Here is a 115175-nt window from a genome sequence, read left to right as displayed (position 1 = left end):
CAGTAAGACTTCCTGATTGCTGAGTGAAGATGCACTGTTGGGTTTTCCCATTGGGGGAAAGGCTAAGAAGCAGCAGAAGACGGCTTGGTTTCCATACACCCTCAAAGAAACCTTCTATACACAGCCCTTCCTGTAGTGTCTTTTAACTCTGGTTTGTATCACAGCGTCATGGAAACAAGACGGCTCATTTGCTTATTTCGAAAACGGGCGCTCTCTCACCTCCAGCGTCCTTGCTCCAAGGTTGGCAAACAGAGCATCAACAAGATTTTGTTTTCAATTACGAATTAACCTGCTTTTTTCATTTTAAAAAGAGGCTTTCAATTATTTGAATTGTGGAGTTGGAAGGGACTGTGAGGATCAAACTGGGGCACAAACCCACAACCCTGAGATTAACCCTGAGACATCTGAAGGCAGCCCTGTTTAGGGAAGTTTTTAATGTTTAATAGACTACTGTATTTTAATATTCTGTTGGATGCCTCTCAGAGTGGCTGGGAAGACCACTTCCCAGTGTAAATAAATTATTATTATTATTATTATTATTATTATTAAGAGTCTAATGCTCTCCCAAATGAACTATGACAGGCCTTTTTAAAAGCACCCTAAAGTCACTGTGTAGGGATGCGGGTGGCGCTGTGGGTTAAACCACAGGGCCTAGGACTTGCCGATCAGAAGGTCGGCGGTTCAAATCCCCGCGACGGGGTGAGCTCCCGTTGCTCGGTCCCTGCTCCTGTCCACCTAGCAGTTCGAAAGCACGTCAAGTACAAGTAGATAAATAGGTACCGCTCCGGCGGGAAGGTAAACGGCATTTCCGTGCGCTGCTCTGGTTCGCCAGAAGCGGCTCAGTCCTGCTGGCCGCATGACTCGGAAGCTGTACGCCGGCTCCCTCGGCCAATAAAACGAGATGAGCGCCGCAACCCCAGAGTCGGTCACAACTGGACCTAATGGTCAGGGGTCCCTTTACCTTTTTGCAACTCAATGATTCTGTGAGAATATCAATATACTGGGCATTGACAGAAGGGTGGCAAAGTTGGAGAGGGGTGCTGAAGACCAAATCCTAAGGCTGCCTAGCCTGCTGAAGAGGTGATCGGATGGGAACGCAATCTTCAGATATACGCCAACAGCACTGAGCTAGCTGTACGGGTGTCCTGACTTGAGACGGCCTCCTAGCCTAAATTTGATTCCCCGCTGCTCCAGAGGGTCAGATCCAAAGAAAGGCGTTCAAAGGAGAATTCGTGCTAGGAAGAAACACAGTCTGAGCGAGCTGCTCCAGCTGCAGAATAGGCTTCCTCATGAGGAGGTGGTGAAGGACTCTCTCTCTTCCCATACAGCAGTTATAGGCAAACTCTACCCTCCAGTTGTTTTGGCACTGCAACTCCCATCATCCCTAGCTAACAGGACCAGTGGTCAGGGATGATGGGAGTTGTAGTCCCAAAAACATCTGGAGGGCTGTTTGCCTATGCCTGACGTACAGGCTTTCAAGCGGAGGGCTGGGCGGCCTCCGAACATGTGTGTTTGCAGCAGGGTGGACTAGTTTGGCCTTGGCTCCCCCCTGATGGGAGTTGCAGTCTAGCAACTAGGTCCCATCACCTCCTGGCAAAGAGAAGGGGAAGAAATGGAGGCAGTGAGGGATTTTACTTTCTTGGGCTCCATGATCACTGCAGATGGTGACAGCAGTCACCAAATTAAAAGACGCCTGCTCCTTGGGAGAAAAGCAATGACAAACCTAGACAGCATCTTAAAAAGCAGAGACATCACCTTGCCAACAATGGTCCGTATAGTAAAAGCTATGGTTTTCCCAGTAGTGATGTATGGAAGTGAGAGCTGGACCATAAAGAAGGCTGATCGCCAAAGAATGGATGCTTTTGAATTCTGGTGCTGGAGGAGACTCTGGAGAGTCCCATGGACTACAAGAAGATCAAACCTCTCCATTCTGAGGGAAATCAGCCCTGAGTGCTCACTGGAAGGACAGATCCTGAAGCTGAGACTCCAATACTTTGGCGACCTCATGAGAAGAGAAGACTCCCTGGAAGACCCTGATGTTGGGAAAGATGGAGGGCACAAGGAGAAGGGGACGACGGAGGACGAGATGGTGGGACAGTGTTGTGGAAGCTACCAGCATGAGTTTGACCAAACTGCGGGAGGCAGTGGAAGACAGGAGTGCCTGGCGTACTCTGGTCCAGGGGGTCACGAAGAGGCGGACACGACTCAACAACAACAACAACTAGGTGATATTTGAGGGAGTTCCCTTTCACCTCTACGATTCTGTGTAACAGGTGATGTGAAAGAGACCTTTCTCTGCCTGAGGCCCTGGACTTCTGCTGCTGCTGCCAGTCAGTGCTTGACAATACCGAGCCAGCGCAATCAACAGAGTCGGAAGGGACCCCCAAAGGCCATCTAGTCCAACCCCCTTCGGTGCAGGAATCGCAGCGAAAGGAGGCGGCTTCCTACTCGGGAGGAGGCGCGCGTCCTCCGCCAAGATTGCCAAGGCCCGTCGACAACACTCCCGTGAAGTCACTAAGGCAAAAGGCTCAGGAGCGCGTGCAGCACCGTTCCCACGTTCGCGGCTCTCCACGGAAGATAAAAGGAGCTCGTGGAGGAGACATATGCCCCTGCGCATGCGCGAAAGCCTCAGCCTCCGAGCCCAAACTACAGGTCCCAGGGGGCTTTGCGCGCGTCGGGGGCCTGGGGAAGCGAGGCCACGTGACCCTTGACAACTGTCCATATTGGGAGCCTTAAAAAAACCCAAAACAACGTTCTTTGCTTGTGTTTGTGTGGAGTTTCATTATACACAAAGGCGAAAGGCGCTGACACTCCACAGCGCCTTTCCCCTCAGACTGAAGAGGAGTCTGTCCATAGCGCTTGGCAAGAGCCAATGTTTCTGAGGGGAAAAGATCCGGGAGCTTGGTTAGGTGGCTAAATCAATGCCTGGGAAAAACACTGACTAGATTTTGGGGGCATATTTTTCGCAGCTGTCAGCTCTCGCCCTGCGCTGAGAACTTTTTATTAATAATATCTGTCAGGAAATAGATGTGCCTAGGTCGGCCGTTTCTTTTTCTGGCTTTGGAACCTGACGTAACGCTGCCACAGGCGCTTGACCAGGACCGCCCTGTGCAAACGAGGACCCTCACCCACACTCGGGAGAAAAATTAGCTTGGAGTGTTGCGCCTTGATTGGCCGCAGGCGCTCCGGCCTTGCTTCCTCATTGGCTCACAGGGAAACGAAAAGGCGGGAGGAAGGCGGGGAGCCGCGGCTCCTCGAGAGCCCTGTGGCCCAGCCGCCGATTGGCCAAGAATCCACGCGGGCGGTGACAGCTCCGAACGCCGATTGGCCCCGTCTGCGAGGAGAGGGCGTGCCCTCGGGCGGACCCGCCCTCCGCGCATATAAACCCCGAGCGCAGGGGGAGCTGGCCATCGCAGGAAAGCAGCGGGCGCGGAGCGCTCTCCCTCTGGCTAGCTGCGGAGCTGCGCATGCGCTAGGGACTTTGGGGCGGAGCGGACACGGAGAGAGAGATGAGTCTGTTGGTGCGCGCCGGGACCTGAAATTCCGGGGGACTGCGCACGCGCGCCGGGCCTGCGCACGGGCGGCGAGCTCGACGGCGCAGGCGTAGGAGGGGCTCGCGCGGGGCGGGAGGAGGAGCCTCGGCAGCCTCGAGCTCAGTGTGCGGCGGGAGGCGGACGAGGAAGGAGCTCCCGGCCCGTTAACCCTTTCCCCGCCGCCGCCGCCTCCTCCTCCGCCGCCGCCGCCTCCGCCAACCCATGCAAGGCATGATCGAGATGGCGGCGGACAAGGAGACCTTCTTAGTGCCGGCCCCGCCGCCGCCCCTCCTCAAACCCCCGCCCAGAGGAGGGGGCGGGGCCGGAGGGGGGAACGTCCCCCTGGTGCAGCTGCGTCAGGGGGCCGCCCCGGCGGAGCTGCACCAGGAGGACGCCCAGGCCCAGCCAGCAGCAGCAGGAGGAGGAGTTGCTCATAGGGGCCCCTCCTCCGCTAGGGTGAACCAGGGGCCCCAGGACCCTCACCCCCCCGCCCAGCGCAGACCCCCAGCCAAAGGAGGGGGTCCCTCCGCAGCAGCAGCAGCGTCCGAGGAAGGGGAAGAGAGCGTCTCCGAGCTGCAGCGGCCCCGCAACGGCTTCCAGCCCCCGCCCCACCACCAGTCCCGGGCCCCCGGCGGGGGCAAGAGACGCAGCAGCTGCAACACCGGCGGAGGCTTCAAGCACCCGGCCTTCAAGCGGCGCCGGCGCGTCAACTCCGAGTGCGACCCGGTGCTGCCCTCCGAGTTCCTGCTGGGGGGCAACATCTTCGACCCGCTCAACCTCAACAGCCTGCTGGACGAGGACGTCAACCAGGCCGTCAACGCCGAGACCCCCAAGTCCTCGCCGCTGCCCGCCAAGGGACGGGACCCGGTCGAGATCCTCATCCCCAAGGACATCACCGACCCGCTGAGCCTCAACAACGCCCAGGAGGATCCCCCGGTGTTGGCGTCGCCCGTCAAGCCCGGGCGGAAGCGGCACCGACACCGGGGGGCGCAGAGGGGGGCGGCCGGGCTGGAAGGAAGCAGCGGCGGCAAACCCCCGCTGCCCGCCTCGTGCAAAGCGTGCCAGAAGACGTGTAACGGGGCCACGCCGCAGCCCTACGAACTCAACACGGCCATCAACTGCCGGGACGAGGTGGTGTCGCCCCTGCTGCCGGCCGCAGGGGAGGCTCAGCCCGGGCAGCAGGCCTCTGGGGGTGCCACGCCGTCGGGCACTTCTGTGGCCTCCTGGACGGCCGGGGGCAGCAGCAGCAGCAGCAGCCGCCACCGCAAGCGGCGCAGGACTAGTAGCAAGTCAGAGGGAGGAGGAGGAGGAGGTCGGCATCCGGGGGCCTCCACGTCCGGCGAGCAGCCCTGCCGAAGCAGCCCGGACCGGGGGCACAGCTTGCCGAGGGGCCGCCACCCTCTGGCTGCTCCTGGCCAGTCGGTCCGGCGCCAGCCGCCGCGCCACAAGTTCCAGTACGGCAACTACTGCAAGTACTACGGCTACCGCAACCCCAGCTGCGAGGACCCCCGCCTGCGGGTGATGAAGCCTGAGTGGTTCCAGGGAAAGGAGGTTCTGGACGTGGGCTGCAACGTGGGGCACCTCACCTTGAGCGTGGCCAAAAAGTGGGGCCCCGCCAGAATAGTGGGGGTGGACATTGACGGCGCCCTCATCCACTCGGCCCGCCAGAACATCCGGCACTACCTTTCGGAGGAGATGCAGGAGCAGCAGCGGGACCATGACGGTGGTGGCACCAGCAGCAGCCAAGGGGCCAGGCGTGCCAAGAAAACCTTCCCGGCCTCCCTCATGGCCAGCCGAGGGCCCATCGCTGCACCAAGGGTACCCCAGGACGGGGTGGACGCCACGGTCTTCCCCAACAACGTGTTTTTCGTCAAGGTAAGGCGAGAGAGGAGACCTCCAAAATTATGGTTTCTCATCTTGTAGAAGCTCTAGGGAAGAGGTCTGAAAACCTGGCTTTTTCAGCTCTGCCTTTTAAGGTGCACCGTTAAAGTACGCCAGTTTAAAGTTGATTTGGCACCAGTTGCCTTGTCACAAGTTCCTTTCATTTCCCAACATTCCTTAGAACTGCCATTTCCCAGCATTCCTCAGTGCAAGGGGTGGTAGGCTTAGAATCCTAGAATTGTGGGCTTTGAAGATTTCACCAGGGGTCATCTAGCCCAACCCCCTGCAAGACAGCGGGGGGCAGGTTGGGGGGGCACGGGGAGGGTCCACATGGCAGTTACTTTCCTACATGTGCAGACATGCCGTGAAGGAATAAGGATGGGGAGGAGGCGGCAACATCCTGTCACGTTCTACCAAGGCCACCTCTCGGAAGGGAGGAGCCAGTGAGGCTTTTCCTTCTGACTGGGCGACCTCGGCAGAGTGACACGATTGGCCCAATTGGGGTGGAAGGGTGGGAGGATTAGGAGGCAACTTCCTGTCCAGGAGGAGGGGGAGTGGGCAGGATTGAACCACGGTCTCCAGGCATCTGCCTTAGCTGTTTGGGAACAGCAGAAAGGCTGGGGAAAGCCCAAAGGCCCCACATAAAGAACTGGGCCTTTGGGAGGTATTTCGGGGAAAAGCAGGTGAGACCCGATACCCATGTGCAACTTCCTTCCAAGGAGTGGTTGTGGGGGTGTAGAACGTCTCTCCCCCCCCCCCCCGGTTAATTGGGTTCATTAAGAACAATCACTCTTTGAGCCTGCAATAAATCCAGTTGCCAGATCAGCTTCCATAGCACAGAACAAACTCTGAATGCTGGTTGCTCAAGGCTGCAGGAGGGGAAAGAGAGCTCTTGCGCTCGAATTCCACTTTTGGGCTTCCCGTAATCATCTAATTGGCCCCTGTGAAAACAGGTGGGTGGGCTACTGGCCTGATCCAACAGGCTGTTCTTGCGTTCATGCCCAGTGCAGTTTGGCGATTTAGTTCCCTTTCCCCTCTGATGGTGGCTTGCGATTTCCAACGGCTGATATTCAGACGCATTGCTGCCTCTGACTTCGGACAGTTGTGACAAGTAGCCATCGATGATAATTATTATTATTATTATTTATATCCCGCCCTCCCCAGCCGAAGCCGGGCTCAGAGCGGCTAACAACAGTAAAACGATAAAACATTCTAAAATCATTTCGTTATAAAATTAATTCCAATCAAATTAATGGCAACCATTGGGCTAGAGTTCTGTGAGGAGGGGGTCAGACTGTGCCTTGGCCAAAGGCCTGGTGGAACAGCTCCGTCTTGCAGGCCCTGCGGAAAGATGTCAAGTCCCGCAGGGCCCTAGTCTCTTGTGACAGAGCATTCCACCAGATCGGGGCCACAGCTGAAAAAGCCCTGGCTCTGGTCAAGGCCAGCCTAACCTCCCTGTGGCCTGGGACCTCCAAGATGTTTTTGTTTGAAGACCGTAAGGTCCTCCGTGGGACATACCAGGAGAGGCGGTCCAGTACGTAGAGTCATAGAATCCTAGAGTTGGAAGAGACCACAAGGGCCATGGAGTCCAACCCCCTGCCAAGCAGGAAACACCATCAGAGCACTCCTGACATACGGTTGTCAAGCCTCTGCTTAAAGACCTCCAAAGAAGGAGACTCCACCACACTCCTTGGCAGCAAATTCCACTGTCAAACAGCTCTTACTGTCAGGAAGTTCTTCCTAATGTTTAGGTGGAATCTTCTTTCCTGCAGTTTGGATCCATTGCTCCGTGTCCGCTTCTCTGGAGCAGCAGAAAACAACCTTTCTCCCTCCTCTATGTGACATCCTTTTATATATTTGAACATGGCTATCATATCACCCCTTAACCTCCTCTTCTCCAGGCTAAACATGCCCAGCTCCCTTAGCCGTTCCTCATAAGGCATCGTTTCCAGGCCTTTGACCATTTTGGTTGCCCTCCTCTGGACACGTTCCAGTTTGTCAGTGTCCTTCTTGAACTGTGGGCCTAGCCCTCTCCTCCATGAATTTGCCTAGTTCTCTTCTAATGCCATCCAGGCTGGTGGCCATGTGGGAGGGAGTTCCGCAGTTTAACTTCAGTTCCTTGACTGGACCTGTTTGCTTAATGTTTCTCCAGGGATGGCGATGGTAGGGAAAAGGATGTCCTGACAATTGCTTGGGGTTTTTTTTGCGGGGGGGGGGGGGGGCGTGTTAGGATATTTCCGTTCCACCTTAAAAGGGAGCAGGCTTTGTGAGTCACAGAGTCTGCATATTTCCTGTTCACAGGATGTTTCTGTTGTGTCTATGCTTTCGTTCTCTCTCTGTGCCTGAGACACCGAAGCAGGCAGTCATGTTTTCTTTGTTCTGACCAACGCTGAATAAACTTGCAAATAATGCTCTCCTGCGTGCATCTTTCGCTGTGCATTATCTGCTGATAGAGCGTGCATCAGCTCTCGAATGTGGCAAGCTATTTCTGGAGCTCGTGTCGCTAATTGCTGATACTGCGTGTCTACGGGAGATCGCTGGACGTCCGGAGGCGACGTGGAGTCATGATGGACTTTGTCTCCCTGGCAGTATCCCAACAGGGTGCCTCCTTGTTACTCTTTTAAGTTTGTCCCATTGAGCGGGCAATGGGACTTCCTGGGGAGGAAGGGAGTCCACGGTCACCCTTTGGCACCTCCGGTTGAAGGATCCTGAGCAGCAGGATGCCACAGCTGAGACACCTTTTACCCGGAGCCCGGCGGCGCTGGGTGGAACAGGCCACAAATCATGTGCATCTTAATGGCTTCTCCTTCTGTGTAAAGCGTTGGCATGACAGCGCCCCCTGGTGCCCGACGGCAGCCGTGTGGGAGGAAATGTACAGAGACGAGGATCCTTGGTTGTGTTGGCAGCGGGGTTGCAGTCAAGGTGAGGCCAGGATGGCCTTCCTGCAGAAATTGGGAGGGGAAGGACGCAGAAGGAGGTGGAAGAAAGGGAGAGCTCAGCTGAAGTCTCTCCCAGGCACCTTGCTCATAGGGCCAGCTTGATAAAGAAACCCCCCCTGTGCTGTTGTGACTGCGTCCTGCCCTCAGCCTTTGATGCGCTGGGCTCAAAAGGGAGATCAGGTGTCGTCGTCCCCGCCTCATCTGGCCTAACAACAAGCCCAATTCCCCTTGAGCAAGGAGCTCTGTTGGAGCTGGGAGCTGAGCGGCCCTCTGGCACATAGGTGGGCAGGCAGGATCCCTTGGCTGTCTCCTTCTGCAGGCAAGCTGCTGATTAGCTCTGCCCACTGGAAAGCCATGCAGAGGTTGCTTGGGGCTGGCTGGCTGGCTGGCTTCCCACCCACCCGACAGGTCCAGCGAGGGTGATGTGTGGAAGAGACACTTTCAACCCTGGAAAGCTCGCTCGCGCGCTCTCTCTCTCTCTCTCTCTCTGTGTGTGTGTGTGTGTGTGTGTGTGTGAAGTGGTCGGAGTTTGGGGCCCTTGCAACTCTGCAAAAAATATTTCATACAGAAAAAATACAAAACTTCAGGTTACAGACGCTTCAGGTTACACACTCCGCTAACTCAGAAATAGTACCTCGGGTTAAGAACTTTGCTTCAGGATGAGAACAGAAATCGCGTGGCAGCGGGAGGCCCCATTAGCTAAAGTGGTGCTTCAGGTTAAGAACAGACCTCCAGAACGAATTAAGTTCATAATCCTAGGTACCACTGTATGATTATTTTTTTTTTATTATTATTATTATTATTATTATTATTATTATTATTATTATTAATACCCTGCCCATCTGGCTGAGTTTCCCCAGCCACTCTGGGCAGCTCCCAATCAAGTGTTAAAAACAACACAGCATTAAACATTAAAAACTTCCCTGAACAGGGCTGCCTTCAGATGTCTTCTAAGCGTCAGATAGTTGTTTATTTCCTTGACATCTGGTGGGAGGGCGTTCCACAGGGCGGGCGCCGCCACCGAGAAGGCCCTCTGCCTGGTTCCCTGTAACCTCACTTCTCGCAGGGAGGGAACCGCCAGAAGGCCCTCGGAGCTGGACCTCAGTGTCCGGGCTGGACGATGGGGGTGGAGACGCTCCTTCAGGTCTACAGGACCGAGTTATTATTACTACTATTGTTTATTAAATTTGTATACTGCCAAAGATCAGAGGGGCGGTTCACAACATAAAAAGACGAAATGAGAGCACAAAACACACAATACAATAAAAACAAGCCAATAAACACCCCCCAAACGTTTGTGATTAAAACCTCGCTGTGTTCCTGGCCCTCTTCCCTGTCCCAGCAGGAGCAGAAGAGTGGACTTGCCTAGACAATATTCACCCCTCCCTCTCTGGGTGAGGTTGCCCCTCTCTGCCAGGGCTAGTTCCAGAGCTATCTAGCCGAGGTGTTGGAAGTGGCTTAATTGGCAAACTCTGGGGCATCTGGTTGGCCACAGTGAGAATAGGATGCTGGACTACAGGGGCCCCCTTTGGCCTGAACCACCACGTTCTTGTGTTCTTACGGTACTATTGTTTTAGGTTTGTTTGCTTGTTTTGCAGGGGATGGGGCACAGAATAGCACTTTCTCTCCTGCTACCCATGTTCTGATGCGGGTGGCGCTGTGGGTTAAACCACTGAGACTAGGGCTTGCCGATCGGAAGCTCAGTGGTTCGAATCCCTGCGATGACGGGGTGAGCTCCCGTTGCTTGGTCCCTGCTCCTGCCAACCTAGCAGTTTGAAAGCGCATCAAAGTGCAAGTAGATAAATAGGTACCACTCCGGCGGGAAGGTAAACGGCGTTTCCATGCGCTGCTCTGGTTCGCCAGGAGCGGCTTAGTCCTGCCGGCCACATGACCCGGAAGATGTACGCCGGGGCTCCCTCGGCCAGTAAAGCGAGATGAGCGCCCCAACCCCAGAGTCGGCCACGACTGGACGTAATGGTCAGGGTTCCCTTTACCTTTACCCATGTTCTGGAGTCTGGTTTTTTGCTCGGCTGAGGAGCGGCTGTGGCCTTGCTGCACTTCTCCTGTTTGGAGAGCCTGCCTTAGTGACTTTCAACATGTGCAGTGGAGATTGTGCAAGGAGACCGGCTCTCTTATTTATTTTGGTGAGGGGTGGGGCAGGTGGCATTTGGACTGCGCTGGGGAGAGGGCCGCCCTCTGGGTAGCAGAATGTGCATCTAGTGGGTTAGTCTTCAGCTTCTCTAATGCATCTCCCTCCCTACTTTTTCTCCTCCCCGCCCCCCCTTGCAGGGCAACTACGTGCTGGAGCAGGACGAGCTGCTGGAGGCCCAGAAGCCCGAGTACGACGTGATCCTGTGCCTCAGCCTCACCAAGTGGGTACACCTCAACTGGGGCGACGAGGGCCTCAAGCGCCTCTTCAAGCGGTTCTACCGCCACCTGCACCCGGGCGGAATCCTGATCCTCGAACCCCAGGCCTGGTCCTCCTACGGCAAGAGGAAGAACCTGACGGTGAGCCCAGAGGTTTGCAGCTGGGCTGGGGGGGGGGGGCGGCAGAGAGCTTGGCTTCCTCTGCCTCCTTATCTCTTGGACAGCCATGTTGTTGGTGGTGTTGTTTAGTCGTTTAATCGTGTCCGCCTCTTCGTGACCCCCTGGACCAGAGCACGCCAGGCCCTCCTGTCTTCCACTGCCTCCCGCAGTTTGGTCAGACTCATATTTGTAGCTTCGAGAACACTGTCCCACCATCTCGTCCTCCGTCGTCCCCTTCTCCTTGTGCCCTCCATCTTTCCCAACATCAGGGTCTTTTCCAGGGAGTCTTCTCTTCTCATGAGGTGGCCAAAGTATTCAGGATCTGTCCTTCCAGTGAGCACTCAGGGCTGATTTCCTTCAGAATAGAGAGGTTGGATCTTCTTGCAGTCCACGGGACTCTCCAGAGTCTCCTCCAGCACCAGAATTCAAAAGCATCCATTCTTCGGCGATCAGCCTTCTTTATGGTCCAGCTCTCACTTCCGTACATCACTACTGGGAAAACCATAGCTTTAACTATACAGCCATACCTCGTGTTAAATGTGCTTCAGGTTGAGCGCTTTCGGGTTGCGCTCCGCGGCAACCCGGAAGTAACGGAGCTCGTTACTTCTGGGTTTTGCTGCTCGCGCATGCGCAGACGGTCAAAATGACGTCACACGCGAAAGCTGAGAATCACCAGACGCGCAGTCACGGGTTGCATTCGCTTCTGGGTGCAAACGGGGCTCTGGAACGGATCCTGTTTGTATCCAGAGGTACCACTGTATGTGGCACAACAAAACTTAATTATTATTGTAGGCAGGTGGCTTAGTGTGGCCAGTTCCTAGTGGGGCAGTCGAGCATTGCTGCCCTCCTTGAGATACAGGCCTGTCTGCCATGTGGCCCAGGGAAATCGCAGCAGCATTGGGTACAGGCGGCACAGTGTGTCTGTGCATCTGGCTGTTAACCAGAAGGTTGGTGGTTCGAGCCCACCCAGGGATGGCTGCGGGCAGGATTCTGCAGTGCAAAGGGGCCGGCCTAGGTGACCTTCAGGATCCTTTCCAATTCTACAATTTTAGGACTCTCGAGTCCTGAAATTGCAAGCGACTTCCGAGGGCCATCCACTCCTACCTCCTGCAATGCAGGAATGGCAGCTAAAGCATCCTTGGCAGGCAGCCCCCCTGCCCCAACCCCTGCTTAAAAACCTACGAAGGAGAGCGTGCCGTCTTCCGAGGGCATCATAATCATTTTTAATTTGTATACCGCCTTTCTATCTTACAATACTCAAGGCGGTTTACAAGCCGAAGAAAGAAAAAATGTACATCTTGTAACAATCTAATGCAATACAGAAATGTGGTAATAAAACATAACTTTAAAATAGGCAACCTCCATCGAAAAAGTAACATTCAACGATCGTTAGAATAGTCTAAAATAATAATATCAACATATAAAAGTTAAACAGAAACCCACCCAACAGTTACAATAATAGCTAAACTATGATCAGTAAAACAACGGCAAACCACAGTATGTAAAACAATACAATACACATTGAGAAGCAGAGATTGGGGCAAGGCAGCTGGAAGGAGGCCTTGCCTGATGTAGTATCTCCCCTCACAGTTCTTCCTCCAGGAACAGCTCCCGGAAAGTTCTTCCTGCTGTTTAGGCGGAACCTCCTTTTCTGTCCTTCGGATCTGTTGCTTTGGGGTCCCCCCCCCCAGGGCAGCAGAAAGCAAGCTTGCTGCACCGTCCACGTGACGGCCCTTCAGATACCTGAAGATGGCTCTCACATCACCATATCGCTCCTACCCGGAAGGCCTTGCTGCAGTTCAGCAGCCCAGGCTGAAACCGCCAGCCTTGCTTGTTCAAGGATGCCAGAGAGAAATAAAGATGGTAGCAGGGAGGAGAAGGCAGAGGTGGGCTCAAGGGACCAGCCAACTTGCGGGGGCGGGTAGTGATCATGGTGCCCAACAGGCACAGGTCGCCAAGCTTAACTACCGTATTTTTCGCTCTGTAAGACTCACCAGACCACAATACGCACCTAGTTTTTGGAGGAGGAAAACAAGAGGAAAAAAAATTCTGAATCTCAGAAGCCAGAACAGCAAGAGGGATCACTGCGCAGTGAAAGCAGCAATCCCTCTTGCTGTTCTGGCTTCTGGGATAGCCGCGCAGCCTGCATTCGCCCCATAAGACGCACACACATTTCCCCTTACTTTTTAGGAGGGAAAAAGTGAGTCTTATACAGAAAAAAATAAGGTACGTGCCCGTTGCCCCAGGGCCAAGTGACCAGGCGAGATTGACGTGGCACAATCCTTTCCCGCTGCTAAGTTCCTCTTCCCTGCTCCATTTTTGGCCTCCCTGTGGGAGGATGCGGTCAGGATCCCAACACTGGAGCAAGGAAGCAGCTTTGGACTTTCTGCATTCACGGCAGGCCCTTCCTCATGCCATACGAAACGAGGGCTGCCAGGGTCCAGTTCTGCTGTATCATCCCAGACGTGTTCAGAGCCAGTTGTGTTTTGTGTTTGGGTCAAGGGCCAGAGCACTCTGCGCATGCCCGGGGCTCCCCACTGTTAACAGAGAAATGTGAGGGCTCCCTTGGACAAAAAACAAGGACCCCAGCCAGGAATCCCAGAGCAAAACAGCAGCCAGTCGGCTTGGTCTTGATTGAAGACTGTCGCGACGGGACTCCCACCTGCCACCAGGTGGAACAAGATGGAAGCCCCAAACAAAAGAGCCCCCAAACTTTTATTAAGTGCTCATCCCAATGTTACACCCCCCAAACTACATCACTCATACATCATGAAAGGGGAGGTCTGGGGGCAGTAATTTGAGCATATTGGACCCTGCCCCATGGTTCCCCTTGCCCTCCACCAAACACCCATCAAGTGTAAGAAAAGAGATATTTACATTTTCCTGTTTCCCAGCCAAGTGAATCACACCCTTTTGTCTTCACCTGGGTTTGTTCTTTCTGGAATGGCTACCTGTCTGGCACTCAGGTATCAGGAGGCCAGGAATTATCACTCAGGCAGAGGGGCTGCTGAGGAGCTGAGCTCACAGGTCTATAGGAATGTCTATATGGATTTTCCAGTTAGCCAGTACAGAGGTACATTTATCAGTGAATTCTTGCATTTGGTATCGTGCAGCAAAGGCCCTTTGAAAAGATAGGAGGAAACTGTGATGAAGTGTTTTGTGGGGACAAGTCGCAAAAGCGATTGTGCTGATTTTGGTAGTGGGCTGCATGTGCATGATATCTGCTGGAGGGGCAACCCCCCCCAAACCTATACATAAATTCCTGCAACACCACCTACTGCATCATACAGTCGTTCGCTGCGGCCGCTGCTGGCACTGATTTCTTCTCCGCCCTCCTTTCCCAGGAAACAATATGCAGGCATTACTACCGGATCAAGCTGAAACCAGACCAGTTCCCCTCTTACCTGACTTCGCCGGAAGTGGGCTTCTGCAGCTACGAATTGGTGGCCACACCCAGGAACACATCGAAAGGTATCAAGCCTCTGAAGTGAACCTCTGGGTGGGAGCGGGAAGAAGGGGAGCCCCACCTCGCGTGTTTATAAGGCGAGGGTCTAGAGGGGTGAGGTTTGCAACTTTCAGTTGTGCTGCCCCAAGAGCCTCTTAAATCCTGGGCCAGGCTTGGCTCTAAGCTGCAATTGCAACAGGCCATGAGAGTTTAAAGAAAGAGAGAGAAATGGAGGGTGGAACTGGATTGTGAGACTGGACAGAATGGAAGCAGACAACCTGCATTTTGGGGGTGGGGAGGGGAACCACAGGTTACATACACTTCAGAGTACATACGCTTCAGGTTACAGACTTCACTAACCCAGAAATAGTGCTTCAGGTTAAGAACTTTGCTTCAGGATGAGAACAGAAATCGTGCTCCGGCAGTGCGGCGGCAGCAGGAGGCCCCATTAGCTAAAGTGGTGCTTCAGGTTAAGAACAGTTTCAGGTTAAGATAAGTACTTAATCCGAGGTACCACTATATTGGGATGCGGGTGGCGCTGTGGGTTGAACCACAGAGCCTAGGACTTGCCAATCAAAGTGCAAGTAGATAAATAGGTACCGCTCCGGCGGGAAGGCAAACGGCGTTTCCGTGCGCTGCTCTGGTTTGCCAAAAGCGGCTTAGTCCTGCTGGCCACATGACCAGCTGAACGCCGGCTCCCTTGGCCAATAAAGCGAGATGAGCACCGCAACCCCAGAGTCGGCCACGACTGGACCTAATGGTCGGCGTCCCTTTACCTTTACCACTGTATTACCCTGCAAAAAAAACCAGCCTATTATGCCTAGTGGCAGTTTGCACAGCCCACTAAGGAAGAGAATGGCGCAGCCGAGTTCAGAACGGTAGCAATTAATTGCACGTCCGTTCAAAGCCCAATTAAAACTTAATGGGTTCGATTCGACAAAATGGACGAGCGAGCTTCATTCCGTGATAGCAGCTTTCCAAAGTCTTGATAAGCCACTGGCATCTCCAGAGCCCCTGGGATTAATTCCACCGCCCTCCACGTGGGGGCAGCACCTCCCCCTTTGGGAACCACTGCTCTAGAGGCCCCTTTTCCAGGCTTCCTGAGGTTTTTCAAGGGGCGGGGGGCTTCTCGATGCACCCTCCGGCTCCTCCTTAACTCTTCTCCTCTTACCCGCAGGATTCCAGCGACCCATCTATCTCTTCCACAAAGCCGGCCCTGGCGCCCACTGAGAGCGTCTCTGACGCCGACGCCTCGCCCCCTCCTTTTCAAATCAGCCACTTGCTGGGGCTGGGGGGCTAACGCGACCCCCCCCCCACGGATGAATGTTGGACACTTTGCTGGCAGGAGGGGAGAGCCTTTCCTCCCGGCCAGGACGGAGCAAGCCAGACTTCAAAGACAGCCAGAGACTGCAGTGGGGCCCTGGAGCACGACCTTGACTACTGTTATGGGGTGGGGTGGGGGTTGAGAGGTTATGGGGTGCACTCCAGGGGGGTGGCGTTTGCACCGAGGTGTCGTTTTCTTAGTCCCCGGAGCGGGGGGGGTGCGTGGGCTGCAGCTCCCCCCCATATGTCGGGTGCTCAGCTCCCCGTCGCTCAAGCCAACAGTTTAGCAACATCTGGGGGGGGGGGGGAGAGGCAGGGTGGGCAGCTGGGAGATCGGATGGCTGGGAGTTTTAGCACAGCAGAAGAAGTTATTTCTCTGTCCCTTTTTGCCAGCGGGCGCCTTCTGGGCGCTGCTGTGCTACAACTCCCACCGTTACCGCGGCCAGGGAGAGAGAAGAATTCAAAAGGTGGTGGAGAAAGGGGTTAGCTGCGTCTGCAACACCGATCGTCCCTTGATAGCTTCAGGTTGGGTTGGAAGAACAACAGAGAGAAACCTCGGCTCTCGCTGCTGCTTCCCCCCTCTTCCTGCAAAGGGTGTCTTAACATCGGTATTGGGGAGCGGAGGGGGGCTCCCCTGCCTTGGCCAGCAGCAGATGTTCAAGGCCCCCCCCTCCCTACTCCAGAGTCCCGGGGCAACAAGGATTCTGCCCCCACACAGCCGGCAGGAAGACGCATGCCTGGATTGCGGCCGTACCCTGCCCATCTTCGTCAAGTCTGATGCCTTGCTCAGCAGAGTGTTGCCTTCAGCGTGTGACGGGGAGACGACTTTTAACAACAGCACCACCATCTTGTTTCCCACGAAAAAAACACCACCTTTCTGGGGAACCTTTCTGCCTTTTTGGGGGTGTATCTGAAGGGGACCCCTTCTCTGGAGTTCTTTCTTTAAAAAAAAAAAGTTGATTCTATATATAAATAAAAGCCTACAGATTATTACCAATCTATGTGTTTTGTGTGCAGGCTGGGCCAAACTCCACATTCGGGGGAAGAGGGTCTGAGCGGTTTTTCAAAAGGGATTTCGGCATGGGGGCGGCTGTTGACGTTCAGGCAAAACCACGCCACCCTGCTGATCAATAACTGGGAGACTGGAGAGAAGTTGTGCTTCCAATTAAGCTTTATGTATGAAAAGCGAACTCTGGTGCAAAAGGGAGTCCTGTTTGAATAAATAGTCCTGCGCCACACAGCAGTCTTGAGTCCAGTTTTGGGGGACAGACAGACCAGCATCCCCTAAGGCCCTTTAACTGTCCCACTGGCGCAGCTTCCGGTACATGAAGAATGTGGTGGCTGGGTCCCGAGTTCGAGGTTGCAGCTTCAGGGGGGGCAGACCCTCCACCTCCAGGAAGGGGCTCTCTGTGAACAGCTGCTCCGGGTCGTAGAAGGCCAGGAGGTCGGGGCCTGTGCAGTCCAGCTCCTAGCAGAGAAGAGACGGGACGGTTGCTTAGGAGGGAAAGTCTTTAATGAAACACAATGTCATGCAGTCCTTTACCAACTGCACTGGCTCCCAGTGGAGTACAGGGTCAGGTTTTAAGATGCTGGTTTTGACCTGTGTACCTACGGGACTGCCTGTCCTGATATGCCCCATGGAGGACCTTAAGGTCCACAAATGACAACACCTTGGAGGTCCCAAGTCGCAAGGTGGTTAGATTGGTCTCAACTAGGGCCAGGGCCTTTTCAGTACTGGCCCCGATGTGGTGGAATGCTCTGTCACAAAAGACTAGGGCCCTGCGGGACTTGACATCTTTCCGCAGGGCCTGCAAGACAGAGCTGTTCCGCCTGGCCTTTGTTTGGGCTCAGTCTGACCCTTATGTTTCCCTCCCCTTATGCTCTTGATCTATCGGCTACTTTTAAAATGAGGCTGCATTTTAAATTGCATTTTAACCTGTATTTTAAATTGGGGTTTTTCCTCCCTCTCTTTTTCCCCTATTATGTTTTTACTGTGATTTTATTTTATTGAGCCCGGCTCTGGCTGGGGAGGGCGGGGTATAAATAAAAATTATTATTATTATTATTAAACTGTTGAACCCCCTCCTGCAGGAGGCTGTGAGGGACTCCAACAGACATCCGGTCCAACCCCTGCAATTCAGGAACGCCAACCATTTGCAACCTTAGCTTTGCAAATGTGCTGGCAATCTTATTGCAGCACCGCTAGGAGGACTTCGAAGGAGGATTAGACAAATTATTGGAAGGAGAGAGCTGTCGTCAGTAGTGTCAAGAGGCAGTCATCCTTGTGAACACCGGTTGCAGGAAACCACAAGAAGGGGAAGAGTACTCTCACGCTTGAATCCTGCCTAGGGGTTTCTGGTTGGCCACTCTCAAGAACAGGGTACTTGCTGTTAGAAGCCACCTGAAGGCAGCCCTGTTTAGGGAAGCTTTTAATGTTTGGTGTATTACTGTATTTTAATATTTGGTTGGAAGCCGCCCAGAGTGGCTGGGGAAGTCCAGCCAGATGAGCGGGGTATAAATAAAAAATTATTATTATGATGATCTTAAGGGCGCTCCTTCCCGTCTTCCACAGGACATCACTCAGCACATTCACCCCCGTTGCTGGACCTTTAGCTTGGAGAGACGTTCGTAACACTGGTGTAAACCCATCGGACCATTGCTTGACACCCCACCTGCTATTTCTAAATTTGGGGGGTGGGGTTAAAGTCACGTGTCTCGATGAAAAAGTATATGATGTCTGACATGATTGAGAATCGTGGACTCAGGGACGGAGAATTATAAAGCGTCAAAATAGTGTCTGGAGGCGGTTGGAGGATGGATGGCGGCTAACAGATTGAGGCTGAATCCTGACAAGACAGAAGTACTGTTTTGGGGGGTCAGGAGGCGGGCAGGTGTGGGGGACTCCCTGGTCCTGAATGGGGTAACTGTGCCCCTGAAGGACCAGGTGCGCAGCCTGGGAGTCATTGTGGACTCACCGCTGTCCATGGAGGCGCAGGTTAACTCTGTGTCCAGGGCAGCTCCATCTGGGACGCAGGATGAGACCCTCCCTGTCCACAGACTGTCTCACCAGAGTGGCGCATGCTCTGGTTATCTCCCGCTTGGACTACTGCAATGCGCTCTACGTGGGGCTACCTTTGAAGGTGACCCGGAAACTGCAATTAATCCAGAATGTGGCAGCCAGACTGGGGACTGGGAGCGGCCGCTGGGACCACATAACACCGGTTCTGAGAGATCTGCATTGGCTCCCAGTATGTTTCCGAGCACAATTCAAAGTGTTGGTGCTGAGCTTGAAAGCCCTAAACGGCCTCGGTCCAGTATCCCTGAAGGAACGTCTCCACCCCCATCGTTCAGCCCGGACACTGAGGTCCAGCTCCGAGGGCCTTCTGGCAGTTCCCTCCCTGCGAAAAGTGAGGTTACAGGGAACTTGGCACAGGGCCTTCTTGGTAGTGGCGCCCGCCCTGTGGAACGCCGTCCCGTCAGATGTGAAGGAAATAAGCAGCTATCTTCTCTTTAAAAGACATCTGAAGGCAGCCCTGTTTAGGGAAGTTTTTTCATATTTAACGCTGTACTGTTTTTAACACTTGATTGGGAGCTGCCCAGAGTGGCTGGGGAGACTCAGTCAGATGGGCAGGGTATAAATAAATTATTATAATTATAATTATTATATGTGGAAAATATGGAAGCAACGAGGAGAGGCAGGACTGAGATGTGGAGATATGCTTCAGAGATCCAGACCATGGGGAGCTCCAAAAAATTAATAATTATAATTTGGACTAGAATTTGGTCTCTTTTATTTTAGTTTTTTATTTTAATCGGAGTACAGTGGTACCTCGCAAGACGAATGCCTCGCAGGACGGAAAACTCGCAAGAAGAAAGAGTTTTCCGTTTTTCGAGGTGCTTCGCCAGACGAATTTCCCTATGGGCTTCCTTTGCAAGACGAAAGCCCATAGGGAAATCTCCGGGGACAGCGGGGAAGCGCAGCGCGTCTTCCCCACTGTCCTCGGACCTCCTCCGAAGGCTGGTGGTGGGGCGGAGAGACCTTCTCCTCCCGCCAGCCTTCGGAAGGCTGTTCCGAAGGCTGGCGGTGGGGCAGAGAGCCCTTCTCCCCGCGCCAGCCTTCAGAACAGGTCCGGGGACAGAGGAGAAGCGCAACGCGCCTTCCCCTCTGTTCCCGGACCTGTCCTGAAGGCTTGCGGTGGGGAGAAAAGCCCTTCTCCGCACCGCCAGCCCGGCAAGCGGTTTCCATAGGAACGCATTAATTGATTTTCAATGCATTCCTATGGGAAACCGTGCTTCGCAAGACGAAAAACTCGCAAGAAGAAAAAACTCGCAGAACGAATTAATTTCGTCTTGCGAGGTACCACTGTATTATGATTGGATATATTAACTGGATGTTTTTTATTGGAAAATCAATAAAAATGGTTTTAAAAAATATAAAGTCACCTGTCTCCTCCAGCTCTAGGGAATCCTCAAAGCCACACCCCCCCTTCCCTGTTCACCTTCCTGGGTTCAGGTCGGGTCCGGACGAGGGCGAGTTTCTCCTGCACGGCTGAGCTGAGCAATTCAACTTCTGGCACTTCCAGGCTGACGAGGCCTTGATAGAGTTGTTGCTCCCGACGGATGTTCATACCTGTGAAAGGCGTGTTGGGAGAAAAAGCGAGGCGTTTATAAAACAGGGAATTGCGTGGAGAAAATGGATGGAGAGAGAAATTCTCATGCCTCTCATCGCACTCGAACTGGAGCTGAATATTTGAAGACGGACTAAAATTCATTATTTGTACCCCAGCCACTCTGGGCAGCTTCCAAGAAAGATTAAAAGTACCGTATTTTTCGCTCTATATGACGCACTTTTCCCCTCCTAAAAAGTAAGGAGAAATGTGTGTGCGTCTTAGGAAGCGAATGCAGACTGTGCAGCTATCCCAGAAGCCGGAACAGCGAGAGGGATCGCTGCGCAGCGCTCCCTCTTGCTGTTCTACCTTCTGGCTTAGCTCCTCTGTCCCTTCCCCAACGTCCCGGAAAAGCCCCCAAGAGCCGCGCTCCCTTTAAAGACGGACTGCCCTTCTCCCCCCTTGGGGGAAAGCCTTCAAGCGCTGCACACACGCTCCACACGGCTCATGAAAGGGAGCGCTGAGCAGAGCCTGGGACGCATACAGGCTCTGCTCAGAGCTCCCTTTAAAGAATATTTTTTTTCTTGCATTCCCCCTCTAAAAACTAGGTGTGTCTTATGGAGCGAAAAATACGGTACATCAAAAAGTTTATAAACTTCCCTAAATAGGGCTGCCTTCAGATGTCTTCTAAAAGTCAAATGGTTGTTTATTTCCTTGACATCTGGTGGGGGGGCATTCCATAGGGCAGGTGCCACCACCGAGAAGGCCCTCTGCCTGGTTCCCTGTAATTTGGCTTCTTGCAATGAGGAAACCGCCAGGAGGCCCTCGGAGCTGGACCTCAGTGTCCGGGCAGAACGATGGGGGTGGAGACGCTCCTTCAGGTATACTGGACCGAGGCTGTTTATGCAGCTGGGATTAAGCCACCTTGCTTCCTCCAGGTGTGGAGGCAATCCTGGCTGGCGACCATTGATAACCCTCCTGAGGCAGGGAGTTCCAGAGGTTAACCACGCACTGCACAAAGAAGGGCTTTCGTTTTACCTCCCAACGCTCAGCTCCCGATACTCACCCTCGCCAGCCCGGGCTTCCACAGCGCAGCGAGCGACGAAAGAGCGCTGCACCAGTTGTTCAGCCGCCTGCCGGGCATTAAAGCCCTGCTCCCGCACAGCGTGCACTTCTGCCACCAGGGCAAGAGTGCTGTGGAGAACGGGGCCGGCCAGCAGGTTTTGGGGTGGACACGATCCCTCTTCTCCTTCCTCCTCCTTCTCTCCCCCTGCCGGACTCAGGGAGGGCTCTCTTGCCAGCGTGATGGTGATGGGAGATTCTCCTGCACTGCTGTGGACCACCTCCACTCTGGGCTTGGGGGGGTTGAGGCTGACCGTCCGGACATCGTCCGACCGGGATCCCCGCCTCGCAGGAACGGCAACCTCCGTTCCAGGCTGCGGGGGATCTGAGGGGATCGGGCCAATGTCATCGGATTTGGATCCCAGCCTAAAACGAACCTGGCAAGGTGCAAAAAAAAAAAAATGGACAGTCGAGATAGGGAAGAAGAGGTGAATTGTGAACAATTTGCTAAAACGAGAAACATCCTCCGCAGAAGAAAAGGCTCAGGAGTAAATCCAGGAGCAAATCCATAAGACCAGGCATGTCCAAAGTCCGTTTCGGGGGGGCCTAATCCGGCCCGCCGGTCAGTTTATTCCGGCCTCTGTGGCAGTTTATTTCCTGGGGCAAAATCCTAAAAGGTGGTTGACAACTCCAATCCTAAAAAAAGCAACTTTGGGGGGGGAAATCGTAAAAAAGGTTCAACAACTTCTTTTTATTATTGACACATAAACTGCGGGACAAGGATAACTGTGACTTTAAAGATGAATGGGAACCTTTTGCAAAGTATTTAAAGAAGCAACAAAGCGAACTGGACTCCTTGGCAGGCTTTGAATAAACACTCACAAACTTTTTTATAGATAATAATCCGTCAGATAAATGAAGGATTTATACAATTCTGTAACATGCAGAGAATAGCATCTATGGAGAAACCAGAGATTCGAACTGAGGGAAATGAGGGGGGAGGGGGGGTTGTTTTACGGAGGGGAGAGGGGGAAATGGGGGGGGGATTAAGGATGATATGTTTTAAGATAATATGCTTTGTTTAAATTCCTAATAAAAATATTTTTAAAAAAGAAATATATTTTTATTAAACCATTTTAACAAAACAAATTATCAATCAAAATAACCAATTACATTTTTCCCCTTTCCCCCCTTCTCCCACCCCCTAAGAAATTCCCTCAGCTCCCCCCTCTGATTTGTTTGCACATATTATTCTCTGCATGTTAAAAATTGTACATGTCATTGCATTATCTGCCATATGTTCTACTAATAGATTTGAGGATGTTTATTCCAAACCTGCCAAGGGCCAAGGAGTCCAGATCCTTTGGTTGTTGAAAGCTCAACAACTTCAATCCTAATATAAAATCAATAACTTCCGCCGGCCCTCATGCATGCTCACTTCATCAAATCTGGCCCTCTTTGGAAAAAAAAAAGTCCCCACAAGCACCAGAACAACCTCAGTACTGCACAGCAAAAATCTCAGGAAGCCAGGAAAGCCAAGCCAAACCATGGAGGTCCCTATACCTCAATACTGCTGAAACTGACTGGCAGCACCTATCCTGGGCCTCCTTCTCTGGGGTGCAACAAGGGACCTTCTGGTGCAGGGCAGATGCTGTCCCACTGAGCTACATCCCTTGCCCTCTGGAGAGGGTGTGGGCGAGTCCTAACTCTGTGCCTTCCTGCATAAAGGTAAAGGGACCCCTGACCATTAGGTCCAGTTGTGGCCGACTCTGGGGTTGCGGCGCTCATCTCGCTTTACTGGCCGAGGGAGCCAGCGTACAGCTTCCGGGTCATGTGGCCAGCAGGACTAAGCCGCTTCTGGCGAACCAGAGCAGCGCACGGAAACGCTGTTTACCTTCCCGCCGGAGCGGTACCTATTTATCTACTTGCACTTTGAGGTGCTTTCGGACTGCTAGGTTGGCAGGAGCAGGGACTGAGCAACGGGAGCTCACCCCGTCGCGGGGATTTGAACCGCCGACCTTCTGATTGGCAAGTCTTCTCTGGGCGCCACAGTTCAAGAAGGACACTGACAAACTGGAACGTGTCCAGAGGAGGGCAACCAAAATGGTCAAAGGCCTGAAAACGATGCCTTATGAGGAACGGCTAAGGGAGCTGGGCATGTTTAGCCTGGAGAAGAGGAGGTTAAGGGGTGATATGATAGCCATGTTCAAATATATAAAAGGATGTCACATAGAGGAGGGAGAAAGGTTGTTTTCTGCTGCTCCAGAGAAGTGGACATGGGGCAATGGATCCAAAGTACAAGAAAGAAGATTCCACCTAAACATTAGGAAGAACTTCCTGACAGTAAGAGCTGTTTGACAGTGGAATTTGCTGCCAAGGAGTGTGGTGGAGTCTCCTTCTTTGGAGGTCTTTAAGCAGAGGCTTGACAACCATATGTCAGGAGTGCTCTGATGGTGTTTCCGGCTTGGCAGGGGGTTGGACTCCATGGCCCTTGTGGTCTCTTCCAACTCTATGATTCTATGAAGTCCTAGGCTCTGTGGTTTAACCCACAGCGCCACCTGCGTCCTGCCTTCCTGCATAGATTTCCCAATTAATGAGAAATCTGGCGGCAGATTTGATGGTTTCAAACCACCTCCCCCCCCTTTCCACCTCATTCTCCCAGCTGCCACTCACCTGTCTACGACGTGCTTTCCCCTGCTGGGGTCGCCGAAGGATCCCGCCCCCCGGCCTCGTCACACAGGCTCTCTCGGGGGTGAGCACCATCTCAGACTCGGGGACCAAGCCCTGGGGAGTCGGGGGTGGAAGGGGCAGGGGTGCAGCGCAAGGGAGGCTGTCTGTGTCATCGCTGCAGGTAAGAGTGGGTGCAGCAGCCATCATGGGACGAATGCAAGCTGTAGATTAGAGAAAAGAGTATGCAAATCAGCGGTTTCCAATTTTTGAGGCGGGGTGGAAGGGGAATGACTCACCCCAGTGCTCCCCACCCTATAAAAAGCATTATGCAGAACAGCTAAGGGAGAGAAGTAACGCAATGACATTCAAAACAAAATTAAATGCACAATTAACCCCACCGGCCCCCAGGGGGCGCTGCTGCACACTCTGGGAGCCAATGATGCAATATGTAAGCGGCAGCAGTGCAAACTTCCAGTAACCCGCCAGCAGAGGGCGCTGTTTCCAAATGTCTGCTCTGAGCAGACAGTCCCCAGCCTGGTGCTCTCTGCTTGTTTTGCACTAGGTTCTGGGGCTGATGGGAGTTGTAGTCCAAAACATCTGGATTTCACCAGGCTGTCCTAACTAAGTCCAAGAAGTGGGCTCTGCTTTTGGGGGGGGGGTCATAGCAGAGGAGCATCAGGGGGAAGAGATAAGCGCCCCCGGTTTTATTGGAGGGCGCCCATCCTCATGGATAGTTGTGGAATTCACTGCCATAATAAATAATAATAATTATTATGTCTAGGACAGTGATGTTTAGGACAGTGATTGCCGCTTGCGTGGGCCACATGTTTAGGGCACCAGAAAAGCAGGGACACCAGGAACATGAGATCTTTTTCTCTTTTTTAATGAATTTGATATTGGTACTGCATCCAAGTATTCATCAAGGGGAAAATCAGGACTTCGTTAGACGATACAATGATCTTTATTGTTATTGTCCCATACAGAACAACGAAATTGAAAAAATCCACATCAGACATTCAAAAACCAACAAGCCTGCTATCCCAGCCTGGTTAACCCCCTAAAAACTCTGATACCCCCTAATTAAATACAATATACTCCCATAGAGACTACCTTACACTGCCTTTAAAACCAAAATTTGGATAGAAACTTCCTAACCATCCACTCTGAATTCTGGTGCTGGGGGAGACTCTTGAGAGTCCCATGGACTGCAAGAAGATCCAACCTCTCCATTCTGAAGGAAATCAGCCCTGAGTGCTCACTGGAAGGACAGATCCTGAAGCTGAGGCTCCAAGACTTTGGCCACCTCATGAGAAGAGAAGACTCCCTGGAAAAGACCCTGATGTTGGGAAAGATGGAGGGCACAAGGAGAAGGGGACGACAGAGGACGAGATGGTGGGACAGTGTTCTCGAAGCTACCAGCATGAGTTTGACCAAACTGCGGGAGGCAGTGGAAGACAGGAGTGTCTGGCGTGCTCTGGTCCAGGGGGTCACGAAGAGGCGGACACGACTAAACAACAAAAGCAAAGTTGAAGAGGGAAGTGAAGAGGGTCAAAGCTCTCTAGAAGGCGTGGAGGTTGATCTGAGCTCCTGTCGCTCAGTCCCTGCTCCTGCCAACCTAGCAGTTTGAAAGCACCTCAAGCTGAAGGGGATGACGGAGGACGAGATGGTGGGACAGTGTTATTGAAGCTGCTAACATGAGTTTGACCAAACCGCGGGAGGCAGTGGAAGACAGGAGTGCCTGGCGTGCTCTGGTCCAGGGGGTCACGAAGAGGTGGACACGACTAAACAACTAAACAACAACAACTGCATCCAAGTATTCATCAAGGGAAAAATCAGGACTTTGTTAGACTTCCTAACCCTCGACTCTACACCCATTTTTCTGCTCTCTTTTTATTCCTTATCCCACCTAAACCAGAGGCAAGTGGGGTAGACGGTGTCCTAACATTAAATCGAAATAACCCGAGGAAATCAGATCCAGCCAGGTGCTGTTTCAGCATACATGTAAGCCTTGGGCCATTTTGGAAAACAACATTGAGTATAGTGTTTTGTTTTGTTTTTATTTTGAATTACATATTGGGAGGGGGGCAGGGAGCCTTGCAGCATAATTTTCCCCGGTGCTTGCAAAAGTCTTAGTCCAGCCCTGGGTCGAATCCAGCTGCCGCAGGGATCTTTTGATGTTTTAAGGGGGGAGTATTTTGAAGGGGACGTGGGTGGCGCTGTGGTCTAAACCACAGAGCCTAGGGCTTGTCGATCAGAAGGTCGGCGGTTCGAATCCCCGCAATGACGGGGTGAGCTCCCGTTGCTCGGTCCCTGCTCCTGCCAACCTAGCAGTTCAAAAGCACCTCAAAGTGCAAGTAGATAAATAGGTACCACTCCGGCGGGAAGGTAAACGCCATTTCCGTGCGCTGCTCTGGTTCGCCAGAAACGGCTTAGTCATGCTGGCCACGTGACCCGGAAGTTGTACGCCGGCTCCCTCGGCCAGTAAAGTGAGATGAGCGCCGCAACCCCAGAGTCGGCCACGACTGGACCTAATGGTCAGGGGTCCCTTTACCTTTTATTTTGCAGGATGTGGGACAAGAAGCTACAGTTTGAACTGGATACGGAACAATTCAAAATTGCGAAAGGAGTACGACAAGGCTGTATATTGTCTCCCTGCTTATTTAACTGATATGCAGAATTCATCATGCGGAAGTTTAGAGTTTTGTTTTGTTTTTATTTTGAATTACATATTGGGAGGGGGGCGGGGAGCCTCACAGCATAATTTTTTCCGGTGCTTGCAAAAGTCTTAGTCCGGCCCTGGGTCGAATCCGGATGCCGCAGGGCTCTTTTGATGTTTTAAGGGGGGAGTATTTTGCAGGATCTCAGTTTGCAACCTCCCGCCTTTGCACATTTTCTGCTGCAGCCCAAATTGCACATTGCACCCCTTGCTCCCGCCCCAGTTTCCAACCCGGCCCCTTACCCCTTTTTATCTCCAGCCCCTCCACTTCTCGGCTTCTCCCTCGTCTAAACTCCACTCTTTGCCTCCGGCGGGGAAGAATCTGGGGACGGTTGAAGCGGGCGGTGCAAAAGGAAGCGAGTAGCCTCGTTTTCGGTCCAAGATGGCGCCTGTCCTGAAAACGCTCTATCTAAAGCCATGGAGAACCATAGAGTCGCGCGGCGCAGCAAGGCCCAGTCCGGCAATTCCCGTGGCGTAACACTCGCGCCCTCTATGGAAAGGTGGGAGGCTTTGCAAGCGTAACCTCCGAGGGGCGGGGCTGTGGGCGGGGCCGAGCGGGGGCTGGGGCGTAGCCTCGTTTTGATTCTAAGATGGCGGCCGAGCTGGGAGCGGTCTATATAGAGAATGAGCGGCGGGAAAGGGAGGGAGGCCTTCTGGGTTAAATAGGGTGGTGCGGAAGCTGCGCCTGCGCAACAGATTCTTTCTGAATGCAAGATGGCGGCCAAAAACAAGACACTTCTCCGCCGGTTCGAAACCAGCTCTCGGCATAGATATTAATAATAACAAATAACAAATAATAATATTCATAGCTATTATTATAAAAGTAATTATTAATAATAATTGCAGGAGGCTCAGGAAACCGTTCTAGGTGTCCATTTGAATCCACTGCAACTTTTAAGTTCTATGATTCAGTGGTTCTAATTTTTATTTTATTTTATTTTATTTTATTTTATTTTATTTTATTTTATTTTATTTTATTTTATTGAATCTGCAGTAGGTTTATTTTAAAAGCAATCAGGAACCCGACACTTACCACTCCCTACCAAACCAATTTGACTTTAGGCTGCCAAATCCCAATCAGGAAGTGTTTTTGTTTTTTTTTAAAGAAAAATGTTGGTTTTCCCCCCCATCTTTTTCCAGAGGTACCACTGAGGGCAGTGGGAACATGCCCAGCAAGATTTAAAGACTCCCCTGCGCTGCGTATATTTGAACCTTTAGCGTTTGCAGATGCAGCCAATGCGCATGGAGTCAAGGACCCTGGCAAAGCACCCCTTCCGACTGAAGCCTTGGAGTTCCCTCTGCCAGCCGGACTCAGTTTTCCGGCCCCTTCATCTGTGAAATGGGCGCAGCCGCAGGAGGCGGGGAGATCCAATGAGCGGCGGCGAGCAACGCTGAGTCTTTGTCCGAAGAGCCTCTGGAAAAAATCCCTCTTTTTTTGCACGGAGAGATCTGCCCTCTCCTCTGTGATAAAGGTTTCCGCTGCAGTTGGTGGCAGAACAATAACCCGCCGCGGATGAATGCCTGGCAGCGGGCGCAGGAATTTCCTGAGTGCTGGGTGGATGAGAACGGGAGAGGTCTGCAGGGGAGATATATAATGGAAGCAGCCAAATAATAGATTTTGCTGACTGTCAGAAATGATAGCGCAGGGCTTCCCCTGTTTCGGCCAGCAGCCAAGATAGAAAACTCTGTTTTTAGTCAAACGTATGTGTTATGTCTCCTGTCTTAAGGGCCGGACTCCTGGGTCCCCTGCGGAAGGGCGACAGGACTCTCCAGAGCTTGCCAAAAAATCCGGGCAATTCTGTCCCCAAGCTGATATCCCTGCCGTCTCATCCTAACCATCTTTTCTCAATTTATTCCTATGGGGTTTATTTCCCATAAACATTCATAGGGTTGAATTCGAGGAAGCGGAGTTCTGGGCCTTTTTCAGAGCAGGAGGAGCCAAGACTAGAATATGCTGGGATATTTCATAGAATCGTAGATTTGCAGAGTTAGATGAGACCCCCAGCGGTCATCTAGTCCGACCCCCTGCAATTATTATTGTTATTTATTAAATCTGCATAGCGCCCTTCGTCCCAAGTTCTCACAGCGTAAAAAATATGAGATAAAAAGGCAGAATACGTAATAAAAACGAGAAGAAAAAAGAAACAAAGCAATAACCCGCCTCCCGGGTAAGAAATGTGTGGCTCCAGCGATACGAAGCAATAACAGGATTTGCCTGTGACAGATTTGTATAGATTAATTAGAAGACGAGGAAAGCCATCAAGCAGAGGGCTGGTTACACCTTCGCTTTTCTTTGTTGGGGTTCCTTCTCCGCACTTGCGGTTTAAATGGCAACACTTCTTGGGAAGACGGTTTGAGTTTTTAATCCAATTTATTATTATTATTATTATTATTATTATTATTATTATTATTATTATTAAAGCTAAATGTTAATGATAATAAGAGCCTGGGCTGCTGGATCCGGTCCAAGGGGCTCCATCTCCCCCCCCCCCCGAAATAATATTTATTATTTTCAGTAAATGAACATAGTAAAAAAAGAAAAGATTAACAATAATAACGACAACACACACAAAAAAGAAAAAAATACAACATATTACCACTTAATTAATTAAAATTAAGTACAGTCCATCTTCATATCTCTTCCATCTGAACTTCTTAGTAATTATATGTAGCAGTTTCCAATATCAGTGTTTCAAAAGACCATATCACAGTCCTAATCATTTTACATAACTTTCCTTATCGTACATTTTCTTTTTTATAAATTTAATTCCATTTTTATCCTAGGCCTAATTGTTTCTTTCAAGTGATTACATAGCTTTAATATTACAATATTTATTCAAGGGGCTCCATCTTGTCCAGAGTGGCCGACCAGATGCGCATGACGGGAAATCCAAAAATTGGGACCTGAGTGCGAGAACAGCACTCTCCCCAGTAGCTGTGATTTCCAGTAACTGGTGCTCAAAGGTATACTACCTCTGATGCTTTATTATGTTTCATATATTCTGTAAGCCACCCAGAGTGGTTGGGGAAAGCCAGCCAGGTGGCCGAGGTATCAATAATACAATTATTAATTATTATTATTATTGTCGTTGTTGTATACAGCAGCTGTGGCGCGCAGCCATCAATAGCCCATAAATTTGTCTCTCTTATAGTCTAGCCATTGAAATTGATGTCCTCTTGTGGGAGGGAGTTCCGCAGGCTAACTAGGCGCCGTGCGAAGGTCTCTTTTTGCCCTTTCCAGTCACAAGTGGGGAGAGGGCTGCCCCTTGTGCTTGGGTTTTGCTTCCAGTCTTCATACGGGCATTGCTTGGCCAGCAAGGGTTGATGGACTTGTCTCTTCCGCTACTCCAGAGAGCAGGACTCGAACCCATGGCTTCAAGTTACAAGAAAGGAGATTCGGACTCCACATCAGGAAGAAATTTCTGAGGGTTAAGAGCGGTTTGAGACTCCCTTGGAAGCTGGCGGGCTCTCCTTCCTTGGAGAGGTCAGGTGGCCGCCTGCTGGGGGTTCTTTAGCCACTGTGATCCACGTGACGGTCACCTCCAGGCTTGACTACTGTAACTCACTCTACGTGGGGCTGCCCTTGAGACTGATCCAGAAACTCCAGCGGGTGCAGAATGCCACAGCAACATCGGGGTCTTTTCCAGGGAGTCTTCTCTTCTCATGAGGTGGCCAAAGTCTTGGAGCCTCAGCTTCAGGATCTGTCCTTCCAGTGAGCACTCAGGGCTGATTTCCTTCAGAATGGAGAGGTTTGATCTTCTTGCAGTCCATGGGACTCTCAAGACTCTCCTCCAGCACCAGAATTCAAAAGCATCCATTCTTCGGCCATCAGCCTTCTTTATGGTCCAGAGCTTTAACTATACGGACCTTTGTTGGCAAGGTGATGTCTCTGCTTTTTAAGATGCTGTCTAGGTTTGTCATTGCTTTTCTCCCAAAAAGCAGGCGTCTTTTTATTTCGTGGCTGCTGTCCCCATCTGCAGTGATCATGGAGCCCAAGAAGGTAAAATCTCTCACTGCCTCCATTTCTTCCCCTTCTATTTGCCAGGAGGTGATGGGAGCAGTGGCCATGATCTTCGGGTATTTTATGTTGAGCTTCAGACCATATTTTGCGCTCTCCTCTTTCACCCTCAATAAAAGGTTCTTTAATTCCTCCTCACTTTCTGCCATCAAGGTTGTGTCACCTTCATATCTGAGGTTGTTGATATTTCTTCCGGCAATCTTAATTCCCGCTTCGAGAACACTGTCCCACCATCTCGTCCTCCGTCGTCCCCTTCTCCTTGCGCCCTCCATCTTCCCCAACATCAGGGTCTTTTCCAGGGAGTCTTCTCTTCTCATGAGGTGGCCAAAGTCTTGGAGCCTCAGCTTCAGGATCTGTCCTTCCAGTGAGCACTCAGGGCTGATTTCCTTCCGAATGGAGAGGTTGGGTCTTCTTGCAGTCCATGGGACTCTCCAGAGTCTCCTCCAGCGCCAGAATTCAAAAGCATCCATTCTTCGGCCATCAGCCTTCTTTATGGTCCAGCTCTCACTTCCATACATCACATAAAGATGTTAAAAAGCATCGGGGAGAGGATTGCACCCTGCGGCACTCCACACACCAAGGGGTGGCGCAACGACATTTCCCTCCCTAGTGCCACCCTCTGTCCCTGACCAGAGATAAAAGAGCACAGCCATTTTGGGGCCGTATCCCCATATCGGTGAGGCGGTGGTCCAGAAGATCATGATCGACCATGTCAAAGGCTGCTGAGAAATCTAAGAGAATCAGCAGTCCTGACCCGTCTTGATCCAGTTGTCTGCGGAGATCATCTGTTAGGGAATAGGATTTAGGGGGCCGAAAGCCAGCGAGTTAAAGATGGCTACAAGGTCGAAGTGCCTCCTGGGCTCTTGGAGAGGGTCAGTGGGGCGAAAGGAGATGCGGTGGGGGGAGCTCAAATTCAGGGAGGGACACCCCGCGGTCATCTATTCCAACCCCGCTGCTTGAAATGATGGAAATGTTTCAATGGTTATTTATGTCGACAAAGATTAAGTGTAAGGCACTGGTTGTGTTTAGAATAGATTTGTGAAAGATTTAGAAAACTTATTGGATTAGAATATTTGTGTGAGATTGGGGGAATAAGAGATAGAATTTTGCTTAGAATGTATATAGGGAGTGCAGTGTAAGCGATGGAAGTCAATCAATGAAATTTCATTGTTGAGATATTTGTAAAGGAAATTTGGAAGAAATTCTTCCAATTTTTCTTCTTCTTTTTCTCCTTATTTTTTCTTTCTTTCTTTCTTTCTTTCTTCCTTTTTTATTTTCTATTCTTTTTTATATACGTGTGCTTATCTGAAAGATATATGCATGTATGTATTTGCAGTATTTTGCTTGTATTTTGTAATAATTATGTTAAATATTTCTTTAAAAAAACAACAACAACCCTCCACCGAAGGGGATTCCACCACCTTCTGAGCTCCTGGCGTCACAGGACTGTCGAGTTGGAACGGGACCCCTGAAGGTCATCCATTCCAACCCGCTTTAAGCCAGGAATCTTTGGCCCGACTTGGAACTCAAACCCACCACCCTCATCCTCGCACTCTACCGAGTCAGTTTCTGTGCCGTCCAGCGCCTAGCAACCCTAAATCCCGGTGGCACCCGCACAAATGGGGAGATTTGGGGGGGGTTGCCGTTTGTTTAAATACCCCCCATTTTCCTTTAAGGCCTCTTTCGCCGGGAAAACCGGGCTAGGCCTCATAACTCTAGACACAAATTGATTCCAGACAGCAATGTCCAGGAAAGGCGGCGGGGGTGTTTTGAGTGTTTTTCGGGGAATTTTTTTAGGGTGGGGGGAGACGGCGGTCTCCGACTGGCTAGTTCTGAGCGCTCCATAAAAACGCAGCCTGTTTCAAATTAGGCTGGCCTCACTCCCCACTCTGCCCCACATCACCCCGATAAATTTCTACCCCGCATCCGGACTTGGAGGGGATCCTGGACCCCCACCCCACTTCCTGACATGAGATAAAAGAGGAAGGAGACCCCCCCAATTAAGATTTAAGGGCACCCCTTTGCGTGCGAGGTTTTTTGGGGAGGCGGAAAGAGGCCTGTTGATGGGATGGAAAAGTGTGGGGTGGTTTGTTGGGGGCAGGAAAGAGAAATGGATCCCGGATGGAGAGGAGGGGGGGTGTTTGCCCCCCCCAAAAAAACACCGGCCCAGATGGTCTTCATCTGTCGAGCATCCCTACGTGTTTTTAATATCTCCATTTATCTTTTCTCCGGGATGATATTTAAGACCCTGGAGAGCAGGGAAATGGATCCGGGTGCGAGGGGGGAGGGAGAATGGGCTGCTGAAAGTCAGTGTGGACACACACACACACACCGTCCGCCCCTCTTGGGGGGTGAGGAAGAAGAGGGGGGGTCTACTCTAGATAATGTGATCAAAATCAGACTCTGCGTCCCCTAAAAACTGCCTAAAAACACCCCTCCTTTTCCCCACATGTCTTCTTAAAACGCATCCTGCAACTTACGTAGGACTCGAATCCAGAACCCGGCACCCCTTTTGCCTTCATAGGGCAAATCATTGCATCAGCACCCCACTCCGCTTCCTAAGGGGGGTTTCAGAAATCCGGTCTCCAGAGCTGTGCGACCCTCTTTCTAATCCAGGCTTCGCCCCCTCTGTTGTGAGTTGTAGTACGAAGCCTCTGGGGTGGCGCCGGGTTGGCGAACCCTGTTCTAACCCAACAAATCTCTGAACATTTTCGCTTTTGGCTCTTAATAATCTCTGGGCCCTGGGTTCGAGAATCACATTGGGTAAAAATTTCCTGCCATTGCAAGAGGAGGGTTGGGCTGGATGACCTTTGAGGGTCCCTTCCAACCCTACAATTCTATAAAATCGGTGCCTTTTTCCAGCAGGAAGCGCCCCGCTGGCTATTTTAAATCGCCTCTGGTTCCCGTGAAACAATTGCGATATCTCTCCCCCCCAAAAATGGCTTGTATCTGGTCTTCGTAGGCTAGCAGTGCCCCTTCTGTTTCCTGACCCATGGCTGACCCACAGGAGGTCGATTGCAGCTGGCCAGGCCAGATAACCTAGGGGGCAACGGGGAGGAGAGCAAAATGCCGCCAAGCCAGCCACAGTTTTTCTGGCTGCTGACCTTCCATAACGGCTGGATTTTTCCCCGACAAGTTCTTTGGGGCAGAGAGGGGTCTCTGAAAGAGGTTGTGGGGCCAGCGGGCTGGATAATTCACCATTATTCAGTTTACAGGGGGACGGAGATATAGGATGGCCGCATTTTGCGCCAGGGGTCTGAGCGCACGCCAGAAACTTTTAGTGTGTGCAGTTAAAGTGGATTAAATAAATTCATTTTTTTTAAAAAAGAAACTGGTGTGGGGTTTTTTGCTGTTCAGGAAGTGACGAGGAAATGTGATCAGTGGGAAGAGAAAATTTCGCTCTCTCATAACACTCCTGGATATCTAGTGAGGTGAACAGGATTGTGTGTGAACATCCCACACAGGAAGTCGGGATTAAGGCTCACATAATGGCCCAACAAAACAAATTGGATCCAGTTTTCTCTATATTTTGGAACAGCGGTTTTCCTGTATTTTGGCCGGCTGCCATTTTGAATCAAGATGGCGGACAAACGTCACTTGGGTGTGACTTGGCCCTGGTTTTGGGATAAATTCAGCCGCCTCTTGACATATTTTCTCCAAATCCTCACCAACGAGTTTTCCTGAAGGGGGTAGATTTTGTTGGCGCTTCAACGCCAGCCGCCATTTTGAACCAGAAGCGACTTTGGCGCTTTTGTTTTTCGGTGCGTCCGAATTTAAAAATTGCACTATCCATTCGAATATCACAGTATTTTTGTTTTTGTTTTTAAGCATTCCCAGGCAGAGGCAAGCACACCCTGCTAGTACTTGACAAAGTCCAATCTAGTCTAACCACCGCGTAAGCGAATCAAGATGTATGTGGAATAAGCGGGCCAAATAAATAATTTCGTTTGTGGTCAGGTTGGCCACTGAGCCAATTTTCAGGGGCCCTGGTAAAGTCAAGAGTGCCTCTGAGCACGCAGGGAGTGCTGCCCAGTCACCACGAGGAATGGCCACACAGCTGTGATCGGAGGAGACTTCTCCTTTCAGAAACAAAGCCATGACTTATTTGTGCGCGCATAGCAGTTTCACTTAGCCGAGAGCCGAAACGGCTCGGAGGATTGAGAACCAGGAACCTCTTGGCTTGGATTCGAGTCCCGCACCTGCCGCAGACTTGGAATGTGGCCTTGGGAAATGGGGTTTCCCACTTCTCAGCCTCGGTTTCCCCTGCTGGTGCTGAATTTAGATTAATAATAATAATAATTTATTATTTATACCCCGCCCATCTGGCTGGGCTTCCCCAGCCACTCTGGGCGGCTTCCAACAAAATATTAAAATACCGTCATGCATCAAACATTAAAAGCTTCCATAAAGAGAAAATTGTTGTTGTTGAGTCGTTTAGTCGTGTCCGCCTCTTCGTGACCCCCTGGACCAGAGCACGCCAGGCACTCCTGTCTTCCATTGCCTCCCGCAGTTGGGTCAAACTCATGCTGGTAGCTTCGAGAACACTGTCCCACCATCTCGTCCTCCGTCGTCCCCTTCTCCTTGGGCCCTCCATCTTTCCCAACATCAGGGTCTTTTCCAGAGAGTCTTCTCTTCTCATGAGGTGGCCAAAGTCTTGGAGCCTCAGCTTCAGGATCTGTCCTTCCAGTGAGCACTCAGGGCTGATTTCCTTCAGAATGGAGAGGTTGGATCTTCTTGCAGTCCATGGGACTCTCAAGAGTCTCCTCCAGCACCAGAATTCAAAAGCATCCATTCTTCGGCGATCTGCCTTCTTTATGGTCCAGCTCTCACTTCCATACATCACTACTGGGAAAACCAGAGCTTTAACTATACGGACCTTTGTCGGCAAGGTGATGTCTCTACTTCTCAAGATGCTGTCTAGGCCTGTCATTGCCCTTCTCCCAAGAAGCAGGCGTCTTTTAATTTGGTGGCTGCTGTCACCATCTGCAGTGATCATGGAGCCCAAGAAAGTAAAATCTTTCACTGCCTCCATTTCTTCCCCTTCTATTTGCCAGGAGGTGATGGGAAAATTGGGGGTACTAATTTAATTTCACCCGTTCCCTAAACTTGGCAACCTTCTGTTTTAGGCAAGGGCTCAGTAGCAGGACACCTGCTTGGCTTGCAGAAGGTCCCAGCTCCAATACCTGACTTTCCAGGGAATTCGAACTGGGGTCTCTCCCAGACCTACCTGAAGATGCAGGTAGGTCTGGGGGAGACCCCGGTTCGAATCCCCAGGACAGTCGCTGCAGCCGGTCAGTGTAGGTTTGACTCCCAAGGCAGCTTCCATCAATCCTGTTCATTTGTTTGCAGCCATGAGGACTAGAATCTTGTTCTGTGTAGAGATGATACTGAGATAGATAAGAGACCCAGCGGTCTGGCTCCTTATGTTTCCTATGGTTTATGGTTTGAAGCGTGAGCTGTGAGCCTCTTTCCGCCCCTTCCTTTGCTGCTGGGAACTCACTCCGGCTTCCGTCTGAGAAAACAGGAGTGAGACATTTCCGAAAAACAGGGCCTGGGAATACCGAGACGTGTCTATTGCAAGATGACATGTGTGATAACACAAAGGAGATACTATATAAATGCTAATTATTGCTTTCCCTGAAGCTCGTTGTGGTTGCTTAGTGGAGCATGAGGCAGGTGTGTGAACTTTGCACATGCTCCTCAGAGGAAAGCCGCTTCCCCCCTGTTACATCACAAGAAAGAGTTTCAAAGGCTGAGCCTTGGCCAACCTGCTGCCAATGTACTGTGATAATAGTGGGTGCCATTTTGGGGGGTGAAAATTATTTTTTTGCAATTTTGTTCAATTGTTGTTACTGTTGAGTCGTTTAGTCGTGTCCGCCTCTTCATGACCCCCTGGACCAGAGCACGCCAGGCCCTCCTGTCTTCCACTGCCTCCCGCAGTTTGGTCAAACTCATGCTGGTCCCTTTGAGAACACTGTCCCACCATCTCGTCCTCCGTCGTCCCCTTCTCCTTGTGCCCTCCATCTTTCCCAGCATCAGGGTCTTTTCCAGGGAGTCTTCTCTTCTCAGGAGGTGGCCAAAGTCTTGGAGCCTCAGCTTCAGGATCTGTCCTTCCAGTGAGCACTCAGGGCTGATTTCCTTCAGAATGGAGAGGTTTGATCTTCTTGCAGTCCATGGGACTCTCAAGAGTCTCCTCCAGCACCAGAATTCAAAAGCATCCATTATTTGGCCATCAGCCTTCTTGATGGTCCAGCTCTCACTTCCATACATCACTACTGGGAAAACCAGAGCTTTAACTATACCAGGGGTCTGCAACCTTTAAGACAAAAAGAGCCACTTGGACCCCTTTCCGAAGAAAAAAAACCTGGGAGCCGCAAAACTCATTATAAAAATAACTTTTTTGTCACTTTTTTATTATTTCTTTGTTTGACCCCTCAGAATTACTCCTCCTCATAGAAATAAACGTTAAATTAACAAGTTACCTTTTTGTGTGTGTGTGTTCTTCATTCCCCTTCAAAACAGTGACCAGCGTACATGCCCCCTTTCAATGCAGTGACCAGCGTACATGCCCCTTACAATGTAGCGGGCGGGCGGGAAGGTGACGTAGGGACGGTGCGTGACTGACACACGCAGCGCCCCCATGCGACGTCACAGCCAGTACAGCGCCAGCCACAGTGGGGAGTGTCGGGGTGCACAATGCACCTCCTCCCCTCGCTAGTATCCACCCCGGAGCCGCGGCAAAGGTGTAAAAGAGCCACATGCGGCTCCGGAGCCGCGGGTTGCCGACCCCTGTTCTAGACTCACAGCTGTCCATGGAGGCGCAGGTCAGTTCTGTGTCCAGGGCAGCTGTTTACCAGCTCCATCTGGTACGCAGGATGAGACCCTCCCTGCCCTCAGACTGTCTCGCCAGAGTGGTGCATGATCTGGTTATCTCCTGTTTGGACTACTCCAACGCGCTCTATGTGGGGCTACCTTTGAAGGTGACCTGGAAACTGCAATTAATCCAGAACGCGGCAGCCAGAGTGGTGACTGGGAGACCACATAACACTAGTCCTGAAATACTTACATTGGCTCCTAGTACGTTTCTGAGCACAATTCAGAGTGTTGGTGCTGACCTTTAAAGCCCTAAACGGCCTCAAAGGCTCAGTAGACCTGGAGAAGCATCTCTAAGGCCCAGTAGACGTGAAGTAGCATCTCCACCCCCATCGTTCTGCCCGGACACTGAGGTCCAGCTCCGAGGGCCTCCTGGCGGTTCCCTCCCTGCGAGAAGTGAGGTTACAGGGAACCAGGCAGAGGGCCTTCTCGGTGGTGGTGCCCACCCTGTGGAACTCCCTCCCACCAGATGTCAAAGAGAAAAACAACTACCAAACTTTTAGAAGACATCTGAAGGCAGCCCTGTTTAGGGAAGCTTTTAATGTTTCATAGGTTTTTGTATTTTAGTGTTTTTTTGGAAGCCACCCAGAGTGGCTGGGGAAACCACATATTATTATCAAAAGAGAAAGAAAAATAAGATCCAGAAAGTAAATAACGTCCGATTCTTCCGTCTCTCCACTATATAAAACTAATATTCACTTCATCCGGTCCAATATAACAGCCAACACAAACAAACACTATTTTCAGTCCTACCAATTTTATCTCCCAGTGATCTCAAGGTGCTCTTCGAGGTTTTATTTCTCCCCCATTTTGTCCTCACGGCAACCTTGTGAGGTAGGGTAAGAGACTAAGAGATCGGCCCAGTGAGCTTCACGGCTGAGGGGGGATTTGAACCCAGCTCTCCTCCCAGGTCCTCGCCCGGTGCTCTAACCATTGCGCCACACTGCCTTCCGAAAGAACAGCTGGTTTTCCCCTCCCCTCCATCTCCTGTGTCTGCGTGTCTCCCTTGCCAGCACAGACACAATCTCTCCCCCCACAAAAAAAAAACTGCATTTCCGCCTTCATCATCTTCTTGGCCCAGTTCTGTCGGCTGCTGCCAGAAAGGAAAGGGCAGGGAATTGTTTCATTCAGGATGGCTGGAGCCAAGCAGGAAACGAGATGAAATCCAGCCTCTCCCGGGTCAGAGGCCTAGTTCTGCCGCTGCCCCCTTGCAGCTGACCCACACATCCCGCCCCCCCCCCGGGGTCCCCATATCTCTGCTTTCTGGGAGGACGGACAGACGGATGGATGGGGTGCCTCTTGGATAGGTACCTGAGCAACATTTGTGCGATTGCAGCGGGTTGGGCTAGATGACCCCAGGGTCCCTCCCCTCGCCTCGTACAAAGCTTGCGGGCGTGTCAGCTGCAACGCTGCTCTGCCAGGTACACAGATATATTTTTAGATAGGCAAGGCGCCAGCCTTGTGGTTCGCAGCCAAGCCTCCGCCGCCGGTTCCCACACGGTCGCCCTCAATCTCTTGCCTCAGTCGTGGGGAGCTGCGAAATGGGCACAGCAAGCAAATTCCAAAGTCCCTATCAGGGCAGGGCCTCGGTTGCGCCAGCCGAAATGCGACTCTTCACAAGGCTGGGCAGTGAAAAACAACAAGAGGGCGGTTTGTTATTATTCTTTTGCACTGGTTTTTCCGTGGGCACTTTCGTCCCCCATGTGAGCACTTTTGGCAGAACTGCTTCCCAAAGTTTCTGGCCCACATTGATCTGTCAACATCTTTAGTTAGGCTTTCTGCATCCACCTTCCCTATGTCCCCGAAACCATAGGGTGAATTTTCTCCCCTAATCTCTTTCCAAGGTGCGAGTTTTCCCATGCACGAGAGCAGCAGAAATTACCATACAATTTATTTCTTTTTTTAAATTTGGCCCATGTAGACTCCCCCTTAGGAGCCAGGGCTTTGGAGAATGGTGGCACACAGAGAAATGGCACGAGACGCATAAATACCCCCCCCCCCAAACTCATGCTGGTAGCTTCGAGAACACTGTCCCACCATCTCGTCCTCTGTCGTCCCCTTCTCCTTGTGCCCTCCATCTTTCCCAGCATCAGGGTCTTTTCCAGGGAGTCTTCTCTTCTCATGAGGTGGCCAAAGTATTGGAGCCTCAGCTTCAGGATCTGTCCTTCCAGTGAGCACTCAGGGCTGATTTCCTTCAGAATGGAGAGGTTTGATCTTCTTGCAGTCCATGGGACTCTCAAGAGTCTCCTCCAGCACAGAATTCAAAAGCATCCATTCTTTGGCAATCAGCCTTCTTTATGGTCCAGCTCTCACTTCCATACATCACTCCTGGGAAAACCATAGCTTTAACCATATGGACCTTTGTCGGCAAGGTGATGTATCTGCTTTTTAAGATGCTGTCTAGGTTTGTCATTGCTTTTCTCCCAAGAAGCAGGCGTCTTTTAATTTGGTGGCTGCTGTCACCATCTGCAGTGATCATGGAGCCCAAGAAGGTAAAATCTCTCACTGCCTCCATTTCTTCCCCTTCTATTTGCCAGGAGGTGATGGGACCAGTGGCCACAATCTTCGTTTTTTTGATGTTGAGCTTCAGACCATATTTTGCGCTCTCCTCTTTCACCCTCAATAAAAGGTTCTTTAATTCCTCCTAACTTTCTGCCATCAAGGTTGTGTCACCTGCATATCTGAGGTTGTTGATATTTCTTCCGGCAATCTTAATTCCCGCTTGGGATTCATCCAGCCCAGCCTTTTGCATGATGAATTCTGCATGTAAGTTAAATAAGCAGGGAGACAATATACAGCCTTGTCGTACTCCTTTCCCAATTTTGAACCAATCACTGCAACTCCCATCAGTTCGCAGCCAGCTGGCTCCGAAGTGCCCCCTTCCCCATTAAACAGTTTGCCTCTTGCCCCCCCCCCCCGCATGTTGCAGTCGGTTTGGCTGCCACTGAGAGAGAGCCTGGCCGCAGTAGTTCATGCGCTGGTTACTTGAAGGATAGACTACTGCAATGTGCTCTCCCTGGGGCATCCCTTGTGCCTGATCCAGAATCGGCCATCAGTACAGAACGCTGCAGCACGATTGCTGACAGGGATCCAACACAGGGGTAGACAAACTAAGGCCCAGGGGCAGGATTCGGCCCAATCGCCTTCTAAATCTGGCCCGCGAACGGTCCAGGAATCAGCGTGTTTTTACATGAGTAGAATATGTGCTTTTATTTAAAATGCATCTTTGGTTTATTTGTGGGGCTGCCTGGTATTTTTACATGAGCAGAATGCGTGCTTCTATTTAAAATGCATCTCTGGGTTATTTGTGGGGCATAGGAATTTGTTTATTCCCCCCCCCAAAAAAATATATAGTCCAGTCCGGGAATCAGTGTGTTTTTACATGAGTAGAATGTGTCCTTTTATTTAAAATGCATCTCTGGATTATTTGTGGGGCATAGGAATTCATTCATTTTCCCCCCAAAAAATATAGTCCGGCCCCCCAGAAGGTCTGAGGGACAGTGGACCAGCCCTCTGCTGAAAAAGTTTGCTGACCCCTGATCTACCAGATTTCCTCGCGCAGGCATAGGCAAACTTGGCCCTCCTGATGTTTTGAGACTACAATTCCCATCATCCCTGACCACTGGTCCTGTTAGCTAGGGATGGTGGGAGTTGTAGTCCCAAAACATCTGGAGGGCCGAGTTTGCCTATGCGCCATATGTGCCCGCTCGACCACTTCGATCAGTGTAATTGGCATTGCGCCCACATCATACCTGTAAGAACTTAATCCTTTACTGTGGCGGCAGAGGTACTTTGGAACTCCCTGCCACTTGATATTGGGCCGTTGCTGCACTTTTCCCTGCTGAAGACATTCTTATTTCAACAAAGGTGCCTGGAAAGTTTGTCTGAGTTTTGCATTCTATTCTGTTGTGGTTTTAGCTCTCCGAACGTTTTAACTTGTGGTTGTAAACACTGAGCGATCATTCTATTGTTTTATCTGTTTTGTGAACCACTCTGAGGGTTTCTCCCTACAATAAAGCACTATGCTAAATTTATGAAATAAATATACGACGACAGCCTTCCGTTTTTCATGTATATAAGAGATGCACACACAGCCCTGTATTACGTTCCGCAGCCTCACAGGGGGCACTATGGAAAGCAGAGTTCTGCGAATTAATTCAACGTTTACTTTTTACTATCGTAATTTTATGGGTAAAATAGCAAAGCGTCCTAATTGCGCAGTTAAAAGAAAAAAGAGCAACCTGTTTTCACTTTCCAGGGTTTTCCCCCAAACAGGCGAACCTCTGGTGTCAACCATTTTTATTTCATTGTTTCTAAAAAGACAAAATCCTGTGTCTTTAAAGTATTCTAAACCTAAGCGTCTTAAAAGTATTCTTTTTTTTTTTTTTACAAACGTAGCAGGCTGCCTACTTTTAAGATTGATTCCTTAAACATCCAGCCACCAATTCAGGTGGCGTTAAGAGGATGAGGCTATTCAAGGCTGCTAGGAGGGGAGAGCGCTGGGTTCGAGTCCTGCTCACCGGTTCCCCATAACGGGCATCTCGTTGGCCCCTGTGAGGACAGGATTCTGGCCTCGACGGTCCTGATCCAGGAGGCTCGTCTCGTGTTTAAAACGAGAATGGGAAAATTGGAGGAGGGTATGGCGTGGAGGGTAAGGAAATCTGAAATTTCTGGTTTTTTTCCATGGTGACGTTTTGAGGTTTGTTTGTTTTTTGTTTGTTAAATTGAATATAAATCATAAAATACCGTATTCTTTGCTCTATAAGACCCACTTTTTCCACTCCTAAAAAGTAAGGGGAAATGTGTGTGCGTCTTATGGAGCGAATGCAGGCTGCGCAGCTATCCCAGAAGCCAGAACAGCAAGAGGGATCGCTGCTTTCGCTGCGCAGCAATCCCTCTTGCTGTTCTGGCTTCTGAGATTCAGAATATTTTTTTTCTTGTTTTCCTCCTCCAAAAACTAGGTGCGTCTTGTGGTCTGGTGCATCTTATAGAGCGAAAAATACGGTAATTTAAAGGTGGAGGGGATTCACCTTTTTTCCTGGTCCCCTGAGCATGCGCTTGCTCTGCCTATTGGATAATCTGGTGCTGTTTCATACTCTGAAAAGTGCCCTGGCTAGTAAATTGCTGCGGGAGGAGGGGGGTAAAGGAAAAAATCTGAGCGGAGGGGTGGGGGACAAGATGCCCAGTTTGCCATCTTTGGGGTGCCTCCTCTAGGGACGCGGGTGGCGCTGTGGGTTAAACCACAGAGACTAGGACATGCCGATCGGAAGGTCGGCAGTTCGAATCCCCGCGACGGGGTGAGCTCCCGTTGCTCGGTCCCTGCTCCTGCCAATCTAGCAGTTTGAAAGCACGTCAAAGTGCAAGTAGATAAATAGGTACCGCTCTGGCGGGAAGGCAAACGGCATTTCCGTGCGCTGCTCTGGTTCGCCAGAAGTGGCTTAGTCCTGCTGGCCACATGACCCGGAAGCTGTACGCCGGCTCCCTCGGCCAGTAAAGCGAGATGAGCGCTGCAACCCCAGAGTCGGCCATGACTGGGCCTAATGGTCAGGGGTCCCTTTACCTTTTGCTAACAAAATTTTAAAAAAATTCCTTCCAGTAGCACCTTAGAGACCAACTAAGTTTGTTATTGGTATGAACTTCCGTGTGTATCTGAAGAAGTGTGCATGCACACGAAAGCTCGTATCAATAACAAAGTTAGTTGGTCTTTAAGGTGCTACTGAAAGGAATTGTTTTATTTCTTTCGAGTATGGCAGACCAACATGGGACGCAGCTGGCACTGGGGTCTAAACCACAGAGCCTAGGACTTGCCAATCAGGTCGGCGGTTCGAATCCCCGCGACGGGGTGAGCTTCCATTGCTCGGTCCCTGCTCCTGCCAACCTAGCATTTCGAAAGCACGTCAAAGTGCAAGTAGATAACTAGGTACTGCTCTGGCGGGAAGGGAAACGGTGTTTCCGTGCACTGCTCTGGTTCACCAGAAGCGGCTTAGTCCTGCTGGCCACATGACCCGGAAGCTGTACGCCGGCTCCCTCGGCCAGCAAAGCGAGATGAGTGCCGCAACCCCAGAGTCGGTCACAACTGGACCTAACGGTCAGGGGTCCCTTTACCTTTACCTCCCTCCTCTGGAAAGCCCTGCTTCTCAAACCTCTGGAATTGGAGAGGGCAGGTGGCTTGGGGTGCAGAATGAGGCCCACCTAGAGGAAGTGAGATTTTGAGCCGTTTTTGCTTTTCGGGCCTTGGGTGGCGCCCCGGGGGATATCCATTTGGCATGTCAGAATTAACAGGAACCGATATCGATGCACCTTGAGGAATAATTTTGGATTAAGGCCGCGTTTTGCAGACAAAACTGTGTACAGTGGTACCTCGGGTTACAGACGCTTCAGGTTACAGACTCCGCTAACCCAGAAATAGTGCTTCAGGAATAAGAACTTTGCTTCAGGATGAGAACAGAAATTGTGCTCCGGTGGCACGGTGTCAGCGGGAGGCCTCATTAGCTAAAGTGGTGCTTCAGGTTAAGAGCAGTTTCAGGTTAAGAACGGACCTCCGGAACGAATTAAGTACCTAACTCGAGGTACCACTGTATTATTATGATTTATGGGGCACCTTTTTGTGGCTGCTGGAGGTGCCCGCTGCTGCTTTCAGTGAAGCATTAGAACCGTAGCTGATCGCAGGCTTGGAAAATGCCCCCAAAGCTCAAAGTGGCATAGATGGTTTCCCCCCAATTTAATCCCAACCACAACAGCCCTGCCAGGCGGGTTAGGCCAAGAGGCAGCAACTGGTAGCTTCGTAGCCACGAGCGGGATTTGAACCCGTGTCTCTGCCAGGTCCTAATCTGGCATTCTCGCCACAGTGGCTTTCCAGCTCTGTATACATCTGAGCTTTTTCTTTTTTTTCAAATTTTTATTAAATTTTCCACTTTAACAATCCAATCCGATCACATTAGATATTCCAAATTATACATATCGAATAATCCGAATATTCTGCCAAATTCTAATTTTCCCATGCTTCAAGTTTGGAGGGTTCTGATCATCTCACACTTCTACTGTTTTACGTCTGAGCTTTTTCAATTAGCATTGTCCAAATTAGCAAACAAATAAAAAAAATTATGGGAAAGGTAACGACGATATTTCATACATCTTTTTCCATTATTGTTAACAACTACAACATAAGCAGCAAGCAAGGGCAATTACTATTGTTGTTGCTACTGCTCCTCCGGGCACGGAGCCCTTGGGCGCGTTCACACGTGCGCGGGATTCCCGCGTGTTCCGCGCGTGCCTCCCGGCGGCCCCGCCCCTCTCACGAGTTCGTTCTAGCAGCCGAGCCCCGCGCGGGGTGCAAGTCGCAGGACCCCCAGTTCATCCTCCCCATCGCTCATCAGACGGGGGGGGCGCCTTCGGGGGAACCCCCCTCCCCAGTAGTTTTGCAAGGTTTAAAAAATTATTCTTATGTAGAATTTGGTACTTCCAATTCCCCCAATTCTTTGCAAAAAAGCAAAATTGTTCCTACCCCCTTTGCAAATATTTTGTTTTGGGGGGGGGCGTTCCTTTTGTAGACTTACTCTCAAAGCTGGTGCGTGTGGGCTCTGCAAATATTTAGGGGAGAAGTGCAAGTATTTTGGGGGTGGGGTGGGGGTCCTGAAAGTATTTTTGGGGGGGTGTTCTGTTTTGCAAATATTTCGGAGAAAAGCCTTTGCAATGTTGGGGGGAGTTCTGCTTTTGCAAATATTTGGGGGGGGGTTCTGTTTTTGCAAATATTCCGAAGAGAAACCTTTGCAATGTTGGGGGGGGGCTTCTGCTTTTGCAAATATCCAGGGGGGGGGATTCAGTTTTGCAAATATTTAGGAGATAACCCTTTGCAAGTCTTTTTTTGGGGACGGGTCCTCCCTTTGCAAACATATCAGGGAGAAGCCTTTATTGCACAGCTTTTTTCCCGGGGGGGGGGCGGAGTTTGCTATCCTGCCTTTGCAAATATTTTTCCAGGCGAGCCCCCCTCCCGTTTCCCCTGCTTTGGGGAGAAGGCAGAAATCCTTTCACAACCTTTGGGAAGGACTGGAAGAAGTGTTCAGAGAGCTGAGCAAAGTCCCCCCCCCTTTGTGTGTGTGTTTTTTTGGGGGGGGCGTAAAGAAAGTGAAAAGCCTCTAATCTATTCCTGCAAAGTATTTGCTTCACAGTTTATTTTCCTGTGCAAATCTGGGTGAAAATTCCCTTTTCCTACATTTTCTGGGGGGTGTGCAGGGAAAATTGTGGGTTTTTTTGTGGGGTGGGGGCAAGAATTCAGACCTGCACAGAAGCTGCTTAAAAAAGAGTGACACTACTTTGGATTTTTTTTTTTTAAAGATTCCTAACCCGGATCCACTTATCCCGCCCCCCTCCCGCCTCTGCCCCCCCCCTCCAAAGTCTCCTGGCTCTCACCCAACCCAGCATAGACTTTTTCAGATCTGCACCACAACGGCTGCTTCTTCCAGAGTCTCCTGTTCTGCAGTTTAGGGGGGTTCCTTTGTCCTTCGCTTGGGATTTTTCTGCCATTCCGGACTTTCTGGTTTGGAAGAGCAGCGCTGCTCCCATCGTGGATTTCATTTTTGGGAAACATTGGAGCCTTTGTCCTGGGACGGACCTGGTGGTTTCCCCCTTAAAAGTATTGCTGTCTTCCCTGAACAATCGCAACGTCCGAAAAGTTGCAAGGATCCCTATTGTTGCAAAAAAAGGTCTTTTTTTTTTAGGGGGTGCAATCCATATTTCCTTCCCCGGTTTCGGGGGTCCCGCACCCCGCAAAAAGCGACGCGTCGCATTGTCTCGGCCGAAAAACCACCTTGTGGAGAGGAAAGCCAGACAGAGCTCCGAAAGTTCGTCCGAGGCAGGAGTTTGCTGAACAATTTTTTAATTTTGCATTTGTGGGTGTTTTGTGTGGTTCGGAATTTTTATTTTATCTTTGGCGGCGCATATATTCCGCAACAGGATTTAATTTTTGGGGTGTGCGTCGCGAGGAATCTAGAGGCGCCTCAACCATGTTTGGAATCACTGTTTCTTGACCCCCCTGAAAACTGGGTTCTGGGATTTGATTTCTTCCTCCCCAGGAATCTTTTCTCGCGGCTGTGGATCCCGAGATTCCGTCCTCCTCCTCCTGCTGGGACTCATTCTGGCGTTCCTGGAGCGATGGCTGGCTGGCTGCTTTGCTTCTGGATCCCCTTCGCCCTGGCTGCGGAAGGTGAGGTACCACACGGGGTCTGGGTTCCGATCCAGACCCCAAAACCCGCCACGCTCACACACACAAGTGGAACGAAATCTCCCAACTTGGGAGTCAGCAGGACTCCTGGGTCGCTTCGGGGGGGGGGAAAGTGCAATTGTTGTTGAGAAGTGCTTTTTGGGGGTGTTGCGCCAGGATTCCTGGGTTTTCCAGAAGTTGGGCTGGAGCCCCGGACTCCTGGGTCCTCTCCCCGCTAAGAGAGAGATTTTGAGTTTTGCGGATTTTTCCTTCCCTCAGATGTTTCCCCTTCTGGCCCCCCCATCACTTTTCCCTCCTCGAGGCCTGATCTATTTTTGAAGCGCGCGTTCAAAGTGTTTTTTAAAGCCCCGCATTGATCTTGGGTAATGAGCCTCTGCGAGGCGATAGATTTTTCTTTCCTCTCCCCCCCCCCCCCGATATCGGCGCTTCCTTCTGCGCTCTCTTGCCCCCCCCCAGGAAAAAAAGGACAACGATTTGCAATAGGCTTTCATCTCTCCAAATTCCGATCCTCTCCCTCGCCCATCAATCTTCGCTGCCTGTGGTTTCCCCCCTACCCCAGTTGTCCCAAAGGATTTGGGGTGGGGCTTCCCTTCCCATTGTTGTAAAATAAAGTGCTTTTTCCCCTCTTCCCGGGGTTGGGGGGGTGGGGTGGGCGGATTTGGTCTTGGTGGGCTGCTGTGGAGTGAAGGATTCTGGGAGTCCGGACACCTGAGCTCCCCTGGGTGGAGAAGGGAGGGGCCTGGGGGCAGGTGAAGGCTGTGCCCCGGGGCATTGGGGGGGGAGTTTGCAGGACTCCTGGGTTCCCTGGAGGGAGGGGGGAGAAATGAGGGGGCAGCTCAGCGTCTTGGACCTATAGAAGCTGAGAACCAAGAGTCTTTGGGCAGATTGTCGGGGGTCAGGCTGGATGACCCTCAGGTGTCCCTTACAACTCTGCAATTCCATAGTTCCGCGGGAAAGTATGTAAGACTCCTGGGTCCTCTTGGAAACGGCGGGGAGGAGGTGGTGCTACTGGGCTGGAGCCCAGGGGAAGGCAAGTGGCTGGAATCCTGAGTTAGTTGGGGGATTTAGAATTGGCAAGTTGGAAGGGACCCCCAACGGTCATCCAGACTGACCCGCTGCAGGGCAGGAATCGCGTCCCTGGCAGGCAGCCTCCTGCCCTCTGCTTATATCTATCTCTTAAGGAAGGAGAGCCCGCCAGCTCCGGAGGGAGTCCCTTCCACCGTCAAACAGCTCTCACTTTCCGCCAACATCGTGTTAGGCTGCAGAGGAGGAGCGTCGCCTAGTGGGTGCAGCAGCTTCCGCCAACTGGGTGCTGAACGCTTGACGGGCAAGGCCAGGGTGGCAGGACTGCAGAAGGGGTTGTTGAGGTGGGAGGTAAAGCGCAGAAAAGTTTCCTCCTTGACGTGTTAGAAAAGTTTGAGCGCTTTGCCTGGGTCTCAGCGGCTTCGTTTTAAGGGAAAAGCCATGGCTTAGTGCTGGAGCGCCTGCTGGGAGTGCAGAAGGTTCCTGACTCAGCCTCCAGTGTCATCTCCAGGCTGGGAGAGCTACCTGCCCAAATGCCTCTTTAAAAAAACACACACAATTGCTGCTGAGCCAGGGGATAGATTCTTGCTGAGCAGCAGGACAGCTGCCTTGAGTGCAGAAGGCCTGAGAATCTCTCCTTTTTTGAAACATTGGGCAGCCGCTGCCGGCCAGTGTGAACAGTTCTAAGCTAAACTGCAGGGAGAGATGGCGGCTGGGTGGCAGAGCGGCTGCCTGGCATGCAGAACGCTCGAGGTTCAACCTCCCTCTGCCAGGCAGACTTGAATTTTATTATTACAATCACAGAATAGGCATCCTGAACTATATGGAGCACCACAACGGTGCCCGAGGGACCCAGGAGTCCTGCCATCTCTTGCCAGCCCAGAACCCAGGAGTCCTGCGCCCCCTGGTTCCCCAAAGGGCCAAGACCCCCCCCCAGTAATCTGAACACCCAGATCCCGAATCTGCTTCTACCTCCTACTCACCCCCTCACCTGATTTCCCCTTCATTTCCCCCTTTTTTCTCCCATCCAGAAAAGCTAAAACCTCATTGAAAAGGGATTAAAATCCAGGCCAAAGTGGGGAAAAAACCCCTTCGTAGCTTTCAGCCCCAAACATCCCCAAGCCAAGAGAAAGCAAGGAATTTTTTTGGGGGGGTGTGTGCATTTGAAGCATGGTCCCTTTCTGCAAAAAAAGACCCCCCTTTTCTTAAGAAGCTCAGAAAGGAACTATCTTTTTCCCACCCACCCCAGGTCTGTAAAATCTCTTTTTTCTGTCTTATCTCCCCCCCAAAATCGCCCCCCACCCCACTTTTCTTCCACTATCTCTGCCTCCTTCCCTGATCTCCTCCTCGGAGGTCAGGTCTGTCCCAAGGCTGTGAAGGGGCAGCGGAGCGTGTAACGCATTAATTGAATCCTCTATTGTGGCTCCAGAAAAAAACCCCATCCTTTTGCAAACCCACTAAGATGGGAATTTTTTTGGGGGGGGGCACGATGCTCGCCGCTCCGTGTCTCAAAAGCTTGCAAAGGGGGGGGGTGTGAAAGTAAGAAGAAGAGTGCGGCTTTCTGGAGCAGGCATCTGGGCATGATTGTAGCGTTGTAGAGATGGAAAGGGACCCCCAAAGGTCATCCAGACCAACCCCGAATCGGTGCAGAAGAAAACCCTGACAGGTTATGTATGACCTCTGTTAAAAAACCTCCGGCGAAGGAGAACACCCGACATGTGTTCTTGCAGCGGGCAGCAGGGTGCCGTTACGGGAAAACCCGCCACGGGCAGGATTCGAACGCAAGGCCGGCACCCCTGCAGTTTCCAGCAACTGGTATTCAGATGCATTGCTGCCTCTTGACTGGGGAGGGCACAGAATAGCCCCCCATTGTCCTCTCCTCTGTTGTGAATTTGCCCAGGTTGTTGGCTCCTGTGGCAGGGAGTTCCACAGTTTAACTATGAAGCATGAAGAATACGAGGGTCAGGCCAATGGTTCTCACAGTGGCCAACCAGATACTCATTGTGGGGCACCAGGAAGCGGGATCCGAGTGCAAGAGCCGCTCTCCATCAGCTGGGGTTGAGAACCATCGCTGACTCTGACCATGGGCTCCTGAGGGTCATCCAGACCAACCCCCGCGAATAGCAGCTGTCTAGATCACCACGTTCCACACCGGTTGACGGAGGTTTTCGAGGATTTCGGACTAGGATTAAACGTGGGTGGTGCTGTGGGTTAAACCACGGAGCCTAGGACTTGCTGATCAGAAGGTCGGAGGTTCGAATCCCCGCAACAGGGTGAGCTCCTGTTGCTCAGTCCCTGCTCCTGCCAGCCTAGCAGTTTGAAAGCACACCAGTGCAAGTAGATAAATAGGCACCACTCTGGTGGGAAGGTAAATGGTGTTTCCGTGCGCTGCTCTGGTTCGCCAGAAGCGGCTTAGTCCTGCTGGCCACATGACCCGGAAGCTGTACACCGGCTCCCTCGGCCAGTAAAGCGAGATGAGCGCCGCAACCTCAGAGTCGGCCACGACTGGACCTAATGGTCAGGGGGTCCCTTTACCTTTATGTGCTCGGAATCTCCAGCGGGGCTTGCGTTCGAATCCTGCTTGCGGGTTTCTGGTTGTTGGATGGGACGGGCCGCTGGCCTGATCAGCAGCCGGGCTTAAATTACGTCCGTCCCTCCCAAGCTTTCGAGGCGTGCAGCAGCCATCAGTCTCTTCTTGCCTGCTTAACCTCCGTGCTTCTGCATGTCCTTGCGAAACCGCTGCATGTCAGTGCAGACCATTGGGTCACTTGAGTCCAGGGCTGTCCACTTTTTTTTGAGGTCAGACTTTGGACCAGGACCTTTCCTGCTCGGTCGAGCTGAGATTACTCTATCCAGCCAGTTTGGGAGACTTCTGCATGAAAAGCACGGGCCCTGCCTGCTGACCGATGGACTTGGTGGTCAGGGAGCGCCTGTTTGGCATGTAGAATGCCCCGGGTTCAGCCCCCGACGGCGTCGTTTCATTCCGAACAATGAGGCCTAGAGCCTTGCTTTGTTTTAAAGGGGGTTTGGACGTAGCTCAGAGGGTAGAACAGGTGGTTGGCATGCAGAATGCCCCAGGTTGGCATCACCGGGTAGGTAACGTCCTGCCCCGAACCACGGGAAGAGAGGCTGTTAGCATTTCATTGCATTTATTTAAAACGTTTACAAAATGCTCAGTATTTGAAGCTTCTCTAACCGGCGCGCAGCTGCTTTGAGGAGTTTGCAAAACCAATAAAAGAAGGAGTTGGAAAGGACCCCAGTGGTCATCTAGTCCAACCCCCTGCAATGCAGGAATCTTTTGCCCAATGTGGGGGCTCGAACCCACAACCCTGAGATTCAAAGGCCATAATAGAGGTATAGCGCTCAGCTAGACCGAACGGAAGCTTTCTGGGTACCGGGAGGTGGGATTCGAACCCGTGGCTCGCGGGCAGGAGCTCAGCTGGACTGAATGGAAGCTTTTCGGGTACTGGGAGGTGGGATTCGAACCCATGACTCGCGGGCAGGAGCTCAGCTAGACTGAACGGAAGCTTTCCGGGTACCAGGAGTTGGGATTCGAACCTGCAGCTCGTGGGCAGAAGCTCAGCTAGACTGAATGGAAGCTTTCCGAGTACCGGGAGGTGGGATTCGAACCCGCGGCTCGCGGGCAGAAGCTGAGAAAAATTCCCGCCGGAGACCCGACGTGACTGGTCCCCCACATTCGCACACCGTGGCTGAGTTTGTGGTGGGTGTCTGTGATTCGAACTCGGGTCTCTCCCAGGTCTTGGCCCGACTCTGCAGGGGAAAGAACAGAAACTTGAGTCCTAGGTCTCTGTCCTGCGTGGGGGTGAGAAACTAGGTTTCTTTCTCTCGCCAGGCGCGGTGCCAGCGCCCGGGTCGTGTGGGGCGGCGAGAAATTCGGGGAGCTGCCTCCAGATCCCGGGACGGGGATTGGCGGGCACACCTCTGACCGCAGAAAGGCGGAGGCGGGTTCTAATCTCAGCGCCTGGCTCAGCCATCAAAGGCACAGATTCCTCTGTCTTGCATCTGCCCGGGCCTGTAATGCTGCTTTTCTGCTATCAAAGGAGGCGAGATCGAGATCCGCCCCACGGTTGCAAGCAGAGGCTCTCTCCCCCCCCCCGCATTAGCAAAGAGCTAGCGTATTTTCCCGTGTATAAGACGCCCCCATGTATAATACGACCTTTTTTTGAGCCCCAAATTAAGAAATAAATAATTGCAACATGTCAGGTGACCCCTATTCTTTTTGAGCCCCAAATTAAGAAATAAATAATTGCAACATGTCAGGTGACCCCTAATTTTTTTGAGCCCCAAATTAAGAAATAAATAATTGCAACATGTCAGGTGACCCCTATTCTTTTTGAGCCCCAAATTAAGAAATAAATAATTGCAACATGTAAGATGACCCCTATTCTTTTTGAGCCCCAAATTAAGAAATAAATAATTACAAAATGTCAGGTGACCCCTAATTTTTTTGAGCCCCAAATTAAGAAATAAATAATTGCAACACTCCGTGTGTGAGATGACCCCCCCCCAATTTTAAACTTAAAAAAATTAGGGGGAAATATAGCCTTATACATGGAAAAAAATTCAGTATTTTGCGGGGAGGGGGTGCTGGGGGGCAGGCAGGCGCTGAAACAGGGCTATGATGTTGGCGCTGAAGCGCAAAGCGAAAAAGTGGGGCGGCTTTGGAAGTGGGGAGCATAAGAAGGGGGGTCGTCCAGTTGGGAAGGGGATCCCTAGAAATCATCTAGTCCAACCCGCCGCAATGCAGGAATCTCAACTAAAGCATTCAAGACGGGGTGCGGTGCGAAAAACCTGGGGATCTGGGTAGACGGAGTCTGAACCTGGAGGTTCCATCGTACGAAGAGCCAGCACCTTGTTCCCACAGTGTCTGAAAAGGTTCCCCAAGGAGGATTCGAACACAGGACCCGCACTTTGAGGTTTGCAGCAACTGGGATCCGGAAATTGCCGCTGCCTCTGACCGTGGAGGGAAAGCATAGCCATTTAACTTATATGCAGAATTCATCATGCGAAAGGCTGGGCTGGATGAATCCCAAGCCGGAATTAAGATCGCCGGAAGAAATATCAACAACCTCAGATATGCAGATGACACAACCTTGATGGCAGAAAGTGAGGAGGAATTAAAGAACCTTTTAATGAGGGTGAAAGAGGAGAGCGCAAAATATGGTCTGAGGCTCAACATCAAAAAAACGAAGATCATGACCACTGTTTCCCATCACCTCCTGGCAAATAGAAGGGGAAGAAATGGAGGCAGTGAGAGATTTTACTTTCTTGGGCTCCATGATCACTGCAGATGGTGACAGCAGCCACGAAATTAAAAGACGCCTGCTTCTTGGGAGAAGGGCAATGACAGGCCTAGACAGCATCTTGAGAAGTAGAGATGTCACCTTGCCAACAAAGGTCCGTATAGTTAAAGCTCTGGTTTTCCCAGTAGTGATGTATGGAAGTGAGAGCTGGACCACAAAGAAGGCTGATCGCTGAAGAATGGATGCTTTTGTGTTCTGGTGCTGGAGGAGACTCTGGAGAGTCCCATGGACTGCAAGAAGATCAAACCTCTCCAATCTGAAGGAAATCAGCCCTGAGTGCTCACTGGAAGGACAGATCCTGAAGCTGAGGCTCCAAGACTTTGGCCACCTCATGAGAAGAGAAGACTCCCTGGAAAAGACCCTGATGTTGGGAAAGATGGAGGGCAGAAGGAGAAGGGGATGACAGAGGACGAGATGGTGGGACAGTCTTCTCGAAGAGACCAGCATGAGTTTGACCAAACTGCGGGAGGCAGTGGAAGACAGGAGGGCCTGGCGTGCTCTGGTCCAGGGGGTCACGAAGAGGCGGACACGACTAAACGACTCAACAACAACAACTTAAAATAATCCTTTCCCCTGTGTGTTTTTAAAAAGCACTATTGTATGTTTTCCATTTTGTCCTTATACGCAGATACGGTTCACGGTTCCAGCCTTGAAATGAAATTATTTGTCAGCTGTAGACCAGTGACATCAGCCGCAAGGGACCTCGATGTACTGCTGGCCTGACATGGGAGTATCGCAGCCTAGTGTAAAAGGAGAGCGTGCAGGATCAGGTCCAAGAAGGTCCATCTAAGTCCGGCCTCCTGCTCCTGCAGTGGCCAAATACCCCATAGAACTTAGGAATCTAAGATAGACTGGCTGTGGAGCTGGAGGCTCCATTAGGACCTCAGAAGAGCCCGGCTGCAGGATCAGGCCCATGGCCCATCTGGTCCAGCATCCTATTCTTACAGGGGCTGCCGACCAGACGCCCATTGTGGCAGGATCCGAACCCAAGACCAGAACTCTCCCCTCTCGTCGTCCCCACCAGCTGACATGCAGAAGCATCGCTGCCTCTGACCAGCGGGCCTTATCCTCAGCGAACTTCTCCGATCCTCCGCCAAAGCCATCCAGTGGCAGGGAGTTCCACAGGCTTAACTACACACTGCATGAAAGAAGCGGAGGGGCGGAGTATAGCCATTGAGGCTCCTAGCTTTCGACAGCCGCCGCATGCATTTTTCCTCGCTTGCCTTTTCCTTCTAAAAAAAAAAAAAAAAAAGCGCCACAAGGCAGGGGGATTCGAACCCGCAACCCGGCGCGCTAACCACTAGGCCGTCCAGCTCGCAGCCGGCTCCTCCAGAGTCGCAAGCAGGGTGGGAGAAAGGGAAGGAATCACCACGCCCTGCCCTGCGTGCGTGGAGACTTTTTATTAATTAAATCCAGGGCACGGCTCCCAGCGCACTCGTTAATGCGCTCCTCGCATGGTTTAATTACAGTCGCGTCCTGCCCCCGTGGGCAGAGAGAGGGGGGCCCAGGTGTCTGCGCGCCCCATAAACGCTCCTTTTAATAGCCCCCCTCGGAAAAAGGAAAGCGCGTTGTGCCATTCCTTCCCCAGGCCTGGGCAGGTCTGGAAAAGGCAGGGTGTAACATCACAATCGAACCCACAACAAAAGCTTCGCTTGGCTTCTGTGCCAAGGCCAGGCCTCCCACCCCCAAGAAACCCCCAATTATCTCACCGCCCCCCATTTTGCAAGACGCAACGCAGGGAGCCTCTGCCCTCGCCCTGCCTGCCTTGGAATCACAGCCCTGCAGGATGAGGCCCGCATCCTGTCCCCGCAGTGGTCTCCATGAATCAGGATTCGAACGCAAGACCCACTCTTCCCTCTTCCTGCGGTTTGCGGCAACTGCGATTCGGCACCATCGCCGCCTCCGACCTCGGAGCCATCCACCTGCCCGATCCTCTTTTATTTTTATATAATTTTTTTATTGATTTTCGCAACATTATAAACAAAACAAACATAAACAAACATGGATCATAACCTTATTCAAATTACACTTATGAACATTGTTAATTGACTTCCTCGCTTCCCCTTGGTTGAATTTCCGTGCACTTTTAACGGTTTTTCAAATCTATCCTCTTTTAAAGCCGTCCGGTTCGGCGGCTGCCGCTTCCTTCTTGTGGCAAGGAGTTTCGCAGTTTAACGGAGCATAGCTGCCTTTGGGGAGTTAGCAGGAGAGAGGGGTGGGCTCATGGGCTCTCCAGAGGCAGCGGTTGCTGTGCAGGATGCGGCCCTTTCGGTTGCACGCCGTAAGATTTGGCTTGGGAAGTTCCAGTTCCTGGATCTGTCCACCTGTCCTGGGGAGGACAGAAAGCGAGGAAAGGAAAAGGGACTGTATTTCGCACCCAAGCCCCAATTCTGCGCTGCAAGAAGGAACTTTCGTTTATCCGTTCTGAATCTTGCAACACTCAGCTTTCCGGTCTTACGAGAGAGAAAAACTTTCTTCAATCCTGGATACTTAGCCTTGCTAAAGACTTGACGTTTTCCTCCCCAAAAAAGTTTTCGATTTGAGTTTCTACTGAAAGGAGGCTGCATTTTAATCTTGCGTTTTAATCTTGTTTTTTAAGTTGTATTTCAATCAATTGTTTTTATATCTGGTGTTAGCCGCCCTGAGCCCGGTCTTGGCTGGGGACGGCGGGGTATAAATAAAAATTATTATTATTATTATTATTATTATTATTATTATTATTATTATTATTCAATCCGCTTTCTCCAGGCAGCGCATCATTTTAGGAACTCCTCTCAGCTCGCCTCTTCCTCACCGTTTTTCCAAAACTCCTAAACGCTGCAACTTTTCTGGAGAAAGCATTCTCGCTCCATCCCCTTGCTCTGCTTCTGACCCTTTTTGCAACTCTTCCATATCCGTTCCAAGGCCAGGCACCCAGAACCCTAGTGTTCCAAAATACAGTTTGGGTGCAACAGTGCTAAGAAAACCGGCAGTATTGTTTTTTGATTTTCCGAACCGGTGTGTCCTGCCAAGCCAAAGCAGCAAGCGCTTTTATCCGTCGGGGGGTTCTGCAGCTGAACCCCCAAACTCGGCCCGCCAGATGTTTTTGGGACTACAATTCCCATCATCCCTGACCAGTGGTGCTGTTAGCTAGGGATGATGGGAGTTGTAGTCCCCCAAACAGCTGGAGGGCCGAGTTTGGGGGTGCCTGCATTTGTTCTTGTTGTTGAGTCGTGTCCGCCTCTTTGTGACCCCATGGACCAGAGCACGCCAGGCCCTCCTGTCTTCCACTGCCTCCCGCAGTTTGGTCAAACTCATGCTGGTCTCTTTGAGAACACTGTCCCACCATCTCGTCCTCTGTCGTCCCCTTCTCCTTGTGCCCTCCATCTTTCCCAACATCAGGGTCTTTTCCAGGGAGTCTTCTCTTCTCATGAGGTGGCCAAAGTCTTGGAGCCTCAGCTTCAGGATCTGTCCTTCCAGTGAGCACTCAGGGCTGATTTCCTTCAGAACGGAGAGGTTTGATCTTCTTGCAGTCCATGGGACTCTCAAGAGTCTCCTCCAGCATCAGAATTCAAAAGCATCCGTTCTTCGGCGATCAGCCTTCTTTATGGTCCAGCTCTCACTTCCATACATCACTACTGGGAAAACAAGAGCTTTAACTATACGGACCTTTGTCAGCAAGGTGATGTCTCTGCTTTTTAAGACGCTGTCTAGGTTTGTCATTGCTTTCCTCCCAAGAAGCAGGCGTCTCTTAATTTCGTGGCTGCTGTCACCATCTGCAGTGATCATGGAGCCCAAGAAAGTAAAATCTCTCACTGCCTCCATTTCTTCCCCTTCTATTTGCCAGGAGGTGATGGGACCAGTGGCCACGATCTTCGTTTTTTTGATACTGAGCTTCAGACCATATTTTGTGCCTGCATTCCTAGCTTTCTTTTCTGCGAATTCTTGAAAAATCAAGCAACTTCACCTTATCGTGGTTTACATTTATCATTGCTAAACCGTTTAGGCGTTCTTGAGCCGTTGTTGATTGAAAGAAAGACTTAATTTGTTTTAATATATCGAAACTTCTCTCGTCGGAGGCCGCTGTAGCTGGTAATGATACGAAAATGCATAATGCAATTAGAAGATTTGGAAAAAACGTTTTCCAAATTCGAGTTTTGCTGGCCAGGAGCAGTGGGAGTTGGGGCTTGCAACCGTGGATGGAAAGCCCCAGGCAGCTAGCTTAGACTGGCTGGCAGCAGTGCCCTGCCGCTGGAGGGATTTGCACCTGGGACCCTTCTACATTCCCAGCAGGGGCTCTTACCCAACTGAGCAACGTCTGGCCCTCTCGCCTTCTGTTTAAATTGGCACTTTTGTTTTAGGAGAAAGGAGGACGGCTGTGCGAAAGGCAGTTTGGTTCAATGAGTGTCGGAGGACTTGGGCCTGGGAGAGGTCAGGATTCGAACTCGCCACCCGGCAGCCCTGAAGCCCGCCGGGCGTGACCTTAGGGGCTCGTCTCAGCCCCTTGCAGGGCTCTTGTTGTTGGGGTTAGGTGAGGACCGAGGAGAGAACCACGTAGATTCCCTTTTGAGCTGCTCGGAGAGGGAGGAAAAGCACATAAATATGCAATAATGAAATATAAGTATTTAAAGACCTGGCTGCCGGCACACCGGTCGTTCAACCTGCTGCAACCTGCATAGAAAATCTGGGCCCCATTTGCTTTCCGGGGAACCCAGGAGTCCTGGCACGTGTGAGTCGTCCCCCGCCCACCGGCCCGTTCTTTTCTGAATCCTCGTTTAGGGGGGCGCCCTTTGTATAGCCACATCCTTGCACATCTGGGACGGATTTAGGCAGGAATGAGTGTGAGCTGATGGGTGGGGTGGGTGGGTGGGGGTGTTTGGCAGGGGGCGGGCTGCAACGAAGCCGCTCAGAATCGGGGAGGGGGTGTCTGCTATGGGGTGGTGGCCGTGTGTGGCGTGCAAAGTCCGTTGCACGGGGAGATTTACGGAAACTTTCCACTGCCGCATCTGTCGGCGCCTTGCTAGCAGTGTTTAAAAACAGCCCTGGCTCCCCCGGAAAAATCCTTTGCTGTAGCTTTTGTGTCGGGGCGGAAAGGGAACCCCAAAGGTCATCCAGCCCAACCCGCTGCAATGCAGAAAGCGCAGCCGCGGCCTTCGTCTTACAGCGCTAACTCTCTTTCAAATCGGAACCAGTGAAGGCGGTGAAGATCCTGTGTGAGTGTCTGGAGGCGGTTGGAGGATGGATGGTGGCTAACAGATTGAGGTTGAATCCTGACAAGACTGAAGTACTGTATTTGGGGGACAGGAGGCAGGCAGGTGTGGGGGACTCCCTGGTCCTGAATAGGGTAACTGTGCCCCTGAAGGACCAGGTGCGCAGCCTGGGAGTCATTTTGGACTCACTGCTGTCCATGGAGGCGCAGGTCAGTTCTGCATCCAGGGCAGCTGCCTGCCAGCTCCATCTGGTACGCAGGATGAGACCCTATCTGCCTGCAGAATGTCTAGCCAGAGTGGTGCATGCTCTGGTTATCTCTCGCTTGGACTACTGCAATGCGCTCTACCTGGGGCTCCCGTTGAAGGTGACCCGGAAACTACAACTAATGCAGAATGCGGCAGCTAGACTGGTGACTGGGAGCGGCCGCCGAGACCATATAACACTGGTCCTGAAAAACCTTCATTGGCTCCCAGTACGTTTCCGAGCTCAATTCAAAGTGCTGGTGCTGACCTTGAAAGCCCTAAATGGCCTCAAAGGCCCAGTATATCTGAAGGAGCGTCTCCACCTCCATCGTTCTGCCTGGACACTGAGTTCCAGCTCCGAGGGCCTTCTGGCGGTTCCCTCATTGCGAGAAGCCAAGTTACAGGGAACCAGGCAGAGGGCCTTCTCGGTGGTGGCGCCCGCCCTGTGGAACACCCTCCCACCAGATGTCAAAGAGAACAACAACTACCAGACTTTTAGACGACATCTGAAGGCAGCCCTGTTTAGGGAAGCTTTTAATGTTTAATAGGTTATTGTATTTTAGTGTTTTGTTGGAAGCCGCCCAGGGTGGCTGGGGAAGCCCAGCCAGATGGGCGGGGTATAAATAATAAATTATTATTATTGTTGTTGTTGTTGTTGCTGTTATTATTATTATTATTACAGGTCTACCAAGCAGTCTTTATTTCCCCTCGGAAGCGGGCTTTACTGATCCAGACCCGCTGTGCCCTACCTAGCTCAGTAATGTCTGCTTGCACTGGCAGCAGTGCGTCACCCCCCCCCCCCAGCCTGGTCGAAACCCTCCCCTCCCAACCCGCAGGGATTGAACTCCCCCCCCCCCCCCGGCCCTTCTGCACTCAAGGCAGGCTCTCTTGCCCCTGAGCTGAGGCCAGACCCGCCCCAACCTGGCCACAGTGATCCACACAATGGACACCTCCAGGCTTGACTACTGTAATCCGCTCTACGCGGGGCTGCCCTTGAAGCTGACCCAGAAACTCCAGCGGGTGCAGAATGCTGCAGCGAGGCTCCTCACGGGGTCCCTACCATGGGAGCATATTCACCCAGTGCTTTTCCAGCTGCACTGGCTCCCGGTGGAGTACAGGGTCAGATTTAAGGTGATGGTTTTGACCTTTAAAGCCCTTCACGGCCTAGGACCCTCGTACCTACGGGACCGCCTCTCCCGGTCTGCCCCACGGAGAGCCTCAAGGTCCATATATACCAACACCCTAGAGGTCCTGGGCTCTAAGAAAGTCAGATTAGCCTCAACCAGAGCCAGGGCCTTTTCAGTACTGGCCCCGGCTTGGTGGAACGCTCTGTCTGATGAGACCAGGGCCCTGTGAGATCTGATTTCTTTCCGCAGCGCCTGTAAGACAGAGTTGTTCCGCCTGGCCTTTGGCTTGGAGCCAATTTGATTCCCTCCCTCCCTCTCTTTCTTTTTTCTTTTTTCCTTTCTCCTCCTGCGATGAGGCTGCATTTTAATATTGTAATGTTTCAATATTTTAATGTTGTATTTTAATCTTGTTTTTAAGCTGTATTCATTCAACTTGCTTTTATTCTTGCTTGTTAGCCGCCCTGAGCCCGGCCTTGGCTGGGGAGGGTGGGGTATAAATAAAAATTATTATAGTATTATTATTATAAAACAAACCAGGTTCCTAGTCCTCATGATGCTGGTTTCGAAAGGGCCTTCTGCATGCCAAACAGGTGTCCCGCCACCGTCTTACGCCAAATATGCAGGGTGCCTGGAGTGTGGAAACACCCCCAGACACCCATCCTTCACCTCCGCCCTCCAGCTGCCTCCTAATGATTTTCCACTTGGCCCCCGTCCCGCTCGCCTCGGCCCCTGGGGCGTCGCAACTCGGAGGCGCCCTGTAATTACCCAGAGTTCCCTGCTGGCACCCACCCTTATTTGCTTATCTCGTGGGTGGGGGCGAGAAAGTCAGCGATTGCGGGGGGGGCGGCGAGTTAAACAGGAAGGAAGGAGAAAAATCTTCCTTTTGTTTCCAATTTCCTCTGTATCTAGTCCTGGTCCGTCGAATTGGGAGGGGGGGCAAGAGGAGCAGGGGACGCCTGGGTTTTCTGGGTGTTTAAATTTTTTTTTGGGGGGGTGTATTCGCATGTTCTCTGAGCCCTCCAGGAAGGGGGAGGCAGGCTGGAGAGTTTCTGGCAGGTGGGGAGGAATTTGCCTGTCTGGCTAAGCCAGAGGGGAGGGCGAGGAAGGAAATGGAGATTTTTTGGGGGGGCGGGCGATGTAATGTCAGGACCTGAGGGCTCCTGGTGGAGACAGAATGGCTCCCAGAGAGGGGAAAAACAAAACCAACTAGCTAGATCCATAGAGTCGGAAGGGGGGTCCCCAAAGGTCATCCAGCTGAACCCCCTCTGCAACGCAGAATTCTCAGATTTAAACATATCAATCACCTTTACATTTAGGATTCTCAGAATCCCTTGACCATCCCTTTTTTATTCAACTTATCATTCCCCCCCCCCAATTTGTTTTCTCTATTGTTAATTTCTCCAATATATTTTGTCCTTTACAAGTGTTACTCCAGCCCTTTTACTGCTTGCGACGTTCTCTTAAATAGACTATAAATTCCCCGCCATTCTTTTGTAAATTTCTTCTCGTCCTGATCTCTGATTCTCCCGGTCAGTTTCGCCATTTCGGCATAGACCATCGTCTTCATCAGTTGTTCTAATCTTTCCATCTTGTTTTCTTTCCATCTCTGGGCCAGTAATATTCTTGCTGCTGTCTACATAAATAATCTTTTCTGCTCTTTCGGAATCTCTGGGCCTAAAAAAACCTAACAAAAAAAGCCTCTGGTTTTTCACAAATGTTATTTTAAACATTTTTTTCCAACTCGTTATATATCTGCTTTTGTTACCTTGCACGTCCGACACAGATAGTGCCCATCGGAAAATTATTCCAGTCTCCTTTCTCGCAGCTTGAATCCGTTGGTTCAGCAGAAAACAAGCTAATTAAGCAATTGTTTTTTTTTAAAAAAATGCAGTTTGTTGGTTTTGTGGCATTTTGGCCCTCTTGACAACCCCCCTGCAAGGAAGACCCCCCTCTTCGTTTCCGCTTTCTTTCCCCTTTTTGAGAAAACTGGGAACAGGGAAGTGGAATGGCCAAAGGCCGTGTGGCAGGTCAGTGGCAAAAGAACAACAACCAGGACTTGAACCCAGGACCTTTGGACAGGAGGGTTGTTGTTTTTTTAATTTTGACTCAGATTAGGGATAGCCAATGAAGCTGAGCATTGGAAGATTCAGGGCGGGTAAAAGGGAAGCGCATAGTTAACCTATGGAACTCCCTGCTGCAGGATGGCCACCAACCTAGATGGCTTTAGATTAGCTTTCGATGAATTCACAGAGGAGAGGGCTATTGATGGCTCCTAGCCAACAATGCTGGATACCAGTTGCTGGAAATAACATGAGGGGAGAGGGTTGCTCTTGTACTCCCTGGTCCTGAATGGGACAACTGTGCCCCTGAAGGACCAGGTGCGCAGTCTGGGAGTCATTTTGGACTCACCGCTGTCCATGGAGGCGCAGGTCAGTTCTGTGTCCAGGGCAGCTGTCTGTCAGCTCCATCTGGTACGCAGGATGAGACCCTCCCTGCCTGCAGACTGTCCGGCCAGAGTGGTGCATGCTCTGGTTATCTCCCGCTTGGTCTTCAATGCGCTCCACATGGGGCTCCCTTTGAAGGTGACTCGGAAACCACAATTAATCCAGAATGCGGCAGCTAGACTGGTGACTGGGAGTGGCTGTCGAGACCACAGAACACCGGTCCTGAAAGACCTACATTGGCTCCCAGGATGTTTCCGAGCACAATTCAAAGCATTGGTAAAGGTAAAGGGACACCTGACCGTTAGGTCCAGTCGTGGCCGACTCTGGGGTTGCGACGCTCATCTCGCTTTATTAGCCGAGGGAGCCGGTGTACAGCTTCCGGGTCATGTGACCAGCATGACCAAGCCGCTTCTGGCGAACCAGAGCAGTGCACGGAAACGCCGTTTAACTTCCCGCTGGAGCGGTGCCTATTTATCTACTTGCACTGGTGTGCTTTCGAACTGCTAGGTTGGCAGGAGCAAGGACCGAGCAATGGGAGCTCACCCGGGCGCGGGGATTCGAACTGCCAACCTTCCGATCAGCAAGCCCTAGGCTCTGTGGTTTAGACCACAGCACCTGCTGGCCTTGAAAGCCCTAAACGGCCTCAAAGGCCCAGTAGACCTGAAGGAGCGTCTCCACCCCCATCGTTCTGCCCGGACACTGAGCTCCAGCACCGAGGGCTGTCTGGCGGTTCCCTCCCTGCGAGAAGCCAAGTTACAGGGAACCAGGCAGAGGGCCTTCTCGGTGGTGGCGCCCGCCCTGTGGAACACCCTTCCACCAGATGTGAAGGAAATAAAGAACTATCTGACTTTTAGAAGACATCTGAAGGCAGCCCTGTTTAGGGAAGCTTTTAATGTTTGATGCATTATCGTATTTTAGTGTTTTGTTGGAAGCTGCCTAGAGTGGCCGGGGAAGCCCAGCCAGATGGGCGGGGTATAAATAAATTATTATTATTATTATTATTATTATTATTATTATTGCTGTTGTTATTATTATTATTATTCGAATCCTACTTTCTGGGTTTCCCGTTGTGTCCAGTTTGCCAGGGTGCTGGCCTAGATGGGGCCCTGATCCAGCAAGCCCTTCTTGCATTCGCAAAATCCTTCCCCATCTTGACTCCCATGGTCCTCTGCTCAAGTCGTGCATTTGAGACCCCCCCCTTCCAACATGGGGGCGAAAGGGTGGGCGGGGGGCTTGCTCAAACAAAGGGCCCTTTTGTTTTCTCGGGAGACCTTGGCAGAGGCAGAGAGCCCGCTTCAGGTATCCATCCCTTTGCCACCATGCACCAAGATATTTTTTGTAAGGTGGGGGATACAACCCGCCCCCCGGTTTGCATTGAGGAGGGTGGGGGGGGGAAATAAACTTTAGCCAGATGAGGTCCCCAGACCACCTAGTCCAGCATCCTGCCCTCAAAGTGGCCAACCCGAATCTGCAATCAGAATTCGAACCCAAGACCCGCTCTCCCCTCCTGCAGTTTCCGGCATCCGCTCGCCTTGCTGCCTCCAATTGTGCAAGACATAGTATAGCCATCCTGGCTAGTAGTTTGTGGTTGTGAGTCGCTGCCTCAAGTGGGAGGGAGTTCCGCAGGCTAACTGTATGCTTCACTTTGCACAATTGAAGCGGGGGGGGGGGCGGACTCTCGTGCAACAGAGTTGCATCCCCCTCAGGAAAAGGAAAAACCCTCTTCTGAAGCCGCCTGGTTCTTCCTGTGGGAGGCAGTTCCGCGGTTTAACGGCGCGTCGGAGAAGGGCTTTTTAAAATAAAAAAACCCAGAAAGTGGATAAAGGGGGACGGGGAGGCGTCAGATGCGGATGATGTAAGGGGGGGGCACGTGTGTCGGTGAAATGGTGGGAGTTGTCTTCCTAGCCCTGGGCGGTGGCGGCAGCCGCAGAGGCTGTTTGAGGAAATGACGCGAGTCCGGCTTTTTATAAATATGCCGCCACCGAGTGACCACCTTTGACCCTTTGGGAGTCAGCGTCGTTCCCAGAACCTCATGCAATTGTGTGAGTGGGGGTCCGGGAATTGGCTCAGTGGTTTTTTTTCCCCTTTTTGGTCTGTGTGAAAAAACAAGAGCAGGATTTTGGTGGGTGTGGATTTCAGCCCGGATTTCTGGACCACCTGGGTGGCGGGGTGTAGAGATAGATAGATAGATAGATGATAGATAGATAGATAGATAGATAGATAGATAATAGATAGATTTTTGTTGTTGAGTCGTTTAGTCGTGTCCGCCTCTTCGTGACCCCTGGACCAGAGCACGCCAGGCCCTCCTGTCTTCCACCGCCTCCCGCAGTTTGGTCAAACTCATGCTGGTACCTTTGAGAACACTGTCCCACCATCTCATCCTCTGTCGTCCCCTTCTCCTTGCGCCCTCCATCTTTCCCAACATCAGGGTCTTTTCCAGGGAGTCTTCTCTTCTCATGAGGTGGCCAAAGTCTTGGAGCCTCAGCTTCAGGATCTGTCCTTCCAGTGAGCACTCAGGGCTGATTTCCTTCAGAATGGATCGGTTTGATCTTCTTGCAGTCCATGGGACTCTCAAGAGTCTCCTCCAGCACCAGAATTCAAAAGCATCAATTCTTCGGCGATCAGCCTTCTTGATGGTCCAGCTCTCACTTCCATACATCACTACTGGGAAAACCAGAGCTTGAACTATAGGGACCTTTGTTGGCAAGGTGATGTCTCTGCTTTTTAAGATGCTGTCTAGGTTTGTCATCGCCTTTCTCCCAAGAAGCAGGCGTCTTTTAATTTCGTGACTGCTGTCACCATCTGCAGTGATCATGGAGCCCAAGAAAGTAAAATCTCCCACTGCCTCCATTTCTTCCCCTTCTATTTGCCAGGAGGTGATGGGCCCAGTGGCCATGATCTTCGTTTTTTTGATGTTGAGCTTCAGACCATATTTTGCGCTCTCCTCTTTCACCCTCATTAAGATGTTCTTTAATTCCTCCTCACTTTCTGCCATCAAGATTGTGTTATCTTCATAGATAGATAGATATTATATGAAGCAAATTCTCTAGGGAATTTGCACCCTTTAAAAATGAATTGCACCCAACATCCGCGGCTGTCGCTCTGTGGGAAGGTACAATTTTTAAAAGGGGACCTTTGGCAGCAACGGCAACAGAGACGCCCTCTCTGTTTTAAGATGCAATTTTGTTCTCTTCCCAATGCTGGCTCTTTTAAATGCCTATTCCGCTTCTGACCTCCTTTTACAAGGTTTTGTTTTGAAATGGTTTTAAGTGCTGGGGCGATGAACCCTCTGGCACATTTGCAAAGCTAGGCAGGGCCTGGCCTGGTTTAAAATTAGATGGGAGACCGTGTGTTGAGATCGCTGCATTGCAGCGGGTTGGTCTGGATGACCCCCCGGTGTCCCTTCCAGGTGTGTGATTCTAGGAATAATACTTCATTTCTGTTGTTAATTTTGCTGCATTAATTGTGCACTCCTGCCTTCCTCTGCAATGCCTTGCTTTTGAACGCTTTTAAGGGAACGTCTTGCGGCTTCCTCGCGAGGAGGCGACGGGAAGGAAGCTCTGATCCGCTCCTCCTTTAGAGGACCCAGGCGTCCTGGGTTCACAGATTCCCCCCCAAAAATTCCCCATGCTCCTGCTCCCCCCATTTTTTCCAAACTCAACAGGCGGACAGGCAGAATTGTAAACCGCGAGGCTTTTAGCCTCGTGGTCTTAAAAGATACCAAGAATAAAGAAAACACAAACCCCTGCAAAGGAAAAAACCTTCCTGACTTGCATTTCCTCAAGCAAGCAGGCGTCTGAATCGATAACGTTGGAGATATCTTGGCTCTCCACCTGATTCAAGAGACGCTTTTAAAGCGTTCAATTTCATTAAACGTAAAACAAGACGAACGGCGTACGTATTCCAGCGAAAGGGAGGCAAACTCACAGGCCAGGGGATACAGGGTCAGGAAACGAAAGATATAACGAGAAACGTTAAAAGGGATATTTATTGGTACAGATAAGAACTCAAACAGCGGATCTAGAACTCGCCTAATCAAAACCATCGCCGGATGAAATCATATTTTGGATGCAATTTGCCATCTGTGCGGGTGCATTGCTAAATCACAGAAAGCCGCCAGCAGCGATTATTATTAATTATTATTATTGGTTAGTAATATGATGTCTGTTGCCTGCGTTCACCAGCAAGTCCCCGGGAGGGATGCGGCAGGTTAAAATTCAGAATTGGAAACCGTTAAAAGAAATTACAGGCTTGGGAATTGGCGTGGGCCCTGAAAAATGCACAATTCTCACGTGACGAAGGCCTTCGGAGTGAAGATGGGCGACTCCTGCGCTTGCTGGAAGTGAATATGTTTTTATATATGTTGGGGCAACTCAGATGGGCAGGGTGCGAATAATAAAATAATTACCCTCATCGTTAATGATTATAATAATTTGCACCTTGGGCAGTGAGATCAGTGACTGATTTGTATTGTAATGCCGAACCTCAAAACGTCAACATTTCTGTCCCTGCGATTGGCCCTTTTAACGAGAAACGCAAACTTTCCCGAAGGTTGAGATTTAAGGGATTAGATGGCTTGTTTTTTACTAAGATAGCATTTTGACCCTGAAAGCCTGTTGACCCGTAAGGGGGGGTGAGTGGGCAAAAAATCCCAAAATCCGCATTAGGGCAGTGGCTTTATAGGAAATGCGCAAACTTCCCAGTTACACAGAACTCCTCTTATATATAATTTTTTTATTAATTTTAACATATCGTTTTCAACAATAATTAAACATACTTTTACATCTTATACAAATTTTTGGACTTCCATCAATCTCGTCTGAAAATTTTCCAATCTAATCACTTAATATAATTTCTTATTTTCCCTATTTTAAATATCACGACTAATATATCTGTTCTTTTTCAGTTTGTAATGTTTCATAAGTTTCTCCTTACAAAACTTCTTGTAGTCCTACTAGCGTAATTTGTTGATTACAATTGCTCTTCAAATAGTTTGTATATTTCTTCCAATCTTCTGTAAATCTCTGGTCCCAAAGGTTTCGAATCCTTCCTCTCATTTTGTCCGATTCTGCGTAGTCCATTAATTTTGTCTGCCATTCTTCCTTTGTCGGAATTTCTTCTTGCTTCCATTTCTGGGTGAACAATACTCTTGCCGCTGTTGTTTCATATAAAATCAATTTACCATCTTGCCTATTAATATCCTGACCGAGTTAAAAAGCTTCTGGTTTTTTAAAAAAATGTATATTTCAACATCTTTTTCATCTCATTATATATCATTCCCCAGAAGTTCTTTACTTTTTTACATTCCCACCACATATGATAAAATGTTCCTTCTTTTTCTTTACATTTCCAACATTTGCTATTTGTCTTCTACATTTTAACTAATTTCACAGGTGTCATATACCATCTGTACATCGTTTTCATCATATTCTTCAGTTACACAGAACTCCTCATCAAGAGGCGACGAAGAGTTCTGCGGCGCTTTAAAGCTTGCAAAACGATTTGGCGGCAAAAAACTTGCTGGGACTGCAGTTTCCGCATTCCTCCGTAGATCATTAACCCCTTCTGGTTCTCTCCGTCGCAGCGTTCTGTGCAAGTCGAATCCTGGCAAAAATAAAATAAAAATGAATGTCAGAGTTCTCTTCTTTTCTGTCTCTCTTTCTTTCTTTTTTGAATTTGCATTTTATTTATTTGTTAACATTCTTATATTACATCCTTAAACGTTGCCCTATTACATTACAGGGCTTACTATAATTTCCAACATGTGTACAAAAATTATATACAAATTTTATATACCTAGAAAGAAAATGAAACAAAAAAAGGAGAAAAAGCAAAAACAATTTCCCCCCAAAATCATATACATACCAATTTATTGTAATGTATGATGTTGGTCTTTTTGTTTTGCTTTGGTTCTTGTCTGTTTTTTGTAAGTTTTGGCGGTTTTAAATTTGGAGGATTAAGTACATTATGTTGGTATGAGAAACTGTCGTGTGATGGGCCAATGGCCGTAATAAAGTTCAATACAATACAATACAATACAATACAATACAATACAATACAATACATATACATACCAACACACTAGACTTCCTGTCTTTTCCGTTGTATATTCCTTTTTTACAAATCAATGTACTCTTGTTATTGTATGTATCTTTACATATTATCTAATACGTTCCTATATCAATATGTGCTCTTAGTCTTATTTCTCAACTCGGTCTCACTCCAACGTCAAATCAAATCCTGTCTCTCTCTCTTTCAGAGAGTCTTATGAACACCAAGTTGGAGACCGTTGACCTTCGGTGGATGACGTATCCTGCGGATGGGCAGGTGAGGCAGCGGGAAGGTGGGATAATAATAATAATAATTAATAATAATAATAATAATAATTTTATTTTATTTATACCCCGCCCTTCCCGGTTCAAAAACCGGGCTCAGGGCGGCTAACAAGAAATTTGAAACACTTTTAAACACTTAATTATAAAAGCAGCATAAAATACAGTATGAAAACGTGAATAACAATAAAATTCAAAAATCAATAGATAGTCAAAGTCCCTGACCTCCCTCGGGTCCACGTTGCCTCATGCTTCCCGTCAGCTCAGAGAGTCGGGGCCAAAGTCTGCTAGGTGGGTGGGAAGAAATAATAGAAATAATCGTAGCCCAATCGCCTGCCGTGGAGGAAACCCTGAGCCAGAAAGTTTTTTTATTTTAAATGTGAAACTTCCCAGCTTTTGTAAAGGGAGTGCGGGGAAAGCAGGTTGGGAAACCCAGAGGCCGTTACCGTATTTTTCGCTCTATAGGACGCACTTTTTCCCCGCCAAAAATGAAGGGGAAATGTGTGTGCGTCCTATGCGGCGAATGCAGGGGGGAGGCAGGCAGGAAAAGCCCCCCACAAGCTCTGCGCGGCTCTTGCGGGTTTTTCCCCAGGAGGGAGAAGGGACTGATGCGGCCAGTCAGTCCCTTCTCCCTCCTCGTAGAAAAGCCCGCAGGAGCCGCGCGCTCCTTAAAGGGTGCGCGGCTCCTGTGGGCTTTGGCGGGAGGTGGGGGTATTGCCATAGCCGCGCGCAGCCTCTCCCGGCCGGAGAGGTTGCCCGGGGCTAAAGAAGCCATAGCCGTGCGCAGCCTCTCCCGGCCGGAGAGGTTGCGTGGGGCTAAAGAAGCCATAGCCGTGCGCAGCCTCTCCCGGCCGGAGAGGTTGCGTGGGGCTAAAGAAGCCATAGCCGTGCGCAGGCTCTCCCGGCCGGAGAGGTTGCACGGGGCTAAAGAAGCCATAGCCGTGCGCAGACTCTCCCTGCCGGAGAGGTTGCACGGGGCTAAAGAAGCCATAGCCGTGCGCAGACTCTCCCGGCCGGAGAGGTTGCACGGGGCTAAAGAAGCCATAGCCGTGCGCAGACTCTCTCTGCCGGAGAGGTTGCGTGGGGCTAAAGAAGCCATAGCCGTGCGCAGACTCTCCCGGCCGGAGAGGTTGCACGGGGCTAAAGAAGCCATACCCGTGCGCAGACTCTCCCGGCCGGAGAGGTTGCACGGGGCTAAAGAAGCCATAGCCGTGCGCAGACTCTCCCGGCCGGAGAGGCTGCGTGGGGCTAAAGAAGCCATAGCCGTGCGCAGTCTCTCCCGGCCGGAGAGGTTGCGTGGGGCTAAAGAACCCATAGCCGTGCGCAGCCGCTCCCGGCCGGAGAGGTTGCGTGGGGCTAAAGAAGCCATAGCCGTGCGCAGCCTTTCCGCTGCTCCCCGACCTGCTCTTTGGGGCTGGCGGTGGGCTTCCCCCCGCCAGCCCCATAGAGCAGGTTGAAAGGAACCTGAAGCCCGGAGAGCGAGAGGGGTCGGTGCACACTGACCCCTCTCGCTCTCCAGGCTTCCAAGGTAGCTGCCTGAAGGCGACCGAACGCACCTTGAAGGGCACCTTGTTGGAGAGGGGGAAAACAAGGGGGGGAATTCACCCCCTCTCTGCGCATCGCCTCCTGCCGCTTCGCTGAAGGGTGCTGGGCAGAGAGGGGGAGAATTTTTTTTTCCTGTTCTCCCCCCTCTAAAACAAGGCGTGTCCTATGGTCGGGTGCGTCCTATAGAGCGGAAAATTCTCATCGTTTGTGGTGTGCGGCAGCAGGTTTGGGACCAGAATTGGAAGCGGGGTGAACAGGAGTGCCTCTGGGTGTATACAGAGCACGTTTGGGACCAGAATTAGAAGCGGGGTCAACAGGAGTGCCTCTGGGTGTATACAGAGTGCGTTTGGGACCGGAGTGGGAAGCGGGGTGAACAGGAGTGCCTCTGGGCGTATACAGAGTGCGTTTGGGACCGGAAGTGGAAGCGGGGTGAACAGGAGTGCCTCTGGGTGTATACAGAGCACGTTTGGGACCAGAATTAGAAGCGGGGTCAACAGGAGTGCCTCTGGGTGTATACAGAGTGCGTTTGGGACCGGAGTGGGAAGCGGGGTGAACAGGAGTGCCTCTGGGCGTATACAGAGTGCGTTTGGGACCGGAAGTGGAAGCGGGGTGAACAGGAGTGCCTCTGGGTGTATACAGAGCACGTTTGGGACTGGAATTGGATACGGTGTCAACAGGAGTGCCTCTGGGTGTATACAGAGTGCGTTTGGGACTGGAATTGGATACGGTGTCAACAGGAGTGCCTCTGGGTGTATACAGAGTGCGTTTTCCTCTGGTACTGAGCGACTGCAGCCCTTCCAGATCTCAAAATCCCCTCTGTAACTCAGTGTGTCTCTCGCTGGGTGGATCAGCATTCCTGTTGGGATCTGGCCGGCGCCTGCTATCTGCTCCTTCTGGAAACAATTGGAGACTTTTTTTATTATTCCAACAAGCTTTTGCAGCTGAACGAATGCTTCTACTGTAAACTGTTGCATGCAGTTCTTTTTATTTGCATCTCGTGCGTCGCCTCGAGATCTGTATGTTTGTGGAAGGCAAGGAAATAATAGAACAGCAGAGCTGTAGGGTTGGAAGGGGGCCAGCGGGTCATCTAGACCAACCCCCTGCAATACTAATAATAATTTTGTTTTTTGTTTTAAAAGATCTGGGTCAGGGCAAAGTGGGACCCATCTAGTCCAGCACCATACTGGCCAAATAGATGCCCGTTATCGGAAACCCACAAACAGGACTTGTCAGCCAATGAAGCTGAACATAAAATCCTCTTTTAAAGCCATCAGAATTGGTTTATTGCAGCGTGTCTTCATTAGGCTTTCAGATCGCTGAACGGTTAAAAGCACAGTTTAAAGAGGAAGCCAGATTATTAAAAACAGCAGCTCAAATCTCAGAACAAAAGAAATAACGCCCCAGACTTAGATGGGTCTGGGAGTTAACTCTGAGCAGCCCAAGAAACGAGAAGAAAAAGGGAGTTTTTTGGCAGCCTGAGAAGAGCTTCCCCAACATGGCGCCCTCCAGTAGGTTTGGACTACAACTCCCATGGGCCTTTGCATTGGACAGCCGTGCTGACAGGGGCTGATGGGAAGTGTGGCCCCAATGGCCGTGCTGACAGGGGCTGATGGGAAGTGTGGCCCCAATGGCCGTGGTGACAGGGGCTGATGGGAAGTGTGGCCCCAATGGCCGTGCTGACAGGGGCTGATGGGAAGTGTGGCCCCAATGGCCGTGGTGACAGGGGCTGATGGGAAGTGTGGCCCCAATGGCCGTGGTGACAGGGGCTGATGGGAAGTGTGGCCCCAATGGCCGTGGTGACAGGGGCTGATGGGAAGTGTGGCCCCAATGGCCGTGGTGACAGGGGCTGATGGGAAGTGTGGCCCCAATGGCCGTGCTGACAGGGTCTGATGGGAAGTGTGGCCCCAATGGCCGTGGTGACAGGGGCTGATGGGAAGTGTGGCGCCAATGGCCGTGCTGACAGGGGCTGATGGGAAGTGTGGCCCCAATGGCCGTGGTGACAGGGGCTGATGGGAAGTGTGGCCCCAATGGCCGTGGTGACAGGGGCTGATGGGAAGTGTGGCGCCAATGGCCGTGGTGACAGGGGCTGATGGGAAGTGTGGCGCCAATGGCCGTGCTGACAGGGGCTGATGGGAAGTGTGGCGCCAGTGGCCGTGGTGACAGGGGCTGATGGGAAGTGTGGCGCCAATGGCCGTGCTGACAGGGGCTGATGGGAAGTGTGGCCCCAATGGCCGTGGTGACAGGGGCTGATGGGAAGTGTGGCCCCAATGGCCGTGGTGACAGGGGCTGATGGGAAGTGTGGCCCCAATGGCCGTGCTGACAGGGGCTGATGGGAAGTGTGGCCCCAATGGCCGTGGTGACAGGGGCTGATGGGAAGTGTGGCCCCAATGGCCGTGCTGACAGGGGCTGATGGGAAGTGTGGCCCCAATGGCCGTGGTGACAGGGGCTGATGGGAAGTGTGGCCCCAATGGCCGTGCTGACAGGGGCTGATGGGAAGTGTGGCCCCAATGGCCGTGGTGACAGGGGCTGATGGGAAGTGTGGCCCCAATGGCCGTGGTGACAGGGGCTGATGGGAAGTGTGGCCCCAATGGCCGTGGTGACAGGGGCTGATGGGAAGTGTGGCCCCAATGGCCGTGCTGACAGGGGCTGATGGGAAGTGTGGCCCCAATGGCCGTGGTGACAGGGGCTGATGGGAAGTGTGGCCCCAATGGCCGTGGTGACAGGGGCTGATGGGAAGTGTGGCCCCAATGGCCGTGCTGACAGGGGCTGATGGGAAGTGTGGCCCCAATGGCCGTGGTGACAGGGGCTGATGGGAAGTGTGGCCCCAATGGCCGTGGTGACAGGGGCTGATGGGAAGTGTGGCCCCAATGGCCGTGGTGACAGGGGCTGATGGGAAGTGTGGCCCCAATGGCCGTGGTGACAGGGGCTGATGGGAAGTGTGGCCCCAATGGCCGTGGTGACAGGGGCTGATGGGAAGTGTGGCCCCAATGGCCGTGCTGACAGGGGCTGATGGGAAGTGTGGCCCCAATGGCCGTGGTGACAGGGGCTGATGGGAAGTGTGGCCCCAATGGCCGTGCTGACAGGGGCTGATGGGAAGTGTGGCCCCAATGGCCGTGGTGACAGGGGCTGATGGGAAGTGTGGCCCCAATGGCCGTGCTGACAGGGGCTGATGGGAAGTGTGGCCCCAATGGCCGTGCTGACAGGGGCTGATGGGAAGTGTGGCCCCAATGGCCGTGCTGACAGGGGCTGATGGGAAGTGTGGCCCCAATGGCCGTGGTGACAGGGGCTGATGGGAAGTGTGGCCCCAATGGCCGTGGTGACAGGGGCTGATGGGAAGTGTGGCCCCAATGGCCGTGGTTACAGTGGTGCCCCGCAAGACGAATGCCTCGCAAGACGAAATACCCGCTAGACGAAAGGGTTTTCCGTTTTTCGATGCGCTTCGCAAGACGAATTTCCCTATGGGCTTGCTTCGCAAGACGAAAACTTCTTGCGAGTCTTGCGATTTTTTTCGCTCCCCCCCCCCTTTTGCTAAGCCGCTAATAGCCTTTTAGCCGCTAAGCCGCTAAGCCTTTAATAGCCGCTAAGCCGCTAATAGCGCTAATCCGCTAAGCCGCTAATAGGGTTGCTTCGCAAGACGAAAAGACCGCTAGACGAAGAGACTCGCGGAACGGATTCTTTTCGTCTTGCGAGGCACCACTGTATAGGGGCTGATGGGAAGTGTGGCCCCAATGGCCATGCTGACAGGGGCTGATGGGAAGTGTGGCCCCAATGGCCGGGTTGACAGGGGCTGATGGGAAGTGTGGCCCCAGTGGCCAGGTTGACAGGGTCTGATGGGAAGTGTGGCCCCAATGGCTGTGCTACAGGGTTTGATGGGAAGTGTGGCCCCAATGGCCATGTTGACAGGGTCTGATGGGAAGTGTGGCCCCAAATGGCCTTGCTGACAGGGGCTGATGGGAAGTGTGGCCCCAAATGGCCATGCTGGCAGAGGCTGATGAGAAAGAGTAGCCCCAATGGCCTTGCTGACAGGGTCTGATGGGAAGTGTGGCCCCAAATGGCCGTGCTCACAGGGGCTGATGGGAAGTGTGGCCCCAAATGGCCGTGCTCACAGGGGCTGATGGGAAGTGTGGCCCCAAATGGCCGTGCTCACAGGGGCTGATGTGAACTGTTTTCCAAAATGGCCGTACTGGCAGGGGCTGATAGGAAGTGTCGCCATAAATGGCCGTGCTGACAGGGGCTGATGGGAAGTGTGGCCCCAATGGCCGTGCTGACAGGGGCTGATGGGAAGTGTGGCCCCAATGGCCGTTCTGACAGGGGCTGATGGGAAGTGTGGCCCCAATGGCCGTTCTGACAGGGGCTGATGGGAAGTGTGGCCCCAATGGCCGTGGTGACAGGGGCTGATGGGAAGTGTGGCCCCAATGGCCGTGCTGACAGGGGCTGATGGGAAGTGTGGCCCCAATGGCCGTTCTGACAGGGGCTGATGGGAAGTGTGGCCCCAATGGCCGTGGTGACAGGGGCTGATGGGAAGTGTGGCCCCAATGGCCGTGCTGACAGGGGCTGATGGGAAGTGTGGCCCCAATGGCCGTGCTGACAGGGGCTGATGGGAAGTGTGGCGCCAATGGCCGTGCTGACAGGGGCTGATGGGAAGTGTGGCCCCAGTGGCCGTGCTGACAGGGGCTGATGGGAAGTGTTGCCATAAATGGCCATGCTGACGGGCTGATGGGAAGTGTGGCCCCAATGGCCTTGCTGACAGGGGCTGATGGGAAGTGTGGCCCCAAATGGCTGTGCTGACAGGGGCTGATGGGAAGTGTAGTCTCAATGGCCGTGCTGACAGGGGCTGATGGGAAGTGTTGCCATAAATGGCTGTGCTGACAGGGGCTGATGGGAAGTGTGGCCCCAAATGGCTGTGCTGACAGGGGCTGATGGGAAGTGTAGTCTCAATGGCCGTGCTGACAGGGGCTGATGGGAAGTGTGGCCCCAATGGCCGTTCTGACAGGGGCTGATGGGAAGTGTGGCCCCAATGGCCGTTCTGACAGGGGCTGATGGGAAGTGTGGCGCCAATGGCCGTGCTGACAGGGGCTGATGGGAAGTGTGGCCCCAGTGGCCGTGCTGACAGGGGCTGATGGGAAGTGTTGCCATAAATGGCCATGCTGACGGGCTGATGGGAAGTGTGGCCCCAATGGCCTTGCTGACAGGGGCTGATGGGAAGTGTGGCCCCAAATGGCTGTGCTGACAGGGGCTGATGGGAAGTGTAGTCTCAATGGCCGTGCTGACAGGGGCTGATGGGAAGTGTTGCCATAAATGGCTGTGCTGACAGGGGCTGATGGGAAGTGTGGCCCCAAATGGCTGTGCTGACAGGGGCTGATGGGAAGTGTAGTCTCAATGGCCGTGCTGACAGGGGCTGATGGGAAGTGTGGCCCCAATGGCCGTGCTGACAGGGGCTGATGGGAAGTGTGGCCCCAAATGGCTGTGCTGACAGGGGCTGATGGGAAGTGTAGTCTCAATGGCCGTGCTGACAGGGGCTGATGGGAACTGTGGCTCCAATGGCCATGCTGACAGGGGCTGATGGGAAGTGTGGCCCCAATGGCCGTACTGGCAGGGGCTGATGGGAAGTGTGGCCCTAATGGGCTTGCTGACAGGGGCTGATGGGAACATTTTCCCAAAATGGCATTGCTGACGGGCTGATGAGAACCATTTTCCAAAATGGCTGTGTGGCTGGGGCTGATGGGAACTGTTTTCCAAAATGACTATGCTGACAGGGGCTGATGGGAACTGTTTTCCAAAATGGCCGTACTGGCAGGGGCTGATGAGAACCGTTTTCCAAAATGGCTGTGCTGACGGGGCTAATGGGATCCGTGGCCCAAAACATCGGGAAGGCCACCGGCTTGGGTTGCTCTGAACACCCGACACACTTTCAAAATGTCCTCTCTCTCTCTCTCTGTGGCAGTGGGAGGAGCTGAGCGGCCTGGACGAGGAGCAGAACAGCGTCCGCACCTTCGAGGTGTGCGGCGTCCGCTCTCCCAACCAGAACAACTGGCTGCGCACCACCTTCGTCCCTCGCTCGGGGGCCACGCACGTCTACGCCGAGCTGCGCTTCACGGTTGTGGAGTGCTTCTCCATCCCGCAGGTCACGCGCTCCTGCAAGGAGACCTTCAACGTCTTCTTCTACGAGGCCGACCGCGACCTGGCCACCGAGTCCTTCCCGCCCTGGATGGAGAACCCCTACGTCAAGGTGGACACGGTGGCGGCCGAGCACCTGACGCGCAAGCGAGCGGGCATGGAGGCCTCCGGGAAGGTCAACGTCAAGACCCTCAAGATCGGACCGCTCTCCAAGGCCGGCTTCTACCTGGCCTTCCAGGACCAGGGCGCTTGCATGGCCCTGCTCTCCGTCCGACTCTTCTACAAGAAGTGCCCCGCCGTCACCGTCAACTTCACCCTCTTCCAGGAGACGGTGCCGCGCGAGCTGGTCATGCCCGTGGCCGGCCGGTGTGTGCCCAACGCCGTCAAGGTCAGCGCCCGGCCGCTCAGCATGTACTGCCGCGAGGACGGAGAGTGGGCCGAACAGACCGTCACCGACTGCACCTGCGCGGCCGGACACGAGCCGTCCGAGGAGAACACCAAGTGCCGAGGTGAGGATGCCCCGCAGAGGAGCGTCGTTATTATTACAGTGGTACCTCCGGCTGGGGATGTGGGTGGCACTGGGGGTTAAACCACAGAGCCTAAGGCTTGCCGATCGGAAGGTCGGCGGTTCGAATCCCCGCCACGGGGTGAGCTCCCGTTGCTCAGTCCCTGCTCCTGCCAACCTAGCAGTTTGAAAGCACATCAAAGTGCAAGTAGATAAATAGGTACCACTTCAGCGGGAAGGTAAACGGCGTTTCCATGCGCTGCTCTGGTTCGCCAGAAGCGGCTTAGTCATGCTGGCCACATGACCCAGAAGCTGGACGCCGGCTCCCTCGGCCAATAAAGCGAGATGAGCGCCGCAACCCCAGAGTCGGCCATGACTGGACCTAATGGTCAGGGGTCCCTTTACCTTTACCTCCGGTTGTGGACGGGATCCGTTCCAGAGCTCCGGCCGGATCCTGAGGTTTCTGTGTCGCTTCTGCGAATGCGCGTTCAGCGAAACCCAATACTTCTGAGTTTGCCGCTTTCGCAACCCGAAGTTTACGGTACCCGAGGGTAACGTAAGCCGAGGTAGAACTGTATTTCATTGTTGTTGATGATAATAATAATAATAATAATAATAATAATAATAATAATAATAATGTTTTTATTTATACCCCACCCATCTGGCTGGGTTTCCCCAGCCACTCTGGGTGGCTTACAGCACATAAAAAAATGTGAAATGTACACAGCTGTCATACACAGGTGACTACAATTATGGATCTCAGTTATATACCTCTATCAATAATAATAATAATAATAATAATAATAATAAAATTATTTATACCCCGCACACTCTGGGCGGTTTCCAACAAAATATTAAAATACAGTAATTCATCAAACACTAAAAGCTTCCCTAAACAGGGCTGCCTTCAGATGTCTTCTAAAAGTCTGGTAGTTGTTCTTCTCTTTGACATCTGGTGGGAGGGAGTTCCACAGGGAGGGCGCCACCACTGAGAAGGCCCTCTGCTATCTATCATCCATCTATCTATCATCTTATCTATCTATCTATCTATCTATCTATCTATCTATCTACAGGGCTCCTCCACACTTGTGCATGTGCTGTGCCTAGAAAGCAAAAGTCCTGACAGTGTTACGCTTGACCCACGCTTTCTAAGCATGGGCCCAAGGCATTTTCCCCTTGACCTCTGCTCTTTTCCAAGGGAAACCCCGCTCTTCATGATAGATCAGAACAAATGGCAATCTGGAGGAAACCCAGATTCCTGTTTGCTCCGATTGAGCACTAAAGAGCAGTTTTTTCCCCAGGAGGGAAAATGTTGTTTATTCAATCTGTATACAGTGGTACCTCGGCTTACAAACTTAATCCATTCCGGAAGTCCGTTCTTAAACCGAGGCACGCTTTCCCTAATGAGACCTCCCGCCGCCGGTGCCCTTCCACCATTCGGATTCCGTTCTTAGACCGAGGCGAAGTTCTCAAACCAAGACACTATTTCCGGTTTTGCAGGGTTTGTAAACCAAATCGTTCTTAAACCGGACGGTTCTTAAACCGAGGTACCACTGTACTCACAACATAAAAACACACAGACGGCAATAAATAAATAAAGGAGGCAAGTAAATGGGAAGCCAGAAAGGTGGAAAGGGGTAGCCGAGACTCTGAGCTCTTGGTGCTGACGCTGTTCAAAGATGATGAGGGTTTTATTTATTTTATCTATGTCTTGCCTGTCTTGCTGTGTTGCCCCAGCCGCTCTGTGTGGCTTCCAACGCTTACGAAAACATTATAGGACGCACCCTGGCTCCCAGCCAGGACTTGCCGTCATGGGGTCTTCTGGCAGACAACTTTGTGAAGTTAATTATTGATTCTATAACCAAGGACTTCCCTCAAGCCTTTAGGGGTTTTTTTGGGAAGGGGGTCTGACCTAAATCTACTGACTGTTGACTTCAAATGGATGAAAAAGACTATTGTGAGACCAAGGGAGAATACTCTTCTCCTTCCAGGCCATGAGTCATAGAATTGCAGACTTGCAAGGGACCCTGTGGGTCATCTAGTCCAACCCGCTGCAACGCAGGAATGTGCAGCTGTCCCATACGGGGATCAAACCTGAAACCTTGGTGTTATCAGCGGCACGCTATAAACATCATTTTTAAAATCTACTTTCACTGGTTATGAACTGCATTTCGCTCCTGCTTTTCATCCAAGAATCTCTCAGGTAGTGGTTCCGCCCTCACAAGAACAGCCCGGTAGGGCAGGCCAGCAGGGGTTTGAATCCTCACTCAGCTGTGAAAGAGGGGATCTTGAGGGGTCAGTCAGAGCCTCTTGGCTTAACCTACTTCACATAATAATAATTTATTATTTGTACCCCACCCATCTGGCTGGGCTTCCCCAGCCACTCTGGGCGGCTTCCAACAAAGATTTAAAATACATTAAAATGTCACACATTAAAAACTTCCCTAAACAGGGCTGCCTTCAGATGTCTTCTAAATCTCAGGTAGTTGTTTATCGCTTTGACATCTAACAGGAGGGCATTCCACAGGGCGGGCACCACCACCGAGAAGGCCCTGCCTGGTTCCCTGTAACTTGGCTTCTCGCAGGGAGGGAACCGCCAGAAGGCCCTCGGAGCTGGACCTCCGTGTCCGGGCTGAACGATGGGGGTGGAGACACTCCTTCAGGTCTACTGGACCGAGGCTGTTTAGGGCTTTCAAGATCAGCACCAACACTTTGAATTGTGCTCGGAAACGTCCTGGGAGCCAATGTAGGTCTTTCAAGACCAGTGTTATATGGTCTCCCAGTCCCCAGTCTGGCTGCCGCATTCTGGATTAGTTGCAGTTTCCGGGTCACCTTCAAAGGTAGCCCCACGTAGAGCACATTGCAGTAGTCCAAGCGGGAGATAACTAGAGCATGCACCACTCTGGCAAGGCAGTCAGCAGGCTGGGAGGGTCTCATCCTGCGTACCAGATGGAGCTGGTAGACAGCTGCCCTGGACACAGAACTGACCTGCGCCTCCATGGACAGCGGTGAGTCCAAAATGACTCCCAGGCTGCGCACCTTCAGGGGCACAGTTGCCACATTCAGGACCAGGGAGTCCCCCCCACCCGCCCGCCCCCTGTCCCCCAAAACAGTACTTCTGTCTTGTCAGGATTCAACCTCAATCCATTAGCCGGCATCCATCCTCCAGCCACACAGGGCTGTTGTGAGGATAAAGCAGAGAACAGGCGGAGAACAAAGTACGCTGTCTCGGCCTCTTTCGAAGAGAAGTACAAATCTGTTGCGTGGCCACATTGGGAACATTTGTGTTCAGTTATGGCTGCCTCGCCTCAAAAGGGATATCGTAGAGCTGGAAAAAATTCAGAAAAGCACAGCCCACATGATCAAGGGGATATGGAGCGACTCAATACAGTGTTTGGGGACTTTTACTTTGGAGAAAAGGCGAGGAAAAATAATATAATAATAATTTATTATTTATACCCCAGCCATCTGGCTGGGTCTCCCCAGCCACCCTGGGCGGCTTCCAACAATGTATTAAAATACAGTGGTCTGTTAAACATTAAAAGCTTCCCTAAACAGGGCTGCCTTCAGATGTCGTCTAAAAGTCAGATAGCTGTTTATTTCCTTGACATCTGATGGGAGGGCATTCCACACCACCGAGAAGGCCCTCTTCCTGGTTCCCTGTAGCTTTGCTTCTCGCAGGGAGGGAACCACCAGAAGGCCCTCAGAGCTGGACCTCAGTGTCCGGGCAGAACGATGGGGGTGGAGACGCTCCTTCAGGTCTACTGGGCCTTTGAGGCCGTTTAGGGCTTTCAAGGTCAGCACCAACACTTTGAACTGTGCTCGGAAGAGGCGGCTTGATTGAAGTTTACGAAAGAACATAGAGAAAGTGGGCAGAGGAAAGTTTTTCTTCCTCTCTCACGACACCATAACTTGTGGGAGCTGAATGCTGGGAGATTCGGGACAGGTAAAAGAAAATTATTCGGAGTTAAACTGTGGAACTCCCTGCCACAGGAAACAGGCATGGCTACCAACTTGGATGGCTTTAAAAGAGGATTGGACAAATGCATGGAGCTACCGATGGAAGCCGCAGGAGGGGAGAGTGGTTCTTGAGCTCAAATCTTTGCTTGCGGGCTTCCCAGCAGCGCTCGCCTTGTGTTCTTAAGCTACGATATCCTTTTTGAGAAGAAGAAGAGGAGACCAGATCTGCGGGCAAGGTGCCAAAAGGGGCCACTGAAGCTTTTGCATGTGGAAGAGAGGCCCCATGCCCTGCGCCTTCTCGTGAGGAAGAGAGACCGCATTCCAGCATTCCTCGCTTCGTAGAAACCAGGGCGGCGGATCAGGCACCAGGAAACGTAAACAGTTTGCAGGGAGGGAGCCACGTCTCGGTCAGAGAGGGATGTGTGTCTGTTGGCCGCGATCGCTGTGCTCGCTTTCAGGGACTCAGACAGATTCCCTCCACTTGCAGTTTTGTGTCTGGCAATGCAGACAGATGGGCGGGGTATACATAATAAAATTATTATTATTAACATCATCATCACAGCTTCTCCCACACTCTGTCCTTTGAGGCCCTAAGGTTCCCCAATGCACGATGCTTTGAAAGCACAAGACTTATCCCGAAAGCTTTCTGGGAACTGTAGTTTTCCCACTTGTAGAGCTACAGTTCCCAGAACAGAAGGAGATCCCAGTGGCAGAACGGATGTCTCAGTGGAAAATCCACAAGCAGGATTCGAACACAAGACCGACACTCTCCCTTCCAGTGGTTTCCGGCAACTGTCATTCGGACGCATTGCTTTCTCCGACTGTAGAAGTTGCAGAGCATAGCTACTGTATTTTTCGCTCTGTAAGACGCACCAGACCATAAGACACACCTAGTTTTGGGAGGAGGAAAACAAGAAAAAAAATATTCTGAATCCCAGAAGCCACAACAGCAAGAGGGATCGCTGCGCAGTGAAAGCAGCAATCCCTCTTGCCGTTCTGGCTTCTGGGATAGCTGCGCAGCCTGCATTTGCTCCATAAGACGCACACACATTTCCCCTTACTTTTTAGGAGGGAAAAAGTGAGTCTTACAGAGCAAAAAATACGGTATATTGACAAGTAGCCATCCATAGCCTTCTCCTCCTCCATGAATTTGCCTAATCCTCTTTTAAGGCCTTCCAAGTCCATGGCCACTCCTGCCTCCTGTGGCAGTGAGTTCCACAGTCCTGAATCTCCCAACATTCAGCTTCCTCGGATACCCAGGTGAGCGTCGGAGAAAAAACTTTCTCTAGCCACTTCCAAATGCTGCAACCTGGCGTCGCCCCAGCCCCTCGATCATTTCGACGGCCCTTATCCAAAACTTCCCCAACTCTTTCCACATCCTTTTTCAGGCGAGGCGACCAGAACAGTGCAGAAAACATTGCAAACGCCTTTTGAAACTTTCCGCCCTGCCGCCTCTCCCCTCCCCTTTTCTCTGAACCAAAAAGCCCCCAAACGCCGCAACCTGGCGTCGCCTCGGCCCCTCGGTCCTTTCGATGGCCCTTATCCGAAACTTCCCCAGCTCTTTCCGCATCCTTTTTCAAGCGAGGTGACCAGAATGCTGCAGGAAAACATGCGCCAAAGATTTTTGCAACGGCACTGCGGTTTTATTTTTGATCCTTTCCCCGGCGGTCCCTGGCGCGGTTCGAATGCAGCAATTGGGTCTGGGGTCTCTCGTACCCCCAGCCTTTTTTTAAACAAAAAAAGTTTTATTGATACAACAAGAAAAAAGAAAAAAACACAAATACCAAATTACACACAGGAATAACTATAGACACATAATTTTCTTAGCAAACAATATAACATAAATTGGTCTTAACACTAAAGACCCAACCTCCCGTCTACTCCATATTTCGATTTCATAATACTTATAGCCAATACACACTTTTATCATAATTAAACTTTTTCTTAATATATCTAATTTCTTATATCTACCTTGCAACTAATCCTAAGTTCCTCGAATGCTTCAACAGAATTTAAACTACTATATTTATTTTTCAGATATCTTTGAAAACCTCCCGTTTTGAAACAAATTCCTGTTTTGACTTATTCTTTATTTTTTCTGATAGACCATCTAATTCGGCATATTCTGTTAGCTTTTGGATCCAATCTTGTATAGAGGGGATTTCATTACTCTCCCATTTTGCCGCGATCAGAACTCTTGCTGCCGCCGTCGCGTATAAAAAGATACCCTTCCTCTTTTGTGCAATATCCAAATCTGTTATTCCCAGGAGGTAGGCCTCTGGTTTTTTATTGAAAGAGATCTTTAGCATTTTTTGTAGCTCTGCATGGATACTCTCCCAGAATACCTGTATTTTCCTACATATCCACCACATATGGTAGAAAGTTCCTGAGTCTCCGCATCTCCAACAATTACTGGACACATTTTTGTACATTTTCCATGGTGATAGATACCATCGGTGTTGCATTTTTTGAAAGTTCTCTCTAATCGTGTAACAATTTGTGAATTTCCAATTGATCTTCCATAAGTTTTCCCATTGGGCCATGGTTATTGAACGGCCAAAATCCTGTCCTACCCCCAGCCTTGCAGTTGCTTTCTCTCTCGCTGTCGTTCTCTCTTCTTTCGGTCAGGAAGGACGGGTCTTTGAACTCCGGGGCGGCTGGACGGGGGCTTGCAAGCCCCCAGGAATGCCAAATATCTGTGGGGTCAAGGGTAACCAACTCCGCCAGGCGGCTGGAGTTGGGGGGGGGAGGGAGAGGGTCCTAAACAAGGCCTCTGAGAGTGGGGCGGACTTAGGGGGCATCCGACAAGAAAGCTGCTGGGTTTGTTTCAGCCATTGTTTACCGCTGTCTTCATTGTGAAATTTCGTTTTTTTCTTCTGCGGAGGGGGGGAAAAGTGCAAAAGTCTCCCATCTTCCAGGGATAGCAAGGGTTATCCTCTACATTTGTTTAGCGAGGAGTCGATAACATTCCTGCTGTTCGGAATACACTTTTCCTGGGTTTTACGTTCCCAGCAGAGGCCTTGAGTGGCTTTTAACTTGCTTGTTTATTCCGTTTCGTTAATCATTTCCTTTAAAAAAAATAAAAATTAGATTTTCCACAATGATAACACAAACCGCAAAGCAGAATAATACACAAAAACAGAAAAAAAGAGAGAAAAGGGAACAATAAACAGATAAACAATAAGAAACTTAATTCTTCACAAATCCAACCTTTTAAACATCTGGGTTGACTTCCTCAAATCCCTCCCTTCTGAGTTTCCTTGTATTTAAAAGTAACAGCTTTCCAATATCGTTATTAAACTAAATTTCCAATTATAGTCCGTCTTATTCACTTTTCTTAACATTCTAAATCCCATTTATTTAATTGTAACTTAGTTTAATCCTAGGCCTATTTGTTTCTTCCAAGGAATTTCTAATTTTTTATATTGCAATATTTATTCAAATAGTCCTTAAATTTCCTCCACCGTTAATCAATTATTTCCCGTGGGGCATCTATTTGGGCTTTGGCTGCCCTTTCCAAGTGCATGAAAGGATCCTGCAGGATCGGGCCCATGTCGTTTCGTCGTGTCCGCCTCTTCGTGACCCCCTGGACCAGAGCACGCCAGGCACTCCTGTCGTCCACTGCCTCCCGCAGTTTAGTCAAACTCATGCTGGTAGCTAAGAGAACACTGTCCCACCATCTCGTCCTCCGTCGTCCCCTTCTCCTTGTGCCCTCCATCTTTCCCAACATCAGGGTCTTTTCCAGGGAGTCTTCTCTTCTCATGAGGTGGCCAAAGTCTTGGAGCCTCAGCTTCAGGATCTGTCCTTCCAGGGAGCACTCAGGGCTGGTTTTCTTCAGAATGGACATGTTCTTTAAGATATGTCATCTGCATATCTGAGGTGGTTGATATTTCTTCCGGCGATCTTAATTCCGGCTAGGGATTCATCCAGCCCAGCCTTTCGCATGATGAATTCTGCATATAAGTTAAATAAGCAGGGAGACAATATACAGCCTTGTCGTACTCCTTTCCCAATTTTGAACCAATCAGTTGTTCCATATCCAGTTCTAACTGTAGCTTCTTGTCCCACATAGAGATTTCTCAGGAGACAGATGAGGTGATCAGGCACTCCCATTTCTTTAAGAACTTGCCATAGTTTGCTGTGGTCGACACAGTCAAAGGCTTTTGCATAGTCAATGAAGCAGAAGTACCGTATTTTTCGTTCTATAGGGCGCACCGGCCCATAGGACGCACCCCGTTTTTTTGGGGGGGAAATGAATAAAAAAAATTTATTCCCCCCCCAGCCGCGGCTGCCGCCCCAAGCCTTGCGCACACCTGCCCGAAGCACGGGGCACCCTCCGGAGGGCTCCCCGTGCTTCGGGCGACAGGTTGCTGCGCCAAGCCTCGCGCGCTCCCGCCGGGCGCGCAAGGCTTGCGGACACTCGCCGGGGCTGCAGGCTGCTGCCCGCAAGCCTTGTGAGCCCGCGGGAACTCCCGCCGGGCTTGCAAGGCTTGCGGATAGCTTCCTGAAGCCTGGAGAGCGAGAGGGGTCGGTGCGCACCGATGCCTCTCGCTCTCCAGGCTTCAGCGAAAGCCTGCATTCGCCCCATAGGACGCACACACATTTCCCCTTCATTTTTGGAGGGGAAAAGGTGCGTCCTATGGGGCGAAAAATACGGTAGATGTCTTTCTGGAACTCTCTAGCTTTCTCCATAATCCAGCGCATGTTTGCAATTTGGTCTCTGGTTCCTCTGCCTCTTCTAAATCCAGCTTGCACTTCTGGGAGTTCTCGATCCACATACTACTTGAGCCTGCCTTGTAGAATTTTAAGCATAACCTTGCTAGCGTGTGAAATGAGTGCAATTGTGCGGTAGTTGGAGCATTCTTTGGCACTGCCCTTCTTTGGGATTGGGATGTAGACTGATCTTCTCCAATCCTCTGGCCACTGCTGAGTTTTCCAAACTTGAGTGTAGCACCTTAACAGCATCATCTTTTAAAATTTTAAATAGTTCAGCTGGAATACCATCACTTCCACTGGCCTTGTTATTTGCAGTGCTTTCTAAGGCCCATTTGACTTCACTCTCCAGGATGTCTAGCTCAAGGTCAGCAACCACACTACCTGGGGTGTACGAGACATCCATTTTTTTCTGGTATAATTCCTCTGTGTATCCATAGCCCTCCCCCTATTCACCCAATCCTCTTTGAAAGCCGTCCAATTCGTTGGCGACCCCGGCCTCCTGTAGCAGGGAGTTCCAAAGTTTAACTGTGCGCTGTTATGAAAAAACGACTTCCTTTTATCTGTCCTCACTGAAACCTCTATGGGGCCATGTAACCCAGACATCCTGAAACTCGGCCCTCCAGATGTTTTGGGACTACAATTCCCATCATCCCTGACCAGTGGTCCTGTTAGCTAGGGATGATGGGAGTTGTAGTCCCAAAAAACATCTGGAGGGCAGAGTTTGGGGATGCCTGATCTAACCCATGCTTAGGGAACCTAAGGCCCGGGGGCCGGATCCGGCCCAATCGCCTTCTCAATCTGGCCCACAGAAGGTCCAGGAATCAGCGTGTTTTTACATGAGTAGAATGTGTGCTTTTATTTAAAATGCATCTCTGGGTTATTTGTGGGGCATAGGAATCCGTTCGTCCCCCCCCCCCAAAAAAAATATAGTCCGGCCCCCCACAAGGTCTGAGGGACAGTGGACCGGCCCCCTGCGAAAAAAGTTTGCTGACCCCTGATCTAACCCCCCTGCAGCAAAGCAAGAATCCCTGACAGGCGGCCACTTCCTTTTAAAAACCTCCAGTGGTTATAGAATGATAGGGTTGAAAGGGACCCCCAGAGGTCATCCAGCCCAACCCCATGCAATGTAGGAATCATAGCTAAAGAATCCCTGACAGACACCCGTCTGACCTCTGTTTAAAAGCTTCCAATGAAGGCGATCCCACCGCCACCCTCTTAAGCTTATAAAGTTCTAGGGTTGACAGGGGCCCCCAGAGGTCATCCAGCCCAACCCGCTGCAGCAGTGCGGGGATCGCAGCGGAAGAATCCTGGATCGCAGCGGCCATCCAACCAGCAAGGATCCTTCTTACGTCCTCTGTCTCTCCCTCTCGCCCCGCAGCCTGCCCGGCGGGGATGTTCAAGCCCTCTCAGGGCGAGGGCTTTTGCCAGAGCTGCCCGGCCTTCAGCCAATCGAACGCCCCGGGATCCAGCGGATGCCCCTGCCGCAACGGATTCTACCGGACGGAGAAGGACCCTGTGACGAAGCCGTGTGCTAGTAAGTAATGTCAAAGGCGGCGGCGGGGGAGAGTGGTTCGGCGGGAGCCGGGTTCCGGTTACGGGGGCTAGTATTTGACCTATGGAGCTTTCGGTGACTCGGGACCCCCAGCACCTCACGGACTGCCTCCCCCTACGTGAACCAACCTGGATCCTGTGATCTTTGTCTGCTCCCCCCTTGGGAGGTCTGGAGGGTGGCAGCACGAGGACGGGGCCTTTTCGGTGGTGGCTCCCCGCTTTCGGAACGCTCTCCCCAGGAATGATGCCCTGGCACCATCTTTAGGCGCTAGGCAGAGGTTCTTTTTCCAGCTGGACTTTGGGTTTTTAGTGATCTGTGAGTAGGATGTCTCTATCCTGCCTTTCAAAAATAGGATTTCTCGGCATGCGCCATGTACTCGCACTCGACCGCTTCGTTCTGCAGAACTGGCGCTGCTACAGGTGCGAATGACTGCCTGTGCTGCATCTGGAAAAAATTGATATTTTAGTGTGCAACTCTTTTTGGCGCCTGCTAAAAGCAGCGATGTAGAATGGCACTGGATGTTTTGTCTGTAGTTTATTGCTGTTTCTCATCTTTCAAACGGTTTTAGGAGTTCCTTTTACATATAACTTATTGTTTTACTGTCTCTCGGGCTTTACAAACGAAAACCAAACAAGCGGTATTGAAATTTTGGGTTTTTCCTCTTTCTTTTTGGTTTAAACGTTGGTTTTAATGTGCTTTGCTTCTTTGTTGAAAGTTACTTTTGGGGGGGGAAAGGGGGGAAAAGACAAATGAGCGTAATAAAAAATAAAACAACCGAAAGCAGCTGGAGGGCACCAGGTTGATAGAAGAGTTGGATGGGATCCCCAGAGGTCATCCAGACGAACCCCCTGCGATGCAGGAATCCCAGCTAGACCATCCCTGGCAGATGGACACCTGACCTCTGCTTGAAAACCTCCAAGGAAGGGAGTCCATTCCGCTGCCAAACAGCTCTCACAGTCAGAAAGGGACACCCAGGGGTCATCTAGCCCAACCCGCCTGCAACGCAGAGGGTTCAAGTTTGCTTTGTTTGGAGCAGGGCTGTCCTGGGGTAGGTCGGAGTCCCCCCATCCTAACCGTTGCCTCTTTCCCTCCCCGCAGAAGGCCCGTCCAAGCCCCGCAGCCCCGAGGCCAAGATCAACGGCTCGGTGGCCGTCCTGAAGTGGAGCGAGCCCCTTGAGAACGGCGGCCGCGACGACGTGGCCTACCACGTCACCTGCTCCGAGTGCCCCGAGAAGCAGCCGTGCCGGCCCTGCTCCCGCCTGGCTTACGCCCCCCGGTCTAGGGGCCTGTGGGAGCGCTCGGTCACCGTGGAGGGACTACAGCCCTACATCAACTACCTCTTCCGGATCCAAGCCGTCAACGGCGTCTCCGAGATGAGCCACAACCCACCGGCCTCGGAGTCCATCAACGTGACCACCAACAAGGACGGTCAGTCGCTCTCGCAGCCGGACCAGAGCAGGAATACTTTATTAGTATATTGCTTGTTAGCCACCCTGAGCCCGGCCTTGGCTGGGGAGGGCGGGGTATAATTATTATTATTATTATTATTATTATTATTATTATTATTATTAATACCCCGCCCATCTGATTGCGTTTTCCCAGCCACTCTGGGCGGCTCCCAACAGAATGTTAAAAACACAATAAAACATCAAACATTAAAAACTTCCCCAAACAGGGCTGCCTTCAGATGCCTTCTAAAAGTCAGATAGTTGTTTTTCTCTTTGACATCTGGTGGGAGGGCGTTCCACAGGGCGGGCGCCACCACCGAGAAGGCCCTCTGCCTGGTTGCCTGCAACCTCACTTCTCGCAGGAAGGGAACCGCCAGAAGGCCCTCGGAGCTGGACCTCAGAGTCCGGGCAGAACGATGGGGGTGGAGACGCTCCTTCAGGTATGCTGGGCCTTTGAGGTCGTTTGGGGCTTTCAAGGTCAGCACCAACACTTTGAATTGTGCTCGGAAACTTCCTGGAAGCCAATGGAAGTGTTTCAGGACCGGTGTTATGTGGTCTCAGCGGCCGCTCCCAGTCCCCAGTCTAGCAGCCGCATTCTAGATTAGTTGTAGTTTCCGGGTCACCTTCAAATGTAGACTGCATGGCAGTAGTCCAAGCGGGAGATAACTAGGGCATGCACTACTCTGGCAAGACAGTCTGCGGGCAGGAAGGGTCTCATCCTGCATACCAGGTGGAGCTGGTAAACAGCTGCCCTGGACACAGAATTGACCTGTGCCTCCATGGACAGCGGTGAGTCCAAAATGACTCCCAGGCTGCACACCTGGTCCTTCAGGGGCACAGTTGCCCCATTCAGGACCAGGGAGTCCTCCACACCTGCCCGCCCCCTGTCCCCCCAAAACAGTACTTCTGTCTTGTCAGGATTCAACCTCAATATGTTAGCCGCCATCCATCCTCCAACCGCCTCCAGACACTCACACAGGACCTTCACCACCTTCACTGGTTCTGATTTAAACGGGAGGTAGAGCTGGGTATCATCCGCATACTGATGAACACCCAGTCCAAACCCCCTGATGATCTCTCCCAGCGGCTGCATGTAGATGTTAAAAACCATGGGGGAGAGGACGGACCCCTGAGGCACCCCACAAGTGAGAGCCCAGGGGTCTGAACACTCATCCCCCACCACCACTTTCTGGACACGGCCCAGGAGGAAGGAGCGGAACCACTGTATGACAGTGCCCCCAGCTCCCAGCCCCTCCAGACGGTCCAGAAGGATGTTATGGTCGATGGTGTCAAAGGCTTCTGTTACTGGACCCAGGACGGATGGGAGCTGTAGCTTTGGGTTCCAGTGCTACGTGCGAGAGAGACCGCAGAAACCCTCCTAAGGGCTGCCTCATCGCCCGTGGCTCACGCAGCCCCCTATTTTCTCTCCCCACAGTCCCCCAGCCCGTCTCCGAAATCCAGCAAACGTCCGCCAGCTCCAGCACCGTCACTTTGACCTGGCCTCCCGTCCAGCCTCCCACCGGGAGCATCCTGGACTACGAAGTCAAGTATTATGAGAAGGTGAGCAGAAGAGGGGGGAGAGACGTCGTAAGGGACCTCCAGGGGCCATCCAGCCCAACCCCCTGCGGTGGGGAGTGGTGTGTTAGAAAAGGAGCAGTTTTCCGGCACCCCTTCACCACCCCTTTCCCTCCCATGCAGAGCGGCGGAGGCACCATGTTTGTGAAGACGTCGGAGAACCAGGTGACGCTGAGCGGCTTGCGGCGAGGGGCGATGTACGGGGTTCAAGTCCGCGCCCGCTCGGAGGCCGGGTACGGGACGTTTGGGCCCGAGAAGGCCTTCCAGACCCAGGGAATGGGTGAGTAAGAGCTCTTAATATTATCCTGTGTTTCTTTCCCATTTGTTGTTGTTGTTTAGTCGTTTAGTCGTGTCCGACTCTTCGTGACCCCCTGGACCAGAGAACGCCAGGCACCTCTGTCCTCCACTGCCTCCCGCAGTTTGGTCAAACGCATGCTGGTAACCTCGAAAACACTATCCAACCATCTTGTCCTCTGTTGCCCCCTTCTCCTTGTGCCCTCCATCTTTCCCAACATCAGGGTCTTCTCCAGGGAGTCTTCTCTTCTCATGAGGTGGCCAAAGTACTGAAGCCTCAGCTTCACAATCTGTTCTTCCAGTGAGTACTCAGGGCTGATTTCCTTCAGAATGGAGAGGTCTGATCTTCTTGCAGTCCATGGGACTCTCAAGAGTCTCCTCCAGCACCAGAATTCAAAAGCATCAATTCATTAGGATAACTCAATCCTTCTTTTCTTTTTCATCTTTTTAACTTTTCCCTTACTCTTATGTTGTGATGTTTTTTCTTCTGTATTGAATTTTTCCGTACTTACCTTCGTTGTAAATGATCATTTACGTCTGTATTTTAAACCAATAAAGATTTACCATGGGGGGGGGGAATGATAAATTGAGCACATGGGAGGGGTGTACCGTATATCTGACTAGGGGCTGGTGGGAGTTTCTTTCTAAAATGGCTGCGGGATGGTTGGAGTGGATCGGGAACTGAAATATACTCAGAGTCAGGTGTGGATTTCATGCTCTTTATTCAGCTCATAGTAGTGAGGAATGAAAGTTCCCCCACAATATCTGCTTTATATACATTATTTACACAATGGGCCCCACGTGATTGGCTAATTCTGGGATTCTACTGTAGGCCAATCAGGTTGCAGATTCCCTTCCACCTGGAGCTGGATTGGGTGGCTCCTGCGGACCAATCAGACTGCTGCATTCTGAATCCTATTGTTCTAGGGCCAATCAGACTGCTGCATTCTGAATCCTATTGTTCTAGGGCCAATCAGACTCCTGCATTCTGAATCCTATTGTTCTAGGACCAATCAGACTGCTGCATTTTGAATCCTATTGTTCTAGGGCCAATCAGACTCCTGCATTCTGAATCCTATTGTTCTAGGACCAATCAGACTGCTGCAATTTGGATCCTATTCAACTCAGTACATAACAGGAACAGTACTCCAGAATGCCTTAGGTAACAGCAGGCAGACCAGTCATGTCCCCAGGCCCAGTTTAAAAGGCCACGTGGCTCACTCAGCCAAAGTCCTGGCTCTAGAGAAGTCCTTCCGCCTGGCGCCTAAAGATATGTGATAATGTAAAAGCGTTTGGCGAAGGTGTCAGGCGAGACTCCCCGGGGAGAGCATTTCACAGAGGGAACAACGGTGTAAAAACATAAAAAAACATACAGTCAAATCATTGTTGTTGTTTAGTCGTTTAGTCGTGTCCGCCTCTTCGTGACCCCCTGGACCAGAGCACGCCAGGCCCTCCTGTCTTCCACTGCCTCCCGCAGTTGGGTCAAACTCATGCTGGGAGCTTCGAGAACACTGTCCCACCATCTCGTCCTCTGTCGTCCCCTTCTCCTTGCGCCCTCCATCTTCCCCAACATCAGGGTCTTTTCCAGGGAGTCTTCTCTTCTCATGCGGTGGCCAAAGTCTTGGAGCCTCAGCTTCAGGATCTGTCCTTCCAGCGAGCACTCAGGGCTGATTTCCTTCAGAATGGAGAGGTTGGATCTTCTTGCAGTCCATGGGACTCTCAAGAGTCTCCTCCAGCCCCAGAATTCAAAAGCATCCATTCTTCGGCCATCAGCCTTCTTGATGGTCCAGCTCTCACTTCCACACATCACTCCTGGGAAAACCATAGCTTTAAATCAAATCAAATTTAAGGAGCTTAAAAAACAGAAGAATTAAATGATGTCAAAATGCACCAGAATTCTTTCTCATTTTGCATTTTAATGATGTAACGAGCCCTGGGTGCTCAATAAATCATCATAATTCTGATAGATTTCTCCCTGCTCTTCCATCCTCCGTAGAGTCGGGAAGCAGCACAGAGAAGCTGGCCCTGATTGTGGGAACAGCGGCGTTGGGGGCGCTCCTGGTCCTGGCCGTGATCATTGTGGCCATCGTCTGCTTCCGGTAAGGTGCCGCGTCCCAGAGCTGGCCGAGGGGATGTGATTAACCGGAGGTTGTGGGAGGGGCTAAATGGACAGTGGGAGGAGCCGGCTGGAGGGCTGATGGGAAACGTAGTCCAAAATGGCCGCGGGGAGGATGGGAGCTGCAGTCAGGCGCTGGAGGGGCAGAGCGCAAAGGAATTTCAGACAGTGATTGACGCCTCCCTTTGGAACGCGGTTGTGGGGGAGGAGCTAAAGGGAGGGATAGTGGGCGGAGCCACCGAGTTGGCCATGACGCCATCTTGTTTCCTCCCTCCGGCAGCCGCCAGGGGTCGTCCAGGTCACGGGAGCAAGAATACTCCGACAAGCCTGGGCAGTACCTGATTGGACACGGTGAGTGAGCGGAGGCGGGCACCGTGGTGATGTCGGTGGGAGGAGCCTGTGTGGTGGGAGGAGCTAAGGCAGAAAGTCCAGCAAGGGGCGGCATGTTTGGGTTAGTCCTTTGCCAGCTCCGAAAGCGAAAATTCTTGATGTGCCCTGGTTTTTGGATGTAAAAATGGCGTCCAGGGGGGAGTTTTGCTGAATTAGAAAAATGTCGGGAAACTCGGATGGATGGCAACACAATGGGAAAAGCAGCGGAAACAACTCCCAAATCTAAAAATCACTTAAAAAGGTTAACAATTTGGGTTTGTCCCCCCCAAAAAATGCTCAACGATTCTGTGGGTGTCGGGACATATGGCAACCCTACAAAAGGGGTATTTTTTAATGCCCTATACGGCCTAGGACCCCGGTACCTACAGGACCGCCTCTCCTGATATGTCCCACGGAGGACCTTAGGGTCTTCAAATAAAAACATCCTGAAGGTCCCAGGCCACAGAAAGGTTAGGCTGGCCTCAACCAGAGCCAGGGCTTTTTCGGCCGTGGCCCCGATCTGGTGGAACGCTCTGTCCCAAGAGACTAGGGCCCTGCGGGACTTGGCATCTTTCCGCAGGGCCTGCAAGACAGAGCTGTTCCACCATGCCTTTGGCCAAGGCATAGCCTGACTCCCTCCTTCTGCAATCCTCGCAGAACTCTAGCCCAACGGTTGCCATTAATTTGATTTTGAATTGATTTTAAAATGAATTGATTTTAGAATGCTGTGTTACTTTTATTGTTAGCTGCTCTGAGCCCGGGATCAGCTGGGGAGGGCAGGATGTAAATAAAATGTTATTATTATTATTATCATCATCATCATTATTATTATGTTCATTATGTTTATGGTTCCTCCCCTCTCCAGGCACCAAGGTCTACATCGACCCTTTCACCTATGAAGACCCAAATGAGGCTGTGCGCGAGTTTGCCAAAGAGATCGACGTCTCGTACGTCAAAATCGAGGAGGTCATTGGCGCAGGTAAGGGCCGACACCTTAGGTTGCAGCGGGTTGGGCTGGATGACCTTTGGGTGTCCCGACCCTCCTATGATTCTAAGTCACAGGCGGTAGTAGTTTTTACCTTCAGCTGCCTGGGTCTGGATCTTGCATCAGGGCCAGGTTTCCTCCCCGCTTCCCCGCAAAAGAGAAAGCCCGGCGGGGGCATAGCTGTCAACAGTCCCTTATTTGGCGGGACAGTCCCTTATCCCAGCGCTGTGTCCCGCTGCTGTCCCTGATTGATGATGTCCCTTAAATTTCCCGGGTTTCAAAGGAAGCAGCTCCTCTCCCTCCCTCCCTGCCGGCCAGGGAGGAGGGAGGCTCCAGCTGTGTTGCTTGGCTGTGTTGCTCACCCAATAAGAACGACTGGGGGGTGGAGCTTGCATGCCTTGTGCCAATCAAATCAGCCGTGTTGCCTGGGGACTCGCCTTTGCTCAGCGCTTCCCAGCGGAGAGGTGACGGTGGTTTTCCTTGCTGCATCCCCTTTGCCGGGTTGCTGCGCTGTGGGAACCACCGCTTGAGGCTTCGTTTGGCTGCTGGCTGGGCTTTCTGCCTTTGGCTCAGAAGTTTAACATACCTGTGGCCTGAAAATCTCTTATTTTGGCTGCTGATCCCTTATTTTCAATGCTGCTGGTCCCTTACTTTCAAATCTGTAAGTTGACAGCTAAGGGCGGGGGATCCCCGCCCAAGCGGATCCCAACCTCCCTGCTCCCTCTCCTGAATCTCTCTTCCCGCAGGCGAGTTTGGGGAGGTTTGCCGCGGGCTCCTGAAAGTGCCGGGGAAGAAGGAAATCTACGTGGCCATCAAGACCCTGAAAGGCGGCTACACCGAGAAGCAGCGGCGGGAGTTCCTCAGCGAGGCCAGCATCATGGGGCAGTTTGAGCACCCCAACATCATCCGCCTGGACGGGGTCATCACAAACAGTGTCCCCGTTATGATCGTCACCGAGTTCATGGAGAACGGAGCCCTCGACTCCTTCCTCCGGGTAAGGACGGAGGCAGGAGCCAAGAGAGGGCTGGGGGGTGCATGCCAGAGGGGCTAGGGACCCCCCAATACTTGTAATAAGAAAAGCTTGGGAGACTTTTGCCCAACCTCACCTTAATAATAATGATGATGATGATGATTTATTATGTATACCCTGCGCATCTGGCTGAGTTTCCCCAGCCACTCTGGGCTGCTCCCAATCAAATGTTAAAAACAGCACAGCATTAAATATTAAAAACTTCCCTGAACAGGGCTGCCTTCAGATATCTTTTAAAGATAGAATAGCTGCTTATTTCCTTCACATCTGAAGGGAGGGTGTTCCACAGGGTGGGCGCCACTACCAAGAAGGCCCTCTGTCTGGTTCCCTGTAACCTCACTTCTCACAGCGAGGGAACCGCCAGAAGGCCCTCGGCCTTAACACCTGAAGAGAGCCCTGTTTAAAGGTAAAGGGACCCCTGACCATTAGGTCCAGTCGTGGCCGACTCTGGGGTTGCGGCGCTCATCTCACTTTATTGGCCGAGGGAGCCGGCGTACAGCTTCCGGGTCATGTGGCCAGCAGGACTAAGCCGCTTCTGGCGAACCAGAGCAGCGCACAGAAATGCTGTTTACCTTCCTGCCGGAGCGGTGCCTATTTATCTACTTGCACTTTGACGTGCTTTTGAACTGCTAGGTGGGCAGGAGCAGGGACTGAGCAACAGGAGCTCACCCCGTCACAGGGATTCGAACCGCTGACCATCTGATCGGCAAGCCTTAGGCTCTGTGGTTTAACCCACAGCACCACCCGCGTCCCAGCCCTGTTTAGGGAAGCTTTTAATGTTTGATGCATTACGGTATTTTAATATTTTGTTGGAAACCGCCCAGAGTGGCTGGGAAAGCCCAGCCAGATGGGAGGGGTATAAATAATAAATTATTATGATTATGATTATAACTGCAATCTCAACGGAGGGTTTTTCACCCAAATTTCCCAATTCATTGAATTTGTCACTTCTTTTGACTGCATCGACCCCGAGCAACTGACAATATCTTAAGCAGGAAACGAAACACATGGAGACATGAGAAGTACACATGAACACACGTAAACAAGGAAAGAATATATAATATATATAATTATTTTTGTTTTATATGCAGCTTGATGTTTTGGACCAAGGGCAGGTGGGTGGGTTGTCGAAAACATCTGGAGAGAGCCAAGTTGGGGAAGGCCTTGAGTCGACGAAGGGTTAAGTTTCCACTGGGCAGGCTGGCTCCCCTAATGCGGCCTTTCTCAATCTGGAGGGGTCCCCAGATGTCGGGACTACAATTCCCATCATCCACTGGCCGCGCTCGCTAGGGATGATGGGCGTTGTAGTCCTACAACGTCCCACAGCTGAGAAATGCTGCCTGGAATAATAATAATAATAATAATAATAATAATAATAATAATAATAATAATAAAAAATTTTATTTATACCCCGCCCTCCCAAGCCAAGACCGGGCTCTGGACGGCTAACACCCGATATAAAGCAAACTGATTGAAATGCAACTTAAAAAAAAAGATTAAAACACAACATTAAAACATTAAAATATAGCCTCATGTCAATGGAAACTCAAATCAAAAACTTTTGGGGGGGATGAAAACGTCAAGTCTTCACCAAGGCCAACTATCCAGTCTGGTCCTACATGGGCCAGAAAAAGCCAGGGAAGTCCCCAAGTAGGAGTTCTGTCAGAGAAGGAGAAAGGAAAAAGAAAGAGAGGGAGGGAATCAAATTGGCTCCAAGCCAAAGGCCAGGCGGAACAACTCTGTCTTACAGGCCCTGAGGAAAGAAATCAGATCCCGCAGGGCCCTGGTCTCATGAGACAGAGCGTTCCACCAGACCGGAGCCAGAGTTGAAAAGGCCCTGGCTCTGGTTGAGGCTAATCTGACTTCCTTAGGGCCCGGGACCTCTAGGGTGTTGCTATTTATGGACCTTGAGGCTCTCCGTGGGGCAGACCGTGGGGTAACTGTTCCTAAGGCGCCTTCCCTGTTTTGCTTTTCTGCAGCTGAACGACGGGCAATTCACCCCCATCCAGCTGGTGGGAATGTTGCGGGGGATCGCGTCCGGCATGCGTTACCTCTCTGACATGAGCTACGTCCACCGGGATTTAGCCGCCCGCAACATCCTGGTCAACAGCAACTTGGTCTGCAAAGTCTCTGATTTCGGCCTCTCTCGCTTTCTCGAGGAGAATTCGTCCGACCCCACATACACCAGTTCGCTGGTACGGAAAATTGGTTTTGTGTTTTCCCCGCTCTCGGTTATTCTATTCTATTCTATTCTTTATTTGTTTCATAAAATGTATATACCGCTCGATTGCAGAAGGAAACCTCAAAGCGGTTTACCAAAAAAAGATAAAACGTATCGCTAAAATATGTACAACCTTTATTTAAAACATGCAGAAAGTTAAACGTTGGCAGAGTTGACGTAAACACAAGCAGTAGGAAATAAAGGGAGTAAATAGGTTAAAATGGTAAATAGGTTTGAATTGGTTACGCGGCAAGATGGCGATATAAAATAAGGAACCGTGGGGTGAGGGTGAGTTGAAGAAAAAGCAGGTTGAATTTGTTTAGATTCAATTTTCGTTGTTGAAATATTGTAAAATGTAAAAATGGAAACTTTTTTTTTTTTTTAAGAAAAGCGCAGAAAGTTAACACCGCAGTAGAACAGAGCAAACCAAATTTAAACACAGACTTTCTGAACTTCTGGGTAAAAAGATAAAGGGACTCCTGACCGTTAGGTCCAGTCGTGACCGACTCTGGGGTTGCAGCGCTCATCTCGCTTTACTGGCCGAGGGAGCCGGCGTGCAGCTTCCGGGTCATGTGGCCAGCAGGACTAAGCCGCTTCTGGTGAACCAGAGCAGTGCACGGAAACGCCGTTTACCTTCCCGTCGGAGTGGTACCTATTTATCTACTTGCACTTTGACGTGCTTTCGAGCTGCTAGGTTGGCAGGAGCAGGGACCGAGCAATGGGAGCTCACCCTGTCGCGGGGATTCGAACAGCCGACCTTCTGATCGGCAAGTCCTAGGCTCTGTGGTTTACCCACAGCGCCACCCGCGTCCCTAGGGCTGCCTAAATGAGAATGCCTTTGTCAGGCGTCAGAAACATAATGGTGAGGGCGCCTGTCCAGTGTCAATAGGCAGGGAGTTCCAAAGATTGAGTTCTACAGACGTAGATGAGGTTTCAGGTGGCCGGTTCCCCAGATCTAAGCAGTCAAAGGGGCGCATGTGGGATCAGGCGGCCTCATAGGGGAACTGGTCCCAAGTTCTTAAGGGCTTTGCGTAATAGTAGTTACACCTTGGACTCGGAACAGCTTTGGTCCAGCGCAGTGAGCTATAGGGCTGGGCGGAGATTCGAACCTGGTTCTCTCTCAGGTCCTGGTCTACCACTTAAGCTCTGCATCCCACAAGGAGCCCAGGCATCCTGGGAGATGAGGGGGGTGTCAGAAGCCTCTCCTTCTTCTTCCATTGGTCGATCCTCCCGATCTCTCTCCTCAGGGCGGGAAGATCCCGATCCGGTGGACGGCCCCGGAAGCCATCGCCTTCCGCAAGTTCACCTCCGCCAGCGACGTCTGGAGCTACGGGATCGTCATGTGGGAAGTCATGTCGTTCGGGGAGAGGCCATATTGGGACATGTCAAACCAGGATGTGAGTGCCTCCCCTAACCTCATCCAGCCTCCCCTCAGGCCTTTCAGATATTTTGGATTACAGCTCCCATCAGCCCCTAGTCAATGTGGCCATTTTGGCCTACAGCTCCCAGCATCCCCCAGGCCAGCGTGGCCATTTTGGCCTACAGCTCCCATCAGCCCCTAGCCAGTGCGGCCATTTTGGCCAACAGCTCCCAGCAGCCCCAGGCCAGTGTGGCCATTTTGGCCTACAGCTCCCATCAGCCCCCGGCCAGCGCAGCCATTTTGGCCTACAGCTCCCATCAACCCCCAGTCAATGTGGCCATTTTGGCCTACAGTTCCCATCAGCCCCCAGGCAGGGCGGCCATTTTGGCCTACAGCTCCCAGCAGCCCCAGGCCAGTGTGGCCATTTTGGCCTACAGCTCCCATCAGCCCCTAGCCAGCGTGGCCATTTTGGCCTACAGCTCCCAGCAGCCCCCGGCCAGCATGGCCATTTTGGCCTACAGCTCCCATCAGCCCCCGGCCAGCACAGCCATTTTGGCCTACAGCTCCCAGCAGCCCCTAGCCAGCGTGGCCATTTTGGCCTACAGCTCCAAGCAGCCCCCGGCCAGCGTGGCCATTTTGGCCTACAGCTCCCATCAGCCCCTAGCCAGTGCGGCCATTTTGGCCTACAGCTCCCAGCATCCCCCAGGCCAGCGCGGCCAGTTTGGCCTACAGCTCCCCTCAGCCCCCAGCCAGGGCGGCCATTTTGGCCTATAGCTCCCATCAACCCCCGGGCAGGGTGGCCATTTTGGCCTACAGCTCCCCTCAGCCCCAGGCCAGCGTGGCCAGTTTGGCCTACAGCTCCCCTCAGCCCCCAGCCAGGGCGGCCATTTTGGCCTACAGCTCCCAGCAGCTCCCGGCCATCGTGGCCATTTTGGCCTACAGCTCCCATCAGCCCCCAGCCAGCGTGGCCATTTTGGCCTATAGCTCCCATCAGTCCCCAGGCCAGTGTGGCCATTTTGGCCTACAGCTCCCATCAGCCCCTGGCCAGCGGGGCCATTTTGGCCAACAGCTCCCACCAGCCCCCAGCCAGCGGGGCCATTTTGGCCTACAGCTCCAAGCAGCCCCTGGCCAGCGTGGCCATTTTGGCCTTCAGCTCCCATCAGCCCCCAGCCAGCGCAGCCATTTTGGCCTACAGCTCCCATCAGCCCCTAGCCAGCGTGGCCATTTTGGCCTACAGCTCCCATCAGCCCCTAGCCAGCGTGGCCATTTTGGCCTACAGCTCCCATCAGCCCCCAGGCCAGTGTGGCCATTTTGGCCTACAGCTCCCATCAGCCCCTAGCCAGCGTGGCCATTTTGGCCTAGAGCTCCCATCAGCCCCCAGGCCAGTGCGGACATTTTGGCCAACAGCTCCCAGCAGCCCCAGGCCAGTGTGGCCATTTTGGCCTACAGCTCCCATCAGCCCCTGGCCAGCGCGGCCATTTTGGCCTACAGCTCCCCTCAGCCGCAGGCCAGCGCGGCCATTTTGGCCTACAGCTCCCATCAACCCCTGGCCAGGGCGGCCATTTTGACCTGCAACTCCCAGCAGCCCCCGGCCAGCGTGGCCATTTTGGCCTACAGCTCCCATCAGCCCCCGGCCAGCGTGGCCATTTTGGCCTACAGCTCCCATCAGCCCCTAGCCAGCGTGGCCATTTTGGCCTACAGCTCCCATCAGCCCCTAGCCAATGTGGCCATTTTGGCCCACAGCTCCCATCAACCTCCAGTCAATGTGGCCATTTTGGCCTACAGCTCCCATCAGCCCCCAGGCAGGGCGGCCATTTTGGGCTGCGGCTGGTTGGAGCCTGATGGGAGTTGTAGTCCTTGCTTTTGAAGCCTCTTACCAGCTTACAGATAAGCACCCTCTTGTTATTTTCTGACGATCCTCCTCACCGCCAAGCCCCAGATCTTCATGGGAGAGGAGGAATGTCCTTCCAGCCTTCCTTGCAGGGAGCTGCATTCTGGGGCTGCCCCCCATGACCTCTCTCTGCATTTCCCTCTTATTTCTCCCCACATTGCAGAGGGTTGGACTAGATATCCCTTGGGGGTCCCTTCCAAATCTATGATTCTGCAAACACAGAAGGCGATGTCCTTTCCTTTCCCAACAGCGGCTGGACGGCCCTCTCTCGGTTTTTTTTTAGCTGAGTTTCCTGCATGACAACGGGGTTGGACTGGATGACCTTTGGTGGTCCCTTCCATGATTCTGTGATTCTGCCCCCCAGGTGATAAACGCCATCGAGCAGGACTACCGGCTCCCGCCCCCTACGGACTGCCCCACTTCCCTGCACCAGCTGATGCTCGACTGCTGGCAGAAGGACCGCAACACCCGGCCTCGATTCGCCCAGATCGTCAACTCCTTGGACAAGCTGATCCGGAACCCGGCCAGCCTCAAGATCGTCTCGCGGGGGAACGGAGGGTGAGTCCGGACGAGGCCCCTGCCCTCTTCCCCAGGAAGATCTGGCCTCGGAAATTACTGCGCTTGCTGATTATTCTGCATTGCAGTTGCAACTTGCCTCTCCTCCAAGGATATGTAGTTCTCTTCCACCCCCCCACTTTAATTCTCACAACACCCCTTTGAGGTAGGCTAGGCTGTGGGCAAGTGACTGGCTCCCGCGGGGCAAGTGATTTGACCCCCACTGTCCCGGGTCCAACGCTCTAACCACTACACCACCGCTGCCTCCCCAGGGAAATAGCTTCCAACCAGGAGATGCCATCGAGGTTTGAACCCAGGACCTTCTGCTTGCAAGGCAAAGGCTCTGCCATTAAGCCGCAGCCCTTCTCTAGGACTCTATGTGGGGTTGGGGGACCCATATCTGGGGGCTTGCGGACACGGTCAGCTTTCAGAGGTGGCCGCCCCGGGGTAATTGACCCTCACAGAATCGTAGAGTTGGAAGGTACAGGCAACTCCCCGTGTACACGAGGTCAAGGCATAATAATAATAATTTATTATTTATACCCCACCCATCTGGCTGAGTTTCCCCAGCCGCTCTGGGCGGATTCCAACCAATTATTAAAAACAATACAGCGTCAGACATTAAAAACTTCCCTAAACAGGGCCGCCTTCAGTTGTCTTTTAAAAGTAAAATACAGTGGTACCTCGGGATGCGAACGGGATCCGTTCCGGAGCCCCGTTCACATCCTGAACAGAAGGTAAGACACGACAGCGCATCTGTGTGCGCGGGTCGCGTTTCGCCACTTCCACGCATGCGCATTATGTCATTTTGACCGTCTGTGCATGCGCAAGCGGCGAAACCCGGAAGTAACGCGCTCCGTTACCTCTGGATCTCCACGGAGCACAACACAAAAGCGCTCAACCTGAAGCGTATTTATCACGAGGTATGACCGTAGTTGTTTATTGCCTTGACATCTGAAGGGAGGGTGTTCCACAGGGCGGGCGCCACCACCGAGAAGGCCCTCTGCCTGGCTCCCTGTAACTTGGCTTCTCGCAGGGAGGGAACCCCCAGAAGGCCCTCGGAGCTGGACCCAGGTGTCCGGGGTGGAGACGCTCCTTCAGGTCTCCTGGGCCTTTGAGGCAGTTTAGGGCTTTCAAGGTCAGCGCCAACACTTTGGATTGTGCTCGGAAACATCCATCGCCTCGAACCCAGAATGGGCACAGAAAGGGACAAAAATGGCGTCTAGCAATCCCACCAGCATTTGAGGTTTTCCAAAGGGTTTTTTGAGGGTTTTCAGAGGGTCCTTGGAGGCTATTCCCACAGCGTTCCCAATCCACGTGATTTCACGTGCCTCAGAATGTAACCCCTGTGTAAACGGGAGAGTTCCCTGTTTGTTTTTCGGCCAGTTATTTTTTTAGCGGTTTCCCATCATTTTTAACAAATCGTGGTGCAAATCAGCGCAAATTTAATACGGATTTAAAGGCTGGCTTCCGTGATTCTGTGGCTTCTGTCTCCCTCACCTTCGACACCGTAACCCCACTGAAACGGCTGCTCTCCTCTCTCTCTCTCCTTCCGCCCCCCATAATCTCAGGCCATCCCACCCCCTCCTGGACCAGCGCCTGCCCCATTACTCCTCCTTCGCGTCCATCGGCGACTGGCTCCGCGCCATCAAGATGGGGCGCTACGAAGAGAATTTCGCCGGCGCCGGGTTCACCTCCTTCGAGCTGGTCAGCCAACTCTCCACCGAGTGAGTCAGCCTGCGGGGCAAGGAGGGTCCCAGGACCCTTGGGTGTGGGGAGACGGGGCAGCGAGTTCGAGGTGGGGCGGTAACGCCGCACTGAAATCGCGTCTGTGGTTCCCGCACGACGGGGTTGGACTAGATGACCGCATGGGGTCCCTTCCAACTGTGGTGACTCCTCTCTCCTCCTCTCTTGGCTTTCCCTCTCCAGAGACCTCCTCCGGATCGGCGTGACGTTGGCCGGACATCAGAAGAAAATCTTGTCCAGCATTCAGAACATGCGTGTTCAGAGCAAGTCCGGCTCCTCTTTGGGACCCTACTGACCACAGAGGGAGGAAACGGTCCAAAATTATTGCGTTTTGACCGCTCTTCCCCATCCTCAATCAGACGGTGACGATTGTGGCCTCTTGACTTGGGACATCAGCTGCCTCCTTCCTTCCTGCTCGTCTCTCTTATTTTTCACTTATTTTTCAGTTTTGGAACAGCGTATTCCATGGGGAATAATTCGGCTTTCTCTCTCCCCCGCCCCGTATCCTCTCATCCTTTGGCACGGAAAGGGATGGAAAGATGATTTAACTGTTCGAGCGCAATGAGGATAGTCCTTTTCTTGCCAGTCGAGTCGCCACGAATGGCCTCTCCCGGGTCGAGGAGTCGCTTTCGGTACCCGCCGGGGCACTTTTCAAGATGGCCGAACGCAGCGCCAACAAAGATGGCCGACAGACCCCCAGCGTCTTCCGTCCCTGCCGTTCCGTGGGCCTCGGCGCCTTCGCGTGACCTTCCGTGGCTCCGAAACTTCTGAATGTTGGAAAAGCCAAAGATGGCCTCCTGCCGGCCAAGTTTGCCAGACCGCGGTTCGCGCCGCAAAATGGCCGCCCTCCCACTCTCTTCCGGAGCGGCTGGCCTGCTTGTTGGAGGTTGCAAGGTGGCCACCTGGTTGGGAGGAACGAGGTGGCCGCTGAGGGAAATGAAATTCCTTTGCCACCTGGCCTTCAAGATGGCCACCCCCTTCTGCTTGGTGGCAACGTTTTCAAAATGGAGGCTGTTGGATCCATTTTGGGGTGTGTTTTAAAAACTTTGGCTCACCATGGTGCTGTCCTGTATGGAGGATTTGTGTGGGATGATCACCAGAGGCCTTATACAATTTGTCGTCCGTCCTTTTGGGGTGACGGGGAGGGTGGCCGCCCATTGTCTACCAATTTCTGGAAATGGGGAGCCTTACTTGAATCTGAATGGACATATTCCATTATAATAAAGGGACGGGGGTCAAGGTTTCTGCACACTTTGACGTGCAGCCCCTGACTCTCTACGTCCCGAATGCCAAAGAGGGACTGTCACTGGCAGCGCCGCATTCGCCAGAGTGCAACTTGTCGCCACATTCAAAGCTGGAGGGAAACGGCAGCTGTGTAGTGATGTCATCAGGAGCACGAGTGATGTCACCTCTGCCTGCCGAATCTATGAGCTTTCAAGGATGCGCATGCCGCAGAGAAGGGTTAAACCGCCGCGTTGAAATAACCATATGACAATCAGAAGACTCTGCACTTTCTGATGATGTCACTGAGATGATGTCACAGGAGGGAAAAGCGAAGCTTTTGCTCTGGGATATCTGACGCTGCCTTTTTATGGATTTTGCCACTCGAGACCAATAATACCCTGGAGACGGTCAGGGATGTCCCGGGCACTGGACTGTGATGTCATCGTGGTGCGAGAGCAAGACCGTTCTCTCTGTGACATCATCACCGTGTGACTACGGGTGCCGGGAGAACCGGCGGCCGAAGCCGGTGGAAGGAGATGTTTGGTTTCGCTCTCTTAATGACATCGAAACAAAGTGCCTCCAGATAAAGTGTGGGCGCTGAGAAGTGATGTCACGGGAACAGGCCTGTGATGTCGTGACAAAGCGCTTCTCCTTTTGTATCATTTTGTTAACCTTCATATTGAAGGTGGTGATTTTCCTTTTTATTAAAAAAAAAAAGTATATGAAACCGAGGGGAATGTTGCTGCCTGGGTTGGTTGGGCGTGTGTGTGTGTGTGGAGTGGAACGGGGGACGGGAATTGTCATGGGGTGGGGGCAGAATTTGATGCTGCAATTATATCCCCTCCTTATTTTCTGAAACAGAAAGTGTCAAAAGGTTCCACCGCCCAGGGTGCCAAATTTAAAGCACTGGGTTCCAGATTCCACAGCAGCTGGGATTTCCGTTCCCACGTCTACCTAGAATCGCAAACTTTCTTTTTGTCTCCCAGCAGGAAGAGCTAGTAGCCATATGTATCCTCCACAAAATTGTCTTAATACAGGCATAGGGAAACACGGCCCTCCAGATGTTTTGGGACTACAACTCCCATCATCCCTAGCTAACAGGACCAGTGGTCAGGGATGATGGGAGTTGTAGTCCCAAAAACATCTGGAGGGCCGTGTTTGCCTAGACCTGGTCTAGACCTCTTTTGGCAGCTAAGACAGGCTGGCAAGGCATTAAAAGCCCTTCGCGGTCTGCCCGGGTTATGGGGCTGGATCCGCTCCTCAACCCTCGTTATGATCGTCAGAAAGAGAAAAGTCTCATCCCAAGCCACCCCATGGAAGCGACACATTATTAGTTCTGGTTTGGGGTGTTGGGAGTCCACAGGGCACCAGGTTGGGAAAGACTGGCTAAATCGAACTGCCATATGGAAGGGCAGTCTATCTGAACATCTGCTGGAACCTAGGAAGAGCCTGCCTTTCACAGTGGCCAACCAGAGTTATATACAGATTTTTGTTGTTTAGTTGTTTAGTCATGTCCGCCTCTTCGTGACCCCCTGGACCAGAGCACGCCAGGCCCTCCCGTCTTCCACTGCCTCCCACAGTTTGGTCAAACTCAGGCTGGTAGCTTCGAGAACACTGTCCCACCATCTCGTCCTCCGTCGTCCCCTTCTCCTTGCGCCCTCCATCTTTCCCAACATCAGGGTCTTTTCCAGGGAGTCTTCTCTTCTCCTGAGGTGGCCAAAGTCTTGGAGCCTCAGCTTCAGGATCTGTCCTTCCAGTGAGCACTCAGGGCTGATTTCCTTCAGAATGGAGAGGTTTGATCTTCTTGCAGTCCATGGGACTCTCAAGAGTCTCCTCCAGTGCCATAATTCAAAAGCATCCATTCTTTGGCGATCAGCCTTCTTGATGGTCCAGCTCAGACTTCCATACATCACTACAGTGGTACCTCGCAAGACAAATGCCTCACAAGACAAAAAACTTGCAAGACGAAAGGGTTTTTTGTTTTTTGAGCTGCTTCGCAAGACGATTTTCCCTATGGGCTTGCTTCGCGAGACGGAAACGTCTTGCAAGTTTGTTCCCTTTTTCTTAACACTGTTAATACAGTTGCGACTTGACTTCGAGGAGCAACTCAGAGAACGCGGTGTGGTAGCCTTTTTTGAGGTTTTTAAAGAGTGGTGATTTTTGAAGCTTTTCCAAAACTTTCCCGACACCGTGCTTCGCAAGACGACAAAAATCGCAAGACGACAAAACTCGCGGAACGAATTAATTTTGTCTTGCGAGGCACCACTGTACTGGAAAACCATAGCTTTAACTATACGGACCTTTGTTGGCAAGGTGATGTCTCTGCTTTTTAAGATGCTGTCTAGGTTTGTCATTGCTTTTCTCCCAAGAAGCAGGCGTCTTTTAATTTCATTTTTGCTGTCGCCATCTGCAGTGATCATGGAGCCCAAGAAAGTAAAATCTCTCACTCATATATATATATATACTTATTAATTTGATTTCTATACCTCCCTTCACCCAGGCACCACAGGATGGTGTATAATCGGAAACACAAAAATAATAGGGAATCCCACAAGGGGGATCCGAGTGCGAGAGTGACAGTCTCCCCGCCTGTGGTTTCTGGAAATTGTTATCCTGAAGCATTGTTACCTCTGACCGTGGAGCCATCGCTAGGCCTCTCCTCCTCCGTGGATTTGTCTAGACCTCTTTTAAAGCCTGTTGCCTTTGTCCATGGAGTTTTCTTGGCAGGGATACTGGAGTGGCTTGCCGGTTCCTGCTCCAGGTGACAGCAGTCACGAAATTAAAAGACGCCTGCTTCTTGGGAGAAAAGCAATGACAAACCTAGACAGCATCTTATAAAGCAGAGACATCACCTTGCCAATAAAGGTCCGTATAGTTAAAGCTATGGTTTTCCCAGTAGTGATGTATGGAAACGAGAGCTGGACCATAAAGAAGGCTGATCGCCGAATAATCGATGCTTTTGAATTCTGGTGCTGGAGGAGACTCTTGAGAGTCCCATGGACTGCAAGAAGATCCAACCTCTCCATTCTGAAGGAAATCAGCCCTGAGTGCTCACTGGAAGGACAGATCCTGAAGCTGGGGCTCCACGACTTTGGCCACCTCATGAGAAGAGAAGACTCCCTGGAAAAGACCCTGATGTTGGGAAAGATGGAGGGCACAAGGAGAAGGGGACGACGGAGGACGAGATGGTGGGACAGTCTTCTTGAAGCAACCAGCATGAGTTTGACCAAACGAAGAGGCGGACACGACTAAACGACTCAACAACAAAAATCTATCTATCATCTATCTATCTATCTATCTATCTATCTATCTATCTACGAAGAGGCGGACACGACTAAATGACTCAACAACAACAACAACAACTTCTAAAGCCATCTAGGCCAGTGGCCGTCGCTGCCTCCTGCAACAGGGAGTTCCATAGGTTAACTGCACCCGGCGGAGCTACGTTTGGGGAGCTAACGGGAGAGAGGGCTGTTGCCTTCAGGAACAGCTCGTGGGCTTTCCAGAGACAGTGGTTGCTGTGCCGGATGAGGCCCGTTTGGTCAAATCCTGCTTAGCAGGAAGAACTTTCTGACCGTAAGAGCCGTTCAACGGTGGAATGGTCTCGGGGAGGTTCGTAGGCTCTCCTTCCTCGGAGGTTTTTAAGCAGATGGCCATCTGTCATGGATGCTTTAATAATAATAATAATAATAATAATTATTATTATTATTATTATTTATTATTTATACCCCACCCATCTGGCTGAGTTTCCCCAGCCACTCTGGGCGGCTCCCAATCAAGTGTTAAAAACAATACAGCATTAAATATTATAAGCTTCCCTAAACAGGGCTGCCTTCAGATGTCTTCTGAATGTCAGGTAGTTGTTTAAATCTTTGACATCTGGTGGGAGGGCGTTCCACTGTGCGGGTGCCACTACCGAGAAGGCCCTCTGCCTGGTTCCTGTAACTTCGCTTCTCGCAGGGAGGGAACCGCCAGAAGGCCCTCGGAGCCGGACCTCAGTGTCCGGGCAGAACGATGGGGGTGGAGACGCTCCTTCAGGTCTACTGGGCCTTTGAGGCCATTTAGGGCTTTCAAGGTCAGCACCAACACTTTGAATTGTGCTCGGAAATGTACTGGGAGCCAATGCAGATCTCTCAGGACCGGTGTTATATGGTCTCAGCGGTGGCTCCCAGTCACCAGTCCAGCTGCCGCATTCTGGATTAGTTGTAGTTTCCGAGTCACCTTCAAAGGTAGCCCCACGTAGAGCGCATGGCAGTAGTCCAAGCGGGAGACAACTAGAGCATGCGCCACTCTGGCAAGACAGTCTGCGGGCAGGTAGGGTCTCAGCCTAGTAGTTGAGATTGCGGCCTTGCGCCGGGTTGGTCTAGATGACCCTCAGGGACCCCTCCAGTTCTACGATTTTTGGAACTCTCCATCCAAGCTGGACCCAGAGTTCCTGGATCCTTCGCACCGCTCCAGAGCAGGGAGAGAGCAAAGTAAAGAAAAAGGGAGAATGTTCCCCACCCAAAATAGCAGGAAGCGTGGAAGGAAACTGACTGGGCAGAAATCCATTGAGAAGACTCCTTTTTTCCAGGGAAGGGAAGCCACAGGTCAGATTCCTTGTGCAGAGACACAATGGGGGTTAATGGCTCTCTTGATTTATCGGCGTTCCACAGGCCAAGCCCATGTTGATCCCATGCAGCCGGCTCTCACTTGAAGGACCTAAAACTGCTTTTTAGGGGGGCTGGGGGAGGTGTCCCGGAAGCCCAGCCCAAGAGGGAGGCAGATCTGAAATGTGGCAGAGACGTGAGGCTCGTGCAAATTCGGGAACTCCGAATCCAAATGCGGCCACATTCCTTCTGGAAAATGTAGTCCAGAGGGACCCTTTAAAAATAATATTGGAAGGTTTTAGCGTCCACTAAGGCCCATGCCTGCAGCCCAACCCAGTTCAAGCCAGAATGTGCATTCTGCAAATGGATTTGAAAACCTTGCACCCGGGTTCTTTGCCTTTTTCTGCTCAGGTTGGTAGCACAGGTTACCAGCAGGTTCACAAAGCTACAGTTCCCAGAGGTCTCTTAAATGGGGGCGAGGGGCGGCCAGCAATAACAATGAGACTTTAAGGCAGGGGTCAGCAATTTTTTTCAGCAGGGGGCCGGTCCACTGTCCCTCAGACCTTGTGGGGGGGCCAGATGATATTTTGGGGGGGATGAACGAATTCCTATGCCCCACGAATAACCCACAGATGCATTTTAAATAAAAGGACACATTCTACTCATGTGAAAACACAATTTAGAAGGCGATTGGGCCGGATTTGGCCCCCGGGCCTTTGTTTCCCTACCCGCGCTTTAAGGCAGTGATCCTCTATCCGGTTACCCTAGAGGCAAACCCTTCTGAACTTAAGCATTTGCTTCCGAGTAATTTCAGGGACGCGGGTGGTGCTCTGGTCTAACCCACAGAGCCTAGAACTTGCCAGTCAGAAGGTCGGCGGTTCGAATCCCCGCAACGGGGTGAGCTCCTGTTGCTCAGTCCCTGCTCCTGCCAACCTAGCAGTTTGAAAGCACTTCAAAGTGCAAGTAGATAAATAGGTACCACTCCGGCGGGAAGGTAAACGGTGTTTCCGTGCGCTGCTCTGGTTTGCCAGAAGCGGCTTAGTCCTACTGGCCGCGTGACCCGGAAGCTGTACGCCGGCTCCCTCGGCCAGTAAAGCGAGATGAGCGCCGCAACCCCAGAGTCGGCCATGACTGGACCTAATGGTCAGGGGTCCCTTTACCTAATTTCAGTCAGTAGAGCACAAGAATCTCAGGGTTGTGGATTCAAGCTCCACATTGGGTGAAAGATTCCGGCATTGCAGCGGGTGGGGCTGGATGACCCTCGGGGTCCCTACCACATGCCTACGATTTGCCGGCGTCTAGGGCAACACGGCCAAGCGCTTCCCATTTATAATTTATTTCCAATCCTTACGATAACTTGCAAGGCAGGTGCAGGGACCATGTGTGGCTCTGAAGATGTTATGGATTTATGGAATCCTAGAATTGTGGCATTGGAAGAGAGCAAATTGGCATCTAGTCCAATCTCCTGCAGTGCAAGAATGAAAGCTATCGATCGCATTTCTGTTATGCTTTCCCTTCAAATTAATCCCCAAGTGGAACTTCCTGGGATCATCCATTTGGCTCTGGTAATTATGACTATATTATTGCATGGCTCATTTTGCAAAGACTCCCGGTTCTTCCCAATGGCCCACGCACAATGCAGCTGCCACAGAAACCGGTCCACCCAGTGCAAATTTCTCCTGGGTTCGATATGGTACCCCTTGCTGAGTAGAAGTGTCCGCGTTGTGCACAGGGCTCCTTTCACACATGCAGTTTGGGGTAACCTTCAGACTCCTTTCTGAAGCGTTTTGCAAAGAGGCGGCCTGGGAGAGAGGTAGGAAAAACAGACGCAACCCTCCACAAACCCAGGTCGAGAGAAGCGAGGCCACAGGTTTTGCAAAGGAACAGTGTGGCCTTGCTGAGCTGTGGCGCCCTGTGAACCTAAATCTGTGAACCTTTGTGGAAAGTAAAGGTAAACGGACCCCTGACCATTAGGTCCAGTCGTGGACGACTCTGGGGTTGCAGCGCTCATCTCGCTTTATTGGCCGAGGGAGCCGGCATCCAGCTTCCAGGTCATGTGGCCAGCATGACTAAGCCGCTTCTGGCGAACCAGAGCAGCGCACGGAAACGCCGTTTACCTTCCCGCCAGAGCGGTACCTATTTATCTACTTGCACTTTGACGTGCTTTCGAACTGCTAGGTGGGCAGGAGCAGGGACCGAGCAACGGGAGCTCACCCCGTCATTGCGGGGATTCGAACTGCCGACCTTCTGATCGGCAAGTCCTAGGCTCTGCGGTTTAACCCACAGCGCCACCCGCGTCCCGTGTGGAAAGTGCTTGCCGTTAATACATGTTTGCTGGAAACCTTAACCCAGGGGTCAGCAAACTTTTTCAGCAGGGGGCCGGTCCACTGTCCCTCAGACCTTGTGGGGGGCCGGACTATATTTTTTTGGGTGGGGGAATGAATGAATTCCTATGCCCCACAAATAACCCAGAGATGCATTTTAAATAAAAGGACACATTCTACTCATGTAAAAACACACTGATTCCTGGACCGTCTGTGGGCCGGATTGAGAAGGCGATTGGGCCGTATCCAGCCTCCGGGCCTTAGTTTGCCCACCCATGCCTTAACCTATCATGCCATGGCTTAATTTGCACGCGGGGCTCTCAGGCCTCAGACCCAGAAACCTGTTTCTCAGGCCAGCCTCCCGTCTCTGAAACACTACTTCCAAGGCTGTGTGTGCGTATTCTCATCCCCTGCAGGCCAGATGGGAAAACCGTAAGCAGGATAGGAGCACAAAAGCCACTCTTGTGATTTCCAGCAGAGCGTAGCCAACATGGCTCGCGGCCCTCGATAGTCCTCGCCTCCTCCTGGTTTGTCCCATCCTCTTTTAAAGCCATCCGAGATGGAAGCCATCACTACCTCCAGTGGCAGGGAGTTCCGCAGCTGAACTGAAGAAGGATTTTCTGTTACCTGCCCTGAAAGTGAGCGCTGACGGGCCTGCCTTGGAAAAAAAACATTTGTTAGCTCTGCCTCCTGATCTCAGAGCTGCCTTGGCTCACCAAGCGGCAAGGACAACCTGCTCCTTACACGCAGAGAGGCGTCCTTTTTCTCTACCCAAATCGAAAATACGCTTTGCACGGCTCGACGTTCCGCAAACCCGGATGAATTTGGCAGCAAAGTTGGGTGGGGTGGGGGAGTCAAACAGAAACAATTTTATTTTTTTGCAAAAATTTAAGACAGGTTCCAATTGGTTACAGATGGTTGGCACGTTGAGACGCTTGGTGTTTGGAGTAAGTCCGTGGGGGTCAGGGTTGTGGAGGGGCTTTTAATTTTTTTGGTCTAAAGCGGGGCAGATCGCCCGGAGGGGCAGGCACGGCGATTTATTTGCAAGCACCCGGCGGGCACTTTTGTCTGTGCAGAGTCCTTCGGCCCCTGGGGGCTTCGTCAGAGGGGTGGCACCTGCAAGAGAAGAGGCAGAATGAGGACATCAGAAGAGGCTTGCTGGGTCAAGGCAATCATGGCCCATCTTAGCCAAGGTCTCTCTCTCTTTTTTTCCTTTTTTTTATTCATGCAGCAAGAGAAAACACAAATACCAAATTACCGTATTTTTTGCTCTATAAGACTCACTTTTTCCCTCCTAAAAAGTAAGGGGAAATGTGTGTGCGTCTTATGGAGCGAATGCAGGCTGCACAGCTATCCCAGAAGCCAGAACAGCAAGAGGGATAGCTGCTTTCACTGCGCAGCGATCCCTCTTGCTGTTCTGGCTTCTGAAATTCAGAATATTTTTTTTCTTGTTTTCCTCCTCCAAAAACTAGGTGCATCTTGTGGTCTGGTGCGTCTTATAGAGCGAAAAATACGGTACACACAGGGATAACTCTAGGCACAGAATTTTCTTAACAAACAATAAAACATAAATTGGTCTTCACACTAAAGACCCAACCTCCCGTCTATTCCATATTTCAATTTCATATTATTACCAATACACACATATCATAATTAAACTTAATATATCTTAATTAATCTTAATAATCTGTCTTGCAACTATTACTGAAGTTCCTCGAATGCGGCAACAGAGATTGAACTACTATATTTATATTTCAGATATTGTTTGAAAACCTCCCGTTTTGAAGCAAATTCCTGGTTTGATTTATTCTTTATTTTTTCCGATAGACCGCCTAATGCGGCATATTCTGTCAGCTTTCGGATCCTGGTTCTCGCAGTGCCCAACTGGTTGGCCCAAAGCCAAACCCACGAGCAGGATCCGAGTGCGAGAGCAGCTCTCCCCCTACTCCCTGGTTTCCAGCAACTGGCATTCAGAAACATTACGTCATGGTTAGCAGCCATCAATAGCCCTCTCTGTAAATCTACCCATTGCTCTGCCTCTGACCATGAAGGCACGGCGAGTAGCCAATTGCAACCCTCTCCTCCAAGAATTTGCCCAATCCTCTTTTAAAGCTTCCTGTGGCAGGGAGTTCTGCAGTTTAATAGCAGGTCTGCTGCTTCTGGCCCTGGAAAGAGCGTATAGCAGCTATTGATGATGATGATGATGATGAGAATCAGTTATTATTTATACCCTACCCATCTAGCTGGGTTTCCCCAGCCACTCTGGGCGGCTTCCAACAGAACACTAAAATACAATAATGCATCAAACATTAAAAGCTTCCCCAAACAGGGCTGCCTTCAGATGTCTTCTAAAAGTCTGGTAGTTGTTTATCTCTTTGACATCTGGTGGGAGGGTGTTTCACAGGGCGGGTGCCACCACCGAGAAGGCCCTCTGCCTGATTCCCTGTAACTTCACTTCTTGCAGGGAGGGAACCGCCAGAAGGCCCTCGGAGCTGGACCTCAGCGTCCTGGCTGGACGATGGGGGTGGAGATGCTCCTTCAGGTCTACTGGACCGAGGCCGTTTAGGGCTTTAAAGGTCAACACCAACACTTTGAATTGTGCTCAAAAATGTACTGGGAGCCAACGTAGGTCTTTCAAGACCGGTGTTATATGGTCTTGGCGGCCGCTCCCAGTCACCAGTCTAGCTGCCGCATTCTGGATAGCCTCCTCCGCAAAGGATCTGTCGAATTTTTATGAACTACCCAACGTGGTGGCGCTCAGTACAGCTTGCGGGAGCGAACCCATCGTTTAAATCACATGCCTGATCCAGCAGGGCTCTTCTCAGGCATTTATTTATCCCTACTCTGTTTCCTGCTCCTTAACCAGCAACTGGTTTTGTAATAATACTACTACTAATAATAAATATAATAATTTTTTATTTATACCCCGCCCTCCCCGGCCAGAGCTGGGCTCAGGGCGGCTAACACCAGTAAAATTACAATAAAAACATAATAGGGGGAGGAAAGGGAAAGGAAAAAAAAAATTAAAATACTGGGTTAAAATACAATTTAAAATGCAGCCTCGTTTTAAAAGCAGCCCACAGATCAAGACCGTAAGGGGAGGGAAACAGAAGGGTCAGACTGAGTCCAAGCCAAAGGCCAGGCGGAACAGCTCCGTCTTGCAGGCCCTGCGGAAAGATGTCAAGTCCCGCAGTAAGAGGACCACTCCTCTTATTCCCTGACAGCTAAATCTGCGCAGGAATCTTTGGCGTTTCGGAAGGCCAAATATACAAGGTCTATGCAGAGAATTCCTGAAATGATCAAGAGTTGGGGGGTGAGGTGGCCAAGTTTGCCAAGGATCCCAAACTGTCCAGGGGTGCTGAAATGAAAAAGGGATTGCGAAGGGCTCCGAACCGAGCGAATGGAAGGCGAATTGGCCAGTGCAATCCAATGTAAAGGTAAAGGTAAAGGTACTCCTGCCCGTACGGGCCAATCTTGACAGACTCTAGGGTTGTGCGCCCATCTCACTCAAGAGGACGATGGGCCAGCGCTGTCAGGAGACACTTCCGGGTCACGTGGCCAGCGTGACATCGCTGCTCTGGCAAGCCAGCGCAGCACACGGAAACGCCGTTTACCTTCCCGCTAGTAAGCGGTCCCTATTTATCTACTTGCACCCGGAGGTGCTTTCGAACTGCTAGGTTGGCAGGCGCTGGGACCGAGCAACGGGAGCGCACCCCGCCGCGGGGATTCGAACCGCCGACCTTTCGATCGGCAAGCCCTAGGCGCTGAGGCTTTTACCCACAGCGCCACCCACGTCCCACAGCGCCACCCGCGTCCCGCAATCCAATGTAAACGAGAGTAAAGTGATGCGGATTTCAAATATAGGCTCGTGGGGTCTGAACTGGAGGTCAACCAGGAACGAGAGCTTGGGAGTCCTAGTGAAAAGCTCTTTTAAGATGTCAATCCAGTGTGCAGCAGCTGTGAAAAATGCGAATTCTATGCTAGGAAAGGAGCTGAAAACAGCTGCCGCCATAATTTTTAGCCTTACCAAAATTGACATACATCTGGAAAGTTCTGTCCACCTATGATCCTCCTTCGGAGACTTGAGCCTGCGTTCCCGAACCCTCAGCCTGGGGAACTGGCAAGTTCCCATTGCCAAACCCTCGTATCTACGGGACCACCTCTCCTGGTATGCCCTGCAGAGGACCTTAAGGTCCATGAATAATAATAGCTTAAAGGTCCCGGGCCCTAAGGAAGTCAGACTACCCTCCACCAGGGCCAGGGCCTTCTCAGTGGTGGCTCCGACCTGGTGGAATGCTCTGTCCCAGGAGACCAGGGCCCTGCAGGATTTAACCTCCCTCCGCTGGGCCTGTAAGACAGAGCTATTCCGCCTGGCCTTTAATTTGAATTCAGCCTGATCTTTTATTCTTCTTCCTTCCCTACCCTTTTATGAAGATCCTAATGAAAATTAGCTGGGATCCCACAGCTAATTCTCCCCTGGCCTCCTCGCTGGCCCAAGTAGGACCAATTCAGCCAGCTAGCCCTTACGCTTATTTCCCCTAAATTGATTTTTGAATTC

At 51.6% G+C, this 115175-nt stretch overlaps 4 protein-coding genes across 4 annotated transcripts in view; 2 read left to right on the top strand and 2 right to left on the bottom strand.

Annotated features, from left to right (window-relative positions):
* Positions 1-3396: 3396 nt before the first annotated feature.
* On the top strand, positions 3397-15744 carry MEPCE (methylphosphate capping enzyme). Its single transcript, XM_053362213.1, has 4 exons — positions 3397-5408; positions 10643-10861; positions 14224-14350; positions 15502-15744. The coding sequence occupies exons 1-4, from the start codon at positions 3756-3758 to the stop codon at positions 15552-15554; spliced, it is 2052 nt and encodes a 683-aa protein (XP_053218188.1). The 5' UTR covers positions 3397-3755; the 3' UTR covers positions 15555-15744.
* A 1056-nt stretch (positions 15745-16800) lies between these two features.
* Positions 16801-27122, bottom strand: PPP1R35 (protein phosphatase 1 regulatory subunit 35). Its single transcript, XM_053362233.1, has 5 exons — positions 26946-27122; positions 23990-24207; positions 21321-21753; positions 20147-20277; positions 16801-17115 (listed from the first exon to the last, which is right to left on the bottom strand). Exons 2-5 carry the CDS (start codon positions 24191-24193, stop codon positions 16942-16944), a joined length of 942 nt encoding a protein of 313 aa, XP_053218208.1. The 5' UTR covers positions 24194-24207; positions 26946-27122; the 3' UTR covers positions 16801-16941.
* Positions 27123-46333: 19211 nt separating this feature from the next.
* Positions 46334-104439, top strand: EPHB4 (EPH receptor B4). Its single transcript, XM_053362188.1, has 16 exons — positions 46334-46795; positions 68423-68490; positions 75985-76666; positions 86717-86872; positions 87989-88318; positions 89774-89898; positions 90037-90193; positions 92204-92306; positions 92604-92674; positions 93558-93671; positions 94424-94671; positions 96687-96902; positions 98176-98325; positions 100544-100737; positions 102306-102461; positions 102664-104439. Exons 1-16 carry the CDS (start codon positions 46744-46746, stop codon positions 102773-102775), a joined length of 2934 nt encoding a protein of 977 aa, XP_053218163.1. The 5' UTR covers positions 46334-46743; the 3' UTR covers positions 102776-104439.
* Positions 104440-111463: 7024 nt separating this feature from the next.
* Positions 111464-115175, bottom strand: part of LOC128400185 (C-type natriuretic peptide-like) — an 8051-nt gene continuing 4339 nt past the window's right edge. Inside the window, exon 3 of the mRNA XM_053362256.1 lies at positions 111464-111733. The gene's annotated coding sequence lies outside the window, so the exon portion shown is untranslated. The remainder of the gene's footprint in view (positions 111734-115175) is intronic.

The sequence above is a fragment of the Podarcis raffonei genome, chromosome 13 (assembly GCF_027172205.1).
Source record: "Podarcis raffonei isolate rPodRaf1 chromosome 13, rPodRaf1.pri, whole genome shotgun sequence".
NCBI classification, from domain to species: domain Eukaryota; kingdom Metazoa; phylum Chordata; class Lepidosauria; order Squamata; family Lacertidae; genus Podarcis; species Podarcis raffonei.
The sequence above is the reverse complement of the archived record's forward strand: the minus strand, read 5'-3'. Positions and strand labels throughout refer to the sequence as shown.

Bases quoted from the DNA above. Each gene is read 5' to 3' on its own strand.
- MEPCE (XM_053362213.1), top strand. From the start codon at position 3,756: ATGCAAGGCATGATCGAGATGGCGGCGGACAAGGAGACCTTCTTAGTG. The intron at 5,409-10,642 runs GTAAGGCGAGAG...CCCCCCTTGCAG, and splicing joins ACAACGTGTTTTTCGTCAAG to GGCAACTACGTGCTGGAGCA. The intron at 10,862-14,223 runs GTGAGCCCAGAG...CTCCTTTCCCAG, and splicing joins GCAAGAGGAAGAACCTGACG to GAAACAATATGCAGGCATTA.
- PPP1R35 (XM_053362233.1), bottom strand. From the start codon at position 24,193: ATGATGGCTGCTGCACCCACTCTTACCTGCAGCGATGACACAGACAGC. The intron at 20,278-21,320 runs GTGAGTATCGGG...CGCCTTTCACAG, and splicing joins GGAAGCCCGGGCTGGCGAGG to GTATGAACATCCGTCGGGAG. The intron at 17,116-20,146 runs GTGAACAGGGAA...CTTCTCTGCTAG, and splicing joins CCCGACCTGAACCCAGGAAG to GAGCTGGACTGCACAGGCCC.
- EPHB4 (XM_053362188.1), top strand. From the start codon at position 46,744: ATGGCTGGCTGGCTGCTTTGCTTCTGGATCCCCTTCGCCCTGGCTGCG. The intron at 76,667-86,716 runs GTGAGGATGCCC...CTCGCCCCGCAG, and splicing joins GGAGAACACCAAGTGCCGAG to CCTGCCCGGCGGGGATGTTC. The intron at 89,899-90,036 runs GTGAGCAGAAGA...CCTCCCATGCAG, and splicing joins AAGTCAAGTATTATGAGAAG to AGCGGCGGAGGCACCATGTT.